At 32.3% G+C, this 121149-nt stretch overlaps 12 protein-coding genes across 28 annotated transcripts; 7 read left to right on the top strand and 5 right to left on the bottom strand.

The window, feature by feature from the left end:
• Positions 1-658: 658 nt before the first annotated feature.
• On the bottom strand, positions 659-3390 carry LOC123204949 (protein WEAK CHLOROPLAST MOVEMENT UNDER BLUE LIGHT 1-like). Its single transcript, XM_044621772.1, has 3 exons — positions 3055-3390; positions 2582-2690; positions 659-2449 (listed from the first exon to the last, which is right to left on the bottom strand). The coding sequence occupies exons 2-3, from the start codon at positions 2681-2683 to the stop codon at positions 848-850; spliced, it is 1704 nt and encodes a 567-aa protein (XP_044477707.1). The 5' UTR covers positions 2684-2690; positions 3055-3390; the 3' UTR covers positions 659-847.
• A 7164-nt stretch (positions 3391-10554) lies between these two features.
• LOC123204909 (eukaryotic translation initiation factor 5A-3) lies at positions 10555-12573 on the top strand. Its single transcript, XM_044621714.1, has 5 exons — positions 10555-10827; positions 11302-11424; positions 11506-11562; positions 11670-11744; positions 12225-12573. The coding sequence occupies exons 1-5, from the start codon at positions 10705-10707 to the stop codon at positions 12327-12329; spliced, it is 483 nt and encodes a 160-aa protein (XP_044477649.1). The 5' UTR covers positions 10555-10704; the 3' UTR covers positions 12330-12573.
• Positions 12574-19280: 6707 nt separating this feature from the next.
• Positions 19281-23116, top strand: LOC123203977. The gene is made up of 3 exons (XM_044620480.1): positions 19281-19576; positions 20012-20134; positions 22766-23116. Exons 1-3 carry the CDS (start codon positions 19336-19338, stop codon positions 22921-22923), a joined length of 522 nt encoding a protein of 173 aa, XP_044476415.1. The 5' UTR covers positions 19281-19335; the 3' UTR covers positions 22924-23116.
• A 6809-nt stretch (positions 23117-29925) lies between these two features.
• LOC123203914 (protein IMPAIRED IN BABA-INDUCED STERILITY 1-like) lies at positions 29926-37041 on the top strand. Its single transcript, XM_044620398.1, has 9 exons — positions 29926-30918; positions 31438-31722; positions 31921-32238; positions 32954-33181; positions 33442-33539; positions 34201-34288; positions 34375-34908; positions 35953-36085; positions 36368-37041. The coding sequence occupies exons 1-9, from the start codon at positions 30550-30552 to the stop codon at positions 36385-36387; spliced, it is 2073 nt and encodes a 690-aa protein (XP_044476333.1). The 5' UTR covers positions 29926-30549; the 3' UTR covers positions 36388-37041.
• Positions 37042-46379: 9338 nt separating this feature from the next.
• Positions 46380-71959, top strand: LOC123204689 (formin-like protein 20). Of its 3 annotated transcripts, XM_044621476.1 has the most exons (18): positions 46383-46877; positions 47238-47938; positions 48019-48240; positions 48317-50042; positions 50079-50478; positions 50621-50747; positions 52125-52196; positions 59660-59758; positions 59896-59937; positions 60941-61021; positions 61123-61173; positions 61257-61338; positions 64186-64280; positions 65575-65646; positions 65728-65844; positions 70157-70225; positions 70318-70384; positions 71138-71959. In XM_044621476.1, exons 1-18 carry the CDS (start codon positions 46805-46807, stop codon positions 71287-71289), a joined length of 4248 nt encoding a protein of 1415 aa, XP_044477411.1. In that variant the 5' UTR covers positions 46383-46804; the 3' UTR covers positions 71290-71959. The 3 variants fall into 3 exon arrangements, with proteins under 3 accessions (XP_044477412.1, XP_044477411.1, XP_044477410.1); XM_044621477.1 differs by having other exon boundaries at positions 46380-46877; positions 48317-50478; positions 70323-70384; positions 71138-71216; XM_044621475.1 differs by having other exon boundaries at positions 48317-50478.
• Positions 71960-73923: 1964 nt separating this feature from the next.
• On the bottom strand, positions 73924-74949 carry LOC123204295. Its single transcript, XM_044620904.1, has one exon. It carries the CDS (start codon positions 74947-74949, stop codon positions 73924-73926), a length of 1026 nt encoding a protein of 341 aa, XP_044476839.1.
• A 10689-nt stretch (positions 74950-85638) lies between these two features.
• Positions 85639-90392, top strand: LOC123204527 (two-component response regulator-like APRR1). 4 transcript variants are annotated; one of them, XM_044621237.1, is made up of 8 exons: positions 85642-85885; positions 86060-86226; positions 86340-86513; positions 87324-87485; positions 87585-87718; positions 88369-88536; positions 88637-88763; positions 88909-90392. In XM_044621237.1, exons 3-8 carry the CDS (start codon positions 86342-86344, stop codon positions 89859-89861), a joined length of 1716 nt encoding a protein of 571 aa, XP_044477172.1. In that variant the 5' UTR covers positions 85642-85885; positions 86060-86226; positions 86340-86341; the 3' UTR covers positions 89862-90392. The 4 variants fall into 4 exon arrangements, with proteins under 4 accessions (XP_044477174.1, XP_044477172.1, XP_044477171.1 ...); XM_044621236.1 differs by having other exon boundaries at positions 86034-86226; XM_044621239.1 differs by having other exon boundaries at positions 85639-86245.
• Positions 90393-95758: 5366 nt separating this feature from the next.
• On the top strand, positions 95759-97587 carry LOC123204894 (probable xyloglucan 6-xylosyltransferase 5). Its single transcript, XM_044621701.1, has one exon. It carries the CDS (start codon positions 95992-95994, stop codon positions 97363-97365), a length of 1374 nt encoding a protein of 457 aa, XP_044477636.1. The 5' UTR covers positions 95759-95991; the 3' UTR covers positions 97366-97587.
• A 1201-nt stretch (positions 97588-98788) lies between these two features.
• Positions 98789-101315, bottom strand: LOC123204230. Of its 5 annotated transcripts, none has more exons than XR_006499477.1 (4): positions 100583-101315; positions 100472-100501; positions 99477-99649; positions 98789-99076 (listed from the first exon to the last, which is right to left on the bottom strand). XR_006499477.1 is itself a non-coding variant. In XM_044620828.1 (2 exons), exons 1-2 carry the CDS (start codon positions 101072-101074, stop codon positions 98987-98989), a joined length of 582 nt encoding a protein of 193 aa, XP_044476763.1. In that variant the 5' UTR covers positions 101075-101307; the 3' UTR covers positions 98789-98986. The 5 variants fall into 5 exon arrangements, 1 of the variants encoding a protein (XP_044476763.1); XR_006499478.1 differs by having other exon boundaries at positions 99496-99649; XR_006499479.1 differs by lacking the exon at positions 100472-100501 and having other exon boundaries at positions 99477-99565; positions 100583-101314.
• A 1546-nt stretch (positions 101316-102861) lies between these two features.
• Positions 102862-107067, top strand: LOC123204227 (pentatricopeptide repeat-containing protein At2g36240). 6 transcript variants are annotated; one of them, XM_044620824.1, is made up of 5 exons: positions 102862-102986; positions 103067-103191; positions 103760-105518; positions 106165-106282; positions 106597-107067. In XM_044620824.1, the coding sequence occupies exon 3, from the start codon at positions 103852-103854 to the stop codon at positions 105295-105297; it is 1446 nt and encodes a 481-aa protein (XP_044476759.1). In that variant the 5' UTR covers positions 102862-102986; positions 103067-103191; positions 103760-103851; the 3' UTR covers positions 105298-105518; positions 106165-106282; positions 106597-107067. The 6 variants fall into 6 exon arrangements, with proteins under 6 accessions (XP_044476759.1, XP_044476758.1, XP_044476757.1 ...); XM_044620823.1 differs by having other exon boundaries at positions 106453-107067; XM_044620822.1 differs by having other exon boundaries at positions 106415-107067.
• On the bottom strand, positions 106382-106972 carry LOC123204228 (probable receptor-like protein kinase At5g61350). Its single transcript, XM_044620827.1, has one exon. The coding sequence runs from the start codon at positions 106970-106972 to the stop codon at positions 106382-106384; it is 591 nt and encodes a 196-aa protein (XP_044476762.1).
• A 1491-nt stretch (positions 107068-108558) lies between the features above and the next one.
• On the bottom strand, positions 108559-120612 carry LOC123204226 (LON peptidase N-terminal domain and RING finger protein 1). Of its 3 annotated transcripts, XM_044620819.1 has the most exons (19): positions 120291-120611; positions 119403-119504; positions 118011-118093; positions 117766-117850; positions 117591-117677; positions 116118-116179; positions 115767-115960; positions 115621-115681; positions 114922-115099; positions 114720-114758; positions 114554-114615; positions 114375-114411; positions 114216-114265; positions 114041-114104; positions 110887-110962; positions 110214-110293; positions 110063-110131; positions 109531-109595; positions 108559-109019 (listed from the first exon to the last, which is right to left on the bottom strand). In XM_044620819.1, the coding sequence occupies exons 1-18, from the start codon at positions 120357-120359 to the stop codon at positions 109536-109538; spliced, it is 1458 nt and encodes a 485-aa protein (XP_044476754.1). In that variant the 5' UTR covers positions 120360-120611; the 3' UTR covers positions 108559-109019; positions 109531-109535. The 3 variants fall into 3 exon arrangements, with proteins under 3 accessions (XP_044476754.1, XP_044476755.1, XP_044476752.1); XM_044620820.1 differs by lacking the exon at positions 108559-109019 and having other exon boundaries at positions 109176-109595; positions 115770-115960; positions 120291-120612; XM_044620817.1 differs by lacking the exon at positions 108559-109019 and having other exon boundaries at positions 109176-109595.
• Positions 120613-121149: the final 537 nt, after the last annotated feature.

Below are 121149 nucleotides of genomic sequence, written 5' to 3'. Positions count from 1 at the left end.
TTCAAACACAGGCACCTTAAAGAGCTTTAGCTTGCTCTAGGCTTGTGGATTAAAGCCCATACTCCAATGCTAGTTAGGTGAGGCCCAGCCCAACTTCAGTGTGTATTCATAATCAACAACACTATTGCATAAACAATTATCACAAATTTGAATATAAATGATGACATATCACTATATGATTAAATAATTTTGAGTAAACGATTATATAATACTCAATTATATGATTAAGTGGCATGTCCGCATCATTTGTATTCAAATTTATACTCAATATTTGTGCACATAGTTCTACTTATTATTGATTTTTTTCTGTACTAATTTTTGAGTAATACTATGTGTATACATTTTTAAGTACATATTTAGGTATATAAATAATGTGTCATCATATGATTGAGTGTTACTTTATTTTTAATTTAAAATCATCTAATTATATAATGACGCATCATCTGTTTATCAAGTGTGTAATCAAAAGTGTGTGTAGATAGCTTTATTGTTAACTGTAATTTTGAAGGGGGATAATATGATGCACTATGTGCACTCGGTTTTAGGTACCTGACTAGATATTTAGATAATGCATCATTATGCGATTAAGTATTATTTTATTCTTAATTCAAAATACCTAATTATATAATGACACATTATCATAATTTTCAATTGAATATACAAAAGTGGGTGTATATAATTTTATTGATTTCAAAAACTGCATAGATATACAAGAGAGGCTTGAGTCAGAAGCAAAATTCAGAGTGGAATGTATTAGAATTGTCATTGGGCTCATGAGTTATTAGTCAATACTCAACACATTCCTAGTAAATCTTTCAACTCAAACAATGAAACAGAATTTATGAAGCTAGTACTTCATGTTGAGAACTTTGCCTAGGGGCTCATATATTTCTGGTAACTTCTCATATGTTGGAAACTTTTGTGCTTGAGGTGTGGAGTCCTCTTTCAGTGCAGCTTTTCTCTTTTGCCTTTGCTCTCTCCACTTCCTCAGCTGATCCTCAACTGCCATTTTAGCTTTTTCAGCTGCCTCAGCCCTTGTTGTAGCCTGTGACAGTCTATTTCTGAGCTCCCCGATTTTCATTGTTGCCTCTTCCAGCTCTTCCTTCACCATATCCAGTTCATCCTTGCTTTCAGAATCATTAGAGTTGTCCATTTCTGACATGGGAATTTGATCTGCCATCTTTGAGTTTTTGATCAGCAACTCATATTCTTCATATGAAATTGTCACTGTGGCATCTTTCTCATTTATACTCTCTCCAGATTCTGTTTTTGACTCTTCAGCTTGTGGGATTTGAACATCCTGGAAAGAATTTTCTGCCCCTTTTAGCTTCTGATTCTGCTTTTTCGCCTTTTCGGCTTCGACTGCCAGTTCTTGCACTGCAAGATATAGTCCTGATTTAATGCTTTCAGCTCTTGCTTCAGCAGCCTCTGCTGCTGCAATTTTTGACCTCCCTTTATGAAGCTCAGACTTGAGCAATGCTATTTCCACTTGTGCATCATTCTCTCTTTCCTTAACCTCATTCAAATCGGTTTTCGCCCTCTGCAACTCATCGGTAAGCGTTTCAACAGTAGATTTGTAGCAACCTATTTCTTCATTTGAATTCTTTAGTTCCAATTTCAACAGCCTCAGTTCCATTTCCAATGCTTCAATGTGAAGTGCTTGATCATAGTTCTCCCTTTCCTTTACTTCCATATCTGCTTTTAATTGCTTCAAAACTTCGGTGGCATCAGAAGTTGCTTGATCTGATGAACTAAGAAGATCAGCTGATTGCTGTAGCTCCAATTGTAGCACATCAACGTATATGGACTTGGCCAATAGCTCTCTCTCCATTTCTTGAGTAACCTCCATTTGTTTTCTCAACTCTTCTAGCTTTAATTGTGCTTGAGCTGCATTTACGTTAGCTAATTCTATCTCATCCTCCTTTTCAGATAAAATTTTACATTTCTCTTCATCGGCTAACTGTGACATAAGAAGAGCTTCGTTGAGCTCCGCGACACACCTCAAAAGCTCTTCTGCCTTCTCCTTTTCCATACTTGCAGCACTTTCCATCAGTTCAGCTTGTGTCATTGCCTTGAACTGCAAGTCTCTAGCAGAAGCAAGTTCTGTTTCCATTCTAAGCAGCTCTTCCTGTGCTGCCTTTAACTCATTCAAGACATGTAAAATTTGCTCGCGAAGCTTTGCAGTTTCTGAAAGCTGATCCGCCATCGCCTTCACCTTCAATTCAAGTTCATCGATGTAATACTTCGCTTCCGTAAATTGTTCTATGTACTTCTCCCTCTCATCCTCAGATTGCTTCAGCAGGGTAGAAAGTTCCTCAGATATTTTCTGGTTGTGTTCTAATTTCAGAAGGACTTGCTTGTATGCAAAGTCCTTTGCTTCCAATTGAAGCTTGCAATTTGCTAAATCCTTCATTAGCCCTTCAACATTCTTTTCCTTCTCGATCTCCGGCTGATGAAACAAAATAGTAACAATTAAAACAAGCAAAAAACCATTATCAGAAACTGCAAAATTGAACATCTGGGTTTGAGATCAAGCAGGCAAATATTATAACATATGGTTTGAATACCCAAAAGATCTTACATCACTCATGGCAGGCTTTTGTTTTCCCTGATCACCAGATTCGCCAAAGAACGACAGCGCAACTTGAACTGGTTCAATTGATTTGGTATCAATCTCACCCATGATTTTTCTGCAGAGAAAACTATCAGAAAGTGTACTGAAATTGTCACAACTTTATGACAAAGTATATAATAAAGTCCCCAGTTGGTAGCAAATAAAGGTAAATCAGTCCTGGGAAATACTCTAGAAAAGCAAATGAATATAAGACTTTGCACATAAGAAAAATTGATGCTTGATCAAATATAGCTTCTGGGTTACAGTTTCCTGAATGATTTTATTCTAATATGATTATCCCTTGCTTGGTTTCTTGGAAAGAAGGAAAACTGCATATAATTCTCATATTTTCATGATTTGCTCTGATCAACTAAACAGAATAAATGTTTCTGAAGATATGCAAGAGGAAAAGCAGGAAAAAAAGAAAGAAAGAAAGGTACCTGGAGGAGTCCTAGAAATTCTGAGAGAAAAGGAAGAGAAAATATGAAAGAATGAAGAATCATGGCATAAAACTTAGTTGTGTTATCTTGTTTGAATTTTGGTGAAAACAAGGCTGTGATCTTGTCAGAATTTGAGGTTGGATCGGCAAGTTACTTGGAATTTATCGATGAACATACTGAAGAGAGGCTCAGAAGTTGATTTCTGATCAACCGGATTGTTTCCATGAAAGCACTTTTTTTGTTTTCATTGTTTTGTATTTTGGTGGCCTTTTGGGAGCTCCTTTGGCATCTCCATAGATATGAAAAATAAGGATTAAATATTGACTCAGTTTTCAGAAGTCTTCAAACTTACTCCAAATCCAAAGAAGTTAAACCTTTTTTTTTTCAATCAAGTTGCAAATAATTTATAAGTTTAAAATGCTTTTTATTGTTTTAGAGGTAATTAGGGAACCTTTCAATGATAAAAGAGTAATATTATGTGCATAAATAATTAGTATAAATTCATATACAAATAATGACATGTCACAATATGATTGGATGTTATTTCATCTTTAATTCAAAATCAGTCAATTACATAATAACTTATTATTGTTTATGTATATAAATTTTTTTTGGTAATGAAAAACCCACCTCAAGTCAAACTGTCAACCAAACCAACCATATTAAATAGATAAAACTTCGAGTCTAATGACTGTTTTTTATAACTATTATATCAAATAAATTAAAATTTTAATTTTAATATATACTAAAAAAGAAATTTGTGCACATAATTTTATTACTTACAAAACAAGACATTTTGAGGAGCTTAAACCCTTCCACGGGCAAGGGAACAACTGTTACACACTAATTTTTCGAGTTACCTTAAAATATAATTCAACATTTTAATTATGATTCAATCACAAATAGGTGTTATTTTTTTCCTCATTTAAAATAAATAAATCAATTATATAACGATATATCATTATTTATTCATATAATTTTTTTTTTTTTATAATGAGAAACCACACTCAAATTAAACTATCTTTCTAAAATCAAATCAATCATATTAAATAAATAAAACTCCAGAATTAATGACCAGTTTCATAACTTAAAAAAATTTGTGCACAAATGTTTATTAATTATAACATAGGAAATTTTGAGGAGCTTAAACCCTTCCATGGGCAAGAGAACAACTGTAATACACTAATTTTTGGTGTTACCTTAAAAAATAATTTGACATTTTAATTATGATTCAACCATAAATAACAAAAATCTTATCCACCCTAATCATTAAATTTTAATTGCAATTTCACTTCAAATTCAATCTCACATTATTATAGTCTTCATTTGCCTTATTTAATAAACCAAAACTAAATTTAGGTGCCTAGCAAATTCCCAGTGATTTCTTTTCTTGACTTTTTTGTTCTTGAAAACGATATATACAAAAAAAAAAAAAGAATTCTGAAAATGCCTTCAATAAAATAAATAACGATAGACTAGAGATTAGCGTAAATGGTGAAAGCGAAAAACTTTTTCGTAAAAGTTCAAAGTTTGAATAGTATAAGTGAAAGAGACACTCGACAAGCCAAAAATTGGGGATATTACATATGTAAAGTTGTTAAATGTGCATAATAAACTAGAGCTATTTCACTTTTGGGGCAAAGCATGTGAGTGGTGGACTCAAAATCAAGTGGTCACGCTGCCAATTATGTGTTATATCCACATGTTTTTTTTTTTTTAAACCCCGTAAAAGGTTTCTCAACTACGCTTTCATCTCATAATATTATGAGTAACCTAAGAGAAAGAAACTTAGAATTTGGAGTTCTGTCTATTGTCAAATGCGAATGTTCTTATGAGATGAAAATTCATTTATATTTATAATTCATGTTCATCAAGGTAAGAAGATAAATAAGTTAGGAAAAATAAATAAAATAAACTCGAAAATTGGTTGAATGAGGATATTGATCAAATTTAGCCGATCAAACATGTTGGCGCGTAAATTTGCCCCAATAAAAAATACATCAAATCAATGATTTCTAGTAAAAAATATAGAAAGATAAAATGTATAAAGAATAAACCAACAATTTTTACTTGGTTTTGCCAAAAAGCTTTAAGGGTCTATGTCCATGATATTGTTATTTGGTTAATTAAAATGTATTATCAAACAATATGCTATTAAAATGATTGTAGTTAGCCTATACTTGGCATTGACTTATAAGGTCATGGGTCATGTTTGTCAAACCCCACCAAATGGTGGGCTCTAGTAGGTCTTGTGAGTCCATCTCAATGTGAAGGCTCATGACATGACCTATAACATTATTATGGTCTTCATTTACCTTATTTAATAAACCAAAACTTAATTTAGGTGCCTAGCAAATTCCTAGTAATTTCTTTTCTTGACTTTTTGGTTTTTGAAAACAATGTATACAAAAAAAAAATCTAAAAATGCCTTCAATAAAATAAATAACAACAGAGCGGTGATTAGCGTAAATAGTAAAAACAAAAAACCTTTTTTATGAAAGATCAGAGTTTAAATAATATAAGTGAAAGAGACACCCCACAAGCCAAAAAACAGTTTTTTTATGGGTACAATTCTAAAAATTAAAATGTAAAATCACATAACAATAAAATCATTTTTCATAATTTTTTATCATTTTTTATCTGAAAATAGTAGTTGACTAACATACCAAACATATTTTAAATATGAAAATTATTAAAACATAACTTAAAATTAAAAAAAAAAATTATTTTCAGATCATAAGTCACTGGACAACTATTTTTAAATAGTTAAAATTAATTATATAGTAAATTCTCAAATAATTAAGCATAAAAAAATCATGGTGATAAATAAGTATGTTAGTTGATATGGTGTGTCAAGCAAGTAGTGACAAACCCAAAGATATAATATCAAAATATCAAAATTAAATAAAAAATAATGAAATCTAAAAATAATCAGTGTGAAATTTTATGAATTATTTTGATATTTTAAATATATTAGACTAATAAATTTTCAAAACTAACGAGATATTAAAATATTTATTCTTCATACAAAAAAATAATTCTAACTTTTAAAACTCAATTTGAAGGGGTCAGGTAACCCTCCTTGATCCCATTAGTTTTACCCCTAGTGTCAAGGTTGTATTCGACAAGAATTCAATTAATATCTATTATAGGAATTTTGATCAATAAGGGGTTTAAGCAAGATAAGCCAATATTTATTCTGCATCAATTGGTCAATCATGACTAACACCCAACTCATTATTTGAGTTGATAAATGTACATAATAAATTAGAGGAGTAATACTATGTATATCTATTTTAGGTATACAAATAAATAAACATGTGATGTGTGTCATCATGCGATTAGGTAATTTACCCTTAATTTATAATTACCAATCATTTGATGATACACATCAAATATATACTCATTTACGCAGTTAAAACAAAGACGTATAATTTTATTGGAATTGGAGATACTACATATGTAAAATTACTAAATATGCATAAATATTATAAGTATCCTAAGAGAAAGAAACTTAGAATTTGGAGTTCTATCTATTGTCAAATGTGAATGTTTTTATGAGATGAAAATTCACTTATATTTATAATTCGTGTTCATCAAGGTAAGAAGATAAATAATCTAGGAAAAATAATAAAATAAACTTAAAAGCTGGTTGAATGAGAGTATATTGATCAAATTTAGCCCATCGGACATGTTGGTGTGTAAATTTGCACCAACAAAAAATACATCAAATCAGTGATTTCTAGTAAAAAAATAGCATGTGTCAAAAATAAATAAACAATTTTTACATGGTTTTTCCAGAAAACTTTAAGGGTTTATATCTGTGATATTGTTATTCAGTTAATCAACATATATTATCAAATAATATGCTATTAAAATGATTGTAGCTAGCTTGTATTTGTTATTCTATCAAATCTTATATGCTTAAAACGAACAACGGGTCAAGTCAAACCTAATTTGGCATGAGTTGTAATGCATAGGTCATATCATATCAAACTCTACCAAATGGTGGGCCTTAGTAGATCTTGTGAGTTCGTCTCAATATTAAAGCTTAAGACATAATTCATAACATTATAAGTCATATCTATGCGGATATTTAGTTTAAAGTAATGTTTAATTACTCAAATAATCTATTTTTGTTATTATTTTTAATTAAAATAACAAGTAATATATATATATATATAAAGAGAGAGAGAGAATAATATTACAATTAAAAAATAATTTAATTAATTTATATCATAATTTAAAAATATAAAAAAAATCTTAATATATTATTAATACAAAGATATTTTAAAAATTATATAAAACAAATATTTTAACATAAATATATTAGTTTAACTAAACATAATGGGAATTACTTTTGATAATCTCTTAAAACTTTTTTAAGTAAAATAATATTTTAATATTTTTTTATTACGGTTAAAATATGAAAAATTTATATTTTAAATATATTTAATTATTTAAATTATACATAAATTTTAAAATATTATTATATAAAAAAAATAATTTAATTTTAAAATATTGTTAATTGAATGATTCACTCCTTTGTGACTTGAAATATCTTAAAATCCTCCAATTTATATAATTCATTGGGAATTTACATCCGTTCAATGCAAAATAAATTTTTTTATCCAAATCTAACGGTCACCATCTCACACCATCAACGGCTCAAAAACTCACAGCCCACCAAATATTTATCGATTCAATAGAGATCTGTCATGATGAAACCCTAAGCTCTCGTTCTCGTACTTCAAATCTGACAATAATCCTCAAACTTAAAAAGGTGGGATATTAATTAAAATAGGCAAGAAATTTTCCGCTTATACTTTTTTAGGCAAACACATAGTAATTTTATTTTTATAAGCAAATTTTTTTATAACTCCAAAAATACCATTCCAGTCCTATAGCTGTAGCCGTTGGAAGAAAGGTGTGGTGCGCGCGGTGCGTGCGGAGTGCGTGCAGTGCGCACGGTGCGTACAGAGTGCGGGAGTGCGTGCACCATTTTATATATATATATATATATATATATATATATTAAATAATATAATATAATATTTAAAAAATATAATAAATAAATATATATTAAATATTATAATATTTAATATAATATACATAAATAATAATAATAATTTTTAAATATATATTATATATAATATTATAATATTTAATATATATTTATTTATTATATTTTTTAAAAATTATTATTATTATTATTTATATATATTATATTAAATATTATAATATATATATATATATTAAATATTATAATATTTAATATAATATATAAAAATAATAATAATAATTTTTAAATATATATAATAATATAATATATATTTAAAAATTATTATTATTATTATTTATCTATATTATATTAAATATATATATATTTATTTATTATATTTTTTAAATATTATATTATATTATTTAATATATATATATAAGAAAGTGTGCATGCAGTTGTTTATATATATTATATGAGGGTGCGTGCACTCTGTACGCACTGCACATTGGGTACACACCGCGCGCAACGCACGCACCGTGCGCACTGCACGCATTACGTACGCACCGCGCGCACCGCACGCACTGCACGCACTACGTACGCACCGCGCGCACCGCACGCACTGCGTACGCACCGCGCGCACCGCACGCACTGCGTACGCACCGCGTGCACCACACCTTCCTTCCAGCGCCTACAGCTACAGGGCTGGGAGGATATTTTTGGAGTTACAAAAATATTTGCTTATAAAAGTAAAACTACTGTGCGTTTGCCTAAAAAGGTATAAGCGGAAAATTTTTTGCTTATTTTAATTAATATCCCTAAAAAAGGTCAACAATAAAATTATTTATATAAACAATATATATAATTTTGTATATAAATAATAATATATTATTAAATATTCTTTTATCTTAAATTTTTTAAAAATTATAGTAAATACCTATTTTTCCTATTCTTAAATAAAAATATTTATTTTTTTATTCCTAAGTAAAAATATCCTAATTTTTTTTAAAATACCAAAATTACTTTTCACAACATCTATATAAACTTTCTCACTCTCACTCTCATTGTATATACTTCTCATATTACTAAACACTCACTTTCACTCTTATTTTTACTTAATATCAATTATTACGGATTCGTTTAAAAGGAAAAAGTTTGTATTTTTTAATTCGAATAAAAAAAAATTAATTCGTGAAAAAAAAGTATTTATATGAATCTTAACTCAAAACTTAATTTTATTTCTTAAATCTAGTTTGTATGTCATGTAAATGGGGTATTTGAATTTTTGATAATAATTTAATAGTTAAATGAAATGTTAGATAATTATAAATGGTTAAACGAAAAAATACGAGTTGACATATTATAAACTGATAAATATTAAAAAAATAGAAATGAAATTTGAAATCTACATGTAAAAATACCCTAGAATGTAAAAAATTAAAAATCACTGAAAAATATGAAAAGAACGAGTCGAAATATACTAGAATAATAAGAATCGAAAAATTGTTCGAAATCAAAAAATATCAACAATCAAAAAAATACTCGAAAATCTGAAAAAATGTATTTGAATTTCTGAACTACACGTTCAAATAGCTTAAGAACGAGAAAACAGAAAAATTGATCTAAAATTTTGTAATTATATAGTAAAATGTGTCTAAAAAAATATAAAACTAAAGAGACAGATGTTCTTGAAAACTATATATAAAAAAAGTCTAACTTAGTCACAAACAAGCTCAAAATTATAAAAATCGAAAATCCTAAATTTGATAAAACAAAAAACTTGCATAATATACACTGAAACAGTTTTATTTGGGCCTCCAAATTGGGCACAATGGGCAAAGTGTGTTGTTGTTATAGAGCTCAAAATGAGCTTTGCGTTGATATATTACAAGCCTCGTAACTCCTCCTGGATCAAAAATTATTGCAGTTCCATAAGTCCAATATTTTTCTTTTGCCCCCTTATCAAAGCTCTAATCTTCTACAAACCCTGTAGTTTAAAAAAAGTTAATTTCCACCTAACCTACAGTTTTCACAGACTGTCCCACAATTCAGTGTAAAATTTCCCATGGACCCCTGTAAATCACCCCCTCTTCCCCCTCCTCCTAAAATTTTGAAAACGTTGATTTCAACAGTAAATCTGTGAAAATCTAGAGTTTTATATAAACACATTTTGATCATTTCTTAAATTGAGAATATTTTTACTAATCCTTAGAGTTTTGGATATTTTCACTTAATACATCTTAATTTTAGGTATTTATTATAAATTTTTTAATTTTTAATTATTTAATTATATAATAATATATTATTATTTATATATAAAATGATAGATATAGAATCAGTCGAAGTTAAAACACTCGTAGTGGGGAACTAGCGTCCACTCAACGCAACATAAGCTTTTTATCCAAATCAAACGGTCACCATCCCACACCATCAACGGCTCAAAAACTCAGAGGCCCGCCAAATATCCATCAATTCAGTAGAGATCAGTCACGATGAAACCCTACAAAGGAAAAACGACAACACAAACACAGCATAGAACGCCTATATTATATACATTTAAAACACCACCTATATAGCGTTTTTCTTCATCTCCTCCGCCTCTCTTTATCACTCTCTCTCTGAATCGGCCGATTTAACAAGTTCCTGAAACGATGTCGGACGAGGAGCACCACTTCGAGTCTAAGGCCGATGCCGGAGCCTCCAAAACCTACCCTCAGCAAGCCGGTACAATCCGTAAGAACGGTTACATTGTTATTAAGAATCGTCCTTGTAAGGTAATTTATTTGATTTCTCCGGATTTTTAAGTGTTTTTGAGAAATTTCATGCTTTAATGTGAAGAATAGTAGATTAAGGTATGAATTGTTTGTATGTTCCTGATATATTTTTTTTCGTTTCGCGTTATTAAAAACGCTGATTACTTAGGGATTTGAATTGTGATGATTTTTTCTTTCTTTTGTAAATTCGATGATACTATTGTTTTGATTTCTTAGGGTTTCGAATTGAGGTATGACCGATTTATTTTTGCTTTCTTTTGTGAATTTGGTGATGCTGTTGTGTATGAGTTTTATTTATTAGGTTAGGAGTGTTGATTGATTTGTTTTCGGGTGAATTTAGTTGAGAGCAGCCGAGGGCCTAATTGAGGGATTTTCATGGCTATTGTTTTCGAACTGGATCCTTATATTTTGAGTTTGGAATTGGTTGTTTTTGTATGTAAATTTTGCTAGATGATGTTTTGTGAATTGTGGCAGGTTGTGGAAGTTTCCACCTCCAAGACTGGTAAGCATGGTCATGCTAAGTGTCACTTCGTTGGAATTGATATCTTCACTGGAAAGAAGCTGGAAGATATTGTCCCCTCTTCCCACAATTGTGATGTATGAAATAACTTCTGAATGGCTTTTACTTTTAGGATTTTCTTTACATGTGCCTGTGTTCATGTTTTTCTGTTTTAACAGGTTCCCCATGTCAATCGTACTGACTATCAGCTGATTGATATTTCCGAGGATGGATTTGTAAGTCTTCTTGCCCCTTTCTCCTTTAGTCTTTTTTATTTTTTTCACAATTGTGCTGCTACATCTCTAACTATAGGTTTGTAACTAAATTAAATTAAACGCTTCAGGTGAGTTTGCTTACTGAAAATGGTAACACTAAGGATGATCTTAGGCTTCCGACCGAAGAGAATCTGCTGAGCCAGGTCAGATTATTCATCTCCATTTCCCTATTAAGGAATTTGATATTCAATTCTATTTTGGTGCCAAGCATAAATACTGTTTAATATGAGGCTGCCGACTTTCAGCTCAGAGTTAGCTACTTGTGTTTTTGTGACTATTGTTGTCAAAGCATGAGAAAATTCATTTTACAAAAGGACTTATCTAGTCATTCTAAAGATGCATTTTATGTGTTTATTTTATATTTTGTACTATAAGCAAAATCTATTGAATCACTTCCATGGTTTTTTTGTTCCAAAAATCTTTTTCTTTTGTTTCGGTAGAATTTTATTTGAACGAATAAATGTGGGGGGTTTTGAGGCATATGAAATAGTTTTTGACAGTGTTAATCTACATGAACTTGTTTATACAATTGGGATTTTGAATGTGTAACACTCCTTCAGTGTTATAAATGTTTGGAAAGTTAGCCATATCATTTGTAAATGGTGAATTATTGTTGAGTGCAGATCAAGGAAGGGTTCGCCGAAGGGAAGGATTTGGTTGTGAGTGTGATGTCTGCCATGGGTGAGGAGCAGATCAATGCTCTTAAGGACATTGGTCCTAAGAATTAGTTGTACTATCTCTGTCTTCTATGTTTTCTGGGAAGAAAGAAAGGAAGAAATTTTAATCATCTAGATTTTGCATTTTATAATTTAACTATTGTGTTTTGTGGTTGGAAAACCATTAGCCTGCTTGGAATATGTAGTAGTGCATTTGTGATGGGTGGGTAATTGGTTGCACCTTCGTAAAAAACCATGGTGTTTTAATTTGTGTAATGAGTTGAAATGTCAGTGAGAAATGGTGTTTTTGCATTCATTTTTTATTTAATGTTGGGTGTGGACCAGAATAAAACTACATTAATTGAATGAAAAAGGGCTTAATATTGCATGTATATTGCCCTTTTAATGGTGTTTTGTTTTTTGTTTTTCATTGTTGTTTTTTTTTTTTTGGGTCATAGCAAATAGATGGTATCGCTAGTACTGAGTTAGTTGTTTAGTACGAGGCTTTGGGAATTTGATTTAAAAGGTATTTGTACCTTGTCACATGATGGGTAATGAAATTAGTATATGATGATGAAATTAATCTCATTGTGTGTGGTTCACATGTGTAATAGAGTTGCTTACTCGTTAGTGTATATTGCTTTCTCTTCTGTTTAAAACTGGTATGAATTGTTATATGCTTACTATTTACTTTTAAAATAAATCAACTGTCCATTGTTTATAGTTTTATTGAATTGTATACTGCTTACTGCATATGCTTGATGCTTACTGCTCACTGTTTAATTTTGGCCAAAAAGATTTATTCTTACCCATGGTATGATGCATTGTCAAACTCTCAGCCGCTAAGTTTTGAAAATTCGAAGTCTTACCAATCATCCAATTCTGTTAATAACTTCTATTAATTCAAGATTTAAATGATTGTTTTACCCTTTTCCAGTGAAATGGTCAAAATACCCTTTTCGAGTGAAATGGCCAAAATACCCTCTCGTTTAAATTATTAATTTAGTATATTAATTATGTAATTAAATATAAATTACCAATTTACCCTTTATTATATAATAACCAAATCAATGCTCCTCAAATTGAAACCTAAATTAATGTGATTTCTTTATCATCAATTGTTTAGTTAATAGGTGTTTAATCTTTACAGCTTATGTTGCTTATATTTAATGTTTACTTGCTAATGTTTACTGCTTATGTTTATAGTTTAGGTGCTTCATCAAGTTAATGTTTACTTTTTATGCTGCTTATGTTTATAGTTTACAGTTTGAATTGCCTAGTGTTCAGATTTTAATGTATCCTGCTGAAGCTTACAACTTATGTATATAGTTTTTTTTGCATTGTCTATCAATTTATTTCAGTTAATAGATGCTTACTGTTTAATTTACATGTTTTCATCAATTGTTAATTGTTTTTGCTTACTGTTTATTGGTATCATTTGGTGTTGAATTTGTTTTCTCACTGTTTAATTTACATGTCTCCATTAATTGTTTATTGTTTATGTTTACTGTTTATTGATATCATTTGTTGTTGAGTTTGCTTGCTTACTGTTTAGTTTACATGTCTTTATCAATTGTTTAATTTATATGTCATTATCAATTGTTTATTGATACCATTTAGTGTCTACTTGTGAGGGTAAATATAAAATTGATAGTGATAAAGACAAATTGTATGTAAAATATTGTAAAAGTGGGGAACAAAATATTGAAATGTATGTTGAATTCATTCCACTTGACACAGAATTTATTTCAGTTTTGTTACCCCTAAACATTCAACCCCCCATACCCAACCAATAGATACCATTGTTCAACTGTCACACCCAATTGATTTGAGTGAAGATTCTAATGAAGATGAACCACATATATCTCAAATTGAGTGCATCTCAGGATAATGAAATTTTTCTTGCTTATAAAGGTGATCTCATAAATGAAAATAGAGCTATGTAAAGGTTGAATGTATAAATGATGAAACTGACATGTTATCTAATTATGAATATGACAGTGCCTATGAGCATTTTCAAGGAATTGAGTGTGGAGGATGTTGTTGTAAGTAGATTGTCTGGATATATGAAAAATAAGTTATTTAGATATATTGATGATGATAAGATTTATTTAAAGGTCGGTTAAATGTTTTAAAGTGCTAACCATTTTAGGAAAGTGTTGAACAATTGCACCATTCAAAGAGGTTTTGCATTAAAGAAAATATATAATGGGAAGAAAAAGAATTAAAGTTGTATGTAGACTAATAGGTTGTCTCTTCCATTTGTACACTATAACGATGGTAGATAAACAATATATATGAGCAAACACACACTTGTCTTAGGGTATAGAATAACTCTAATGTTTGTTTTGCATGGGTTGCTTAAAAGCTATATAAGTGTATCAAGTCACAAAAGAGGTCCAACATTAAGTCTTTAGCAAACTGGTTATGTAATTTTTTGAAGATTCATCCTAGAACATTGTCAGGAAAATAGTCACTGGAATGACAGTGAAGGAGCATGCAGACTTCTTTAATTAGTTGTCAAGATGCAGTATGCTCAATTCATATTGTCGATCGAGCCAACTATTGAATGTTTCATACGTATTATTGGTAAAATCATTTGATTTGGCATCTGTATCAAAACTAAATCTAGAGCATTGATCTGATTTGGTTTCATTCTCGATCAGTTATTTACGGGCTTTTTCATCAACTTGTCTCACTTGAGATAATGTGTCATGGAAAATCAACCTTGTTTGATCCTCTACAAATTGCCCAGAACATGATCCTAAGTTGTATTCTCAAATTTTTTTTTTTTTCCTAAAATTTGCATATGTATGCCTAACACAAAACTGACTCCTTACAATAGGTCACTGACTTTATAAAACACTAATTATTCTTTTTCACCTATCACTTATGAAAGTGATAAGCTCCACATCTCCCAGAAAATCTTTTTATACAACTTGAGGAAATACCTCCAAGTAACATCGTTTTCAACCTCACAAACACATTGTCAATGGAAAAATCTCACTATTGGCACCTATTGCTACATTTGAGAGTTACACTCTCCTAAAATGAATTTTTAAGTGGGAGTCATCAACCTTAATAAAATGTCTATAACCCTTCAAAAACCTCTTCTTTTGTGTAGCAAAAGTTAAAAAAAAAAAAACACCCGATAAAAATAGGGCTAGAGGGAACTTCTTCCCTTAGTACTTTGAGGACAATCATGAATCCTAAATCATTAACCAATATCATGTAAGTATACTTTTATGACCAATTAAAGGAGTTTACATAATTCTCACAATCATTTTAATGGCTATTTTCATAACTCTATACAGTTTTGTGTGATGAATCTTCAAAAATGTTCCTTATCGAACTACTCTGCCAAAGACTTAATGCTAGAGTATTTTTATGACTTGATAAAACTATCTAGTTTTTAAGTAATTCGTGCATAACTAACATTACGGTTATTCTACACCCTAATGCAAGTGTGTGTATGCTTATATATACGAATTTGGTAGAATTGTTCATCTACCATCATTGTAGCATATAGTCGGAAGGAACAACTAGTTGATCTATATACAATTTTAATTCCTCTCCTTTCATTGTATATTTTCTTCAAAGCAAAACCTCTTTGGATAGTGTAATCTTCCAACACCTTCATAAAATGGTCAACACTTTAAAGCACTTGGTCCACCTTTAGATAAATCTTACCATCACTAGCATATCTAACTGACTTACCTTTCATAAATCTTAGATAGCTTACTTGCAGCAACATTCTCTACACTCAATGCCCCAGAATTCTCAACTGCACTGTCAAAATCATGATTAGATAGTACATTAGTTTCATTGTTTATGCCGCAATCTCCTCCCCATCCTTATTTTCATTTTTGAGATCATCTTCATTAGTATGAAAAATTTCATCTTCCTAAGATGCATCACTTCAATGAAATTCATCATCATGGCACTCAATTTGGGGTATATGTGGTTCAACTTCATCAAAACCTTCACTCAAGTCAATTGGGTTTGATAGTTGGATAGTGGGTTTTGATGGTTGAATGTTTGGGGTTGCAGAGTTGGAATAAATTTTGTGTCATGGAATAAATTCAATATTCATTTCAACATTTTGTTCCCTGGCTTTACAATATTATACATATAACATGTCTTCATCACCTTCAATTTTATATTTATACTCACTAGAAGGCATTTTAGTCTCAACCTTAATATTTTAACTAAAATACAAACTATACATATACATTCTCATGTGTAATACATTATTTTATTTACTTTATGAAGCATCTAAACTATAAACATAAGCAATTAAACTATAAATATAACATCATAAATATTAAAAAATATATTTATTTATATATTTAAGATGAGTATATATAGTTCTATTGTTTTATTTTTATAGAAAAGTCATATTTATAATTTTAGTTGGATGACATTCTATTTAGATAATATAAAATTATCATACGTGTAAATTTTATATATATATGAATTATAATCTAAAGCAATGCTATGTGTACCCAATTTTGATACACAATTTATATACACAGTGATGTGTCATCATATAATTAGGTAATTTTAAAATATGTCATCATATGATCAAAAAATATTCAATCACATGATGACACATCATCTGTGTACATAAATTGTGTACCAAAAATGGGTAAACATAGTTTTATTGTTATAATCTAATATGATTCTTTTTTTATGTATTTTCTTTTATGATCTTAAAATCATCGTATTTATATAAAAATATGTTGATTAGTCCTATGTATCTCCTCTGAAATTAACATTTATGACGAATGATAATTCTATTAGTTTTAATTATTTTTTAATATAAAAACTTTGGTTTTTTCCTTAATTTTTTTATTTATTCATTCAACTTCAATTTGGTTTTGTTTTTCTCTCGAATGTTTGTTAGTTATAAACAGTTAATTATAACTAAAAAGAAAACGAGACTATGGTTGATTTGCTTTAGTAAAAGGCCAAAAGACTTGCTCTCTTTCAAGACTTGGTTTATTTTTAAATTATCATCCGCTAAGTTTTAAAGATTTAAATATTTATTTATCATTTAATTTATGTTAAAATTTATCGTTAGTTACATGAGTTAAATCGTCATTTAACCAATAATATCAAAAAACTAAAATTTTACCTCATTTTTTCTTTTTAATTTAAAAGCTAATAATTTTCTTTTATTCAAAAGTTTAAAAAAGTTACTTTTTTTCTCTTTAGGGTTTCATCATTTTCCCTTCCTTGTTCGGTGACATTTCTTTGACCAATCTCTCATACCTTCTTCTCTATTAGGGCTCTTTCTCGCCTCTCGAACAAAGATGAATCAAAGATTGGGTTGAGATGAGACAAAACAAGGAAGGGCAACGAATCTCAACCATGAATCGAAGATCCGTCATAGGACAAATTGAAGCATCTCTTGAGTGTCGACTAAGAGTCTCCTGAGCATCGTCTAGAAAAATAAAGATGAATCATCTTTATCTACCTAAATCGTCAATTTGTTTTCGTCTCTTGATCAGGTGAAAACAATTCGCCTTTGTTCACTTCTTCGACCTTTTTCCAAGTGAGAGTCGCAGATGGGTGGAAAGGTCGAGTTTGATCGTTAGAAAAAGAGAAAAATTACAAATTCTAGAAGGAAAATATAATTTTTTAACACTTAAGTTGAGAAGAAATTATAAATTTTTAAAGCCAAAATAGGGAAGTTAGATAAATTTTTTTAATATTATTAATTAAATGACAATAATATCTTTAGATTTAATGAATTTTATTAACTTCAACAGTTGACTAATAAGTATTTAAATTTTTAAAACTTAATAAATAGATATTTAAGTTTTTAACTTAGCGAGTAAAAATTTGAAAATAAATTAAACCTTAGGTGAGAATAACTCTTTTGACCCTTAATAAAATAAAAAGGACAAATTGAAATTTATAAAATTCTAAAATATGTAAAAAAAAATAAAATCGTAAACATCCTTTACATAAAATTATTTTTTATGTGAAAAAATTGAAATATTTTTAAAACCAAAGGCTGTTATAGTGCAATATGATTTTATTCTTCATTATTGAAAACCGAAATTAATATTTGATTTATTTGTTTGGTTTAAAAGATCCTGTTTATTGAATATAATATAGAAATTAAAAATATATATTTAATATGAGTAACCAGCGTTTTCCATCTTTAATTAAATAACATTATTTTAACTAAAATCAAACTTTAATTTTAAAAAATTATCCGCGTCAAGATAAAATAATAATTTTGTCAACGATCAATTTTAAAACAAAAAAGGTTTTTATTAGACCGTGACTTTTAAAACATAACAATTTTATCCTTAAAGAGGTTTAAAAATTAATTGATCAATTTTTGAAAATTTTCAAATTTTTTATATTTTAAAATTATTATACGGTCTCAGTAATTATAATATGATATTTATATATAAAAATTGTTATATTTTGCTCAATTATTTTGGGTGTAAAATTATTTTTGAAACTATTGAGTGCAAACTAATATTTAAAATAATTTTAAAAGACAATTGATTTTTTTTTAATTTCTAATACCAGATAAAAATTCAAAAAGACCCTTAATAATGTGAAATATTATAATTTATCTTTAATATACAATTATACAAAAAATATATCTCTATTTATAGAAGATAAGATCAAATGAATGAAGGCGAAAGGAAGAGAAATAGGAAGTTTTGTATATAATTTGAATATTTAAAAAAATATTTTTAATTTTTATTAATTTAAAATTATATAATAATTTTAAAAAATAAAAACAGAATAGATAAAATATTAATTTTTTTTAATATTATTATTTTATTAACCAAATTTAAATTTTAAAGAAAAAAATATTATTTATTTTTTTTTTAGATAAAAAATATTATTTATACCAACCATTAGGCTAAAACTTGGGTGGGCAAATGTTATATTTTATTAGGATATTAATTAAAATACTCACATTTCATATGTCAAAAGCAAAATTGCCCAAGATTTTATTTTTAATAAAATTATATTTAGATTTTCAACTTTCATTTACCATTGTTGTGTTGTGGCTAATTATTTTATTTTTATTTTTTAAAAAATAATGACTTCTTCGCAGTCACCGTCGCCTCAACGTTCTCGAAGCAATAACAACAACGATGAGAGGCCAAGGTTCTTTGACTCCAAAGCCAAGAACAAGTGTTGGGCAGACGCCGAAACGGTGCCGGGTCGACACCCTGACAGGTGGCGCAAAGATGCTGCTGGTAACATAGTCTGCAAGCGCTTCGTTAACTGCTATGGTTGCCTCTGCTTTGAATACGATCACATCGTTCCCTTTTCTAAAGGTTACTCACTAAGTTTTCTGTTTTTGGGTTCTTTATTGAGTGGCTTGATCTTCATCTTTTAGTTTCAAAGTTAGCTTCTTGAGGTTCATTTTTTAGTTATTTTGTGGGTTTTCAATATATTAAGTCTCTAGAGTATTTTGGATTGGATTTTGAGCTGAAATTGTGGGAATAAGGAGCAAACTTGATGTTAAAAATGTCATATTTTTTATTGATTGGCACTTAAAAGCAAGTGATAGCTAAACTGGGTTAATTGAATATTGTGGGTTACTTGATGTGAGACTTTCAATGTCGTAAAATTTGAACGCGTGAAATAAGATTATAATTGTTGTTTTGTTTCATTTTAGTCTTTTTCTCACTAATGGTAGTGCAGGGATATGACTGATTTGTACTGGAATTTGGTTTTGAGCTTGATTGTGATTTGGGGTTGCATTTTAGGTGGTGAATCAACGGCGGATAATTGTCAAATTCTTCAAACTAGAGTAAACAGGTTTAAATCAGACAAAGAAATGGTAGATAAAACTCAGCTGCAAGGTTATTCTTGCGACGTCAAATTTACTGGTATCTTTGCCTTGTTCATTTTTCTTCGATTTCTTCAATGTATTGTGTTTTGTGTGACATGTTGGCATGGTGTATGATGTTTCACTTTCATTTGCTGTTCATAATGGGCTAGTAAAGTTATATTTGAATCAGAAAAAAGCAAAACAAAACGTATAATTCAGGTTCAAACACTTATCATTGTGCTGTGATAACACTGTGTTAACACTTGATTGGCTTATCTCCATGAGTTTCTGAGAGAGAGTAATAATTATGATAAACATCTTAAATCATGCACTCTTTGACCTTTTAGGTGGGCATTTTTGGAGTGGGGTTATAAGACTGGAATAGCTTGGTAATATCTTTGCATTATTGACAAGGTTATTATGTCTGAAGAAGGTGTTGATCTTGATCTTATTCCAAAATTATTACCCACCTGAAATCATCTTATTGTCTATTACTCATCTTCAGTTTACTATAGGATGTGAAGGGCTTGTATTAGTTTATTAGTGATTCCACATGGAAAAATTTGGTGAATATAAGTGTGTTGGTGGTATGGCTTCTAAAAGTTGCATGTATTTTCCTAAGCATTGCAGTCAATACATTTGGAGACAATAATCCTCTCTTGATATGAGCTCACCTTAGTTTTTAAAGATTTCAAGTCACGTGTGAATTTTTGTTTATTTATGGTTAAAATCTATTTGTCCAGTATATTTCTATTTTGTAACAACCAATCACATTTCTTTAAAAGATAATATCTGATCTTAGATTAGAAGAGGATCCTGTTCCTATATGTGGAAATTTCTGAAATGCTTCCCAAGATTGCAATGGCATTATCTATTTTTTCTATGGATAATTCCTTATACAACACTAAAGCAAAGATCCTCTCAATCCTGTTATTATATGTTCAGTATCATTGCAGTCAATTTCAGGGCCAACGTCTGGGTCTCTGTATTTCAAGTGTCTTTCTTGAATTTAATGTTTGTCTATTACTGTATAATTGACTTTTGTGGCTCATAGAGGATTTATACTTGTAATTATTTTAGTAGGACATTCCTCAACTAGGTTGTTCAAAAGGGTAGGCTATAATTTGTTCTATGAATTTGTTTGGCGCATAGTTTTATTCCTTGGTTGGGCTTCTTGTTTGCACTATCTTTTCTTCTTTATTTATATATTTTAACATGTTGGCACCTATATTGTGCACATGTTTTGAAATAATTGAAAAAATCTGTGACTTGCTCTTATGTGTTAGGATTCTCTGCAATATTCAGGTTTAATATAAGTATATAACAATGTTGTGTACTACCTTGTAGATTTCAGTAGTTATACATCAGGCCTTCATGGTTATGAAAACGAACCCAAAATGACACTAAAACTTGGTTGCATCAGAATTGGTGGTGCAGAGAACTCACTCTTCTGTTTCCAAAACTGCTGACTTTGGTGATTGTGTGGACAGTTTTAGGACATTCTCTTCCCTAGTTTTGTTTTACTTTAGATTGTTAGGTTGATATGTCATCTGTTCTATAGTAAGAGGACTTAAGGGCAGAACTTACTATTTGCCTTACTAGTAAAAGGATTATTGAATTGGCTCACTCCCCAGATACTAGGAAATTAATGACGGTAAGATTCAATATGGTTTAGGGTACCACCCATGGACTAGATAAGAGATTAAACTTGAAGCAAGGAGCATCTTCTACCACATTCTTGAATATCACATTCTGTACCCATGTTAAAAACCCAATCGTGGCTGAATTGACTTTCTACGACTTTGGATAGAAATTCAGTTCCTTGAATGCTGTGTCTGAGAAAATCTTTCTGTGCTAAGATATTTGTGATATATTTTTGGTTTTATGCTTGAATAAAACAGTGAATTCAGTTACAGTATGGAAAAAGACCTTATTTACCATGAACACATACTTACTCAGTAATCAAACAAGGGTGCAGTAGAGTAGCAGCAGTAATAATTTAGCTTGAGTAGCTTTTTTTCTAGGATTAGTATGTACAGCTTTATCAGTTTGATATCTAGCTTGTTTGAGTGGTCATTAAATTGGTTAAGATATTTTGAATGAAGGCTTACAACAATCCATAAAGGATTGGATTCAAGTCAAACTGGATTCGATCTAAGCTTGTTCGAATTGGATTCGAACGAGTCCTAATCGAGCAAACTCGAGCTTGAACTCGACCTTAAGGAGTGTTTGGCTCATCAAACTCCCATGAGTCTGAACAAATTCAATTCAAATCGACTAAAATGACATTGTTTTGACCAATACGCATCAAAACGACGTCATTTTTGACTTGGATGTAGTACCAAGCTGAGTTCAAAGCTCAGCTCGACACTATAATTGAACTTCAGCTTGCCGATTATTTGCATGGACCATATCCCCTCAATTTTTGACTAATTTCCACAATGATCACCATCCATCAATCTTTGGTCCCATGGATCCTCATGAAGACCCTTTACATACAGCTCAAACCAATTAATTTGTTCATTACATTGCTGGGAAAATGGTCCCAGGATCTCCTCTTGCCTTTCCTTGCAGCACAAGATGCAACTGTCATCAAAGACTTGTCTATGTTCTTTCACATAAGTCATACTGTTGTTTTGTACCAAGTTTTCATGACTTTGTTTTATAGCACATGTTTTTCCAATTGCAGGCAAGGAATTGGACATTATTGAGATGGCCGTTTATGGGGATGTAATCCGGCCAGGAAATCATTGCCGTTGCAAAACTGTAGCAGAAATGCTTGGTAAAAACAAGCCAAAAGATCACTTGGCTGCATGCAAATTGCCACAAGGTGGTGAATCGCCATAGCAAATGGGAACAATATATTCTGTTGCGGCATTCTTTGCAATTTTGAATTCAGAGTCTCTTGGTATTATGTTAGCTACAATGAATCTCCACTAAACCATTTGAACAATTGTTGTAAGATTTGGTTCAACTCTTGGCTACAGTAAAACTTGTGCAATTCAAGGGGACTTTCAAATTAAATCTTAATTCTAAAACACATTTGTGTCCTGGTTAGAGCTCATGTTTCTGGGAAAATAATCTACACCAAAAGCATATATATTGCTCGGCATTTAATCTGCAAGCCACACTACAATATGACTAGGTTTTTAAAAAAATAATAATAATAAAGAAATCTTATTTGAATGGGACTTTTTCATGGTTAAACTGTTATATCAATCGGGTGAAATCTTGAAACCAATGACTGATTTTATAATCATAAAATCATGTATGTCGGAAGTTTGATTTTGATATTGTAACAACCCTCTTTAGAAATACTATCCATCGGAGGAGAAATGTTATGAATTAATATCCGGAGCGTTTATTATTTATTTATTTTTTCAAAAACTACTTGGAACTCAACTTATTACTGAAAGTATTTAGAAATTATTTTAAGAAAACTAAAAATCTGGAAGTGAACAAAAGATGTATATATCTCATATGAAAACATTTGAAAACATGGAGTAATCGTATACAACTGTATAATCATCTCAAAAAGATCAAAAGTCAACAAGAACAACTAAAGATAACCTGTTCCAACCGGATCTATCTTTGCTGACCTGACCTTGCCTCGTCGCTACCTCGATCACTTGTACCTGCAATCATAAAAGAAAAGGAAGTGAGAGATAAGAAATCTCAGTAAGGGGAAAGAATTAAGTAAACTATCATTTTTCCTGTTCTAACTCACTCTCGGGACTCAACCTCATATCATAACCTTCATAAGAAATCGATGGGATAATCTAGTTCATTCTTTACTATTTGGGTCATACTTTATCCCATCTGGTGTCTATTTGATACTTTCTGGAAGTTGACTATAGAGATTTAACACTTTTCTAAGCTCGAGCTCTCTTCCTTTCTCTCACTACACCATTTTTGAATCTGAATTGAGCTCTACTGTGAGCATGCTCTACTGCGAGCGGACCCTACTAGGGGTCTATGTCCTACTACAGACATGTCCTACTACGGACGTGCCTTACTGCGGACGGTGTAGTGTAAAGTGCCCCCTCATAGTTCATAGCATACATGCGTGTCTTATATCTTACTAATCTTGCTTCTATCTAAATCTATTCATAACTCACCAAACCATACTCTTGGGACGACTCTTGAATGTTGAGCCCCAAATTTATTTTCTTGTTTTTCTTTCTTTTCTTCTTCTTTTCTTTTTCTCTCATTTCTTTCCTTTCCTTTCTTTCTTTCTTCCTTTCTTTCTTTCTTCCTTTCCTTTTTCTCCTTCTTTTCTTTCTTTCCAAAAACTGGAAAAGACTGTTTACGAGACTGTTTATGTGGTAGGACAACCTTCTTTTTCATACAATTTAACAATTTCAACGGTCTCTACTTCATACAAGCTATCTATCGTTGAAAAGAGGATTCAAAGAGCTTTCCAATAAGCTATAATAACACTCATAATTCATTAGATAAGACAGTCAAAATGTGAGATGAAATCAATGGTAAAAAACTGTCTTCACTATTTATTTGGTAAAACAGTCCTTTTGGTTGATACAATATTTAACAGTCCAAATAATCTTTAATTCATACAAGCTATATATCATTGGAAAGAAGATTCAAAGAGCTTTCCAACAAGCTATAATAACACTCATGATTCATCAGATAAGACAACCAAAACGTGAGACGAAATCAGTGGCAAAACTATAAATATTATCCAACTTTTTGCCATGAACAAAATCACACACATAGATACCCCAAATAGCAAAACAACATTTCTTAACTTCAAAATCATCATTTATAACATAGATCTAAGGAACCAAAAACATAAAATATGAAACATATCAAGGATAATACCTCTTACCTTGTTTTGAGCCAATCTTTGCAAATTGACTTCTTTTTCCTTGTCTTGCTTCCTTTGTCACCAAAATCACATTAAATCAACACTAAAATACACTAACATATTTATGTAACATATATCAAATATATATATAATCATAGGTAAAGGGAAAAGAATGAGATCTTTTGGTTACTAAGGCTTCCAAAGTGTTTCTTTGTTTCCTTTTCTTATTTTGTCTTCCAAAACTCTTTCAATTCCTTCCTTTATCTTCACAAAACAAAGGAAAATAGCATGAGAAATGGTGGCTGCTGGAATGGACGGGAAGATAACAGAAAAACCTTGAAGTTTCTTTATTTTGTCTTTTTCCTCTTTATATACATCTTTAACTCTTTCTCTTTATATCTTTTTTTTTTTTTGTATATATATATATATATATTTAAAATTAGAAATATCTCAAAACATGATCAAAAAACATAAATACTCTGAAACATACCTAAGGGTATTACAGATATATTATCGGTGAATTTAAAATCCATACTCATTCAATTGGGGGGACCATTTTTTCATGTTATGAACAAATGTTAATCGCTGTCGTGGAACTTGCTTGCTTAGCTGGTTAAATTGGAGTCTTGTCTTGCTAGCACAAAAGTAGTCTTTACGCTGCCTGTTCTCTATTCTGCCAGTGACTTTTATATTTGCCCTAAATTTTCCTTCTTGAAGCCATCCATAAATTCCAGAAGAAGTAGTTCAATGCTGGAACAGACACAAAAGTAGGAGGATTTTTTATTTTTTGCTTTATTACGAGAAATCTCATTGGAGTTAAATTATCTTTTAAAAATAAAACTAATCACATTTATTAAATCAAACTCTCGGTTCAGTGATCACTCTCACAATCACTGAATCAGATAAACAAAAATTTGATTTTAATGTGTTATCAAAAAAGTTGACAATTGTGAGAAAATGTCAAGATTGTTGGATGGGTTATACTTCCTTTGAAGGCTGAATTTAGAAGTCACTTTCTGGAAGAGCCTCAAAGGTCCATTCCCCACCATCAAATACTAGATCAAATTGACCGCAGCTTCTTGGGATGCCACCGACCAAGTTTTTGGTTGGGCAGTTGTCCTTGTCACCTCAAGAATAATCCATGGTGTTGAGCTTACAAAATAAAATTATATTTACAAATAAATTGCATAAACATACCAGTATAAATTGGGATAACAATTTATAATTAAATAGCATAATTATTTATTTTTTTCTTATTTTAAAATTACTTAATTAAATATTTTCATATGAGTTTATATAAATACATTTGTACAATTTATAAATGTTTTTTGAATAAGAGTAGAGTGTGATAGATATCTTCTTTTTTAATAAGAAAATCCTACTTTAGTCAGATCGTCTTTTTAAAATTAATCAGATAAAATAAGTAAAATTTCAGATTTAATGATCGACCTCATGATTACTACATCTAGGGCTAGATTCGAGAGCTCGGCTCGATTTATATATAATTGAGCTTGAGCTCATGAAAGCTAAGCTTGAACTCGGTTTGAATTCAGTTCGACTCATTTTTCGTTATTAAAATGACATCATTTTAATACATATTAATCAAAACGATGTCGTTTTGTATAAAAAATTTTAATTGAAAAATTTAACAAACGAGCTTCCATCGAGTTCGCATAGGGTTAACCCGTTTCGCGCTTGTTCAAACTGAGCTCACATAAAGTTAGCTTGTTTCGGGCTCATTCGAGCTAAGTTCGAGTTCGAATGGGTTCGATTCGAGTCTAACCCTAACTACATCAATTAAATTAAAATATTATCAGAAAATATTTAAATTTTTGAACATATGCTCTTGTGTTTGGATTTTTTTTTTTTTTCTATTATGCAACCCTTTGGGGCTATGTGGTAGATATCTTCCTTAATATAGACCTTGAAATATTATATTGTTCTATTTATACTTTCTTGAAATCTCATTTTTATGATATTAATAATAAACCCTAATTGCAGGGCAAGCTGGCACACATGATTTTCTTTTGAGAAAATTGGTTTTTCAAACCATTTAAGTAGAAGAAGACAAGGAAAGATTGGACAATCAAACATTTTTGTTTCCCATTTTACCTCATGGAGAGGGTACATGCTATTATGTTAATCATTTTCAATAAGCATAATTAGTGTTTGGTGAAAAATCTCTAAGTCTAGCCTATTGCAAATATATCAACTTTTATTAATTACCCTTAGGGTGTGTTTGATTTACGTAATTTTTTATATTAAAAATAAAAAATTATTTTGAAAATAAATTATTTAGAAAATTATTAAATATAAATTATTACTATATTTAATAAAATTTAGTAGGATAAATAATTATTTTATAATATTTTTCATATTAATTATTATATTAATTGAAAATGAAAGTATTTTTATCGTAAAAATTCTATAAATAAATATATAATTATAATAAAATCAATATTATTTGGATAATATGTTAATACTTGAGGTGAAAAATATTGCTTGTCACGTCACCTCTGGTAAAATCTTTTATTGTTGATAAATAAAATAAAAAATATTAAAAAATAGATTACCAAAATAATCTTTTATTGCTACGAATCAAAAGACCCGTTAAATCATATTTTAATTACCTTCTTATTGATACTACCAATCTTTTTTTATTGAGAGTTCATTAGGCATACATTCTTTTACCTAATTGCCATGTTTTCACCAACTAAATAAAGATTTGAAGCTAATAGAAAACAATGATCTGTCTTTGTGATGATGGATGAGTAAAGTTGTTGTGAAATGATTAAAAGACAACACCACTAGACCTACCTTTGCCTTGGCCATATTGGCATGGGTGAGTTTTTTTAAAGTATTAAATTTCATCTTTATATTGTTTTAGATTTCGATAAAGTTATGTGTATATATTTTTAAATATATAAATAAATACATATTTTATATATATTATTAAACGGTTGGATAATAATAAATAAGAATAAAATAATATTTAATTAAATGATAATATATTATATGTGTATTCATTTTAATTTTAGTTCCATGAACAAGTCATAAAGAACTAATACAACTAGTTTTAAGTATTTAATTAGATATTCAGACAATTTTAAATATCCAATTAGGTGTTCAGATGATACATTATCTTGTAATTTAATACACATGATGACACATTATCTGAGTATCAAATTAGATACTCAAAACTGAATATATGTAGTTTATTAAAAATAATAAAATTATACAAGTTATGAAAAAAAATTTATACACAAACGATGATATGTTATTATGTAGTTGGGTGATTTTAAATCAGAAATAAAATAATATCCAAATATATGATAATATATCATTATTTATGGATAAATTTATACTTATTATTTATACACGTAATATTGTTCTTTCAAAAAACCAAACCCATTAATTATCTTCTTAAAACTCAAAGTCCCTTTCTGTCTCTTACATTAAACAATATTGGTTGTGGTGGTACAGGCATGGATTCATTCAAACCTAATTCTTCTTTAATGAGGCAAAATAAAATTGCCTCAAGTTTGCCCTTTTTAGAATTTCAATATCTTAAATTATTGGAGTTCTTCTTTTAATGTGTAAACAAATAAAAACTTTTCACTTTTTATAAATAATTTTTATTTATTGAAGTTCAACAATATAGATACACAAAGCACAAGGAGAATGGAACACTATGAAGAACCCTACTATTGCAAATCTTTTTATTAGTGGCCAATTTACTAAATATTTCGTATTTGTTCAGAGATAATTTTAAACAATGAGTCGTGTTTTTGCAATATTATATATAGTTATTTTAAGTATATAAATATATACTTATTTATATATATCATTATATGATTGAGTATTATTTTATTTTTAATTTAAAATCATCTAATTATATTGTGACCCTGATCAAATGTATACCCATTTATATACTCAAAATAAATATACATAATTGAGTATTTGATTAGAATATTTAAAAAATATTTTGATAATCTATCTTTTATTAAATATATTATCGTTGGTGATTTGACAAGTAATGTTTACAAATTAGTAATTTTTATGATAATATTTTATTTTTATAATAAAAAATTACTCGAACCAAACGCAAATAATGTGATAGAATTCTTGAAACTATTTATTTCACTAAACCTCAAGGGTGTCAAGAAAACATCCAATTAAGACCGTTTAATTTGAATAATATTTTATTATCAAAATTAAAAGATTACTTTAAAGATAGATTACTTAAAAAATTATTACGTATAAATTATTATTAAGTTTGATAAAATTTGATAGATATAAATAATTATTGTGTTTATTTAAAGATAATAAAAGAATACTAGTATATTATTTTAATTGATATTTTAAGGTATAATTAATCTAAAATATTTTTTATACTATTTATTATATTAATTAAAAATAAAATTATTTTTATTTTAAAATTTTAATAAATAAAAAATAATTATAATAAAATTACAATTACAATATTTTAACAGTTAAGATAGAAGTACTAATAAAATTACCTTTTTATGACGATATTTGGTTTAATTAATGTTTTATTATAAAAAATAAATATTATCTTTAAGATGAATTATTTAAAAAATTATTAAGTATAAATAATTATTATATTGATAAATTTTAATAAAATTTAATACGTATAAATAATAGTCGTATTTAATTAAAAATAATAAAAAATACTAAGATATTATTTTCTTCAAATATTTTTAATTATAATTATTTTAAAATATATTTTATATTATTTATTATATTAATTAAAAATATTTTAATTATAAAAAAATTAAATTAAAAATATAATAAAATTAAAATTAATATTTTAATACTCAAAATTGGGTATCTTTTATTATTGAAAATTTAAATAAAATAATATAAATAATAAAAAATAAATTATTAAAATAATTTTTTTATAATACAAACTAAACCGTGGTTTGTATTAATTACGTAACTCCATTGAGAATTGAAGCTTAAAGTCTTCCGTCTCGGAATTCCGTATGCATCCTCTTCAGTCTTCCACTTATATTCCAAATTTAATGATACATCATAAAATACTCTTTGTTTTGGTCAAAATGAAATTTCAAATTCAAAGTAGAAACCAGGACCCAGTGCAGACTTTCTCAAATGAAGTTCCACAGATTGATTGTTTGACAACAGGAAGTTTTGAACAGAGACAGAACCAGAGAATAACGATAAATACTCTTCTACATACCCATCCTCCTTCCGTATGAACCACATTACTATACAAAATACAAAATCTGTCTCCCCGTTGATTCCGGTGGGCTTATGTTAGTGTGTCAGGCACGGCCAATCCCATTAAACCCTTCCTTCCATCCTCCGTAATTGCCGCTCCATAAACGCTTACTCACTAACGTTACTTTCTATCTTTACTGGCTTCTTTTCCTTTTCTTCTTTTTTCACATTTATATATAAAGCAAAATCTTTTGTTCCCATTAACGATTTTCTCTATTTTCAGCTTTGTTTTTTTTTTTTTTAACAACTACTCTCCACCTCTTAAGCTATTTCTACTTCTTCAAAAAAACTCCCACTTTCCTTTTGACCCGGCCGGGTATTTACTATTTTTTCCGGCCGAATGAACTATCGAGATCGGATGGTTCAGTGATTTTATTTTTTTTTCGATGGGTTGTGTGAGCTCGAAGCAGGCGGTGTTGGTGACGCCGGCGCTGGACCTCTCGGGCGGATTGCGTGGCGACGAATATGGAGATAATTCGCGTCGGATCCCGGTCGGCAGGGTTAGGGACGGTAGGGGTTGTGGTAGTACTAATAAGAAGAGCAAAAGGGTGTCTGGCGGAGGGAGCGAGCTGGGTGAGTCGGTCCGGGCGAGTTCGAACAGCGAGTCACTGAGTTTTAGGCTTGGGAATTTGCATAAGTATATCGAAGGTGAACAGATGGCGGCTGGATGGCCCGCCTGGCTCAGCGCCGTAGCCGGCGAAGCCATCCAGGGTTGGGTCCCACTTCGGGTGGATGCCTTTGAGAAACTAGAAAAGGTGGTTGTTTTAACATCTCGTATATTCAAAGTTCATACTTTTTTATGGTTTTGTTTTAACTGCACTGGAAATAAAAAAAAAGATTTTTTTTTATTTGTCATTTTGTAGGTTTTAGTAACTTGTTTTCTTCTGTATTTTTTTTTTTTTGTTTAGTTGATAAAATAATTAACTTTGTATTAAGGATTTTTCAGAAAACTTTGATCAGCAATTTAGTAGTCTTAATTTGCTCTCATCGAACCACTTTAGTATATTATTTAGCTGATATTTCAGTAAATTCATCAATAATTCAATGAATCAGAAATAAAACGTTGGATTTTTTACAGGTCTAGTTTCAGAAATGTCTAGTTGTTCAAAGGGACAATTTTCAGATCATTTGGTATCATTTACTTGAGTTTTCTGCTCTCTGAATGCTGCCAATGCATTTGACCCTGGCTTCATTTCTTATTAGAAGTAGTGCATACAGCGGTTTTTGTGAAATTCTGAGAAATGTTATGCATTCTGTTTAATTTGTTTTCACAGATTGGACAAGGTACATATAGTAGTGTGTTCCGAGCGAAAAACCTTGAAACTGGGAAGATTGTTGCCTTGAAGAAGGTGAGGTTTGACAATCTTGAGCCGGAGAGTGTTCGCTTTATGGCTAGAGAGATAACGATCCTACGCAGACTTGACCATCCAAACATTATCAAGTTGGAGGGATTAATCACTTCCAGATTATCATGTAGTATATACCTTGTATTTGAATACATGGAACATGATATTGCCGGGCTTTTATCCTGCCCTGACATCAAGTTCAGTGAGTCACAGGTTTGTTTGCTTTGCTTTTATGGAAAAGTTTCACTGAATATGATGCTTGGTTTGCTGTCCTAAATGGAGAGGATAGGTTTTTAGAATACCAAAGGGATACTGAATAGATTATGTGGTGCCTATTTGCCACCAGTGAGTTACTTTCTTGTTTTAGTCTGTTTTGGAGGTTAAGATTTTTTTAAAATTTTTTTTGGGTAGATCAAATGCTACATGAAGCAGTTATTATCTGGACTGGAGCATTGTCACTCAAGAGGTATTATGCATCGTGACATTAAGGGATCAAATCTCCTGGTAAATAATGAAGGAATCTTGAAGGTGGCCGATTTTGGATTGGCGAACTTCTGTAACTCTAATCACAAACAACCTTTAACCAGTCGTGTTGTGACTTTATGGTACCGTCCTCCTGAACTTTTACTGGGATCCAATGATTATGGAGCGTCTGTGGATCTTTGGAGTGTTGGCTGTGTATTTGCTGAACTTCTGACCGGGAAACCTATCCTTCAAGGGAGAACAGAGGTAATCACCTTATGACAGTACACGACTTTTCGTTTCCATTGTAATCATTTTATAGGTGACAAATGAAGTCTGTTAATTTAAAGTGACAAAATTTTCATGAAACAATATAATTTTGGCAGAAATGACTTCCATTACTCAATCAAATTAGTTACCTCCTAAACATGGAAATTCACAAACAGAGTATGTAGTACAGGAATATAAAAAAGGTTAAAGGGTGTGTTCACCTCTCGAAGGCAAAAGGACTTATCATAACAAGGAAAATTACTATAATTCTGAGAGCCCACCATTTAATGAGTTGCTTGCCACAATTTCATTGCAGTCAGAAAATGATATTGCAGTGACCTTTAACATGTTATCAGTGGAATGTATTATACTTGAGAGCGGAGTAAATCTTCATGTTAAAACATGGTATTCTAGTGACAATTATTCAATGACGCATTAACAGTTGCAATTAGGTAGCTTGTGATTTTCCAATAATGTTTTAGGGTGTTGGAAAGTATGTATTGATAAGGTAAATTGCTTGATACTTTATTTAAAAAATTATGATTTTATCTTGTTGATATAGCAAAAAGACGTGCTTGTGTCAAGGTGGTTACATAAGTTTTTGTACTTTTATTCATAAATTTTCACATTATTACGGGTAAATTTTACTTAAGTGTACTTAAATTCATTCAAGTTCTGATATTTCATGGGAATGATTTTGTTCCATCCACAGGTTGAACAACTACATAAAATTTTCAAGCTTTGTGGATCTCCACCAGACGATTACTGGAAAAATTCTAGACTTCCTCATGCAACTCTATTCAAGCCGCATCAACCTTATGAAAGTTGTCTTCGGGAGACCTTTAAAGATTTGCCGACACCCGCCATGAACCTGATTGATACCTTACTTTCCGTAGAGCCATACAAGCGTGCAACTGCCTCTGCTGCTCTTAAATCTGAGGTAGCTCTCCTGACCATACTGATTCATTTGGCCTGTATGAAAGTAAATCTATCCCATCTACCTAAATTTTTCATTGCCGTTATTACTGTGAGCAGTTTATATGTACAGTTTGCAATTGTTATTTATCAGCATGAGCATTTTTTCTCCCAACCCTCTAAATATGTCTCTTTATTTTTAATTTTAGCAAATTCATTAAAATTTCTAGTATTTTGCATCACTGGGATATTTCTAATACAAAATTCTCTACCCTTAAATTTCAGTATTTCACAACAAAGCCTTATGCATGTGATCCATCAAGTTTGCCTATTTATCCACCTAACAAAGAGATTGATGCAAAAAATCGTGAAGAGGCACAGAGGTGAGGATGCCCTTCTATTCTCTACTTTGATAAAATATTTTGGATTATGCCTGTACGACAGTAGAAGAAACATATTGATGAATTAGGAGCTATTTCATCCCTTTAATCATGATCTCCAGTTTGACAAATCAACTAGTGCACCAAAGCAAGACATAACTGACTGCCATATGCCCAACATATTCTAATGGGAAAGGAGATGCTGTTAGATTAATGTGCTATGCACCGTCTACATTGAGATAATTAGGGTGTTTGAAGACAAAGAAAAGACATGAATGTCTGATGAAGATTAAGTCCATTTTGCATAGGCAGCATCATAAAAATTGAATTTACAAGCTGACATAACTTCCACAATTGTCTAGAAGTTGAAGATAAGGCAATGTTTTGATGCAAATTTAGTAATTTTTGTAAAGAGAAATACAATTAAAGATACTAACCTAGTTAAACGCAAAACTAAGGACTGATTTTATTTTCTCTTTTTTGTAAATGTAAAATTTACCACCTTCATATTGGTGAATTTATGTATTCCTTCCTAGGTGCAGATTTACATATTTGGACGGAATAACCAAATTGTTGATCCTATTGAATTTTGTTTGTCATTTATTTCTCAAATAGTGAATTTTGCCCTTTCAAACTGTGCTGACATTTTGAACTTATATTTCAGGAAAAAGAACAGTAGGAGAGATCGCAGAACTGAAGCAAGAAAACCAACACGAAAATCCCATGGAATGTGTAAATTGGCACCAGTGGAGGTCTGTTTCTGTGTTTGCAGTTACTCATCTATTCTTTGCATCCCTAGGAATGTAATCCTTATTGATCAATTTATTGCAACTTACAGGATGTGGCATCCCAAACTCGTACTGCTCAAAAAATTAATGGCAATGGTGTGCATATTCTGAAAGATGTGATGTTAGGTGGGGAAGTCCGTAACCGTAAGCCATCTGTTGATGAGCGAGAAGAGGCTTCCCATGTAAAGAATGCATCTCATGGAGACATTCCCTTCTCTGGTCCTTTACAAGTTTCTACATCTAGTGGGTTTGCCTGGGCAAAAAGACAAAAAGATGATGCATCCATGAGATCTCATTGTGGGTCTATCTCAAGAACTCATAATATGAATGCATTGGAGCCTCCTGCTGCATTGCATACAAGAAACAAGTGTGATTCAAAAAATAGCGATACTGGAGATATTTTGTATGCGGATCGAAACAATTCTAGAGGCCATGAATATGAGATTACCAAGCTTGATATGCTTAGACAATGGAGCCAATTTGAGCGTCCAGATTCTGTTGATGCTTCTGATGGATACCACTCACTGGAACTATCATTGGCACTATACCGAAGAGAGGAAATGGCATCCAAGAAAAATAATTTGGTAAGTTTGTAAATATTGGATTTAGAAATGATGTCAAATTTTGCTTTTTACATCTAACACTGATTTCAATTTTTGTTTAAAATGAATTGACATTGTTTGCAAAATTGCAAGAATCTTAAGATTTGTAACATGTCATAATTCTTAAATTGTTTTTATTTAATAGAAATTCTGGAAGCTATTGAAATTTCATCAAAATATTGAGCCTTGATATGGTGAAAACTGATATATGTTTATGGATTAGTACTTAAGGATATGAGTAAACTAGCATGCATTAATATTTTTCTTCTATTTATTATTCATGTTTAGTACTATTGAAGTAACTCCTGAGTATTAAAGCCACTTACAGGTAAGTGTAGTTGTTTTGACCCTGTGTTTTGAAGAGAAAATGGTGTTTAGAAATCAGAATCACTACTGATAAAAAAGAGATACAAAACATTCAAATAACCATTTTATAATCTTAATGTGGTGCGCAAAGTTAGTTTATGACAAATAGGATGGTGGTAATAGTTGTATTGGATGTAGCAATCTATGGCTGGTGGAGTGGCTGAAGCATCGTAGTTGCAAGGATAGAATGGTGCTCGAGTTGATGATTGTTTTGTCCAAGAACAATGCCAATATGAAATACAAGAATATAGTTGACTTCACGGATTAGTAAAATTAGTGAAGTAATAGAACTTTCAGAGGGAAGGTTTGGGTTCGAGTCTCTGCCACGATTAGTAAAAACCTAAACTTGACCTGGTGCTCTGGTTCAGAAGTGAAAACTACTCGAGAAAATTTTCAAAAACTTTGGTGAAAGTAGAGAAATAAATAGTTACACTTAGCATCTGCAGTTTTTAAAATATGTCGACTAAACCAGGAAACCATGATGATGATGATCACTGTTTCCCCTAAACAGGACTCAAAGATGATAATTCTGCAAATTTTTTCTTAATCTATTTCTATAGTTACTGAGGCTGCCCATATTAGATTAATGAATGTCAAATTCATTTCAATATTTGTTGATTTTTTTTCCCATCTAGTGTATTAATATTGGTGTTGGTACAGGGTTGTCAAGATCAAGGGGACAAGGTTGATTTTTCTGGACCCTTGCTATCACAGTCGAACAGAATTGATGAACTCTTAGAAAGACATGAGCGCCACATCCGTCAGGCAGTTCGAAAGTCTTGGTTCCAAAGAGGTAACACGACAACTGTGCATAGTGGTCCTCAAGATTTACTACTATAAACATGCAATGATTTCATCACAAACAGAAAACTTAAGTGAATAACGAAGAAAGTATTGTTTGTGGGGGAACAATATATTGCTGTGTCACTAATTTCATTTATAACTTTCTATAGTTCTCCGGTTTGGTTGTTGTGATTTAAGTGGAATCGGTTCTTATTTTTGTACTTGCATACCCACAGCTCACATATTCATCATAACCAACATAATTAATAGTATGAAAACTTTTGAATTTCAGGTAAGAAAAATGGAAAGTGATTGCAGATTTTCTCGGCTCTAGGTGCGGCAGGAAACGGAATGCTAAGAATCTTAAACTAGTAAGTCTGACCAAGTCTACTAGGCGGCCATACCCTGCAGTTACACAAATGACATTTCAGTGAAAATGCACATCAATTTTGCAGCCATACACATACACACCATACCGGTAAAGGAGAAACTATAATTTCTTGAGGCTAATATCTTTGATACCACACAGCCATAGAGAAAAGGAAGGATGCAAAGATTGGCTGGGTACATGGATATTAGTTAAATTTTGGTCTAATGGTTTTTCCTCTGATAAATGTCTTATTTCCTTATTCTTTTTCCTCTTAGTAATGTTATGTATATGCATAATTTTGAATATGTAATTAGATATATAGATGATATGTTGTCATGTGATTTGATATTATTTTGTTTTTTAAACTCAAAATCATTCAATCACATAATAACACACATTATCTATGTATCCAATTGAGTATTCAAAACTGTGTTGCATCCGTCTATGAATTGTATAGATTGGAGATGGTTGATTATCGAACCTGAAAGTGATCATGCATACATATACATATATATATATATGTTTGAGATTCATAAGACATCTGATATTGGCTTTCTCTGGCCTCCTATCCTTGCAATGCTTCATCAGACGAGTTATATGTTGATTTGCAGCCATCCTTGACCACAATTTGTGAAATGCTATGTTTTGTTAAGAGTTACTCTGTCAAACCTGGGATTTGTTGCTCCCTATTGGTGTGAGTTTGGAGCCATCTTTTATATATATATATATTTGCAATAATAAAACTGTGTACACATTTTTAATACATAAATGATATGTTATTATATGATTAGGTGATTTTGAAGTAAAGATAAAACAACAAAACTATATGCACAATTTTGTACACAAACAATAATGTGTTTCTGTGTGATTGGGTATTCTTTTATCTTTAATTTTTAACTATTCAATTATATATATTTTTGTTTGTGTATATAGTTGTACATAAAATATTACTCAAGATAAAGTAATATCTAATAATATAATAATACGTTATTTGCATATATAAATTATGTATAAAAAAATATGTATACATATATATATATATATATAACACAATTATGCATTCCTCTTTAGCAAATCCTACATTGGAACAAGAATAAACTCAAGGTTTAACATTTGATAATTGGACTTTGTTCTTGAAAGGAATGATATGAGACCTTCTGTGACAGGTTGGTAGAACATGCTTGTTCTTGATGTTTTTTTTCTTACGAAACAACGATTTCATTTAGAGGTGATAATGGGTCAAACTAGGTATAAAGTTTGCATGATAATGAGTCTTACGAGCGGGTTGACCCATGAGAAGTATGAAACTTACAATTTGACCATATATATATAAAGTTTGTTTAAACTCTATAATAACGCGTCTGATCGAAACCAACCGTAACAGGTCAATCTATTAATTTTAATAAAAAATAATTTTATATTATAATTATAATTTAATTAATTAATTTTTTTAATAAGTATAAAAAAAGTAACAGATCAACCCACAAGTCTTATGTTTACACTTAAACCTAACTCAAAAGATCAATGAACTTGATCTAATCTATCTAACATCTCTACTCTAGTTCCATTCATGGAACAAGCATTCTATGGGGTATGCATAACGTTATCAATATCCAAGAAAAACATTGATAAATGTCTTCAACAATAAAATATATTTCAATTATTAAATAATTATTTATTTATTCATTTGAATTTATATAATTGTTTAAAGGACAAAAATCGTGTCACATGAAAAGTGTTTTGATCATGGGAATCAAATTTCACATCATATATCAAAAATCAATTGTTTTTTATATTGTATAGTGTAGTGTAAGATACACCTTTAAAAAATTAATATAACAAAATAATAAAAAAATTATAATTAACTCGTCATTTGAAAAAAAAAATCACAAACACTTTTGATAATTTAAAATTTTTTAATATATACTTCTACTACATCTTTATTTCTCTAAAGGCCAAAAGACGTATTCCCACCCAAGGTTTAATAAAATCTCAAACTCATACTTATTAGCTTTCAAAAATATAAATATCTACCTTTTGGTTAAAATTTATTATTACAATTAAGGGTAAAATGTCATTTAGTTTAAAATATTTAAAAAATTAAAAATTTATTAAATTTTCCTCCTAAAGTTTACAAATCTGATAATTTTTCCCCATCTAAAGTTTCTAAAGTTTGAGAAGTGACAATTTTCTCTCTAGTTGTTTTATCCTTCTTTCTAGTAACCACCATTCTCGCGGTCAAAAATCGAAAAACAACAAAGCGTTCCCCTAGTTAGGAAGATAGACCACCATTTGGTTCATTCCCTTGGTTTTCACCAGAAGATGACAAAAATGATGAAGCTTTGTCCTGCTCACTTCTGTCAATGTCTCACTTCATTGCACTTGGACTATGACAGTAGACACTCGAGCCTTAGACTATTATGGGGAGACTCTTCGTCGTGTGACGGGATGATGAGATCGATGGAAGACTGTCACACGACTTTCCTTCTTTGATTCGACCATCGAGATATGTGAATGACAATGGGTTATCGACAAGATTTGTGGATCTGTCGGCCTTCCTTCTTCTTGGGCTACTGACAAAGGATAGGTAGGAAGGTTTGCTCCGATCGTCAGAGAAGATACTGGAAAAAATGGAAACCCTAGGGGTGAAATGACCACTTTTCAAATTTTGAATGGAGAAAAATTGTTAGTTTTCAAATTGAGGGAAAGATGTGACAAAACTTTAGTTTTTTTACGATTTTACTCTTAATTTTAACTAAGAATTTTAATAGAATTTTCTTCCTGTGGAGGATTTTGTGTTTTTGAAAGTTAGAAAATATGAGTTTAGGTTTACACTTAATTTTGGGTGGGAACTAGGGTGTGTACAGTCCGGTTTGGTACAGTTTGAGAGATTTGTCAAACCAAACTGAAAAAAACAGTTTAAAAAATTTTCAAACTAAACCAAACCATTTTAGATTTCAAATTAAACCTAACCAAACTGAAAAAACATAGTTTGACCTGGTTTGGATTACGGTTTGAACAATAATTATCAGTATTCTATGATATGATATATTACAGATAGAAAACGTTACATATTATAAGATGTATCGAATTAATACGATACAGTAAACTTATCATATGATATAATACGTATCCTATGATACAATATATATTTCTTATATGAATTGATACAATTTTTTTAGAGAAAATGAATGCATTAGGGGTATATATGAAAAATTTTAAAATATTAAAAGTGTTCGTGATATTTTTTAAAATAATGAAGTCTCAATTTAATAGTTTATTAGTAATTTATTATTTTAATTTTAAAAAAGTGTATCATATAATATGATACATGATATAGTAAGTTTAGGCTTTGATATATTATCTGATACACAATTCGATTATTCTAGTTTGAATATTTTAAAATTATATATATATATATATATATATATATATATATATAATATATATATATATATATATATATATATATATATATATATATACACACACACACACACATATATATCATTTAATAAAATTAACTGAATTATAATTTTTTAAAACATAATATACATTTATAAAATAAATATAAAAAATAAGTTGTACATCTAATTGTTTATTAGAAAATTTTATCAAACATAGTTTTATATATATATATATTTTAAAACATGGTTTACGGTTTGGTTCAATTTAAAAATTACTCAAACCACAACCTGAACTAAAAAAATGGTTTGAAAAATTTCAACCCAAACTAAACAATTTAATAAATCAAACCATAATTTTTAAGTGATTTGATTCGATTTTACGGTTTGAACCAAATTATGCATACCGCTAGTGGAAACAAATCTTTTGGCCTTCTCTAAAAAACTATATTGATTTGTATCGTTAATATGTATTATATTGTATTGATTTAATACATTTTAAAATACATATCAATTTTCACATATATTATACCATATTTTAAAATACTAATAACTATGATTTTCACATCTCGAAATTCAATTACTTTCTGTTAAGTTTCCCATCCATTCTCTTTCAAATTTGATAACAATTGTTAAGTGTCTTCACCCTGTGATGGCAACCGCAATCTTTGGACTTGTTTTGCCGGCCTTGTCGTGGCCTGTGATATTATTAGTAAGGTTGCAGAAGAAGAAAGAAGACGCACATTATGTATAAAAAGGTTGGGTTTTCCCAAAATCAGTTTCAGTCGATTTCATCAATCAGGACGCCCAGAAAAATAAAAGGTTTTGAAGATTCTTGTGGATTTTATTTTGATGGTAGGTCAACATGAATGTAGACAGATTTTGGTCGAAGGACTCCACCCAACTGTTTGTGTTAAAAACTTTATTTCAATTTAATAAAAAAAAAGGTGTGATTTGATATGGGTAGCCCTAGCAAGAGAGTTCAATCGGTTTGTGCTCCGATCCCAACCCCTCATTTTTGGTATTGTTTGTGGAGATACGACTTATAAAATTTAAAGTTATATTAGGTTTGCGTGTTTTGTTACTTGTATCGAAGTCTTAGGTCAAGTTTGTAGAATAATCTAGTATGATATGTTAAAAATAATAAAATAATTTAAAAATTATAACAAATTGAAAATTATTAAATATATCTAATTTTACAAGCCTGCCCACAAAAGCACATAAACGGATTTGTACAAAGGCATTGCCCAAAGAACCTCAATGGTGTTGTGGGTCTTATTTGTTTGTAGGTCCGGCCCATAGACCCATCAATTGACAGACCTAAAAATAATCCAACCTTAGGCACGGTAAGTTGTTTTGGATCCGATTCGACCCTACTCACTATCTATCATGTCTAGATTTAAGATTATTAAATCAATTATCATGTATATTATACGTATCAATATGTAATATATATATATATATATATATATATATATATATATATATATATATATATATATATATATATAAAATAAAATAAATATAAAAAACAAATTCTACTCTTTGTAACTAAGATTGGACTCGAATCTAATCTATTTGAGCTTGAACTTAAATTCGATTTGAATGAGTCTGAAACAAACTAACTCTAACCGAGTTCGATCGAGCTCGAGCTACTCGTCAAATTTTTTAATTAAAAATTTTGATACAAAATGATGTCGTTTAGACTAATATGTATTAAAATGATATTATTTTAATAATAAAAAATAAACCGAATTAAATTTAAGTCAAGTTTAAGTTTAATTTTTATGAACTCAAACTTAAATTTGAACTTAATTATATGTAAATTAAACCGAGCTTAAACTCAATTTAAGTTTAATTCAGTTTGAATCTAATCCTATTTATAACTTTGACGACAAACTTAGAAAAATCACTGGCAAATGCTTACACTCTGAGGGAATTTGAAATTTTGAAACAATTTTTTGTGCCTCATTTAAGAAAGGAATGAAAAGTGATGATTGCAAACCCTTTTGGAAATTTGAAACAAAGGAAATTAATTAATTAATTAACTAATTATTTAATAATCTAACACAAATTAATTGTTGAAGGTAGTGGGTCCCGTTGAGAGAATCATCATTACTTGTTAACAACCAAATGATGCCATTCTCACAAATTACATTCATTATCATTATTTTTCAAAATTTTAGTTTTTAATCCCCAACACAAATCTCCACCGTCAATTTTCTGACGGGCGTGCGTGATGTGGACCCCATTCATCGTCATCGTGAGCCGTTCATCCCGCAAACCTTCGTTTGGCAACCTATTATTGACGTCAGGATTGTTGGCCACGTGGATGCACATGGGAGATGATCTAACCGTCAGATTTTGTTAATCCTAATTAATTAACAACTTGTTTTAAGTATTAATAATAAAATAATCACTGTTTAATTATCTGGTCAAAACCGACACGTTCGGGATTGTAGTTATTCAATCTTATACCGCATTTAATATTAAAATTTTAATTTTTTATATAATATAATTTTTAAAAAATTTTATAATTACTATATTATTATTTTAAAAAATAATATTAATATATTTAAAGTTTTAAAATTTTTTATTTATATTTTTATTACATTAATTTTTTAAAAAATATATCAATTTAATTATTAATATGTATTATATTATAATTTTATATCAAATAATATATTTATTATATCATATTAATTTAATATATTTTTATAATATATATTATTTTTTATTTATAATATATTGTACCATTTACATATTGATCACTATGTCCATGAGTGGCCCAATTGGTAGCTTTAAATTTCAGGACACGTGTAATGCACGTGAATTGTTTGTTTTATTTTGATTAACGAAAAAGGCAAAAACCGTGTGTCATTATTGTGACTTGTGGCCAACCACTTTTACCGCCAAAGCATACTTTTTCACAACATTAAAACTTTTTAAACCATAAATTCATTTCTTAGAGTACAAAATATAAATTAGAAATATTTTTTATAAAAAAATCAATTTCTTAATTGTTAATAATTATTTATTATTTTTAACCTATCATATCAAGTCAACCCACGGGCTTTAGCTGATATTATAAAAACATTTTTACTAAATTAAAAGGAATGGTTTAAAAAAATTTCGAAACTAAATTAAATTAAAAAATACAGTCTTATTCGGTTTAAATTATTATTTGAATTTATTAAAATTACTTACTTTTAAATTTATATTATTTAATAAAATTATAATTTTTAAGAATATAATATAAATATAATATATATATATATAATATACATTAAAGAAAATGGTAAAATAAATATAAAAAATAATTTGTATAATTAATTATTTATTAAATTTTTTTATTAAATATAGTTATATATATATGTATTTAAAAAAAATAATTACGATTTGATTCAGTTTAAAAATCTTTCAAATCGTAATTTAAACTAAAAACTATTTTTAAAAAATTTATCAAGTAAAATTAAATTATTTTATAAATCAAACCAAACTAAATAATATATTTTAGACAATTTGATCTAATTTTATGATTTAAACTAAATCATTTACACTTTTAATTAATCCTTAATTAAAGAGGCAATCCTTGGTTAGAAATTGCTCTCTCTTCCCGATACGCTATTTTCACCTAATCACCGTCTATCTCTTTGACTAAAATCCAAGTATTTAATGGTTGGCGATTACTCAATGGGGGACCACCTAATCTCTAGAAAGATCTGATCCTTCCACGCCTTATCAATGAAATTACCGACGTTTGTGAGAAATATTCCAGTGTTACAAGATCACCATACACCCCTGCTCTCTACTGAAATTAACTAATAGTAACATCCACATAATTTTTATACATAATTTTATATAAAAATAATGATATATTATTATATAATTAGATAATTAAAAATTAAAAATAAAATAATATTTAATTATATAATAAAATATCATTATTTATACATAAAATTATATATATAATTTTATTAAAAATTAACTAATTACCAAATCCAAATGCCACAGGAAAAAAAAACCTAAGTTGTGGCCATTTTAAGATGCATCAATTTAAAATTTTGACGGTAAACTATCAAATTGTTGTAAACTTAATCTAGGCATCATAAAAAATAATATTATGTGTATATATTTTTTTGTATATAATTTAAATATACATATGATATATTATTGTATAATTAAATATTATTTTATTTTTAATTTAAAATAATACAATCACATGATATCGTATACGTAAATTGTCTTAAAAAAAATGTATATGCAATAGTTTTATTGTTTTAATATAGAATGTGGCAAATTAAGGAAAAAAAATTCAAGGAGTTTTTGGTTCGACTAATGTTTTATTACTAAAATTAGAATATTATTTAAAAAATTACTGAGTATAAATTATTACTATGTTTGATAAAATTTAGTAACAATGAATAGGTATAAACAATTATTGTGTTTAGTTAGAGGTAATAAAAGAATACTAATATATTATTTTAGTTAAATACTTTTAGATGTAATTATTTTAAAATATTTTTACATTATTTATTATATTAATTGAAAATAAACTTATTTTTGTCGTAAAAATTAATAAATAAATATATAATTATAATAAAATCAATATTATCTTTATAATTTTTTAATACCTAATATGAAAGTAATAATCAAATTATTTTTTATATTATTATTGATAAACAAAATTAATTAAATAAAATAATCTAAATAATAAAAATTAATTTACTAAAATAACCTTTAATAACCCTTTAACCACACGCCTCCTCAAAGTTATCTTACTTTTCCTAATATTACCACGTAAAATGACATGTGGTAAAAATTAGTCAAATGTGAAAGGCGGCCAAATAGAAGATTTTGTATCAGAGAGAAGTGAAAAAAGAATGATGGGGCTCCAATCCGGGGAGAATAGACAATTGGCGATGTTGATTGTGGGTCAATTTTAAAATAAATGTTACATTACTTACCACCTAACCCCTTTTGGATTCTTATGCCACCCACCTTACCCCTTTATTTTTTAGCTTAACTCTCTTGCTTTCTTGCTAGAGATGGACGATAGAGTTTGAGTACATTATTTCCTGCCGCTATTCTTGAAGAGGAAATCTATTATTGTCTTTGCCGTTGTCTACAATTTGAGAACGACAAAGAATTTTTATCTCTTTTTCTATAGAAAATTTCTCTCTCATTCTCTATTTTCTCCTTGCGGAAAAAAAAATCTATACTTCCTCTTCTTTATCACCGTAAAAAAAAATATTTATTAAGAATTAAAATTTTTTAAAAGTAATTTAATATATAAGAATTTAAAAAATATATTAAAAAAAATTAATCGAGTAAGAGATGGGCAAAATTTACACCCAAAAGAAGGATAGACTAAAATTTTGATTTTTAGCAGCAAATTGTCATCTTAAATTCTTGTTAGTAAATATTTATATTATTAATTCCAAATTTAAGTTTATTTTTTATAAAAATAAATAAAAGTGGTCATATATTTTAGTATAGACAACCCATGGTTGATGGTCCCGCCCCAACCTAGCCACCTTTGGTTTGTCTATTCACACTTTACTGGCAACATGTTTTCATTTATAAACATTTTTCAATAAGATTGATTATATAAACAACAAACTTTAATAGCCAACTCAAATTGGTCGGAGTCTCGATGATATGTTATCATATAATTAAGTATTATTTTATTTTTAATTTAAACCTAGATAATTACATAATAACTCATTATTTGTACACTCAATTATATATTTAATATTGTATAAATTAAAGTTAAATTTGAATCAAACTAAATTTTAGCTCTATTCAATTTGAATGAAAACATACTCGAGTTTGAGATCGGCTCGTTTAAAAAAGTCAAGCTTGAGTTTGAGTTTGTTACGAGCTTTGAGCTCAGTTTATTACTAAAACGATATTATTTTAATACATACTGATTAAAATGAAATCATTTTGTAATGAATTTTTTAAGTTCATAGACTTGACGAATCGAATATCTCTAAAACTCAATCTTTAAGCTTGAAAATATTAAACTTCCAGGTTTGAACTTGCTTAAACTGAGTTCATTTTAAGATTGTTCAAACCAAACTTGAGTATAAATAAATTCGATTCGAATTTAACTTTAATATAAATATAATTTAATTATTTATTTAAAATATGACCACTAAAAACAAATTAAAATATTTTTATGGAAATAATCATCTTTAAATAAGGAGATCGATTTTTCAATCTAACATATTATTTATGATGGCTCATTTCATCACATTTTCAACACTGAAAGGCAATCTAAATTTTAGCTTCAATAAATATAAATAAAATTGGAAATATTTATTTAAAAAATATATATGGAATTTATTTTTTTACTAAAAAGATTCCGGACATATCTCACGCGCCAACGATACGCTTTTCCCTCCATGTCTAAAGCTGGACAAACATCGAAACTTTCTCTCTGTGTCATGTCCCTTTCATTCAGCTTCCACGTGTCAATCCACGTCGGACGCCGTTTCATCATCCGTCAAGCCAACCAAAGCTTATTCAGATTTCAGAGAGACGACTAGTCTTTCTCTCTCTTTTCTTTCTATCTGTCTTTCTTTCTGTAACAGTCCACTACGTTTCTCTTTCTCTTTCTCTCTCTATCTCTTCAAATTTTTTTCTCCGGCGAAAATCATCCTTAACAACTACTGTCAGTTGTGCTACTCTGTCTTTATCATAGCTAAATTCTCTCTCTGAAGCAAGCTCCGTTGGAGATTCCGTTTCGCATTGGATTCATTTCGGACGATTTTTATAGTAAGATCCATTTTCGTCCATTTCTTTTAACTAACTTTTACACGTGTCGTTTTTCAATTGGCAAATTGTGAGGGATCTGCGTTTGAAACACCTGAAATCAATATGATTAATCCTCCGGAGGTATAACAAATCAACGGTTTGGATCCGATCGGAGGACCAACAGCGCCATCTGATGGCGCTGTTTAGGCGCTTCTTCTATCGGAAACCACCGGATCGGCTTCTCGAGATCTCCGAGCGTGTCTACGGTACCGTTTTTCTTCTTTGTTCTTCTCATTTTTATGTTCGAACTCTTAGCTTTTTAAATTTTACGGAGAATGCGTCATTCATTGGGTAATTCAGCAATTTAGGTTTTCGTAGCTATCGTTGAAGTACTCTAGCTCAAAATTTGATATGCATTGGGAAAATTTTGATAATTATTTCTGTTGATTAATGATTCGGGTTCGTGAGGTTTTAAAAGTTAAATTCGAGTTACTTTAACTAGTGTATTAGGCTTTAGCATTGTTTACGGATTTTACTTACGCTTGAATGGGATGATGTTTTTTCGTAGGTTGTAAGCTTGAACCATTGTCATTCTTTATGCTGTTTTAATTTTGTTTGATGTGCAGTGTTTGACTGTTGCTTCTCCACGGATGTATTGGAAGAAGATGAGTACAAGGTTTACTTGGGCGGGATTGTGGCACAACTACAAGACCACTTTCCTGATGCTTCTTTTATGGTGTTTAACTTTAGAGAAGGGGAGAGGCGGAGCCAAATTTCAGACATTTTGTCTCAGTATGACATGACAGTTATGGAATACCCTCGCCAATATGAGGGATGTCCTTTGTTGCCACTGGAGATGATCCATCACTTCCTTCGATCAAGTGAAAGCTGGTTGTCCTTGGAGGGGCAACAAAATGTGTTATTGATGCATTGTGAGAGAGGAGGATGGCCTGTGCTTGCATTCATGCTCGCTGGTCTTTTGCTCTACCGTAAACAGTACACTGGGGAGCTGAAGACTTTGGAGATGGTCTACAAGCAAGCCCCTAGGGAACTTCTCCATCTTTTGTCTCCTTTAAACCCACAGCCTTCCCATATGAGATACCTTCAGTACATTTCTAGAAGGAATATGAGTTCTGATTGGCCTCCATCTGATACACCTCTAATTTTGGACTGCTTGATACTTAGAGTCCTTCCAATTTTTCGGGGAAGAAGTTGCAGGCCAGTTATACGTGTTTACGGCCAGGATCCTAAAATACCAGCCAATAGAAGTTCCAAACTTCTGTTTTCAACTTCGAAGACAAAGAAACAAGTCCGCAACTATCTACAGGTAAAACTTGAAGTCACAACATATGAGACTAAAAAAAAAATAAACTATTTATTTAGGCTTTATTCTGAATATAACTGCAGGATGAATGTGCACTGGTGAAAATAGATATTCATTGCCGAGTTCAAGGAGATGTTGTTCTTGAGTGCATCCATTTGGAGGATGATCTGGTACATGAAGAGATGATGTTCAGAGCTATGTTTCACACTGCTTTTGTGCGAGCAAATATTTTGATGCTCAGCAGGGAGGAAGTTGATGTCTTTTGGGACGCCAAGGAACAATTCCCAAAGGACTTCAAAGCAGAGGTAGGCTTTTGTTTTTTTTATGTGACTGTCGTTTTCTCAAGCTTAGGAGTTGAATGCATACTCATATCTGTATCAGGTTCTTTTTTCGGATGCTGACGCTGTTGTGCCTCACACCGCAGTCGCGGCAAGTGAAGATGGTAATGAGACAGAAAGTGCTTCACATGAGGAATTCTTTGAAGTTGAAGAGATCTTCAGCAACGTTGTAGATGGTCAGGAGGCAAAGGGTGACTACGATACTCAAGAAGTTCGTGTCAATACAACAAATGATATAGACAAAAAAGAAGTTTGGAAAGAAGATGTTGAACCGCATTCATTTCAAGATTGCTCATCAGATGATGGGATTCACAAACTTGATGTGAAGGTGGATCCTAATTTTGATGCAGTGAAGGACATTGCTGTTGATGATGTGAAGTACACACATGTTGACAAAGCAGATTCTGATATTTATGCAGTGAAAGACATAATTGTGGATGATGGGGATCCCAAGTTAGATACCTTGGTAGTTTCAGATGATTTGCTTAAAGGCATAGAAAGCGTGAAACTGATCAAAGATGTGTGTGAAAAAATAGAAGATACAGGTGACAGAGAAGATGCTGCTTTGCAGAAGACTTTAGAATCCAAGGGTCCGCAGAGACAAAAGTCTGACAAACTGCTGCCCCCTGCCCCTAAGAAACAGCCTACACTGAACACAAAACCAACTGCAGATACAGTTCTAGTTAAACAAAAAGTTAAACAACAAGAACCCCCGGTTTCTAATTCAAGAATGGCAAAACCAAATACAGTATCTAGGTGGATCCCTCCGAACAAAGGTTCATATACCAATTCAATGCATGTATCATATCCACCCTCAAGATATAATAGTGCACCACCTGCTCTTGCTTTAACTTCTCCTAAAGAATCTGGTTCAGGTGCCAATTCAAAGGTTTCTTCTCTCCTCACTTCCTCTGGAGCTGTGGTTTCAAAAGATATAATAACTGAAAAAACAGGGCGTAAGGTGGAATCTTTAAAGCCAACTGGTGGCTCATCCCCTCTTTTATCACCATCTCCTGGCCAACAAACAGTAGTAACATCTGGTCCACTTTCTCCACCTCCACCTCCTCCACCCCCACCCCCACCCCCACCTCCACCTCCACCTCCACCTCCACCTCCACCTCCACCCTATTCAAACAATTCAGCGTTAGGTACTTTTCCACCCAAGTCTTCCACTCCACTTTCCCTTGCTTTACAGGGTACCACATCTCATTCCCCACCAACACCAACTAATGATGAGGTTTCCAAATTTTCCCCACCACCTCCACCTTTCAGCTCGTGGCAAAATACTAAGTCTATTTTGCACCCTGAACCTTCAGCAACCCCTCCCCCACTATTTCCTCCTTCATTTGGTTCACAAGATAATGCGAATGCAATGCCTCCCTCACCACCTCCACCACCTTGGAAATTATGGAATTCTATAGCAAATTTTTCATTGCCACCTCTACCACCACCACCCCCTCCTCCTCCTATGAGTGGGACAAGACTTGGAGTTGGAATTCCTTCTCCCCCTCCACCTCCACCTCCACCTATGCGAGATAGTCCATCCCTAACTCTATGCCTGTCCTCCTCCCCTCCCCTGCCCCCTCCCCCTCCCCCTCCCCCTCCCCCTCCTAGTTGTGGAGCTCCACCACCTCCACCACCACCACCACCACCATTATTGATTCCTAGAGCTCCACCTCCACCACCTCCTTCGATGCATGGAGCCCCACCTCCACCGCCTCCACCGCCGCCACCACCAATCTGTGGAGTACCACCTCCTCCAATGCGAGGAGCCCCACCTCCTCCACCACCTCCTCCAATGCGAGGAGCCCCACCTCCTCCACCACCTCCTCCAATGCGAGGAGCCCCACCTCCTCCACCACCTCCTTCAATGCGAGGAGCCCCACCTCCTCCACCACATCCTATAGGTTGTGGCTCACCTCTCCCACCTCCTCCACTACCTCCTGGAGGTTGTGCATCTGGTCCTCCTGCTCCACCTAGGCCTCCAGGTGGTGCACCCCCTCCACCTCCACCCTTGGGTGCCAAAGGTTCTGCTACAGCTCCTCCACCTCCAAGAGGTCGTGGATTATCACGTTCTTCAGGGATGGCTGCTATGAATATGGCACCACGAAGGTCTTCCTTGAAGCCTTTACATTGGAGTAAAGTAACAAGGGCATTACAAGGAAGCTTATGGGAAGAATTGCAAAGACATGGAGAACCTCAAATGTATTCAACCTCCCTTATGTATTTTTTCTTTCTATTCTTACATTTGTTTTTACGAAGGTCCTTGGATTAGCATGCATGTTTTATGTTATTGTTTTTTTTCCATCTGAGATCAGTGACGTAGTGTTGTTACTTTTGGTCTTAGTGCACCAGAATTTGATGTCTCTGAGTTAGAGAGCCTTTTCTCTGCAACAGTCCCAAAACCTGCTGACTCAGGTAAAGGTGGAGAGCGTCGCAAATCTGCTGGGTCCAAACCTGACAAAGTCCATTTGGTAATTTATTTGTTTAAATTTTCTTGAAATTTTTATTGTTTCTAAATTTTTTTTTTTCTGTCATTGATGCGTAACTTGATATATATTCAATGGTAGTTTGGTAATTTAAGAATTATATTCTAGTGTATAACTTGAAATTTGAGTAATTAACAAAATCTCCATTAGGTTTTCTCAGATAATTTGTAAGTAAACATAGGGATGAATGGATCCTTTCAGTTCAAAGAGAAAAAGGAGTTTGTGATTATTCTTTGGCATGAATTGTTTCAGAATACAGATAATTACTGTTCCTTTTTCAATTTTTGGAAAAGATCTGAAACCCTAGTACATTATGTTTGAAAATTTAATTAAAAGAAATGCTTTAGTGCTGTGCTTCAGATGGATGGTTGCAACCTTTTTTCTTCTTTTATAAAGTCAATTTAGTTGCTGTTTAGACTGGGTGGATTTAGGAGGAAAGCCAAATCAACAAATAAAAAATGTCCGAGTTTTCTTTTTTTTGGAATTGCATTCATGTATTCACAAAATTCAAATATTTATGTAACTTCTTGTTTTAACAATTGACTGGAACATCAGTAATTGTTATCTTACTGCTCCCAGCAACATAACCTCTTTATTATTGCTCTTCCGGTATCGTAAGGCATTGACTTCCATATATTTGAGATATTGGTGGTACTCATCCTACGATGGCTATGTATTCCAAGGTTAGATTTGAGCTGAGCCGAGCCGAGTGAGCTCGTCTCGGTTTGTATATAGTAGGGCTCAAGTTCGAGCTTGAGCTCGTGGAAGCTAGACTCGAACTCGGCTTGAATTCGGTTCAGTTTGTTTCGCGCTCGAGTTTTGAACTATTTCGTTATTAAAATGACGCCATTTTAATACATATTGGTTGAAACAACGTCGTTTTGTATCAAAATTTTTAATTGGTAAATTTGGAGCTCGAGCTTGAACGAACTTGTATAAGGCTGACTCGTTTCGGGTTCGTTTGAGTCGAGTTCGAATAGGTTCAGTTCGAATCTAGCCCTAATGTATTCTATGACTTGTCACCCACCTTCCATGAAATGGCCCAATTTATGTAACTTCTGGAAGATTTACTAGATTATTAATTGTTGTTGGATAACGGACCGAAGATGCTTAATTGGAGATGTGATTGTAGGCTTTCTATGCTCAGGAAGTTTTTGTTGAGTTTAAACCACTTGCGTTAGTAATTTACTCTAAGATAAACGAGAGTTGGATTATTATTTCATTCTCTTATCTGAAATTATCAATTATTGCTTTCTTTTGAAGGATTGAACAAAAAGAATACAAGAGGTTTATGTGTTTGCTTTCTTTCAGCTTTGTGGATGATATACCATTTAATAATTATTGTGTGGTCATATATTGTAGATTGACCTGAGAAGGGCCAATAACACGGAAATTATGCTCACAAAAGTTAAGATGCCGCTTTCTGATATGATGGTAAGTTAAGTGTGTTTAAGCTTTGTGCATTTACTATTTTTTCATGATTAGTGAATGTGGACATTATATTTTCTTTTTAATATAGAAATGGCTATTTTTTTAATAATTATTTCAAAGTATATGGTTTGGATTGGGATTTTAAAAGTTATTGTTGTATACCTTGGTTACTTTGGTATGTCCTTTCATAGACATCCATTATTTTTCTTCACAGCAGGGGAGTATCTAGTTGATTTATGGTGGCTGAGTGATGTAAAGGATGGATTAGAGAGTAGAACAACTATTAGTCTAGTAATGCATAGGGCCCTACCTATGATTATGGAATGGTATTACAATTAAGTTCCTTTGGTATGAAAGTTAACAATTTCTTGAAAACCTAGTGGGTTCAACATAAAGTTCTAGATAAAACTTCCAAATGAGTATACCCTTAACATAATGTTCTGTGGACAACATCATTTGGTTGAAAACTTGGTTTCCTGTCCCAAGATATTGTGGATGTTTGAGAAGTCCTTCGGAACAATAGAGAGTAAATAAGGGAAGTTTTTGAAAGTCAAGGAATACAATGATTCAATTTTTGAAGTTTGGGACATCCAAATATGAAAAGATGGACAAAATTTTTACGAGGAAGGAATTTGTGTTGCTTTATTGAGTATATATACATGCATTGTAGGACTATCATAGTAGTTTGTGAAAAGCTTGAAGGAATTGTTTATATTGAAGAAGGATGTCTGGATGAGACATCTTTGTAAGAAAATGTCGATGGAAAGAGCATCACATAGCACACGTCAAATAACCATTTCCATTCTTGCAAGTCCCAATGTATAATTTGATTTTAGATGTCAGATGTCCAGTTCCTTTTGTCCATTTGGTTTCTTTGCAGATTTGGCAATCTGGCTGGTCATTCTTAAGGACAATCTTATCAGCCCTAACTGCACGAATCTTGTTCATGATAACTTCGAAGTTTTGAAAATAGAGGCTATTACCTTTTCCAATTGCTGTTCTTTACATCCGAAATGATTGCACATGAAACAAGTTTTCAGCATGTTAGTTTTTCTTTCTTTGTTCCCTTTGTTTGGAAAAAGCCATACTATTGCTATTGAGGCCAGTTGCCCAACATGCCAAGATATGGGGCTTGGGGATGGAGTGTTGGTTAGGTGAATGTGTTGCACTTTTTTGTTGTGTGATTAAGATTTTCATAATGTTTTACTTTTTTTCAAACTGAGAAAAACTCAGTATTTGACAGTTGTGGAATGAATTAATTTGTCTTGAAGTTTGTAACCAATTTAGTCTACCTATAAATCTGCTGGTTTATGAAGAAACAATGTGCAAAGAGATTCTGACAATTTTTGTCTGGTGAAACCCATTTCATGTGTATTTTGGTTGTCAGGAATGCCCTTTGGTGTGACTTGGACACTTCTAAACCTGTATTTTGGTTGATATTTCCTGTTCAGTGGAAAAAATTTATGTTACTTCTTGGAAATATTTCCTATTTATGTCCTATTTGATGGGCAATTGAAATTCGGCAGGCCCATAATAAATTAGGAGCTGTCATGACTAGAAGTAGAGTATAGCTGGTTGTCCCTGGGTAGGACTTTGGAAATATCCATGGACATGAGAGTTTGTTTATATCGGTCTAGCTTTCAGTTAAATTTGTGATGCATTATCCTAACATTTCTGGAACCCTGAAACAGATATTTGTTACCCTGTTGCTTATACTCGGTATTCCAACTGTGCTGTTATTAGTTTGCTTTTGTGTTGTGTGTCTAGTCTCCTCTTAAACTGCCCAGAACCTTAACTCCACAACAGCAATAATTTCTCTCTTCCAATCTCCAGCAGCGCACTGCAATATTCTTGTTAACTTGGAGAAAGGTAAAGTAAAATTGTATTCTCCCTGTTTACATTTTACAATCTGGTTTAAATAGAAAACTAGATGCCTAACTTCTAGGTGTATAAAAGGCTAATTACACAATTTATGCTAATCTATTCTATTATGGAAAGAACTAAAATAGCAAGTAAATTTCTGTCATATCTTTTCCTAAAAACATGAGATCTGGTCAACTATCTTCTTCAACACTCCCCCTCAAGCTGGTTTGAAAATATCTCTCATTTCCAGCTTGGACACCAACTCATCAAATTGTCTTCTTGGAAGGCTCTTCGTAAGAATGTCTGCTACTTGTTGTACAGTAGGCAAATAAGTCATGCATATCTGTCCTTTGTCAATTTTTTCCTTGATAAAGTGCTTGTCAATCTCCACATGTTTGGTCCTGTCATGCAGGACTGGATTGTGAGCTATAGCGATGGCAGACTTGTTGTCGCAGTATAGCTTAATTGGAGAAGTTAACTTGATATTTAGGTCTTCTAATATCTGCCTCATCCAAAGACCTTCACAAATGCCTAGGGCTACTGCTCTATATTCTGCTTCAGCACTGCTCCTAGCCACCACATTCTGTTTTTTGCTTCTCCATGTAACTAAATTCCCACACACAAAGGTGCAATACCCAGATGTTGATCTCCTATCTGTTATGTCTCCTGCCCAATCTGCATCTGTGTAGATGTCAACCTGAAAATGTCCATTGTTAGCAAAGAATAGACCCTTACCAGGTGTCCCCTTTAGGTATCTCAAAATTCTCACTACTGCCTCATGGTGTTTCTGACCTGGTGAATGCATGAACTGACTTACCACTCCAACAGCAAAGGTAATGTCAGGTCGTGTATGAGCTAGGTATAGGAGTTTCCCTACCAACTTTTGATATTGCTCCTTATCAACTAGTTCCTCAAGTGTAGATGCTTCCACTTTCAGATTAGGTTCCATAGGAGTTTCAACAGCCCTACAACCAAGCATTCTTGTTTCACCCAAAAGATCCAGTACATATTTCCTTTGGCATACTGAAATCCCATGTTCTGATCTGGTAATTTCCATGCCAAGGAAGTACTTCGCCTCTCCTAAGTCTTTAACTTCAAATTCCTTTGCCAGCAACTTCTTGAGTCTGTCTATTTCACTGTCATCATCCCCTGTTAGGATAATATCGTCAACATACACAATCAAGACAACTCGTTTTCCCTCACTAGAGTGTTTAACAAATAGGGTATGATCTCCCTGACTTTGTCTATACCCTAGTTTTCTTACTACTTCTCCAAATCTCTCAAACCAAGCCCTTGGTGATTGTTTTAGTCCATATATGGACTTGATTAGTTTACATACTCTCCCCCTGCCAACTAAATGCTCAAAACCTGATGGTGGTTCCATAAAAACCTCTTCATCTAGATAACCATTTAGGAAGACATTTTTTACATCTAGTTGATGCAATGACCATCCAAAATTTGCAGCTAAAGAAAATAGGATTCGAATTGAGTTTACCTTAGCCACGGGTGCAAAAGTCTCTTGATAATCAAGACCATGTGTTTGTGTAAATCCTTTAGCTACCAAACGTGCTTTATATCTCTCTATGGACCCGTCAGCTTTACATTTGACAGTGAATACCCACTTGCATCCCACTGCCTTTTTTTCTCTGGGCAATACAACACTTTCCCATGTGTTATTCTTCACTAGTGCATTCATTTCCTCCATGACTGCCTCTTTCCACTTAGGACACTCTAACGCCTCTTGTATGTTTCTAGGAATAGAAAGATGAGAAATTTTTGAGGTAAATGCTTTATGTTCACTAGACAGTTTGTGGTATGACATGTATTTGGCTATAGGATGATTAGTACATGATCTAACACCTTTCCTAATAGCAATTGGAATGTCCAGATCTGTGTCAAAAACTCTGGTATTGTGCTCTGTATTTGACTCTGTAACTGTTGGACCAGAATTAGTTTGAGAGGAAAAATTTGGTTCAATAGTAATAGAGGGATTACCTGTGTTGTGTAGCTCCAGACCAGGTTCCATGGGGTTAGCTGATTGACTTTGGCCTTGAGTTGAAGGATGGTCTCTATTATTTTGATGTCTCCTTCTGGTGTAAACCTGTATCTCGGTTATAGGGTCCTCATTTAGTACCTGTGATGTTGTATCTCCCCCTGTAGTTGGCAAATTTTGACTCAGAGAAATGGTCTGATCTGCAGGGTTTATTTCTATGGGTTTATCCAAAACACTAGGGAGATGAGGAAGATAAGGCACAGGTGAGCTTGCACCAGTACTGGTCTGATCCTAGAAACTTTTTCCAGTACCTGTTCTAGTCCGTGCAGCTTCATCTTCAAACACCCTGTTATACTTCTCCCCCTGAAGATGATTTTCAAAAAATGGTTGTTGTTCAAGAAATACAACATCCATACTAACTTGTATTTTCTTAGTTTTAGGATTAAACACTTTGTACCCTTTTTGGTTAGTTGCATAGCCTATGAAAACACATTTTTCAGCCTTAGGAGCAAGTTTTGATCTACCCACATCTGTAATATGCATGAACACTGTACAACCAAAAACTTTGAGAGGTAAATTTGAGTGCAATCTATTGTCTGGAAAGAATTCCTTTAAACAACTCAAGGGAGTTCTATGATTTAGGACTCTAGAGGGAACTCTATTAATCAAATATGCAGCTGTTAGAACTGCATCTCCCCATAAATAATGTGGAACATTCATAGCTAGCATGAGGGCCCTACTAACCTCAAGAAGGTGTCTGTTTTTTCTTTCTGCAATCCCATTCTGTTGAGGTGTATGACCACATGAAGATTGATGTTGAATGCCTTTTTCAAGTAAAAATTGTCCTAAAATTTGATTGAAGTATTCTTTACCATTATCGGTTCTTAGAATACTAATTTTGGTTTGAAATTGTGTTTCAACCATATTATAAAATATTTTGAACAATTGTTGAACTTCTGATTTTTGTTTCATTAGATACACCCAACATAGTCTAGTGTGGTCATCAATAAAAGTCACAAACCACCTTTTGCCAGATAAAGAAGTGATGTTACAAGGCCCCCAAACATCACTATGAATCAAATAGAAAGGTTTTGAAGCCCTATATGGTTTTGAGTTGTATAACTGTCGGGTACTCTTAGAGAATGAACATATATCACAATGCAAGTACTGATTTTTTAATTTCTGGAACAAAACAGGAAATAAATGCTTTAAATAAGGAAAACTAGGGTGACCTAACCTATAATGCCAAGTCATTATTTGCTCTCTAATTGAGAGAGAGTTTACATCACAAGATAACCCTGCTGCTTGATCTTTTCCTCCAAAATAATAGAGCCCACCATCTTCTTTAGCACTGCCAATCTCCTTCCCCAAGTTCCTGTCCTGAAAAACACATTTTTGAGGTGAGAAAATGACTAAACAATTGGAGTTTCTTGATAGCTTGCTGACTGACAGTAAATTACAAGACAGATTAGGAACATGCAAGACAGATTCTAAGGTGATAGCGTTAGAGATTTTAACAGATCCTTTCCCTGCTATAGGAGTGAAGCTACCATCAGCAAGTCTGACCTTTTTGTTACCAGGACATGGAATGTATGTGTGGAATAGAGAAGACATGCTTGTCATGTAATCGGAAGCACCTGAATCAATGATCCAAGGTGTGTGATCGGTGAGACTCAAAAAACTGGTAGATAAATTACCTGTGTGGACAAGAGAGCAGTTAGGAGTTGATGAATGGTTTACTAGTTTCAGGAGCTGATCTATCTGTTCCTTTGTGAGAGACACTTGTTCTGCTGAATTTGCATTAGGGAAACTCCTCTCCCTCGCCTTCCAATTTTCTGGTTTGCCGTTTAATTTCCAGCATGTCTCTCTTGTATGGCGAGGACGGTGACAGTAGTCACACCAGACTTTCTTCTTATCTTCTGGTTTGCGAGCAGCAGCTTTAAGAGCCGTATTTTCTTGTGAAACCAGGGCTGAAGTTTCAATAGAAGCAGGTACTGGCTCCTTTTTCCCTAACATAACAGACCGTCTACTCTCCTCCCTTCTAACTTCTGCAAACACCTCATTTAGAGAAGATAAGGGACGTCTGCCTATAATGCGACTCCTAACTTCATCAAACTCTACATTCAAACCTGCCAAAAAGGAATATACTCTAGAATTATCCACTTCCTTCTGATAATAAGCTGCATCAGAAGGATCCTTCCAAGTATAGTCTTTAAAAATATCCAGCTCCTGCCATAACCTCTTCATTGCTGAGAAATACTTTGTCACAATCTCATTTCCTTGCTTTAATTCTCCAAGTTTCAGCTGCAACTCATAGATCTGAGATTAATTTCCCAGATCTGAGTACATTTCTGTCAAGTTATCCCACAACTCTTTGGCTGTTGAATATCCTAAGTAGGTTGCGCTTATATCTTCCTCCATAGAGTTGGTAAGCCACGCCATAACCATTGAGTTTTCTGCCTCCTAAGTCGCATATTCTGCATCCTTCTTGTCTGGTTCCTTCTTTTCACCGGTCAAATATCCAATCTTTCCCCTTCCGCGAATATACAAGCGGACAGATAGTGACCAGTGATGAAAATTGTCTCCATTAAGTTTTAAATTGGAGATTCGGACAGTATGTTGATCGGTTTGATTTGACTGGTTTTCTGGGTTGGTTGTCATTGTGGGGTCTCAAAAAATAAAAGAAAAAACAGCCTAGATCTCAGAGTTGAGAACCTAGCTCTGATACCATGTTAACTTGGAGAAAGGTAAAGTAAAATTGTATTCTCCCTGTTTACATTTTACAATCTAGTTTAAATAGAAAACTAGATGCCTAACTTCTAGGTGTATAAAAGGCTAATTACACAATTTATGCTAATCTATTCTATTATGGAAAGAACTAAAATAGCAAGTAAATTTCTGTCATATCTTTTCCTAAAAACATGAGATCTGGTCAACTATCTTCTTCAACAATTCCTTCTCAAGTCACAACCAACTACACGCACAATGTTCAAGTAATAAAAAAGAGAATAAAGAACACAATCACACAGGATATTATGAATCAACAAAACAATATTTCATTGCTCCAAATCCACATACATTTACATATCAGTTTTCTGGGTTCATTACAATGAAACAGTAAACAAACAGCCAAGCTTTTGAGAGGCCGGCATTCGCCCCCTAAACCCAATTGCTCCAAACCCTTTCTTGTCTTCTGAATTCTTGATTTTCTGCTCTTTCCCCTCTAGTTTTTGTTCCAATTGCAAAACCCTCTCCAGTGCTCTCCTCTTGTCACATTCCAGCCTTGTCTTTTGGTGTTTCAGTTTTCTCCTCTTCTTTGCTCTTGCTGCCATCTGTCATTTTCATAATTTTGTGACTTGTCTTCTCATGACTATTTTGCCCTTGCTGTTTCCATTTGTGGGAGATATAAACGTTGCACCTAACATTTTACTGGTAAATAGTTTTGGTGGTCTAACTCTATTTGAGGTGGAGAATGGGTTATAGATTCTGTTTTCGACATCCTTTCAACTTTTCATGTTTGTACAAATTCTATGGAATGGTTATTTGTTTTGAGGAAGTTTGTCTAATTATGTATTATAGCTAATCTCCTGTACATGTGTGGATTTTTCAGGCTGCTGTATTAGCAATGGATGAGTCATTGTTAGATGTTGATCAAGTGGAAAATCTTATAAAATTTTGTCCGACAAAAGAGGAGATGGAATTACTTAAGGTGACATTTTAGCATATACAAATTATCTCTTTTTACATTTTGTTAGCATTTATATTGAATTGTTAACTGTATGTTGGTACCTTCCACCACCCATTTCATCTTTTTTGTTCTGATTTGTCTGCTTTATATTCTTCTAGAACTACACTGGTGACAAGGAGAACTTGGGGAAGTGTGAACAGGTGTGCAAACTTTTCTGTGTGGCTAGATTATTATGGTTTCCGTTAATGGAATGCAACTTATATAACTTCTCAGCCTTTTTCTTTTTAGTTGGGTTATTTTAATTCCTTTGTAGATTAAATAATGAATGTGTACTGTGCATTTATATAAACTATTTAGCTATTCTGAACTTAATTTGGCCTCATCTTGTGCTTGGAATTGTAAATCATAAATGCATATAACATAATTATGTTTATCCGATTTATTTTCTTTTTTCTTAACTTAAATAAGTAGGCTGCATTTCTGTGTTGTAGTTATCTTCAATTAATCTAATTTTTGGTGTTTATACTGTGTTTTCCTGTTATGAGATATGTATTGTGAATCATGTGCAAAAGCTCCTAATTGATGTAATGTTGACATAAATTTTATTTAAAACTAAATGAAAATGAAATTTGCACAATAATGGAACGTTTATATATAACTTGAGATGGGATGATCTTTAGAACTCCTCCACAGCTAATATTGAACATTGATAATGCTGTCATGGGAAAATATTGGAATTTGGATTGTGATGTGGCTGTATCAGTATGGGCTGAGATTTTTGAATTTATTTTTTGGAATTTGGATTGGGCATTGATTTTGATGTGGCTGTATCAGTACGGACTGAGATTTTTGAATTTATTATTTGGAATTGGGATTGGGCATTGATTTTGATGTGGCTGCATCAGAGTTCTTGCTGAATATATGTATGTTGATAGGATCAACACTGAGTGGGAAACATCCTTGTTGGTTGTTGGACTTTGGTAGGATCAAAGGCAACTGATATCTTTTTATATAGTCTCCAAGAATACTTCCAATTTCATTTTGTTTTTGTTGCATACTAAGGTCTGTCTGTTTAATGAACTGTTATCACCTACTGTATATTTTATGGTTCCTGAATGCATATTAGTCATATATTTCTTGAATCTATGGTTTCAACAAATTTTATAAACTTACGTGTTGTGTTAATATGTTTTTTATGTTCAGTACTTTCTGGAACTTATGAAGGTGCCACGAGTTGAGTCAAAACTAAGAGTATTTGCTTTCAAGATTCAGTTTGGCTCTCAGGTTTGGCAGTATCTGCTTCGTTTGTCTGTTTTTGATAAGTTGAAAACTCTCTTCTATTAAGTTTTTGCCTCTGTTGTATTATTTTTTGAATTTCTTTTCAGATTTCGGAATTTAAAAAGAATTTGAATACTATAAACTCTGCATGTGAGGAGGTATGTTCTAAAGTATTGAAGCTTCAATATTTTCAAAATCTCTATTCCCTTTTACCTAAGGTATATTTTCATTGGTTAATTAGGTACGATATTCAGTCAAATTGAAGGAAATTATGAAGAAGATTCTTTATTTGGGGAATACGTTGAACCAAGGAACTGCAAGGGGTAAGTACATTTTGTATTTATTTGGAAGTTCTTAAGTATCCTTTTTTTTCTTTTGATTTACCGAATAACAGTTACCTCTACTAGCTTAGTCTTATTGGAATTGCCTAATTATAGTGTGTAAACTTTAATATGATCCCTGATGTGGCTTTAGATACAACCTCATCTTGCTCTTTCCTATACGTACCCCGTATATTTGTTCAGATGCTTATTTCAGGAGATGTAATGATTCCAAAATACAGCTTCCTAAAAAAATCCATTGCCTTACAATTGTTTCTAAGTATTATTGTTGATTTAAAACAAAAGGAATGAAAACTGTTGTGTAGTAAAACTTCTTGGTCAAACTTACAGAAATGACATTGAAAAGGTCATTATCTATATAAGCAACATGTAGCGACTAGCTATGTCATCTATCCACAGATCAAACCAAGGCATGGATAAGCGCTCCTTCACCAAAAACAATGAGAAGGACAAATCTTAGCAGTTTTGAGATGCACATAATCACCTTCCATCCACAAGCATGACATCATTATCCTCCATTTTATCTCATTAGGATAACATGATCGGCAAATTCCTTATAAACAACTAAATTTAAAATGAGATTTGAGATAAATAACTCGTTTAATTTCTATTCATTGACATAACCATTTGTGTATACGTAGGGAGATCCTTAATAATCACTAGGATTCCTTAATAAGAAAAAGAAATGTTTCAAATCTAAAATTTAAAAATCACTAGGATTTCCTAACAATAAAGGTAAATATAAAACTACTAGAAACACAACCATAATGTTGACGAAAATAAGAAACAATTAAGAATTCTAAATTCTTAATAATTAGGGTTCCTAAATCTTGATCTTAAATCCTAACAAATATAAATTTTTTCTAGACTTTCCAACACTCTTTCTCAAGCTAGAGCTTGGATACATTGATTTGATCCAGCCAAACTTTATATTTTGCTGCTCAAGTCTCTGATACGAACCTTAGGAGAACCACACCTCAAAGTTAGCTATTGAGATGAGAGAACCCAATACCATATAAACCCCACAATAGTTGCCCATACTTTCCAATGTGGGATTCAAATCCCATATCTTGCACTTGGGATCTTAACATGCCACCATGCTCCGCAGCCCCGACGCCTACGTAGGCTTGTTGTGCGTTAGCTTTCTACTAGCCCTGGGCGAGCACTACAATGTCAGCGTCACTACCTACGCTGCACGATTGCAACTGAGAGACATGGTGATGACTCTGATACCAAATGATACGAACCTTATGAGAACCACACCTCAAAAGTTAACTATTGAGATGAGAGAGTTCAAGGCCGTATAAACCCGACACTAATTGCCTATACTTTCCAATATGGGATCCAAGTCCCATAACTTGCACTTGGGATCTTAATAGTCTCACGACAAAAACCCTTAAAGCAACTGCAAATTCTAAAGCACTTGAATTCCCATTGTTTGATGACAACAACTTGTGAGAATTATTTTTCCTATTTTTCTAGAAAACTAGTTTTTCAGTTTTTTATGGTAGCAAGAAAACTAATACATTGATTTTGATTCTTCTCTAATAAATAGATTCGGTTGGTGATCTTTGATTTAGTGAGAGAACTTCATCTCTCCACATTTAGGTGACGACATGAGTTTTGTTGATATGGTGAGAAACTCATCTTTCCATATGTAGGTGACATGAGTTTTGCCGATCTAGAGAGAAACTAATCTTTCCACATGTAGGTGATGACGTGAGTTATTCAAACTAGTGATGTTGTTGGCTCAATGGCCGAAAAATTATACTGATAGGATCGCTTGACTCTGATACCATGAAATGGGATTAGGGATAATAACTTGTTCAAATTCTATCATTGGCATAACCATCAATGTATATATTAGGATTCCCTATCAAGAAAAAGAAATATTTCAAATATAAAATCTAATAATCACTAAGATTTCCTAACAATAAAGGTATAAGAAACACAATCACAATGTTGCTTCAAATAAGAAACAGTTAAGGATTATAAATTCCTAATAAATAGAGATCCTAAATTCCTAACAAAAAGGGATTCTTCTAGACTTTCCAACTAGATTCAATGTATTAGGATCTAGGGTATATCTCTTATGTATTTTTCTCCATTAACCAACCTCTTCGTCTTATAAATAAGGGATTGAACGAAGGTAAGGACTTTTTTGAAGACCTCTGGCGATAAATCTCTTGAAAGCTTATTTGTAGCATTTACAACTATTGAACTCTAACCAGAAGACTTAATAACATGACAATGTATGTTGGCTCTCGAGTAAGGGGCCAAACCACTTTAAAAATATCATCTCGTTCGTTTCATTTATCGTTTGTTACATACTATTACACAGTTAATCCGGTTCATTTTCATCCTCTTGTGTGAAATTACACCTCTGCTCTTGCATACTTTTCATTCGTATAAATTTCTGTATCATCATAAAATATTTCAAATATGTGTAATTTATTGTTTACATAAGCAATATTGTTTAAAGGGTTTCACGTATACTGAATCATTTAGTTGTAATGTGTAAGGTAGTTTATCAGCTGCCTCATTATAGAAGTTTTACTTCACTTAATGCACCGAAGATTGCTTAGGTTTTTTACTCATTGACAAATTCCTAGTTGTCTACCAAGGGTTTAGTTTATTTAATGAAAATATATGGGAGTCCTCTAGTCTACATAGTTCTAGATAATTCATCTCTCATTTTGTTCTTTTCTACATGAGTTTCATGTTTGTAAATGCTTCAGATATATGGATCAGATTTGATTTAACAAGACTTTCTTTCATGATTAAATTTAGGCAGATATGAGGTTTAATATGTTTCCAATTTGTAAACAGGGTCTGCTGTTGGATTTAAGCTGGACAGTCTTTTAAAACTCACAGATACTCGTGCTTCTAATAATAAGATGACACTGATGCATTATTTATGTAAGGTATGATTACTAAATTTCTTTTTCTTCTTTCATGAATGGAATTGCCCAAAATGAATTTTGTTGTTAGATGATTCAAACCTTAAAATGTTCTTACAAGTGATTCTTATTTCTTAATATTATACTATGGTGCTACATCTAGGTTAAGTATCACACTCTTTGTAAAAGGCCATCCCTTTGGCTTTATAGCTTAGCTGATATGCAATTTAGTAGTTTTTTGCATAAAAACAAGATGATTGTTGTTGCAAAACATATGACATAATGAGATATTTAAGTTGAAAATGGAGTCCATGAACTCAGGTGATTCTTTTAGTAGTTACTATGATAATTAAGTCTTCAGTGTAGAATAGATTTAGATAGGTCTAGTTAAATCAGTTGCAATAATGTTTAAAAACTTTATTTCAGAAAGTTGGATTTATCTTTTATCAGTATGAGTTCTATTGAATGCTCAACACTGAGGTATGAGCATCCTCTGTCACAACAACCTCCCTTGCTTTTATTCTTATGTTTTTTTATTTAATGTTACCCGTAGTGGCTTCTCTGTAAATAGAAAAAATCTTATGAATTTATCCTTACTTTCATTCTTTTTGCACTAACAAATCCATCTTTTCCAGCCTTCAGAGAGTTCACCCAAATATTTTACTGATATTTTGACAATAATCATCTGCTTACATTCCCCTTCGTTGTTGCACCTTTGGCTCAAACGGCTTAATGCTTTCAACCTCGGTTGGGTGTTGCCTTCCTCCTCTTCCATTCTTATTGAAAGGATTATGGCTTTTAGGTGGAATAAGAAAGCTATGGTCTTGTGGGTTTGCCCTGTTTTGGCAGTTTTTGGGTCATTTGCATTGATGGAAACAAAAGTATTTTTGAAGGGTATGGAGAGGACTGCTGTTATTTTGGTTTGGGGCTGCTTTTTTGGTTCTTTTTGTATCTAGGCTCTTTGGTAGGTTACAAGTGTTCTCTTTTATCTATATGTTGGCAACTAGTTCACTTAATGTATGCTTTTTGATCTCTTTTGTTCATAGTATAATATTTTTTGCCATTAGAAATCCCCCCCAAAAAAAAAAAAAAAGGAAGTCATCGACATGGATATCTTGGGTTATGATTGTTTATATCCTTTCTATATATGCTCTCTCTCTTAATCATTTGTTACCCTTGATTATATCTGATAGCTTCTCCGATATGTGTTTTACTGATGCGTATATATAACTTTGTTGCTGGATCTTTTTCTGCTTCTGAATTTGAAGGAAATTTCCTAAATTTATGGATTTAGAAATTTTGATTTGATCTCACCCAGGTCCTTGCTGCTAAATCTCCAGCTCTTCTGGATTTTCACCTTGATCTTGTTAGCCTTGAACCTGCAACGAAGGTTTGCATCCTCCTTTAAGTGTATCTGCAGTTTGTGTAGTTATAGCATCTTTGCTAAATTTGGGATCTTGTATTACTGCAGATACAATTGAAATCTTTAGCTGAAGAAATGCAAGCTATAATCAAGGGATTAGAGAAGGTCAAGCAGGAGATGGGAGCGTCTGAAAATGATGGCCTTGTGTCTGAAGTTTTCCGTAAGGTATATAGTCATTTTGCCTGGTTTTTAATTTTTTATAACAAATAGATTGGTTTAATGATGCTCCATGTATTTCACAACAATAAAAACTGTAATTTTAGAGAAGAAATACTCCTTGATGATATTATTCATAGTGAATTATAACATTTATATAATTGGTGTACAACTTATATTAATTTGGTATACAATTCTAAAAAGATACTAAATTCCAAAACTGAAAGATTTACATATCTCTATTTTTGTAAGTACACATCTATCTTTAACTCATTGTCCTAAATTGGCTATATTATCCCATCTTGAGATTATTCTAATCCATGATTTCCTACACTTTCCCTCAAACTGGTGCAAGTATGTTGATCATTCCCCACTTGTTTATTAATTCTTCAAAACTTGGTTTTGGAGGACTCTTTGTGAAGATATCTACCACTTGTTGCTTTGTCAGAAGATATGTTGTACATATACTCCCGTTGTCGATCTTTTCCTTTATAAAGTGTCTGTCGATCTTGACATGCTTTGTTCTTTCATGATGCATTGGATTATGTGCAATGCTCATTGTAGCTTTGTTATCACAATAAAGTCTCATTGGATTTTCAATTGGGATCTTTAGTTCTCCTAATAACCGAGTTAACCAAATTCTTTCACACATTCCATGAAAAATTGCTTGAAATTTTGCCTCAGTACTACTCCAAGCTACAATAGTTGTTTTTTATTTTTCCACATCATTAAATTTCCTTGAACATAAGAACAGTATCTAGAGGTGGAATGCCTAATGGTTATAGACCTTGCCCAATTAGCATCTCTAAATACCTCAATGAATTTCTTTTCATTCTTTTGAAGAATAAGCCTTTTCCAGGGTTCCTTTCAAGTACCTTAGAATCCTATAGACAACCTCTAGATGTTTTTCTCTTGGAGAGTGCATAAATTGGTTTATCAAACTAACGACAAAGGCAATGTCAGGTCTAGTATGAGACAAATAAATCATCTTACCCACTAGGTGTTGATATCTTTCTCTATCAACACTAATGGCATCCTCTTCGAGTCCCAATTCTCGCTTGGGTTCTATAGGATTATTGGTTGGTCTATACCCAGATATTCCAATTTCTTGTAACAGGTCTAGATTGTATTTCCTTTGAGAAGTTGAGATCTTTGCTTGACTTCTTGCTACCTCCATGCCTAAGTAATATCTAAGAGTTCCTAGATCCTTTAGTTCAAACACTTTACAGAGAGAAGCTTTTAGGGTCTTAATCTCTTTGCGGTCATTTCCTGTCGCAATATTGTTATCAACATAAACAAGCAGAACTGCAATCTTGCCACTTTCTTTGTGTTTTATAAATAAGGTATGATCAATTTGAGCTTGAACATAGCCAGAGTGTTTTACAACTTTAGTGAATTCGTCAAACCAAACTTGAGGAAATTGCTTGAGACCATAGAGTGATTTTGTTGAGTCAACATACTTTATTCTTGTCTCCAGTGAATCTTAGTGGTTAGTTCAGATAGACTCCTCATGGAGATCCCTATTGAGAAATGCATTTTTCACATCTAGTTGTTGAAGAGACCATTCTAAGTATGTTGCAACAGAGAGTATTACTCTGCAGTATTAAGTTTGACAATTGGAGCAAAGGTCTCTTGGTAATCTAAACCATAGGTCTGTGAACCCCTTTTGCGACTAGTTATGCTTTGTATTTGTCTATGCTTCCATTTGCATTATGTTTAACTGTAAACACCCATTTGCATTCAACAGTTTTTTCCTATTCGATTAATTTACAGCCTCCTATGGACCATTTTTTCTCAGAGCATTCATTTATTCTAAAATGGCTTTCTTCCAATATGAGTTTGTGAAAGTTTCGTGTATGTTCCTTGGGATCTCGGACTTAAAAATATTAGTGACAAAAGCTCGAAAGGTAGGAGATAGTCTTTCAAATGACAAATTTAGATATAAATTGTTGGGTACATGATCTTACTCCTTTTCTCAAAGCAATCAAAAGATCCTCTTGATTTGGCTCAGGTTTAGATGGAATTGTACCTTTGGGTTGTGCCATAGGCTCCTCAAAGTTGGAGCATATTCTCAGTTTAAACTCTTGACAACCTAAGGTATTGGATTCCTCAATTTTTGGTGAAGTTTGTCTTTGAGAATAAACAATCAACTCATGCTTTTTAGATGGAGGTTTCACTCCCCTTGTTTCCAAAGTTTGCAGAATCACAATTACTACCTTAGGATCAAGATTAAGAATGGTATGGGTAAGCTCAGGAATTTGTGGTAGAGGTATTGTATGAAGAGGAATGTTCTTTGGATCATTTTTTGGTTCTAAGCCAGACTCTCAATATTCATCTTCACTTAAATTCTCCCTGTAAAGAGGAGTATAGGAAAAATAAGGTCTATATTCAAAGAATGAAAAATCCTTTGAAACAAAAACCTTTTTTAGACTAGCAGAATAACATTTATACCCTTTCTAAGTTAGGGAATAACCAATGAATACAAATTTGTGAGCCCTTAGATCTAGTTTAGATTCACTTAGGGTGTTAGAATGAACAAATACAGTGCAACCAAAGATTTTACAGGGTAATGAAGATGGACACGATAGGAGATAAGCCATTTTTTAGGATCGAAAGTGTTGTTTGGAAATTTAAGACTCAATAAGGTATTCGATTGATAAGATAGGATGTAGTTAAAACAACTTCCCCAAAAATATTTAGGAACTTTCATTGTGAACAATAATGATTGGGCAACATCTACCAAATGACAATTTTTCCTTTCCGATACTCCATTTTGATGTGGGGTGTCGGGACAAAAACTTTGATGAATAATCCCATGGGTTGCCAAATAATTACCAATGACAAAATTGAAATATTCTCTACCATTATCGATTTAACTGTTTGAATTGTGGTTTGTAATTCATTTTGTAGAGTGAAAGGTTTGTAGAGCTTCAAACTTCTCTTTTAGGAAGTATACCTAATAAACTCTTGTATGATCATCTGGTAAATATAATAAACCAACAGGAACCAGAGATATTTTTAACATGTTATGCACTCCAGATATCATTATGAATGAGAACAAAAGGTCGTGATCCTTTGTGTGGCTTGATTAGAGATGACAGAGGAGTGCATTTTACTAACTGACAAATTTTGCGAAATGGATAATTCAAGATCTTAATCAAAGATAAATAGATAATAAAATTAAGATATTGTCATCTACGATGTCACATCATGATTAAATCTTTATTGGAAATATTGAAAGCAGTACTAGGGTTCATTAGCATACTTTCTGTGACTATTTGTTTATTCTCGAAATCATTTTCCATGAAATAATAGAGGTCATCCTTTACTCTAGCATTGCTAATCGTCGTCGCACTGTTTGTTCCTGAATTTCACAGCAAGTAGCAATGAACTTAGCAAGACAATTATTTTTTGAAGTTATTTTACAAATAGACAGTAAGTTCAAATTTGGGATATAAAGCACTGAATGAAGTGTAAGTGAATTGGATAATCGGACAAAGCCCGTGCCAGCCACAGAGGAGAAGTATAAGGGTGATACAATGATGGGTTACCTGTCTTAGATCCTAGATTGATTATATTTATTTTCAAAAACAGGAGAATAAAAAACAGTACCTGTGTGGGAAACTATAGTTGTTGAGGAATTAGAACCCCAAAAGCTTTATTCAAAAGGAAATTCCTCCTGTTGAGTTTGTAATTTGTTATCTACAGTGAAGAATTGTCGCCATATTGTTGAGTAATCATTGCAGATGATTGGAGAGAAGGAATGGGATGGGATGTTGAAGAGATGGCTTCTGCTGTTGACTTCTTGAGGCCTTCCATGGTTGAAGTTCAAAGTCACAGTAATGGCTTTGATACCATGTAATTTGAGAGAAGAAATACTTCTTGATGATATTATTCGCGGTGAATTACAACATTTATATAATTGGTGTACAACCTATATTAATTTGGAATACAATTCTTAAAAAAAAAAAAAAAATACTAAATTCATAAACTGAAGGATTTACATATCTCTATTTTTGTAACTACACATCTATCTTTAACTCATTTTTCTGAAGTTGTAATATCATCCCATTTTGAAATTATTCTAATCCATGATTTCCTACAAAATCATTGAGGGACATCATGTACTAGGGCTAGATCCATATTGCATCAAACTTTGAGAATGCAATGACTTTATGCTCCCAGGAAAATCCTTCATTATTTATGCCGTTGTGGCATATATGATCCTTGTATTTTATATACAAGGAGAGTCTTAGTATGACTTGTTTTATTTTGTTTTTATATTATGCCCTAACTTTTTGTCTTTTTGATATAATTTCAGACACTTAAAGGATTTATTTCTTCTGCTGAGTCCGAGGTGGCATCCGTAACAAATCTTTATTCTGTTGTGGTAATTATTATTTCTAACCATCAATTTTGTACTCATTATTTCAAAAACATGTGCTTGACCATGTCTTCAATGATTGTCATCTGGTTGGACAGGGTAGAAATGCAGATGCCCTTGCACTATATTTCGGTGAGGATCCTGCCCGCTGTCCTTTTGAGCAAGGTAGATTACAGATTTTATATGCTTCCCAGTTATTTAATATAATTTAATTACATATATCCGCACAGTGACTGAAGTGGTTTATGGTGCCATTAGGTAATGTATGTTAGTTGACCTCTCTGTGGTTCACTAGTTTTTTCTTTGTTTGGTGCCCTCATCTGTATTCTGGAGCCGTAATGTGTTTTATCTAATTGAGCAAATTTTGTGAGAAAGGATTTTTGTGGAAGGTGAAAGGGGGAAAAAGTGCTGGGGTTGTAGAAGGAAAGATTGATACAAAGACTATGATTCGTGGAAAGGAATAGGGAAAAGTATCATTGAGCAACTTACCCAAAAATGAAAGTATCATCGAGCCCAAAGTAGAGCATATCTGTCTTGAGAGAGAAGACTCCAGTTCCTTGCAAAAGAGATAGAGAGAGAGAGAGAGAGATGATATTGTGGTCATTGAACCCCAAATTAGAGCATATGTGTTTTCAGATTAGAAGAGTTGAGTTCCTAGCAAGAGAGAGAGAGAACGGAAGACTCGAGTAGATCCTGGATGAATGTGAAAAAGGTTGATGATGAAGAAAGATGGAAAAGATAATGAGAAGTGAAATTGAAACTAAAGTTTGATGTTTCACTAATTATCTTCATTTCGGTTTCTGTTTGTTATATATTGAAAGTGAGAGAATTTTATTATAACACGCTCCTTAATCATTTACTTGAATCATTTGGAATGTTGAAACTGATGTATATCATGTGCAATGCTTGTCACTGCAGTTACTGCAACTCTTTCTAATTTTGTGAAGTTGTTCCGGAAAGCACACGAAGAGAATGTGAAACAGGCGGAGTTGGAGAAGAAGAAAGCTCAGAAGGAGGCTGAAATGGAGAAGGCTAAGGGAGTTAATCTGACAAAGAATAGTGTGAAGTAGCTGATGAGCAATTACTTTTGACCTCCTCCATAGCAAATTTATCTCTGGCTTACAGCAGAAATCCATCGCCATATTTTATTTGAGTGACAACAGAATGACACTGCTCTCAGGACTGGTTGAACCAGGTCTGCTGTACTGGTGCAATGCAAGGCCTTCCAAGGTGATGTAAATGACGTAAAAAGGCTACATTGAGAGAATTCTGTTCATGGTCGGCATATCACCTTAGAAGTGTTACATGTTGAGTGAGATCTATCAAAAAAAGGGATTGATCTCTCCAGCATCATTTTCAGGCGAAATTCTTGTAGTTCTTGCCATTCTTTTATCAGCTCCACCATTGTTGGTTAATATTTTTGCAGCATCAGCACGAATGGCATTGGAATTGCAAATCATCAAGTCCCATCCGGTGTACCATGGAACCATGTAGAAAGATCTAACCCTTAATTTAGTTAGGAGTCAATTCTTTTCATTGTAACATAGAAAGTTGATTCTTGTTTTAGTAGTCTCGGATTTTGACAGAAGCAAAGCACGAGCTGTATAGGTTGACAAGGTCAGAAATAGAGAAATTAGACGAGGGGCTTTCTCCAGTGTAATTGTAATTGTATTATATAACAACAGAATAGGCTCCAATTTGGAAACCCATGTCTCCTTCATATAAATTCTTTAGCCAAAATTATTAGCAAATGTTATTTTCATTTTTTTTAAAGGCCAAAGGACTATTTCCCACCCAAGGTATGTTACAAGGTCAAGTGTTCCCCTTTTATCTATGATAACACTAAATATTCATCTATCAGTAGTTAAAATTAACGGTAATAAGGGTAAAATCATCATTTTCTCTATAATATTAAAAATAAACTAAAATATAATCTCTTTTTGCCTCCATAAACTTAAAAAACTAAAAGTTTCCCCCGGCTTAAGTTTTAAAAAATAGTAGTTTCACCCTAGGGTTTTGTTTTGAAATCTCCGACGTCATCTCCAGCTCCATTGTCGGCGATCTCTCCCTCTGACGGTCTCTTCCTTCCCATTTGGACGTCTGATCGACGTCGGACGTCTGATCTTCGTCTTCCCAGAGGTCTTCTTCTGGGAAGACGACAACTTCGTCTTCGTCTGGGAGGAATCGTCCTCCTCAATGAAGTTCTTCGTCTTTCATCACTATTCTAACATCGATCGGGAGTCCAATGGGAGGAAAGAGACCGTCGGAGGGAGATGATGCTTCGGGACAGAGAGACCACTAACAATAGAGCCGAAGATAATGTCGGAGATTTCAAAACGAAACCTTAGGGTGAAACTGCTATTTTTTAAAATTTAGACTGAGAGAAATTTTTAGTTTTTTAAGGTTAGGGGGCAAAATGAGATAAAATTTTAAGAGGTTAGGGTTCTGTTAATTTTAATTGCTGAAGGGTGAGTATTTGATATTATCATAGATAAAAGGAGGACACTTGACATTGTAGCATACTTGGGTGGGAAATAGTCCTTTGACCTTTTGTAAAGTCTGTCTTTCCGTAGAAGTAAGGGAAGAGTAAACAAAGTTTTGGTTAATGGACCCAGAAAATTTTAAGAGCTTTTCAAGATGGAATTGTTCTTGTCAGACTTCAATTTGGTCAAATGGTTGAAACGGCTTGCTTGTATCTACTTGATCTAGAAGGTAGGGAAAGAGAGGATTTGCGTGGTGGCTTGGATAAACAGTGTCATCGTACAAAGTAATATTATATATATAATTCAATCTTATTTATTTATACAATTACGAAAAAATAAATAATTATATTATTTAATTTTATCTAATTATAAGTTAACACTATAGTTTATATAAATAAATTAGCAAGATTTGATAACTTTGCTGCAAAATTGGTTTTTTAAAGAATAAATTACTTCTTTTTATAGTTGTTTACAGGATCGAAATTTCACATATTTTCGTCACCTATTTCTCGGAAAATTGTGATAAAAATGTATACTCAATTTTGAGTATTTACTTTGGTATTTAAATGATGTATCATCATATGATTAAGTGTTTTATTTTTTAATTTAATATCACTTAATCATATTATAATACTTCAAATAATCATATGAGAATATACTATTTAGATATCAGTTATATCATGATATATCAATCGATCATATAATAATATATCATCTAAATACTAATTAATTAATACTCAAAATTGGGTATATATGCGTTTTATTGTCTTATTGATATATTAAACAAACTTTGTATCATTGATACTGTGACCAGATGCCAATTTACAAGGTGAAAAAAGAAAACAAAGGGGAAAAACTAAATAGAAAGATTGAATACAAATCTATGTACCATAGAAATTTGCTACAACAATTTTTTTACATTTCTTCATCTGCTCCTTTACTCATTACCCCACATGTAATATCCTTTTTTTTTTAATAACTAGGACCACTCATATTGGTTGAACGGATGAATGCGGGTATAATGACTATATCCACAAATGTTATATCAAATAAATTAAGATTTCACAAAAATAGTAAAGATTCGAATCCAAACTTTTCCTGTGAGTTCTTATTTCTTCTTGAAGTTGCCCTGTTCTTCAACTCAAGCAACTAAAAAAAAAAAAAAACAAATATTGGAGATGAATTTATCTCTTCCATTTTCTTCTCTGTGAAAAAGAAACATTAAAATCCTTCATGGAAGTTTTCACAATTCTTTTCACTCACATAATCACCTGTTTCCTCTTCTGGGATTTCAATCTGATATGAGTATCTGCCTTCTTGTTCCATCAAACAACTTGTATTGCAGCTTTTATAGAATATGCAGCTCACAATGGTATCAAGAACAACTGAAATTGAGTACAAGTAAGCGATCAAAACTCCCTCCGAGCTCATTGCAAGGCTATGATTTCTGCCATGGTGATGAACTCTGAGGATTCTATATTGGAACAAGGCTTCAGTGCCCGCTAAGAGCAGGTTTACAGGTAAAGCAAGTGAAAGTGCTGTTGAAGTTCTTCCTCTGATAAGAACAAACGCCTTGAGAATCGCCAGATGCCCACTTGTTCTTTCCATGCCAGAAATCACCATGGCTAAGTTGCAGATTATGAGGGCATTTGCAAGAACAATGGAATATAAAACTGCCCCTGATGCTGACAAGAAGAGGAGCCAATTAGGAGAAGAAGAGAGCCCGATTTCTTCGAGGAAGTTAAAGGCGAAAAACAAGATAGAAAAGACTGTGGCGTTGGCAGAGAGGATTAACAATGAGTTGCAGATGTGGGTTAAAAGAAGAGGATTAAAAAGTGAAAAAATGGAAGAAAAAGAAGGTGGGGAAGATGATACTTTATGGTGGTGTGGTTTCAAAGCTTGAATTATCGAAGCCTTGGCCGCGAGTAAAAAGGTGAGGGTGAAAGGAAGGGAAAATAACGAAGAAGAAATAGTTTGAGAGAGCTTGAGAGTGAGAATGGTGAAAAACTCAGAAGGAGGGAAGCCTGCAGCTTGAAACAAAGCATTGAGGCGGTTGTTAATGGATGCCAATAAGGAAGATGAAGAAGAAGAAGGAAGAAAGACTTGAGAAAGTAGAATTGAAACAGAAAAAGGAAAGGCAAGAAAGGCAACAGTAGTTGAGAAGAACTGATAATTCTGCAAGAAAGTAGAGATTGAAGATCTGAGAATCTTGATTGATTTCCCCATTGGAATAAAACTTCCTGCCATTGCTGAGATTGAGATTGAGATGGGGTTGAAATATGAATATGAAATGGGTGTTTCACCTAAGCATATTGAGGCATGTTTCTCTTTCAATTTGTGCTATAAAAGGGTTTGGTTTGGTTTGAAAGAAAATGGGGTTTGGTTGGTTTATTTGGATGAAAAGATTGGCCAACAACTCAAAGCTAACAAATTTGCGGAAGTTGAGCTGTTAGAACTTTGTTTTTACCAATGCTTCCCTTTGGACTCATTACACTTCTGTCCTGGTGTCTCAAATTCCATGTTGCCATAAAAAAAATCTCAATGAGAAGAATCAAAGCATTTTTAAGTAACATTTTATGTATAAATAAATTGTATAAACTTATATATATAATTTGTATTGTAAATAACTTGGTGATTTTGAAGTAAGTGAGAAAGTAAATAATCATATCACTTAATCACAAATTATCATATCAGTTGTATCTCAAAAGATAGATTGAGTGTTAAAAGATAAATTTTATATATAAGAGAACATAAATTCAAGTTTACTTTAATGACATATCAAAATTAAATTTTAATTTACTTGGTTTAGTAATTGTGAGTTGATCATTGGATAAGGGTTTGTACAATTCGATATAATTGGTTTTGACTCAATGTGACGATCCAACTCAGCTGGGTTCCTCGTTACCAAAAAAAATTGTTTTTATACATAGTTTTATTCAATATTTTAATGGGTTGGCTTGGTGATGCAAAAGAGGGCTATTTTTATTAGTTTGCTTTGAATATACTCTTTGCAATTTGTTAATGAATGATGATTGATGGACTTTGGAATTGTTTTTATTCATATTTAATCTTGTATCATAAGAAATGTGTATCTCTCACAAGGGATATGGAAATGCATATCCCTTCAACTTCAAGTTCAATTTTCATTTATCTTTTTTAGATTCTATGCCCATTTCCTACAAAATAATTACTTGGATGAAAATTTTAACCTATGTCATTTAATATCAAATTTGATTTTTTTAAATATTTTTAAAATAATAAAATTATGTATACATATTTTTTTGTACATAATTTAAATACACAGATGATGACATCATCATATGATTAAATAATTTTAAATTAAATATAAAATAACATCAAAATCATATAATGACATTATTTGTATATCTAAATTATGTATTAAAAATATGTATATATAACATTGTTTTGTACAAAATTTCCCTATAGAAAAGTTTTCCATGTGAGAATTTGATGTTACTCTTTTAAATTTTTATTATTTTCTTGATAACAAGTAAAACTTACTCTTTTTGGGATTGAATCGACCAGTTTAATAGTGAAACTTCGAATCCAAATCAAACATATAATTACTATACTAAATAAATCAATAATTTGCTTTTAATATATCATCATTGAGTCTCAAACTTACACTTGTATTTGAATACTTTTAACTTTTATCGCTCAAACTATCATCGAGAACTTTTCTTTTAAAATTGACACTAGAGAAATGGTTAGCTCTTTGAATTTGGTTTATCATTATGTAGTTCTAAATTCAAATATTAATTTGTAGGGCCTTAGCTTCCTATATTGGTTATGTATCCCATTCCATGGGAAGTGATGGTATCTTAGCTTTCAAGGTAATTATAAATAAAAACAATAAAATGAAATAATGTCTTATAAATTAAAAAAAAAATATTTCCTCTTCCCTACATCAAACAATTATTATTAAAATAGGACCCATCTAAGCCCTTGATACATCCATCAAATCAAATCATAGCCATCCAAGCCACGTCAGAAATTGAGCTGGGCCCATGCGGAATCATGCTACGGTTGGTGCAATCCTTTTGACCCAATTGGTTGGTTAGGATTGGGCTCTCCACATGACGTGGCATTTATTTTTTTATATATTTTCCCTTTAATTGTTTAATTTTGAAAGAATATAAAGGATAATATTATAATTTTTTTTTTTAAATTTTGGCTACCATTTGGTGAAGTGTCAACATATTTGGTGACACTTTAACTAAAATTTTATTATGAAAATTAATTTCTAACCAAAGAATAAAATTTTATTAGATGAAAAATTAATTAAATGGAAAATTGACATCTTCCAAACATAATTTTGTGAATTTAATAACATACCTTGCTCTTACATCCGATGGTATTGGGACCACGTCGATTGATGTTAAAATGATTGAAAAATCAAATATATAAATTAAAATTTTACCAAAAGACTATTTCCCATTCAAGGCTTCTTGAAATTTTTAAATTTTCGTAATGTAAGTTTTAAAAACCAAATTCTTAATTATTGTCGATTTTTATTAGTGAATTCTGTTAATTAAAAAGATAAGAAGGTCATTTTGTATAATTTTCTCTATAGTACTTTTTATTTTCCACTCTTTTCCCTATTGTTTTTATTTTTATTTTCTCCTTTTTTTTTTGTTTTCCTTTTTTAAAAGGTTGAGAAAAAATTATAATTTTTAAAATTATTAAAGGTGTTAATGAAAAATTTGAATGGGTTTTAGACATTAATTAAAAGTTAAGGTTTTATGAAAATTTTAAAATTTAATATGTTACTCAATGATTTAAAAAATGATAGTCACACCTCTAAAGAAATTACCAAAACATAATATTTTAAAATTAGTTTGAGTTTTGATATTTTTGAGAGTTATAAGTAATAAATTTTTAAATGTGAAAAAATATATTGAAAATTTGGCATTTATATTTAGTGTTAATAGTGCTTCTTCACTAAAAATGGAGATAGATCATCGAATGGGGGAGAGAGCACTGGATTGGGTTGAAGAAGCGATCAGAGACAGATTCTGGTGGCTGAAAATAAAGGAAGGAAAAAGAAAACCGTAGGGGGGAAAATGTCACTTTTTAAAACTTAGAATGAAGAAATTGTTAATTTTTAAAATTAAGATAAAAAATGAGATAAAATTTTATTTTTAATATTAAAAGTTAAATAATAATTATACTTTTAAATTTAACAAATTTTGTTAACTTTAATAATTGATAGATAGGTATTTAAATTTTTAAAACTTAGCAATAGGAGTTGGATTAGACTAAACTTTGGGTGGGAATAAGTTATTTGGCCTAACAATTGACAAGTGATAATTGACTTTTGAAAACTTTTAAGGGTGGGTATTCCATCAAACCTTGGGTGGGTCATAGTGATTTAGCCTTATTATTAATGTTTAAATTTGCCCACCAAATTTACATAGCAAATCCAAGTCTAAAAGGTTCATATGTTAAAAAAAAAAAATTGTTATGAACGTGGTATCATTGCTCAATTCTATTTGGTGAAGATGGTCGACTAGCACCAAATATCATCAAGGTTTTGTTGTGTGTGGATACCTAAAACATTATATTTATTTTTATAATAAAAAAAGTAATGTTATGTACAACAGTTTTGAGTATTTAATTGAATATTTAAATGATATGTCATTACGTGATTGAATGTTATTTTATATTTAATTCAAAATCTCTTAATTATATGATGATATATTATTTAAATACCCGATTGGATATTGACTACCCATAATTTTATTGATAAAAAAATATAACACAATCCAATTTTCGAGAATATGTGATATTTGATCGAAGATTAGGAAAATTAGTGAAGTATTAGAAATTTTAGGAAGAAAGTTTGAATTTGAGTCTCTGTCATACTTATAAAACATTGACTTACTTGATCTAATGATCATGAGTTCGATTACCCTGTATCAGGTTTATCCATCCAATTAATACGGATAGAATATCAAGTTATAAAAGAAAAAAGTAAAATATTTTTTTAATTTTTGGGTAAAAATAAATTTAAGTTGCTTAAGCCCACTTAATCTATTATAAAGTTGGTCTACTAAACATATACATAATTGACTGATTAGTTAGAACTTAATAAATCAAATGGACTGGCTCAATCATATCATATGTTATGGTCAAAACATGTTGCTTCTGGGTTTTAATACTTTCTCAGAAAAAAATAATGTTTTTTTTGTTTTCTTCTATATTTAATAAAAAAATAAATGAAATTAAAAAAAAGTGGAAAGTATTATAAAACATTATTGAGGATAACATCATGAATTATTTTAGTTGACAATTTTTTTATGATATCTTACTAATGTTTTAATATTATATGCAATATAAGGCCAACTGACTTATTCCCACCCAAGGAATAGTGTTATCCAATTGATACCTATTAAGTTTTAAAAACTCAAGGTCTTATTCATAAATCAATTTCTGTTAAAATTTTTAGAGTTAAAGGTTGATAATAATTTAAAAAAATATATATAATTCATTTTTTTTACCCTTAAGTTTTAAAAACTAACAATTTTACCCCTTGTTAAAGTTTTCTAATTTTAAAAAATCACATTCCCCTCCCCCCCAAACCTTAGGATTTTCTTTCTCTTATCTTCGGTAACATCTTCGACCATCAGTGACCTCCACAAAACTTGCTAACTCATCTCTAGCCACCACCTTTGTCTGAATTAGATGAATCCAAACAAATGTGGTGGTTGAAGATGGGTTAGAGAGTTTCGTGGAGATTATCAATCCAGATAAAAGAGGTTATCACTTTTCAAAACTTATGATGGGGGGAATTGTTAATTTTTAAAATTAAGGTGGAAAATGAGATAAAATTTTATTTTTTAATATCAAAGGTTAAATGACAATTATACCTTTAGATTTAACAGATTTTGTTAATTTTAACTATTGATAGGTGGACATTTGAGTTTTTAAAACTTAACCAATAAGAGTTTAGAAATAGACTAAACCTTGGGTGGGAATAAGTCGTTTGGCCTAACAATTGACAAGTGATAATTAACTTTTTAAAACTTTAAGGGTGTGTTTTCCATCAAACCTTGGGTGGGTCATAGTCATTTAGCCTTATTATTAATGTTTAAATTTGCCTTCCAAATTTACATTACAAATCCAAGCCTAAAAGGTTCACATGTTAAAAAAAACAAAAATGTTATGAATATGGTATCATTACTCAATTCTATTTGGTGAAAATGGTAGACCAACACCAAATATCATTAAGGTTTTGTTGAGTGTGGATACCTAAAACATTATATTTATTTTTATAATAAAGAAAGAGTAATGTTATGTATATACAACTTTGAGCATTTAATTGGATATCTAAATGATGTGTCATTATGTGATTGAGTGTTATTTTATCTTTAATTCAAAATTACCTAATTACATGATGACATATTATTTAAATACTCAATTAGATATTGACTACCCATAATTTTATTGATAAAAAAAACAATAGCACAATCTAGTTTTCTACAATAGATTATATTTGACTCTCAGAGATTAGTAAAATTGATATATGATTAGAACTTTTAAAGAAAAGCTCTGGGTTTAAGTCTCTATCATATTTGTGAAACTTTAACTTATTTGATATAGTGTTTATGGGTTTCATCATCTTGTACTAGATTTATCTGTCTAATCAATATGGATACAATCCCCAATTACAAAAAAAAAATATATATATTTTTTTAATTTTTGGGTGAAAATTAATTTAAGTTGCTGAAACCCACCCAATCTTTATAAAGTTGGTCTACTAAACATATACATAATGGACTGATTAGTTAGAACCTAACATGTTGCTTCTGGGTTCTAATATTTTCTAAGAAAAGATTTTTTTTTTTGGTTTGTTTTATTCTATTTTTAATAAAAAAATATGAAATCAAAAAATGTGGAAGTATTATAAAACATTAGAAGAAAGCATCATGAATTATTTTAGTTGAAAATTTTTTTATGATACCTTTTGAATGTTTTAACATTATATGCAAGATAAACAATGTGATGGATGTCCTATAAATTGGCTTTTAATTTCAATTGGGCCAAAAGACTTATTTCCACTCAAGTTTAGTGTATTTTTAAATTCTTATATGCAATATTCAAAAATCTAAATACTCACGTTTCTGTTAAAATTGTTTATTAGGATAAAGGTAAAATTATCATTTAACAACAACATTTTAAAAAATTAAAATTTTATCTTATCTCTTCCTTAGTTTAAAAGACTAATAATTTCTTTCCACTCAAAGTTTAAAAAGTTAACTTTCCCTCATTAAAGTATTTTTACTCCTTCTCTGGTGACCTTCTCCATTCTGGTTAACAGTTGGCCTTCACCAACTTCATCTCCCTTTAGATGTTGATGCCCAACAACCATTTTAGTCGAATGAAGATGACAAATCGTCTTCATCCGATGAAGAGATGGATCATCACGTTTTGTCTAGTGAGATCTATCGCGTTCGTTTAGGCCATCATTGACTTCATCTAGGTCAAGATCATCGTCCTTCGTCCAGGTTGAGACCTGTCAATAGCTTCATGGTCGTGTCTTCATCTAAGAGGCGAGAGGGAGTGTTAACAGATGGGAGGGTTAACAGATGGGAGGTTAGCTAGAGAACGATCGTCAAAAAATAAAGAGAAAGGAATGAAACCTTAGGGGGAAAAGGTAACTTTTTAAACTTTTAAGTGAGAAAAATTTGTTAGTTTTTTAAAGTAAAAGTGAAAAATAAATAAAATTTTAGTTTTTTAATATCGTTAGTTAGATAACGTTTTTACCCTTACAGTTAACAACAAATTTTAACAAAAGTTAAAAGGCGAATAGATATTTAGGTTTTTGAAATATTACGGATGATAGTTTGGAAATATACCCAACATTTGGTGGGAAAAAAGTCTTTTGGCCTTTCTATTATCATCATGAAAACACAGAATAAATTCCATATTTAATTATTGAGGCCATATAAAAGAAGAGTTTAATAAAATAGAGTTTATGACCAAATAACTTTTATGAAAAATTATTGATTTTTTTTTTTTGGACAATATTTATAAGAAAAAATATTGATTAGAAAATGATTATTAACAAAGATGCCCTTAACTAGGATTGGATGTCAATCCAAGTTGTTCTAGCTCCATTCGAATCGGTGGATTAATTTAAATATTTGAATTTGAGTTGATTTAGATTGAATCTAAGTAAAATTGTTTTTTTATCAAATTTGTTGATTTTGAGTCGATCTCAAGTTAACTTTTTGAATTTGACTAAATTTCAAATTATATTTTGTTTCAGCTTGATTCAAATCGAATCCAACGTTACTCTTAACTTTTGACTCCTCCTCAGCCGCAATTTTTGATCCATTTTTACCAATTCAAGACATGATGAGTCCGAAAATGTGAGCAATTATACTAGACATACATTTGTTCTCTTCTTTGTCTTGTGGAAGGCCCAACACCTATAGCTTAGTCCTGAATTTTGATGAGAATAAAGGTTCACTCATTTCTCCTCTTCTGTTTTGGGCTCTGATCCAGAAGTTCATTACCTTGCTGAATTACTAACTTTTTCAACCTTCTAACTTCTTATAATTTGGGTTTCACAAAAATAGTGGGTTTGTAAATGTGTTTTATAAATGTATACATCTCTACCGTATTTTACCATTTTAAACATATTTAATCATATATTTAGATTAAAAATATATAAAAATACAAATTTTATATATTTTCTATATTGAATGCATATTAAACAATTGTATTAAACCGTTGTCGTTTTTTTAATTAGTTTTGACAAAGATCTTTAAGGAATATAATGATCTTGAGGACAAATTAGTTTGACAAAGGTAAGGATTGAACATGAGACCAAAATTTTGTTCCTCGATGTTTTCCATGTAATGTGGCTTCCATTTCTTGATCAAGACTTCTCATTCTTGGATAAGAGCTATACAAAGTAGGCTACTAAGTGAAGGTATCTTCGAACACTCAAAAATGTTCATGACATTTTTGTAGGAAGGAGCAAAGATTGATCTTGAGTCAAAGCCCTATACAATTCAACATTTAGTTCATCGGAAGGATTATGAGTTTCATAAGGGAACTCACTATCCTGTTTATTCTCCCAAGGAGGATGCTAGGCTAAACTTGAGCACATGAAACCATTTTTCTCTTGTTGTTCCTCTTATATTTTTTAACTAGATATATTTAAGCAAACATTAGACATGCACAATAGTGAGTAGGGACTTGATTTGAAACATGATAACCTGAGTGCAGACATACTTGGACTTAAATAGCGAGCATGAGAGGTTTTGGTATCCTCAAAACATGAGCAAATTTCATAGCTACCCGATTGCTGGGTTTAGAGCATTGAGTTGGTTGTCACTACAAAACTTTTATAGATTAATAATGGCAAAAGCACTTGTTCCCACCCAAGTTTTAGTCCATCTTCTGTTAAATTTTTTAATTAGTTATATAGGTAAAATGATCATTTTACCGTTAATATTAAAATAAATAAAATTATATCTTATTTCTTCCCTCTTATAGTTTAAAAAAACGAACATTTCCCTCTACCTAAAAGATTGAAAACTTACATTTTTCCTCTAAAGTTATGCAACGTCCAAACATTTAGGTGTCTGTTTTTAATCTTTTGGATAAAAAAAATTGTTAGTTTTTAAATTAAGGAGAGAAAATAAGATGTAATTTTATTTGTTTTAATATTAATGATAAAATAACAATTTTACTCTTATAGCAAACTAAAAAATTTAGCGGAAGATGGATGATGGATAAATATTGAAGTTTTTGAAACCCAGGAGTGGATAATTGGAAAGGGACTAAAACTTGGGTGGTACTAAATCCTTTGGCCATTAATAATTGATAAATGACTGTGGTTCTTATAGGTTTTTGATATTATGTTATGCCCAAAGTCGCTTAGGTAATGATAAAGACTTCCTAGGATCTTGCCTGGCACAACCTGCCTTTATGCATTTTAGACATGGAAATATGCCTACACTTTTGGATGTCATGTAGGAGCAATTAGTGGAAGCAACTATTAAGGCTTCGTCGCTACTACAAGCATGTGGAGCAAGTCCCTTCTTAGCTTTTCTGTTTGCCCTTTTTTGGGTCCATCCCTCTTAACATGAGTTACTTTCTGCTTTGGTATAGGCTTGTGTCCTCATGGCGTGAGTTAGTATCCCCACACTGTAGGTTGACATGGTCATGATCCAAGTTGTGGTTTGCATATCATTATAGGCAACATCAGAACATAAAATCATAGATTAAAGAAGTAGGATTACACTTCTTATATGTCACATACGTTCAATTTGAATTTAATTTCGTCTTCCATTTCATTAGATCTCAATTTCGTAAGAAGTAATATAATATCTTTAGATAAATCTTATATCAATAAAATATGACAAAAATATTAAGTCTATTTATATTTTATTCATCTATCTCATATCGGTTAAAGATGAGAATGTTTCACTGAGTAAATAGACTATAAGTTTTTTAAACTGTTGAGACGTATTTTGGGTTATAAACCCAAAAATATGATGAACTATCTGTCTAAAGTAGATCATACCTTAATAATAAACTAAACTATTAAATTAAAGATATTATAAATAATTACTTTTAAATGATAGGCATGAGATAAGAGCAAAATAGGCAAAAAGCTCCAACCCATATACAGGATTGATTCACGTATACAAGATGTACCTAATCGCTATTCGTATAGCTTGTCAATCCAGAGTAGTGAATGAGATCCGATCAATCCTAATTGACCATCGTCATATACATTCAAGAAGTATGTGTGTTTGTGTATATAAATAAAGAATAATCTTAATTAAAATGTGTTTAAAGGGCATGCCATATTTGAATATTGGCATTTTAATTCAAATGGTTTAGAGTTCATACATTGCTCGTCAAACGCAATATTATATTTACATATTTTTCAATATATAATAGATATATAGACGATATATTATTAATTTTAAACAATCAATTATATAATAATATATCATCTGTTTACCTCATTGTATACTCAAAAGTATATATACATAGTTTTATTACTTGTTAAATCTTATATAATTTAATAATAATATATATATATATATATACATATTTTTTATTATGCAAATGGGTATACAGATAATATGTTATCATATAATTAGATAATTTTGAATTAAAAATAAAATATGGTCTAATCACATGATGATACATTACTTATATATTTAATTATATACTCAAAAGTGTATACGATAACATCTGATTTAAAAAGATAAAGAAAAAAAGTTCTATTTAACAATTATTTTCCATGTATGATTTGAAAATAGTAATACTATATATATAATTTTATACATAAATAATGATATATCATTATATGATTTGATAGCTGAAAATTAATGATAAAATAATATTCAATCGTATGATGACATATCATTATTTATTCACAACAGTAATACACATAATTTTATTGATTTGAAAATAAGGCCTCACTTTTGCATACTAGTAAAACTATGTACATAAATAATAATATATCATTATATGATTAAATATTATTTTATCTTTAATTTTTAACTATTTAATCAGATAATAACCTCACTTTTGCATACATATATAACTTTATCACTTACCACATTCCACCAGGCACTTCCACGTGTCCTATTAAATTTATTTCATATCCAAATCCAATTAACATAATTTCCCTCTATTTTTATTTTTTCAGAAAAAAATTAGATATTTATTCAGAAAGAGTTTAAACACAAAGATCTGAGCCAATGACGTGGCCTCCTTTCCATCTCTACCAAACTATCCAAACATGCCCTCCGCCTTTTGTTACACGCACTTTTTCCCTAGCTCCTCTTTCCCTACTCGCCACGTCAGCATTTCTACTAACGTACGCTTTTGCCACCACTGCGCACCCCTTCTTCGATCAACCAATCTCAGCCATCCATTGTCCATTTTGCTAAAACAAACCGAAATCCCACTTTCTGACTATATCTGATTTGCTTCAAAAGCTCAAAATTATCTTCCTCTCTCTTCTTGTCCCTACAGTTCAAGCTTTCGCCGGAACGGTCTGGCAAATCTGACCGTTGATTGACTTAATCAAACCCCACTTGGTGTGTCCGTTCGGTCACAGCCGTCTAGCTGTTCCTGTTATCTGGGAATTACTTGAACGGTTGGGTTGGCTTTACTTGCTAAGGTGAAACAACTTGGGCTTGGTCCAGTGAACCAACTGTTCACAACTAATATAGAAATATGCGATTGGTTTAATTGTTATTACGATGATGTTTTTTTTTTTTTGTTGTTGATGTTCACGTATTTGTTTGAAATTTGAAATTAAAAAATAGTTTTTTTCCTGGGGTGTGTACGGAAGGCGTTTGATCTAAGTACTCAATGGAATGTTTGATGCAAGCCCTGAAATTTGAAAGCTTGAAGATGGTTTCGGTATGTGGTGAGGTTGCTGAGATTTTTTCAATGGAAGTCCTTTCGTAGCGTGGTTTTTGCGTGCGTCTGAGCTGATTTTGATCCTTTATTTTCTGGGTAAATTGAAGTTTTTAAGGTTTTTATTTTTTCTGGTTTGTCGTGGTGAAATAAAGATTGAATTTTTATGTGGTTATTTATTTATTTTTTTGTTTTTAATGTTTGTATTGAAGATATGGAGAGCAAGGAGCTGAATTTAAATAAGGAGTCTGTTGCTGGTGTTGGAAATAGTAAGGGGGGTGGAGATGGGTTTATTGATAGAAGCAAAGTGAGGATTTTGCTATGTGATAATGATGCCAATAGTTCGGAGGAGGTTTTATTGCTTCTTTTGAAGTGTTCTTATCAGGGTAAATCTGATTTTGTTCTAGATTTTTGTTGATATGCTATATATATATGTAGATTCTGTTGTTGATTCGATTTTGAGTTTGTTCTGTATCACATGTGCGTGCTAATTTGTTTGAATTATTGCTTTCGATGACATTGATGTTTGCATAATAGCTGTTTGATTGTGTTTATTGTATGATTTATTGTTCAATTTTTAGTTAGCAGGTTGAATATATATTAAACATTTAAGAAATCATATGTTTTAATTTGTTCTGCATGTTTGCTTGCTTTAACAAATTGAGAAAAGAATGAACTTGCCACTCTTTTTGGTTTCTTTGGTTCTTAAGAGTGTAGAATTCAGCTCATCTAAGCCAAATCATTGTATTAGTCTATGTCCTTTAAGTTTCTTTACCTACTTGTCTCACCTCTTGAACTAATTCTTAGGCTTAGCTAATTGTTACTGTTCTATTGATACTGGGTTGAATTGGTTGAAACAACTTACATTTGTATAGGTGATTGTCTTTTTCAATCGAAGCAATTATAGTTGTAGAATTGACAATGCTTTTTAAGTGAATTAGTTTGCAATTAGTTTTCTACATATTCATTATTCCTGTCATTAAGCCGCTCAATGTTTCATGTAACTGATCAAGATAATTTTGACTTTACTATTCATGTTGCCAGCGGATGCTATTTTTTTCATTTTGAAATGACTTATCAATTTTTCATGTTCGATCTATCTAGAGAGTGCTTCCTGGTTCTAATACTCATTGATGTATTTATTTACCTAGACCTACGTTTTTCATGGTAGTCTGATATTATGATTTTCTTCACAGTGACTGCAGTGAGGTCAGCTAGACAGGTGATTGATGCACTGAATGCTGAGGGATCTGATATTGATATCATACTTGCTGAAGTTGATCTCCCCATGACTAAAGGCATGAAGATGTTGAAGTACATCATGCGGGATAAAGAGCTACGGCGCATACCTGTTATCAGTGAGCTTTTCTCTTACCATTTTCACCCTTCAATTTCCCTAATCATGAATCAAGTTCAGCCCTTGATATCCCTTTTTTTTTTTTGTTTGGCTTGATAAGTGATGTCGGCACAGGATGAAGTCTCTATTGTTGTCAAGTGCTTGAGGTTAGGTGCAGCTGACTATCTTGTAAAGCCTCTACGAACTAATGAGTTATTGAACTTGTGGACACATATGTGGAGAAGGCGGCGGATGGTTGGTTTTGCATGCGATTTGCTATTTTGTTGCTTCTGTCCTTTTTTTCTTATGATATTTTCATTCTAATGAGTGCAAATCAGCAGATGTTAAGGATATTACACTAACATATTTATGAATGTAAGAAATTTAGATTCATCAAGCCTGTGTTTCCCAAGAGATTAATACTGAAAAAAAAAATATTTTCAGCCTATAAAAATTACATATTCAGAGTTCTCACTCTATGGTGTATTGCCTCAGAAAATGGAAACATGCAAAAAAAAAGAAATCTTGTTCAGCTAATAAGAAGAAGAATGATATATTCATTTTCCTATTGATTCTAAGTAGCCACCTCCGTAAGTTTGTGTTGCTTGTCCATTTGTACACAAGTACTCTTCAAAGCTTAGCTTTTGTACAACCAAGCAACATAGTAAGATTCTGGTTAATTCTGGTATTTTTTGAATTTTTGTGCTTCCTTCATTTCAGAGTGTGAAAATTTCTTTTGCACTGGTCTTGGTGGAAAATGTCTCCTTTTTTTTGTAGCCCTGTGGTTTACTGTTCTCTAAGTCTCATTACATTCAATAATGTGATTTACCTTGTTTCTTACATTAAAAAAAAAAAAAAAGAATCCAGTATTCTGAGAATCATTCATATCTTTTCATGTTTGGCAGCTTGGCTTAGCTGAAAAGAACATCTTGAACTGTGAGTTTGATCTGGTGGCATCAGACCCAAGTGATGCTAATACAAACAGTACCACTGTGTTCTCAGATGATACAGATGACAGGTCTCGGAGAAGCACCAATCCAGAGACAGGAATGTCCACTCATCAGGAGACTGAAGTGAGTGTTTAAGTTTTGTAACGTGACAGTGTATTAACTTAATGATGCACAGATAGAATTGAACATTTCGTGTGTCCATATATTCACTTTTCTATTTCAGTCTATTTCTGCAGCTGCCACCATCACCAACTGCAGCAACCCTGCTGCTGCTGCTGCTTTTGTGCCTCCTCAATCTGATGCAGTGGGATTTCAGCCTGATGTGCCAGGAATTAGTGACCGCCATATGGGTGAGCACTCCTTAACTTTAAATTGTTGCCTTAATTGAATCATGTTTGGACATGCCCTTGACCTTAAATTACTCTACAAGGTTCTTATGGAATTTTGACATTCTAAATTTTGGGTACTGTTAACTTTAAGTTGACCATTTTTTAGGTCAATTTTCTTGTGGTCCTAAGAAAAGTGAATTAAAGATTGGTGAGTCTTCCGCCTTCTTCACCTATGTTAAATCAAGCATGCCAAAAAATAATTCCCCTGGGAGTATGAGCGTTGACAATAATTCTGCACAAAATGTGAGGGCAGAAGAGAACTGTCAACCATGTAGTCAACAGGTGATTATCAGTACACAAATACATGAAAATGGAGAGGCTTGGGAAAACTGTTCCCAAGGAGATGAGTTTCCTAGCAGTAGTAGTGTCCCAGATTCTCTTTCCTTGGAGAGGTCCTCTACCCCACCAGTGTCTATGGATTTTCCACACAAAAAGCATTCCATGGATGAAAAGTTTGCTCAGGCACATGCACCTCCGAGAAATGATCCTCAGCATGAACTATCTGGTTTATCTCCACAAACCACGTACCCTTTTTATGTGCCAGGGGCAATGAATCAAGTAATGATGCCATCATCAGCACATCTGTTTCAAAAGAATCTTCATGACCTTCAAAATCATGCTACTCCAGCAATGCTTTCTCACTACAATCACCTACCACAGTGTCTTCCACATGTAAATGGCATGGCATCATTCCCATATTATCCAGTTGGTATGTGCATACAACCTGGTCAGATGTCTACTAATTCATGGCCAACGTTTGGGAGTTCATCTTCCTCTGAAGTGAAGTTGAATAAAGTAGATAGAAGAGAAGCTGCATTGATGAAGTTTAGACAGAAAAGAAAGGAGCGGTGTTTTGATAAGAAAATTAGATATGTTAATAGAAAACAGCTTGCTGAACGGAGGCCTCGTGTGCGGGGACAATTTGTTAGGAAGATAAATGGTGTAAACAGGGATCTTAATGGGCAACCTACTTTGGGTGATTATGATGATGATGAAGATGATGAGGAAGAGCAGGCATTGAGAGACTCTTTTCCTGAAGATGATACTTCAGGATATTAATTTAAAGTTGTCAGTTATTGTTGAAGGGCTTATTCCTTCTGATGTGGCAATCTGCAGTTACAAAGCCTTTGTTCTGGAAATTTATGTGCCTTCAGCCGTTGCCTGTGTTGACAAACAAGAACTAATGCTAAAGACGGCTCACTTGTGGAATATGAAGATAAATCCATTGTTTGAAGAGCAGGGATCAGGCCTAGTACAGACATTCGGTGCTTCCAAATGCATACAGGTGGTCGAGGTGATGTTAGATGTTGACATGGTACTTCCCTCGTTTGGACGTCCCTTTTTCGACAGTGTGTTGTGATTATCATTGGGTAGTTACAAATGGAGTTTACAAGTGTTCCTCCATTGGATATGCTGTGGAAGTGTGCAATCCATGCTTTTGATCATCTTTATCATCGCCCTGCCAATAAAGACCTTGCAATTGCTGTTGAAGAAATGTTTGCCTTAATGGGAATTCGCTCTAAACAAGCATGTAATCTTGTGCTGGAGTTTTGCAATGAAATGGAAAGCAGTGAAGTCATTTTTCTCTTCTCTTCTGTTATTGTTGTAGAATTGCTTTTTATTTTTATTTTTATAATTTAATATTTTTTAGGGTCTTTGATACTTTATGGTTTTATTTTATAAAATTTTTCATCATAATTACAAAGGGTTTTAAATATTTTTTTGAACGGAAAAATGGCAAGTTTAATTCTAGAAACATTTTAAACGAGAGAAGATAGAGAAAGGGATGGGCAACGAATACCCTCAGCAAATTAAGATAAGAAAACAAGTTCCTTTGTCCCAAAAACCCAAAAAAAAAAAAAAAAAAGGTTGAGGATAGGGTTTCGTTATTTTTTAATATAATAAATAAACTTTATTTCAATTAGGCTGTTTTAGGTAGAATTGGTGATTAATTTTACAAGAATCTCAATCTTTTCAATGTTGCCCTATGAGCTATGGTAAATGTCATGGGAAGATGGGACAGGAATTAAGAAGACTTGTCTTTAAGGGTTTGTTTGATTTGTATAATATTTTTTTATAAAAATTGAAAAATTATATCGAAAATAGATTATTTAGAAGATTATTAGGTATAAATTATTACTATATTTAATAAAATTTAATAAAAATTGATAGGTAAATAATTATTATGTTTTGTTGGAAGTAATAAAGATATTAATATATTATTTTATTTAAATGTCTTTGAGTATAATTACTCTAAAATATTTTTATGTTACTTGTTATTTTAATTGAAAATGAGGTCATTTTTATTTTAAAAAATTAATAAATAAAGATATAATTATAATAAATTAAAAATTACTTCGGTAATTTTTAAATATCTAAGATAAAGATGAAAGTGGTAATAAGATTACCGGTTATATTATCTGTCACATCACCATTAATAATAGAAGAGTATTAGAGTTATTTATTATTAATAAACCAAATAAAAAAATGTTAATAATGAAAAATAAATTATAGGAGTAATTTTTTATTACTCCTAGTATAAATAAAGTGCGTTTTTTAGGTTTAATTATCCATCAGAAGTGAGAAATTAACGATATATAATTAGAATGGTACAATGTAATTGATATAATCAATAAAAAAGTTACATCTCAAAAACTTGCTATTAAGATTGCACAAATGAGGACGTGATGGTGGATTTGATATTAAATTGTATGAATTTTGAAAGAAACCACACTTTGAAAATTAATTATTGAAATCAAAGAGTCTAAAGTTATATAAACCTTACATAAGAAACCTATAGAAACCCAAAGAAACCCAAGTTCTATACTTTGCACTTGCCATGACTACATATAAATTAGCATTGCTAGATGCAATGAAAACAGTAACTGGCACTCCCAAAGGATAGTTTGAGTGACAAAAAATGAAGTTTTATATATAAAAAAAACATGTATGCAAGTCTTCTTTGGTGACATATCAAAATCAAACTTTTGACTTACTTGATTCAATGGTTGTAGAATCGATTACTGAACCCACAATTTATTCTATTCAGTGTGGTTGATTCTAGCAGCAAGCAACATGGCCTTCACGTTTGGTGGCAAACTCCTCGCCTCAAGGTCCTCAAAGTTATTTCTTCTAAGAAATTGAATAATCTAATAATTTTATTTCAACGGATAGTGAGGAATATTTATGCTGTAATTGTTTTTAATATGGAATAATACCATAAGACATGAGAGGTGGAATCTTTAGCAGACACGGTTCCATAACTTATAGACCAAAAGACTTATTCCCACCTAAGGTTTGGTCAACTGTCAAACTCACATCTGTGAAATTTTAAAAACCAAAATACATATTCTTTTGTTAAAATTCTCTATTAGAATTAAGAATAAAACCGTTATTTAATTAAAAAAATATAAAAATTAAAATTATATCTCATTTTTCCTTTAGTTTAAAAAACTAACAATTTTTTCTTACCTAAAAGTTTGAAAATTTTAATTTTCCTGTTAGGTTTTTTTCTTATTTCTCCAGTGACTGGAATTTGTTTTCGTCGTCGATCGACATTCTCACCATCTTCTTCTCCTGCCATCGATCTTCCTATAGTAACATTTTCGTCAAACAAAGATTGTCTTCATCCAATTGAAGATCTACATTAGTCAATTCTGGAGATGTCAATCTTCGATCATATGAAGACAATTTTGAAGAGATGAAGACGACGAATCTTTTTCGTTTGACGAAAATGTTTTAGAAGGGAGGCTGATGGCGGAAGAAGAAGATTGTGAGAAGGTCGACCAATGACAAAAACACATTTTGGTCATCTAAGAAAGAAAAAAAAAACCCTAGTGGAAAAAGTGAAAAATTTAAACTTTTTGACAAGAAAAAATAGTTAGTTTTTTAAATTAAAGGGGAGGAATAAAATAAAATTTTAATTTTTTTAAAATTTTTTGTTGAATAATGATTTTTACTCTTAACTATAATAAAAAATTTTAATAAAAGGATTGAGTATTTAAATTTTTTAAATTTTACAAATAAAAATTTAGAAATACATCAAATCCCATATGGGAACAAGTCTTTTGGCCTATCTTATAAAACTGAATATTTGAATAAAATGGGCGAAGAGTAGGAGCTGGCATATTGCACATGGCCACTCAATACGCATAGCCCTACCTACAATTAATTTCTTAATAATCCTCCAAATTAGGTTTACTTATAGAAATCTTAGGGCAAGTGACAAAATCAACTTGTTAAAGCATATTATAATAAAAGACACTTGTCGGTTGTACCCTTTTGTCTTTACCACTACTTATTTTACATGAATAACCTAAACCATGGATAATGAAATAAGGGCCAATTGTTTCTACCCAAGGATTGATGTAATCTCAATCTCCTACCTAACATTCAAACTTTCACTTATGAGTTAAATTTTATTAAAACTCTGAGTTATATATAAAGGTAAAATTATTGTTTTAATAATAACATTAAAATATATATAATTTATTATTTTTCACTCTTAGATTTATAAAACTAACAATTTCATCTCTATATAAAGTTTTTCAGTTCTAAAAAATTACATTCGCCACTATCTTGGTTGCCAGTGATCGTCAAATGCACCCTAAATTGTTGTCGTCAAAGTCATTTCACCTCTCCAGCCACAAATTATCAAATTTTGTTTGAAAATCCATACGACTTTTGTTTAGAAATCTAGAGGATTTTCGACTATACAACAATGTCCAAACAAATCGTCTAGACGATAGACGACTGCCCGTCTAGATGTCGTCATCCAAAAGAAAGTTGTCCAGGTTTCCAAACAAAATTCAACGATCTATTGTTAGAGAGGTGATAAGATTTCAACGACAACAGTTTAGTGTGGATTTGACGGTCGTTGGCGATGGAGATAATGGTCGGAGGGGAAGAAAACAAAACCCTAGGTTTGAGGGGGAAATACAATTTTTCAAAATTGAAAAACTTTAAGCAAAGATAATATTGTTAGTTTTTAAAATTTCAAAGTGGAAATAAATAAATTTTATATATATATATTTTAATATTATTATTGAAATGACGGTTTTATCTTTATATGTAATTGAGAGTTTTAATAAAATTTGACTTATGGGTAAAAGTTTAAGTTTTTGAAAGTTGACAGGTGAGAGAGGGGGTTACATCAAACCTTGGGTGGGAGCAAGTCTTTTGGCCTAAAATAAGTTAATCTTGTAACTTGGGTTGTCACCCACTTGATCAAACCTATATATGATTAAGACATTGCTAGGGCCTTGGATGTTTCTTTTTCACTATGAAATTTTACATATTAATAACATAAAAGTTTTAGTATATAAATGTTGGGGTGATGTAAAATAGCCAACAATCCATGACTTACATCCATATAAACATTAGATTAGGTTTGGACAATAGTACCCCCAGATGTAAAGTGAAAATTTACTTATTATTATTTTTTTGTTGTTATTGTTCAAAGTGATTTTCACCATACAAAATAGGGAAAAAAAAGTTCGTTGTCATTGTTTTATGTTTTCAAGAGTGTTTGAGTTTAAGATTTTGCAACAAAGTTCCCATTTTAGGTTTATCTTTGAATTTGATATATTTGATTGTTGTATTGGTGAGCAATATATTAATCTAAATGGTAATAAGCATCGGGGGGAATCTTTGCAAGAGCTCGATATCAACGGGTAACATCATCATACTTTTTCTATATTATCTATCTTATTAAATTAGCTGTTAAATTTCAAACCATAACACCCTATGGATAACGATTAAATACATCCAAATTATTCCCTAAAATCAAAAGGCAATCCAAAACCACCTTCCGATTATCTACTCTCATAAGCCCATGGTGAAGAAAATGAAGAAACACTAGCTTGAAAACATCTTTGTCACTGTCCCACTAGGCATGTTTCTTGATAACCAAATGTAAATCTCCGTAACAAATTGAAATGCATTCGACAAAATATCTTGACTTCAAACAGTTTACCTCCTAAGATCAACACACACGATTGTATGTCGTTCTAGTGACTAAACCTAAATATGATACCAATATAAACTTCAAAAAGCTAAAACATATGTTTACTCTATTTGATAAAAACCAAAACTTAAATGAAAGATCTCTACGATTAATCTGTCGAAAAAGCACCAACAGGCGGAGTACAACACTGAACCTATGCTCCTTCATTTGACTGAACTATCTAAAACATGTCCTCCTTAAAAAGTTACCTTTGACTCACTCTTAATTTTTCCCAAATTTTTTCAATTGTGTTATTTTGCCTCACATGGTTAATTTCCCCTTTTAAAATTAACTGGATAAACTGGCCCTTTACCTTTCTCTTCTCCAAAAGCTGCTCCTTGAAATGAAAAAAACCTTTATATTAGTTAAAGTGAAATAAATTGCTAAACAAATAAACAGTAAGAATTTTAACAAACAAATATTTTATAAAATAAAGAATAATTACAAAAATAATTTTAAAAAATAATTACCCTTTTGGTAGGGGTGCCCCGACAAATATCCGTTAGTCCCCAATAGGTGCTATGTCTGCCATTTTACCCCTCAGATTTTGATGAACAATAATTGCGTGTTATAAACAGTATTTGAGCGCAATCACACCCATTAGGTTTTTCATAATGACAGAAAAATCTTCTGATTTTTTAACGAATTCATCATTTACTTAAAAATGATAATATAATAAAAGTATATATAAAAAATATTAAATTTTCAACGATATTTATAATATTTTTTAAAATAATAACGTATCAATTAGATTATTTTATTATTTTAATTTTTAAAATTTATATCATACGATACAATATAATATTTGATATATAATCTAAAACACAATTCAACTAGCATGTACCTATATAATTGGTGGAATTATGAATAATATTGTTTACTAATGTGCTTACATTTAATCATTAATTAATTACCCTAAATATTATTTATTATTAATGATTTAATAATCAGTCGGTGTTTGGACACACGTTTTCTCCACTTCCTCTCTTCCCTCTTTCTGTTCTTCATCCAGCTCACTCTGATAGGGTTCTTACATCATTGCCAGCACTGTCTCAGCTCTCTTCTTTCTTCTAAATTTCTCATGTACTAAATTTCAACGTTTTCCAGCGAGACCCCAGTATAATAATCAACATAAATTGGATCTCTCTTTCCCATTTCAGGGGAGGAATAACTTTTATATTCCAGATGGGTCAAGAACAACATTTGGCACCTCAGAAGAGAGCCTCCGGCTGCGGCGGAGGTGGTGGCGGTGTTCTCCCTACAACCGCCCTCAACGGAAGGGCCTCCAGCCGAGGAGCAATACCTCGTGGCAGGCAGATCCAGAGGACTTTCAACAACATCAAGATCACTATACTTTGTGGCTTCGTCACGATCCTCGTCCTTCGTGGTACTATTGGAGTTGGGAATTTGGGAAATTCTGATACTGACGCTGTTAATCAAAACCTAATCGAAGAGACAAATCGAATTCTAGCGGAGATCCGTTCGGATAATGACCTGGAAGACCTGACTGAGTCTGATTTTAACCCGAATGTTACCTACACTTTGGGTCCGAAGATTTCCACTTGGGATGAAGATCGTAAAGCGTGGCTTGCTCAAAATGGTGAGTTTCCTAGTTATGTTAATGGAAAGCCTAGGATTTTATTAGTCACTGGATCGCCTCCGAAGCCTTGTGATAATGCTATTGGTGATCATTACTTGTTGAAGAGTATAAAGAATAAGATAGATTATTGTAGGATTCATGGGATTGAGATTGTTTATAATATGGCTCATTTGGATAAAGAGTTAGCTGGGTATTGGGCGAAATTGCCTTTGATAAGGAAATTGATGTTGTCTCATCCTGAAGTTGAGTGGATTTGGTGGATGGATAGTGATGCAATGTTTACTGATATGGTGTTTGAGATTCCTGTTGCCAAGTATGATAAGTATAATTTGGTTGTTCACGGGTATCCCGATTTGATGTTTGATCAGAAGTCTTGGATTGCATTGAATACGGGGAGTTTCTTGTTTAGGAATTGTCAGTGGTCGTTGGATTTGCTTGATGCCTGGGCACCAATGGGACCAAAAGGTGTGGTAAGAGAGGAGGCTGGGAAGATTTTGACGGCTAATTTGAAAGGGCGGCCTGCTTTTGAGGCAGACGATCAGTCTGCTTTGATTTACTTGTTGTTGTCACAGAAGGATAAGTGGATTGATAAGGTTTTCCTGGAGAATCAGTATTATTTGCACGGATATTGGGCTGGTTTGGTTGATAGGTATGAGGAGATGGTGGAGAAATACCATCCTGGGTTAGGTGATGAAAGGTGGCCGTTTGTGACTCATTTTGTTGGCTGCAAGCCTTGTGGAAGCTATGGGGATTACCCAGTTGAGAGGTGCTTGAAGAGCATGGAGAGGGCTTTTAATTTTGCAGATAATCAAGTTCTTAAGCTATATGGATTTGGTCATAGGGGATTGTTAAGTCCCAAGATTAAGAGAATAAGGAATGAAACGGCTACTCCTTTGGAGTATGTGGATCAGTTTGATATTCGGCGTCCTTCTCATAAGAAGAGTGGATTACAGAGCTAGGACAGTGAAACTGTAACATCATATTCAGTATGTCATAGTGTGTAGGTGATGTAATTCCTTAGTTACATATCAGAGTTCAAATTACAGTTTTTACATTGAAGTAAGTTTTGCTTGTAATGTTATCATGGTGCATTTTTTCGAGAACAAACTCAGTACAATTCTTTATAGATGATATTGTCTTCCTGATGCTTTCAAGTAATTTATGAAAGAAATTTACACCAATCTTGCAGTTTTGTTTCCTTTTGTCCTTTCTTATGCACTTCTATTTCCTATTTTACACATGTTGAGAATTTTTGGATCTGTGGTAATTTGTAATAAGATAAAATTGCAGTTATGAACCTAAGAGAGTGAAATTTTATTTTGCTAATTTGGGTTTGTGTTACTCTAGTGTACTTTGATCAATGTGGCATTAGATTGACCTAGGCTAAACTTTGAGCCACCAGTCTGCCCTGTCTTGAAATTTTGTTATATTCAATTGTTACCAGGGATGTGAATATTGTTTGCTTCAAACAAGTAGTGCTGCAATTGTTAATAAACCTTTTGAAAATCCAAATTTTGGTTGTTCTGTTTGTTGAACATTGTGTTTTCAGTTGGTAGATTTATCAGATCCTGATATGTGCTTAAATGCTTAGTCCATTGGATCTTAAATGGTGCTGTTTAAATATTCAGATGTATTCACCATGGGAGATTGCTCTATGACTAAAGGAAGAAATTCTTTTAAGATTAACATTTTGGCTTGGAAGTTAAGGTAGATCTCCATAGGCTCCTATGAGAAAGGTTTCATGTTTTAGATTAGGATTTTCATCCTATTATGAAAGGTTTGGTTGGATGTTTTGAGTGAATCTCTACTAGTTATAGCTCATAGGGATGCCCTAGTATTTCACATGGCATATAGGAGCTTGATGATGGATAAACGCACCTCGACAATTGCATATCTTATGAGTTCATCTCAAATTCGGTTACAATATCAAACCAAACCAAATTTTGAACTCAGTTTGATATTGTAACCAAACAAAATATGACTAAAACGACACTATTATAATACATATTAATTAAAACGATATTGTTTTAATTGATTTAAATAGAATTTTTGCAAACTACAAGTTTGACGAATTAAATACCTTTTAAATTTGAACTAAAAAATATTTAACTCTCGACCTCAAACTTAAACTCAAGTTCAAATGAACTCATTTTTTAATTCAAACTAACTCTGTTTGAATCTAGTTATAACTTTTTTTTGCCACATCTTTAACAATGTATCAATAGGGCTTGGATCTAGATTTTCCCTATTATTTTTCCCTACTATGTCAAACGCAGTTGCCTTACCTCACTGTACAGTCTCCACGAATCAACAAGGTTGGTGCCAACCAAATGACCAAATATTATACGTTGTGGGATTTCGTTGCAGAAGAGGCATTGTCAATTGTGAAAGCTAATATACTTCCATTAACTTGTTATATCTGAAAACTTTCTAACATTAAGTCAAATACAGATTTTCGCCACCATGCCATGAATTTACTTACAGACTAATATGTGCAAGTACAGCAGACAAAGCAACAGAGCTGCCTCTAATGGAGAAGATCTCTCAAAAAATTGCTATCTAACCTCCCTCCTAATCTGATCAAGTCCACTCCTTCGAAGCCAGAACTTTGTGACGGCCCACTAGCACCTCATTCATTTGTGCAATCTGACGCAGTAGTTGAAGGATTTTCTGTCAAAAACCAAGTGAAAATCAGTTAAAAAGCAGACCATCAAAACTTTAAAAATTGAACCAATGGACTCTTTATGTGATATAAACCTTGTGAGATCTATCTCTTAAAAAGTTAGTTATTAAGATTAAAGGGTCTAAAGTCATATAAATTCTACACTATAAATCTTGTGAAATCCATACTTTAAAAATTAGTTATTGAAATTAAAGAGTATAAAGTTATATAAATCTTATATTAAAAGTTCATATTTTATAAAATGGAATGTAAGTCCCATGAATTCTAACATATAACCAAATTCCCCAGCCCCAATACCTAAGCAGACTAACTCCCTAAGCTAGCTCAAGATGAATACTATAATGCTGACATCATCATCCATATCGGACAATTGCAACGAAACCTTACTCTAGGAAACCTAACATACTGTCATGCTCTGCAACCTTGGCGTCCATGCAGGTTGCTTGTATGTTAGCTCCTTTCTAGTCCGTCAATTCCTGCCGTACAATTGTGACAGAGAGACATTGTACTTAAGAGAACTAACTATTGAGATGGGAGAGTCTAGGATTGAGTAATTATGGCTAAAGATATAGGGTAATTAATTAAAATAAGCAAAATTTTAAGCGTTTATACATTTTTAGGTCATCCTAGAAAAGTTTTATCAAAATAAGCAAACTGTATTTTTTTTACCCTTTTTACCCTTATGTTGAAAAACCAAGTAAAAATATTTTTTCCGAGAATGTGCGTCGGTTTATGGTGTTTACGATGGTAGCTAGGGATTTTACACTGAAACCCTAAATATGTCGAATTATGTATATGAATGTTTTTGAATGTTTCGAACGTTCAAAATGATGTAGTTTCAATGTTAATGGATGTCTGGAAGTGTAGCCGTTGAGAGACAAAAACGTGTAAATTTACAGTGTCACGCAAACTGCGCAAATTTACAGTGCTGCGCAAACTGCGTAAACACTGTTCACATCGCGCAAATGTAGATATCATAGTCTGTGAACAGTATTTTTTGCGCGATTTTGCAAGCAGTTTGCGCGATGTGAACAGTATTTGCGCAGTTTTGCGTGACACTCTTCACTTTTTGCGCTTTTGTCTCTCAACGGCTACACTTCTAGACATCCATTAACATCGAAACTACATCATTTTAAGCGTTCGAAACATTCAAAAACATTCATACACATTCGACATATTTAGGGTTTCACTGTAAAATCCCTAGCTACCATTGTAACCGCTATAAACCGACGCATATTCTCAGAAAAAATATTTTTACTTGGTTTTTCAACATAAGGATAAAAAGGGTAAAAAAAATACGGTTTGTTTATTTTGGTAAAACTTTTCTAGGGTGGCCTAAAAACGTATAAACGCTTAAAATTTTGCTTATTTTAATTAATTACCCAAAGATATAACTCAATCACTTGTATTTTCTGTAGTGGCATTTTTACAAACACCTTAATCAGTCATTACATAAAACTCTTAATAATAATGATAAACCAGTTAACCCTAACCTCATCTTTCTCTTTGATAATCAGCTTCAAATTGTCTACCCTTTCTCTCTGATTCCTCCGCCGCCGGCAAAACCACCACCATATCACCACGATGGCTAACCCTGCAAATCGACCGGATGTCCAAAACGCCCCTTTACGCGCTCCGTCTTTACTCTCAAACAATGAAACCATACTATAAATCTTGGTGCGTAAAACCTTAAACCCATAATGCAACCACCCGTTCACAGCCTTCTCGGAACTCACATCACACGGTGACAGCGACAAAGCCGGCAGCTTTGATGATGAGTGTTCATGTTGTTTGCTGTTGTGTGATAGTATTTGGAGATTTTCGTGGTTAACAGGAGGGAAAACGCAGGATTCTGTGTCGTCTTTAGGGTTTGAGAGAGAGTGAAAGTGTCTTATGGTAACGAGTGGGCATTCTTTGCATTCAGCTTTCTGGGGGATTTGTAGTTGTTCCAACAGGCCTTTTAAGATCTCATCGTCTTGTAACATTTCCGAAATTCCGTCGTTTCGGAGAAGTTGTCAGCTTGTGGCGGCTATGGTGGAGGTCTTATAATTAGTAAAACACCTGAAGAACTCTGCAAGTCGACTGAATCACTGAAACAATAACAATTCAATCTATCTCGGACTTGTTTTCGAGATGAGTCCGTTTAAAGCGCCGATTTATTGGATCAATCGGGTGTCAGAGTCGCCGAGTTTATCTAATTTTCCTCCGTGGTTTTTTCAAAGAATTTATTCCCCCCTCAGATATCGGAAAAAACATTAACCCCCCTACAAAAATGTGCTGTTTAATTTTTGGTCATTTGACTTCATCAAACTAACAAAATGACTAATTTACCCCTATCTCCTTGTTTGGTTAAGAAATAATAATAAGGTATTTTGGTGAGTAAAAATTTTTTATCAAAAAATGATATATTTTTTGCCGATAATAAGTTGTTCGTCATATACAATAAATATTAATTAAATCTACTATGTCTACTCATAGTTTATCACATATAGTCACAATTTATCACAAATTTTGAAGTTTGATATTTTCGACAAAAGATCTATTTCTTAATTATATTTGTATTAGGGTTATATTTAAATTGAATTAAGTTCGAGTTCAAACTTATTTCAATAGAGTTAAACTAAAGTTTGTCGAGCTCATTTCAAAGGTATTTGAACTCTATTTGTTTTAAAGGAGTTAAACTAAAATTCAGTTTGAGTTTAAGCTTGAATCGAATTTTAAATTCAATTTAATTCAAAAAATAATGTCATTTTAATATGTATTGATCAAAACGATATCATTTTAATTAATTCGTATCAAATTTAAATTCATGAACTTTAGGAATCAAATATCTCTAAAAAATAATAATAATAATAATAAATTTCTCATTTAAATAAAAGATAACTTATTTTAATTAATTTTCTGATAATAAATTGCAAATTATATTTAAAAACAATATTTTATGATACATCTCTCCTCTAAAATTCATATGAGGATTTAATAATAAATAATATAAAGGCCAAAGAATTCTTTCCCACCCAAGTTTAAGTGCTATTTTAAGACACACCCGTAATGTTTGAAAAATCCAAAATTCTACATATCCGTTAAAAATCTCACTTATGGTTAAGGTAAAACCATTTTTTAACAAATAAACTAAAGTTTTATTGTGTTTGTCCCTCCTCAGCTTGAAAATGTCACAATTCCCCCCACTTGAAATTTAAAAAATCAAAATTTCCTCTATAGGGTTTGCAAATCATGGTCATAGTCATCGGAGATGGTCGTCTCCGGTAGCATTGGCTCTCTCTCCCGACTCAACTCTCTTTGTCGATCACTTCCCAACCATTGGCGTAGGCCATTTCCTCTGAAGGAAGAATAAAGACACGATTTCATCTTCGTCTGAGGAAATGGCTACGTCAATGACTGAGAAGTGATCGACAAAGAGAGTTGAGCCTAGAAGGAGAGTCAACGCTATCGGAGACGATTATCTCTAGTGACTCCAACCATGATTTGCAAACTCTATGGGGAAAATTTGATTTTTCAAACTTCAGGTGGAGGTTGAATTATGAGTTTTCAAGCTGAAGGGGAAAATGTAACAAAACTTTAGATTTTTAAAATTTTTTATTAAATAGCTATTTTACTCTTAGTTATAACTGTAATTTTTAATAGATAGGTGGGATTTTGGGTTTTTCAAACCTCATTGGTGTGATGGGATAACACTTAAACTTGGGGGTGAAATAGTGTTTTGGCCAACTATAAAATATCTGTAAAATTTTAAAAAATAAAAAATTCATGACTATAGCCTCCTCTCTATCCAGCACAATAAATAACCTAGAAAACTCCCAGAATTCAATTCATAAAAGAGGGAAAACGCAAAACAAAAGCCTAACCTTAAGAGCTCGCAACTTCAGTTGATAATTAGTACGATTACTCTACTTGCAATTGGTATTCTAGTTGAAGAGCTTATGATTATTTATTTATTTTTTTTACTTTTTGAGTAGGTTGTTGGAGGCATAATTTAATACGATATGGTGATAAAACCCAAATGTTTTGCGTCGATATTTCGGGGGTTATCCTTGCCTTCCAATATTCCTTGATGAGGGTGAGTCTGACAGAAGATGCCCAGGTGTGTTGGTTTGTGTGAATGTCAAATAATTCACTTTGCTTGTTCTTGTTTATATGTAGTTACATTAGAAGGTGAGCCTTTTCCACTATGTTTAGCTTGTTGATTTATGAAATTTATTGTTGCATTTTTTAGTTTTTATTTATGGTTGTTAAAATTTGAAAGCTGAAGAAAGATTGATAGACTTTTGCAAGATGTTCTCAAGTATTGATTCATCAAAACAGGCTGAAACAAAATGTTTGTTTGGTTTATTTGGAGAAATTGTTAGGTTTTTGAGGACCCTTTTACTAGTTTTTTAAAATGTAGTCCTTGATCACCAGTGAATGGAAAGCACAATATATATATTTTTTTCTCCTGTAACATCAGATTTAATTAGCACTGTTCGAACTAGGGTTTTAACCATGGCTCAACAGTCTTCAGATGTAGCTATTGGTACCTTTCAGTTAATTCCACAGAGCTTGTTCTTCTTCTGTTGTGCCTATTCTAATTGTTTTTCCTATGTCCTATTTTGCATGATACACCCATATATGATATTTGGAAATGTGTTTTCTTAACAACTCACTAATTGCAGGGATGGTTTTTGGTGACTAACGCAATCCTGTCACACAGAGTGAAACCTATCCTCGCCAAGACTGCAAGACAGGTCCATAAAGTTCTTTAAAAATGGTTTTGAGGAAGAACATGCCACCAATTCTGAGGCCAACACTATTGCTGTCTGACCCACTGGCAAATCCTCCATTAACTCCGCTTCCTTCTGTCACTCTAACCCCCACTTCTCACCACACCAACTTCCTGAGCTTCATGAAAACCCATTTTTTAACCCCTCATAACAACCACATAACTCCTGCTTCACTTCTTCACTTTCTCAAATCCAAGCTGCACCACCACCCTCTCTTCACCCATTATGACTTTCATATCTTCAATTGGGCCTCCTCTTTTGATTCCTTTCGCCATGATCATGGCACCTTCTTTTTCATGGTCTGCTCCCTTGCCTCTTCTTATCGCTTCACTGAACTTAAATCCCTTCTAGCTTTTATCTCTTCTAATCCCTGCCCTTGTTCTGATGATGGTATTTTCTCTTGTCCTCAAATTGAATCTATATTTCTTGTTGCTATTAATGCATTTTGTAAAGCTAAGAGATTGGATGATGGGGTTATGGCTTTTGAAACTATGAGGAAGTTGATTGATGGGAGACCTAGTGTGAGTACTTATAATGCTTTGATAAATGGTTTTGTAAAATGTGGCCAGTATGATACAGCTCTGGACTTTTATTACAGGATGTTGAAAAATAAGGTTCAGCCTGATGTGGCTACATTTAATATTTTGATTAGCAGTTACTGTAAGAATAAGAAATTTGATTTGGCTTTGTTGTTGTTTAAGGATATGAAAGAAAAAGGATGTAGTCCCAATGTTGTTAGTTTCAATACTTTAATTAAGGGGTTTTTCAGGGAAAGGAAATTTGAGGATGGTATTAAGATGGCGTATGAGATGATTGAACTAGGGTGTGAGTTTTCAAGTGTGACCTGTGAGATTTTAGTTGATGGATTGTGTAGGGAAGGGAGAATTTCAAGGGCATGTGAATTGGTGATTGATTTTTTGAGGAGAGGGGTTTTGCCTAAGGAGTTTGATTATTTTGGTCTTGTGGAGAAGCTTTGTGAGGAAGGAAATGCAACTGGAGCCTTAGAAATTGTGGATAAGTTGTGGAATAATGGAAATTTGCCTAGTGTAATTGCTTGTACTACCTTAGTTGAAGGTTTGAGAAGGTTGAGAAAAACAGGACAGGCATTTGGAATAATGGAAAGGATGCTTAAAGAGGGTATTATTCCAGATAGTGTGACTTTTAATTGTCTTCTTAAAGATCTTTGTAATGTGGGAAAAACAGTGGATGCTAATAGATTAAGATTATTGGCCTCACAAAAGGGTTTGGAGCCAGATGAGATGACATATCATGTTCTAATATATGGGTATGCAAGAGAGAATAGAAGGAAGGAGGGGGAAAAGCTAGTGGATGAGATGTTGGATGAAGGATTTATACCTGATCTTGCTACATATAATAGGTATATGGATGGGCTTTCCAATTCCAGGAACTCTGTGAGGCCAGACTGCTAGTGCTATCATTGGGCTGGAGATCAGCATATTCAGTTCGAACTGCTATTCTAGAGAGCAAATTTTGGTCTTCTATCTGTTCATCATAACTTGTATTCTTCCACCAGCCACATAGGAAGGATTGGTTTCATCATCAAGGAGCGATAGCTTCATTCTGCTTAAGACTTGGCCTTTCATGCTTGTCACAAAGATTTTCAAGCACAGATACATTACACCATTCTCTGGTATGTAAGCTTCCTCTTACTCTTTATGTTGCTTATACCATCTTCGGGTTCATTATCTGCATGTTTTTCTTCTGAAAAGGCTGCTTCAAGTCTAAGCATCCCATATGCTGTTCATTTCCATCCTTGCACTGGTATACACACAATGTTTTCAATACTACTTTATGCCTTTTTGAATATTTCTTTTAGTCATTAACACGGCTTTTGGAATCTTTACTATGACCTTAGCCTAATTTAGTTATGATATAAATATGATCTTTTATTTAAGTCGAAATAAATTTTTGTGTTAGATTTTCTGGACTTGAAGGTAGGGCCATACTTAAGATATCTCTATTGGGTAAATAGTGGCAGTGCAAACTTGGATGTTAATTTGGATAGCAGGATATGAATAGTGTTACTCAGATTTAGTAATTAGTTCGTAACCATGAATCATTGTCCGACAATATCATCTTGTGGAAAGCGCCAGAATAAAGAATGTAAAAGGTGTTACAAGATAAAACATGTCTTAATTTTTTGAAACAAAAGCCTCGCATGTACTTGTATAGCTCTCTAATATAATGGAAACGGCATATATATTTATTTTTCATAGTATTTTGAAGAATATCTTATTTTATTTTTTTACCTAATCACAAAATATTGTATGTGATAGGATCATAGAGCCCCTTGCTTCAAAATGTGCAAAGTTCAGGTTCAAGCCATTTTCTGACAAAATTATAGCAAGCCGGATATTATATGTCTGGAACGAAGGACATAATTTGGATGCAAAGGTGTGGATCAAAAAGCTTATAGCTTGTCTGTGTTTAGCGATGGAAGAGTTTTCTGAAATTATATTATTTTATTTGATTATCTGTGTGTAACTCAATAATCTAGTTTATGAGATGGATCACTTTGTGTTGCAGCCTCTTGAAGCTGCAACGCATATTCATGCCAAATTCAGCTAAACATTTCTCAGCAGCTTCTACCTTTTTTTTCAAAGATTCTGAGGAAATGTTCTCAGCAATGTTGGAATCAATTATTTTTTCAAGTGTGCCTTTTCTGTAGCAATTCATTGCCCACCCGGCTAAACTAATCTGCTCTCTAGGTAGCTTTGGACTGATGACAGGCCTTGCAAATAGTACTACACCAAAAGTGTAAAAATCTGATTTATCAGTGAGTTGTTGTTTCCTGAAGTATTCATGATCGAGGTATCTGAAGCTGCCCTTGACGGCGGTGCTCACATGGGCTTGCTCCATCGGCGCCGCTTTGATCTTCCCATCAAGAAGAATATTTGTGGTCTTCTCATTGCAGTGGATGATTCCAAAGAAGATAATGGAATCCCCGGGCTGCAGTAATGCAAATTTCAGGTCTCTCTTTCTAGGACTATGCCGGTAGAGTGGAGCCACCGGCATCAAACAAACCATGCAGGCTCCCTCCTTCATTGCCCATTTTAATGACCTCTGGTCCAGTAGGATTCGCATTTGGCAGGCCTGAATGAGATCACCTGCAGGGCCAACTTGGACTATGATGGGACCTTTTCTAATGGAATAATATTATGTATATTTATTTTTGAGTATACACTTAGTTATACAGATGATGAAATTTATCCAATTAAATTGTGACATTTACTAAAAATATATACACATAGTTAGATTGTTTATAACGGTGGATGCATTCACCACAAAATCTTTATAGTATGCCGGCGGGTTGGTTGGTTAAGCGTTAAAGATAAAGATATGGTACACCCATCAGCCCGTTTATATAAACGTTAATGACTTAAGTCATTAAAGCTAGTGCTAATGAAGTAGCGAAAATGCATTCTAATCAAATAAGAAAAAGTGGGATCAACACTCACCTTCCAAGTGAGATTGAAATTGGGTTGCATCACTTGAGCATGCTTCATGGTTTCACCGGTTGCATAAACCAACTTTAGGGAGGTGAAAGGAGTTGCACCGCTGTGTGAACAGTTGATGACTCGAGGTTCAATAGAGGCAGTTTCAGCGCCTTCAGTGAACATATTGTAAGGATCATCAGGTAGCCATGTTCTTGACAGTGTATTGTTTCCCGGAGTTGTGTGAGCTTGGTTACCCAAATAAGAGTAATATTATCCCAAAGTTCTTCAGCCAGAGTAGCACATTTGGTTGGAATGAATGTCTTCTTCCATGCAATTCATAAGTCACGTCAGAACCATGCGCTTCTCAGCGTCCCCAGTTGCCTATGATAAATCTATAATGGCTAGCTCTAGAAAATCTCTTGCTAGGTAACCAATATTTTCTTGTTCTTAGATATACCTAACAACTGATTGAGACCTAGTAAAAAATAAGGTCAAAGGACTTATTTCCACCCAAAGTTTAGTGTTTTTCAAAATTCTCGTCCATTAACTTTAAAATCTCAAATACTCATTCATCTGTTAATTTTTGTGGTTACCATCGAAGGTCTAATTGTCATTTAACAAAAGAATTTTAAAAAACTAAAAATTATCACATTACCCCTTTAAGTTTAAAAAATAACAATTTTTTCGACCCCACCTTAGGTTTAAAAAGTGACAAATTTCCCCCCTAGGATTTCGATCACCCCCTCTCCAGTGAACAACGATTTCCCGGTCATTGGCATTCTCCCTTCAGGCTCGTCTTCGTCTGCCTACAAAGACAAAGACACACATTAATTTCTTCACTTCGTCAACTTCATGTTGTGCATTGATGTTTCTTCATTGTTGGTGGCAGAGGGAGAAGGGATGAAGGCGGTCTCAACAGGAGAAGGGATGAAGGCGGTCTCAACAGGAGAAGGGATAAGATTGAAACTTTAGGAGGGGGGATGAGGAATGTAACTTTTTAAAGTTTAATTATGAGGAGAAATTGTTAGTTTTTTAAACTTAAGAAAGAAATAAGTAATATTTTATTATTTTAATATATTATTGAATAAATAACGATTTTATTTCTGAAACTTAACTGATTCTGTTAATTTTAACAATTTATAAGTAGGTGTTTGAAATTTTTTAAGTTAATGAACGAAAATTTTGACAAACACTAAACTTTGGGGGGAAACAAATCTTTCGGCCTTCAAAATGTTACGAGGAATGGTGGTGATTTGGACTGAGTGAAATTCAATAGTGGAGGAAATACAAGAGAAGTGGGCTACAATTGTAAGGACGAGTAAACTTCGAAAAAACTTCAGACAATTAGTGACGGTAAAGGAGAAAGTGTTTTTACACGACTTCAGAGGACTGTAGATCAACTTTTGACTGCTTTTCTCTACAAACTGATAGCTTTCGACGGCTTCTATGTCGATCTCGGTGATGTTTGTGTCTTTCCAATAACACCGGTGTCTTCTTCGCCAGCAGGTAGCTTTCAATAACTTATGTGTTGATTTTGCTAACATATCTTTCTAGTGACATCTGTGTTTTCTTCGACAACATCTAATCTATTCAACTCTTCGAATGGTTTCATGCTTTCCAAAAGCATCTCCAATAGCTTCCAACGTCTGAACAAGACTCTTGACCTCACGATTGTTGCTTTGATACCATATAAGCTAATAGACATAGATAATAGGTCAGAAATTCTTCTTCATCACACAACTGTTATTTACTTTATACACAAAATATCCTAGCCAAGAACTAAAAAACATATCTCTGAAATGAGATTGCAAAAATCTGAAAACCCAGTTCAGATTTTCCTCCTTTTCGCGTAACAATGAAATTCCTGTTCTTGTTATAGATGAATTTGTGTACAAAGTGTTTTCGTTACAACAAAAGGAGAGATCCACAGAGTTTACTAGGTGGACCAAAGAATAGAGGATAATAACCTAACATAACTTGAAAATCCAACTTTTTAACATATTACAAAGTCTCCAACTATATTACAAGTCTTTGCATTCCATATTACAAGTTTTACGTATCATATAAGCAAGTTTCTAATGTTTTGTTTTATCATGGCCACTTTTTCTGTAGTGGGAAAAATGCCTCTTAAAAATCCAAAGAATATGAATAGCCTGTAACGAATTTAATGGTATTTCTTATAAACAAAATGGGGGAAAGAATTACTCTTCTTATTGCACGTTGCAGCCTTGTTCTTCAGCTCTCAGGAATATCAGCCCGCGTCTCAGCCGCTGCACATTATTCCAATAACACTGATTGAAACATTGGTATAACCAACAATGAGGCATATCTATGTCAGACTTGCCGAGGTGGCTTTTTGACACTAAATACAGATAAATATTTGAATCCCAAATGCAAAAACTCTCCTAAACCAGCCAGTAAAAACAATTTCAACAAGTGCAGTAAGTTATTTCACATAATTAGTATTAGTAAATCCTAGACCTAATCAACTTCGTATGTTCAAGAACTAATGGCATGGTTACAGGGGAAACTATTTCTGTTTTTTTTTCTTTTTCTACTCGGTTCGGTAAACAAAGTATTAGGCCATTTCAACATATTTCAGCCTATATAAAATGAAATACCTAATTCAACCGTTTCACAAACAGCAGAATTCAATTGGTTGATGTTAAAACCCATATGGAAGACTTGGAACAACACAGTCAAGAACTGCTAGATGGCTTTTAGTTTGGTTCATTACCTCCCTTGTATCTCTAATACGCAGAAGTTCCAGTCTTTCTGCAGGTCTTCGCTCTGACAAGGTAGCAAGCTGCATACAAGAGATATCAGTCATGAAAAAGTCTTAATGACACCCGTCATAAGATTAATACATATTATAAGAGTTCAGGCACCCAGAAACTAAAGCGTTCGGGATCTTGTGGACTGGGCATCATCACTTCTACATTGAAGAGTTTCTCGAGCCTTCTTCGATCTGTAAACATATTCACCATTTTATCTCAGCATAAAACTCACAAAGAAACCACATGAAGAGGAAGAATAGATAGATTCACTCATGTCAATGCAATCAAACACTCAAATTATATCACAAATGGTCATTTCCAAGTCACAGGTGGTGTAATACATCAATTAAGTGAGTCAAAACTGAAAATAACATTTAATGCAAACAAGGTGAGGCAATCAGTGAAACTGGTTAACAGGCGGCAGGAAGGCCTGAGCTCAGTCAGAAAAAGATAAATACATGATTTACGGCTATTTTATTTAAACTTGCTTTTCCATTAATTATTTTTCCTAAATTGCAACATTTAAAAAATATGTTGATAACATTTTCTGAAAAATTCAATTTTACAAATCAAACCTAAAATAAAGATCAAATATAAAATAATTAGAATATTCTTAGTCATCCCCATATTACAGAAAAGGATGTTAACTTTATCCATTTATGCATATCAAATATACTTTCCAGTGGATTGAATCCTCCCTAAAATTAGTCAGGCTGATATAAATTGTAGAAACAACAACAAATAGAATTACACATCCTGACAGTAGCCTGCCTTGGAATTTTACCTTGTCGTGCTGCTTCTTTTTCCCTCCTTAACCATGATTGAGCATATCCGGCTGCATTACTGGTCATTTCCTGTAACTGTAAGCATCAAAGTTCATGAAGGGATCAGCAAAATGAAGTTATGACAAAAAACCTATGTTAATATTTACATCCATGCAAACTGATGTATCTATTGCTCAGAGCAATCAGAACTTAATGGCCTCATTGAATAACGACTAGCTCCTTAAATATAATGTATCAAAAAATCAATATATATTTATCTGTGGTTAATCTAGTTTATTAATACATATCTCTAAAACATTAATGGACCAACTGATAGCAACTTTCTCTAGAAAAGGAAAAAAGAAAAGGGCTTATAAGCATCAGCTACATAATTTTCAGCTAAAATAGCTGAGTCAAGCCCATCTTTCTAATCTCTGGCCCTCATGTGACTGAGGACTTGGTTTCTCGTAGCTACGGTTGAATCAGGTGAAGTCTCAGTCCTATGAAGAAAAAGAACCAGTCAAAGTAAAAAATGAACGAGAAGGAGAAGAAGAAAGAAGACGAAAAGGGTGAATAAAAGAGAGAAACTGTGTTTGGCTAGGGTTACTTGTTTTTAACTTCTTGTGAATATAGTCAGTGTTAGGGTTATTGTTATTGGATTAGGGCTAGTCAAGGTATCGGACCAATATGAGTTCAGTTTTGGTAAGAGAGCGTGTGCATGGCCGGTGTTGTGGGTCTCACTTTCTCTTTTTTGTCTCTCAAAATCCATAGGTCCCGACACCCCAAATTCATCCTCTCTCTCTCTCTCTCTAATTATCTACTTATACACCCTTCTCTTTCTCTTTTTCACATAAGTGGATATGAATCGAGTCAAACCTAAACACCCTCAATTTGAGTTCAATTCAAATAAAAAGTGGTGCGACTTAAATTTAGCTAAAGTTTGTCAAGCTAAAAGTAAGAGTAACTCGAGTTTAGCTTGATCTCTAAGTTTAAAGTTCGAAGCTCAGTTCGGATTAGTGCCTCACGTTCAGAGCTCATTGACAAACATGATGTTTTTATTCAATAATAAGAAAAAATATATCATTTTAATAATTGCTTGACATGACTCAAATTGAGTCGTAAGCCCAGCTCAAACCAAATTGAGTTATCAATTAGCTCACAAAATGGACCAAACTAAACTCCCTGTAGCTTGAGTTAGATTCGGTCTCAAAAACAAGCCAACCTTCTTGGCTTAAGCTCAGCTTGAGTTCAATTTAAATGAATTTGAGTCGAATTGAATAGAGTCAAGCCGAATTTCAAGACCGAGACAACTTAGTGCAGTTCCAGCCCTCCTTCATCTCCCTGTCACTCTTTATCTTCTTCTTCCTATAAGCATTGCAAATAGCTTTTTTAACCTCGGTTTTGTTCATGTAGGTAAAGTTTCTTCTTCTTCCAATGTATTCATCAATCATCATTAAATGCATAAATCATAAAACGAGGTTTGTAGACTTCAAAAGTCCTTTCATGGTTTGAAGCAGTCACATCATGCTTAGTTTCACATGTTCTAAAAGTTCCCCAAGCAATAGTCTTATGTACAATAATAGGTCGATCATACTCTCTTTATCAAATCGAACTCTCATCAACTGAGAAAAGTAGGTCGATCATACTCTCTTTATCAAATCAAACTCACATCAACTGACAAAAGAACGATTTTGATTGTGTATATGGATAACATTATCCTGACTGGTGATGATTCTCATGAATTAAGGAGACCCATAAAAATTTTGAGTAAAGAGTTTGAGATAAAGGTATTGGGACACTTACGTTGTTAGTATGAGTGCAAGAAGCAAGGATGGTATAATTGTCTCCCAAAAAAAGTATACTATTGATCTTCTACAGTAACTTGGTTAAAGACTCGCCTTCTCCCTTATGGATCCGAATTCAAAACTCGGTAAGGGAGATGAGGGAGCATAAGTTAATAGGGGGAGTTATTAGCAACTTGTGGGATGTCTTATTTATCTAACTGACACAAGACCTAACGTTGTGTTTGCTATAAGTGTGGTTAGTCAATTTACACATTCTCCTTGGCAAGCTCACCTAAATGTTCCTAATCACATTTTGAGATACTAAATGGCTACACCTAGTAAGGGATTGGGGACTCACAAAAGAGATGAGATATTTACAACTGCAGATTAGGCTGGTTTTGTTGGAGATACCCAACCTACCTCAGGCTATTGTACAAAAGTTTGAGAAAATCTAGTAACATGGAGAAGTGAAAAGCAAAAAGTTGTTTGTAGCAGTGCTGAAACCGAGGTTAGAGCTTTTGCTTAATGGATATGTGAGTTGGTTTGGCTCAAGGAGTTAGAAGAAATCAAAGTCGAAAGAGAACTTCCTATGAAAGTGTATTGTGACAACAAACCTACCATTAGCATAGCCCATAATCCTATGCACCAAAATGAAACGAAGCATGTTGAAGTTGACAAACATTTCATTAAAGAAAAGATCGAGTCAGATGAAATCTGCATAGCAGATATCTTCACCAAGGGTCTTCATAGATCAGATTTCGAAATCTTTGTAGACAAGCTAGGAATGATGAATATTCACCAGCTTGGGAAGGAATGTAGAAAACCTATTCGTCTTTTTGTTATTGTTTTCTCTTTAGGGATTTGATTTTTTCCATGTTTTATGTCTTCTTATCTCTTTCCTTGTTTAGTGGAAGAAATCATAAAAATAAAATAAATCCCTGATCTCTTTCCTTTCCTTTTTTACTGAAAGAAATCAGGAAACTATATAAATTCTTGATCTCTTTCCTTGATTAGAGGAAGAATTCAGGAAATTGAATAATTATCCAACTGTTGCGTAATCTATAAATCAGAAGCACAATTTATAATAAAATCAGAATAGTGTATTCAACCTTTAATCCCTGTTTCCAATTACGAAATGCAAAGAACAAGAATAAGCTCTCCCTAACTCATTCAATAGTAACTATGCAAATGCAATTCCTACACATGAAGATTGATGCAAATATTTAACCCTCCTGAAAATTTTGAGCATCAGTACCATGTATCACTAGATATAATGTTCACTCTACAGTCTACATAATCATACCTAAAATCTTTGAATATCCTTCAGAGTTTAATTAAAGGTTAGAAAAAATGCAATAATGAAATATTTCCTGAATAACAGCAAACTTACCTCTGCTCTGTCTTCTGCTCCTAGATTTATATCCTGTACCCATTCAACCTCTGCTACACGATACCTACACATAAAATTAGAAGGCATAAAACCTAATTAACAAACCAAATAGCTTGGATAATATGTATGCCAAAGGTTTCGCAAATACCATAAATTCACTGATCCTAACACTCACCCATCTTGATCCCAAGATCGAAGAATTTGAAATCTCCGACGACATTCAATCTGCATGAAATGTGTACCAATGCCCATAAGTATAGAGAAGAAAAATCAAGAGAACGCTTCTTCTATTAAGGGAGAAAAAGGGATATGGCATTCAAAAATCATATTTCACCTCAAGAAGAAAGCGTCCATCCGTAAGTGGTTCACACCTGAATGAAAGATGAAAGAGACAATGTATTAGAAAAGAAAAAAAAAATAATTTGGCAGGAAAACACATAATTAAGTATCAAGTAAAATATATTTCATTTGAATAAATGTATTACAAAAGAGAAAAAGGAACCCAACACCTACTCAGTAATCTCCACTTCACAAGCAAAATCAGCTACTGAACCTGTGGTGGAATCAACAATGACCTACAGAATTAATAGACAAATCATGTCAATAGTGGAGGATATCAGGCATAGCCACACCCCTCATTGTAGAAAAGGGCAAAAAAAGTGCTAGTGAAAAAATTTACCATTCCCATTCGATGATTACCTTCCATTACTCGCCTCACCTATTGGTCAAATACAAAAAAGTTAAAAAAAATTACTAGCAACAAAAAAAAAGAGAGAGAGATTAATATATAAAAAAAAAAAAAAAAAATCCCAACTTTTTGAATTTGTCGAAATAATGCATGACAATAAGATGTTAAATTAGCATCAGACTAAACAACCCACCATAAGTCTGTACCGAGGTTCAAATATGTGGAGAGGAAACTTCTGACATGGGATGACAACATCCATTACAAACAGAGGTATCAAATCAACACCAAAGTTACTTAAACTGTCATGCTCTGCCTTCCTTTCAGCATATTCCTCTGGGAAATTCTTTTCTATAATGTTGTTTAGTGTCACACTGGTACAAGCCAAAGTAAATGTGTTATATTAGTAGAAAAAATAAATAAATCAAAGTGTAAAGGAAAGGACCTTTAAAAGTTAGTGCAAGAAATTGCAGGAAAAGAGTAACTAGGGAAAGAAGAATATAGCTTTCATGCTAACTGATTAGCACAGCATGCCAAGCATTACATGAATGGTAAACATGACTAAAAATATGTGGGCTCACCTAAAAGATAATGTAAAAGAAATTGTCCCACATAGTATACTAAAGTTGAATTGTTTTATCATTGTTCTTCTTTCCACATTACATATTAATAGAAGCAGTGTCAGAACAACTTAAATGCCACCATTATGCAGTACTCATTGCATATGCACCTAGATCTTCTAGGTAAAATCCACTAGCAAATCCTCCAGGACCAAGTACATTTATTTATATAAACAGAATAGGTTGGGGAGCTCAGTTCATCCACAAATTACACTCCAGGGACCACAGACTTCTGACACAAGATTCAGTACAATGTTTTTATGTGAATAACGCACCTGATTGCACATGTCCTGGGACTAATAAAGAGAACTGTGCGGCACAATGGACATTTGTTACCTACCATTTAAATTGTGAGGTCAGAAAAGAATTAAGTGATATAAATGCATTAACAAACACAGAATCATCAATTTCAGAATAATACCACGATCCATTGACTGAAATAGACATGATCGGCAAAAGGAATGCCCACAAGGAGTCGTGATGGGTTCATACAATAACTTCAGACACAGTGTGCAATCAAAATCATCTGTACGATCAGGTCTCCCATGATTTCTCCTTCCTATCAAACCAACTAAAGGCCTCTCCAAATTCTGTAGAGAAACCTGGAGAGACTTGCTAGAAAAAATGTGGAAGAAATTCATCAATGGAAATGTCTAGAGCAAATAATCATTAAAAATATTGGGGATAAAAAAAATTCCCATCACTTTTAAGAAATTTTAGAAACAGAAAATAAATAACCGAACAAGTGGGTGAATTAACTACTATATTTTACCTAAAGGGATCAACCTGAAGACCTGAAAGAATTACATCTCGAGCCATCTCATATTTTTCCAGCTGCAAATTCAAGAAGTTGTCATATCTAAAACAGTTGATATACAAAAGCATATATTTGGCAAAACACCTATAAATTAATAGCCTTGGGACCAAATAAACCTATTAATCAAGTAAAATATTAATTAATCGATAAATTATAAATATAAATTAATAAATTATTAATTAATCAAAATATCTATTAATTTTTTATTTTCTTATTTAATCAAGCTAACAATTTAATGTACTTATTTAAATAACTAAGATCCATTGTACTTAACCTAGTAAAATCATGAGAGTACTTATCAACATAGATCTAATGTACATACTTCTAATTAATTTGCTTACAATCATTTGATCAAATTAAAATCTATAGTAACTAAGATTCATTCTATTTACTTAATGCTCAACAAAATCATGAATGTATTTAATTAGCAACATAGATTCAAAGTACTTATTTAATATTAACAAATTATTAATTTATATTATTAGTTGGACATATATATATGAAGCTTTAGGGTGTTTTATTATCATGTATTATCTTATAAATTTATCAACTCTATTAATTTAGCCCACTGGCCCAAGTCAGGACCAACAAAAAATATTATTTTATTGTGATTATTAATTTATAGCATGTTAATTTATCTGGGTTTTACCATTTATATGCTCACACAAGATGTGCACAAACATAGCTACATATTGGAATAGTCCACCCTATATAGTCAAGCAGATTGTGGTTTATTAATATTCAAGCTTGGGTTGCTTAGAAAGAGAAGTCCCAACCTGACCAGATATCTGGCTACTCCAGGTTTGAAGCAACCCAAGTCAGAACCAACCTGAATCCATCCTATTTTTTAAATACCTTTATTATATGGAATTAGTTATCTTATATGTATAAATTTTAAGTATGCTAAACCCAGCATATGAATCAGATGTTTGATGTTTTAGTAAGTAGGTTAAAAATCTATCCCTACACCATATCATGCCCTAAATGTGAAATAGCTAATCTCACATCTTTGTGACTCATTGCCTCTCATCCTCTCTTCCCTTACTGGCTACAATATACTCCTTGCACAACATCATCACCACTTTCTTATATCTTTTACACTCATTTCATCGCTAAATTGATTATTTTAATATTTTGTTTTCCTGAAGCCTTTTTTGGACAGATTTTCCCTACCAATATCATCCTCACAAAGCTAAACCTAACTCATAACCTGGACTTGGTTGAAGTGGCATGTATTCTAGCTCAACTGGCTAGGCTTGGGCTTAGATTCTTACACACAAACCTATACGTAGAAGTGCAAACTGTGGGCACAAATGAAATTACACTACAAAAGTGAGCAAGCCACAGAGAGAAAGAGAGAGGTTCCCAAAAATCTTCAGCAGAGCTCCAGTTATATATATAAGAAAACAAATAGCAACTTATTCTTACCAAAATGAGGGCATTGGCCTTTAGTATGTACGATTTTACTAAATTACTCTGAAGGTTCAGTAGCTTCTCAGCATCCTTTAAAGCAAGCTGAAATAATTGCAGAACAAATTTGTCCTTTACAAGGAAATAAGTAATGAAACCTTCTTTTGCAATAAAATGAAGCAAGAAGACCTACCTCAGCATGTGTCGTTGGATCCAGCCCATTCAATGGTCTACGCTCAGAAGCTGATGAAGTTCTTTGCTTCAAGAATTGACTAATCCTGGATATTAGATGACATTCATTGATATAATTTCAACAGAATAATACAAATTTAGATCCAAACCAATCTAAAGGATGGTTAAGTAATCATTAAATCTAACAAGAAATGGCATCATAGAAATCAAGAAAGAACAGCAATAATCAATGGGAAGAGAAGAAACCTGATGTAAGTAGAACTTCTGTTTCCCAGAATAATAGGATCATTGGGTTTGATATTGTTGGCTCTAGAGTAATTATCAATTGCCTGAACAAGAAACTCAATAAATTAGCGATTACCATAATTGCCTATTTGAAGAATTTTACAGTCAAACTAAACTTAAAAGATTAAGAAGCCAGGTAACATGCAACCTTTCTTTTAGTTTTAGGAGGAAACCAAGTCAAAATTGAAAAAAACAATTTCACAGGAAAAAACTTGATATGAAAACTCTAAAAATTGAAAACTACTATATCCTTCCTATTGAGCATAGTCAAAGATTAAAATATCACCTACAGGAAGAAATCAAAAGTGCCTCAATCACAACTCTAAGCAAATAGAATATCAGGCGCAACAAGAGTTAATGATGATAGCCGTAAGACCACAAGCCCTGCATTAAAGCCATGCCACCAAGTTGGCACAATGAACATCTACTTTGGAAAGACAGAACTACCAAGACTATTGACATTGAATTTTAATGAATGGGTAGAACAAACTACGAGCATGTATTGTGAAAAATATAGCTCATAATTTGAAAATTTTCAGCTGTAACTTAATTTAATGAGAAATCAGTAATTTGCATGAAAAAGGAAAAATCCAATTAGATACCATGACAAATTGTTATTAAAAAAAAAAGATTTGTATATAGCTTGATACCTTAATAATTATAGTAAAAAAATCTAGTCTAGTCTTAAACTCATCTAGCCAGTCATGCCAAAGTCACCATCGCTAAATTCTGATGTTTGTCCTAATAACCAAATAGCTCATAATTCTACATAAAGATTGCTACTGAGTATTTCCTACAGAAAACTGAATGAAGCCTGAATATGCTTATGGTTAAAAAAGTTGAACATTGAGAGAAACAAATCTAGAGAGAAGAAAAAACTTTTCCAGATCTTGATGACTGTACCTAAAAATCTATAATTCTGTTGATCTTAAAAGTATGTGTGATGTGGCATTACCTCTTAACGAGTTTAAATAATAATAATTGTTGTCTGCTTCTCTTACTACCCCTCAAGATTCTCATATCAACATCTGCCTGACCACCCAAAACACCTTAAGTTACTAAGACCTTGGATATCTAAGAAATTATAAAGCTCAAAAGGAACCAATCAAAACTCTAAAATTTGTAAATAGCAAACCAGATAGGTTGAATTGCATCAGCAAGTTCTAAGCTCTTACTAGGAAAGAACTACACTTAATCTGGCATTCCAAGGTACTAGACTCCATGAACAGCTTCTCATATCTATTTGAGTTTTCCAAATGAAATTAACACAATAACAGAAGCATTTATATGATAATGTGAAGAAGGCCAGCAAAAATAAAAAACTGTAGACTGCATTAGAAGCCGAAACCTCACATGCTCAAAATGACTCTCTCGGAATGCATGGTTTCCATTTCTCATCAAATCAAAAACGTGATTGTATCTGTCCCGCGGAAACGATCCATCTCCTTCATTTGCCTGCATTTCAATTTACATTTAATCCAAGATCTCCAAAAAACCATAAGTTGACAATACTAAGCACTATTCATCATAACAACTTACAGGCACTTAGCACTCCTTGCAGCTCTTGAGAAAGCAGTAAACAACCAAAATAAATTCATTGTTTCATATCATTCATTTGAAGTCACAAAAACAAGTTCCCTCAGCTACCTTAAAGCAATTATTTAAAAAATGGAAATGTGTTGTTAATTTTCTTTAGCTACAGAAGTAGCCAGTGACAGCTTCCAAACCCCATCCCCTTATTTTCAAACCTATTGTAATAGAAAGGCAAACAGTACCAATAAAAAACGTTTAAAAAGAAAAAGGAAATTTACAAAAGAAAAAACACAAAAATCAAAGTTCAGTCAATTTTTTTATCATCTCCTCGGATTTCTCCGCAAACAAAAAAAAGAAACAGAAAACAAATGAAAGCAACCAAACTCAAATACTTGTCTTTTCACACGTTCTCTAAACTAACGAACAATCAAGTGAACTACCGTAAGCATCAAATGCGAAGCTTAAAAGACATGTAAGGACTGTTTGGCTTCCAAGGAAACGCAAGAAAAGAAAATAAAAACTCAGTATGCTCCTACCACGCAATACATTTCCAAAAAAATAAAATCAATACAGTGCAAAATCCAAGACTGAAGACTTCACATTATTCACTAAAACAACATAACATAACTAAACGAATCACTTTCCCGCACTTTCTCATCATCAAAACACTTGAAAAATCGAGAAAATAAAAATCAGGCGAAAACTCACCCAAATGTAGTCATCAACATCGCTGATTCCCTCGAGAGTGAAGCCAAACGACGACGTTTCCCCCGACATTGCAAAGAAACGAAAAAAAGAACAGATGAAAATAAATATATCCGCGAAATTCAGCAGCGAAACAGAGCAAATTTGATGGCAATCATATGAGCATCGTGTTCTTCTCTCTGTCCTTCGTTACTTATACGGACCAAATTCCACTACGTGTTCTCCCTATCGCTCTGTTAAGACTTTCAATAACTTTTCTCCTTTTTATTTCCTAAAAATATATTAAAACGAAAATTCGTAGATTTTAGGAGCTGAGAGCTAGCTATCTGGCAGAGCGAGATTCGGTCGATTCTCTTTAAAAGTTTCTACAATCAGAAGGGTAGTACTTCTCTGTTTCCTTGCTTATTATTGTAAATGTACGACCCGTTGAAAATGAGGGAACTATGTTGACTAGTCAATTTAATGACGTGTCATATTTTCATTGGTGTGATAACACAGTGGGCAGTGGAGTTTTGGTATGGTACAGTTACTTTTGCGTGTTAGATTTTTGGTGACGATAGGTTTCGGAACACGCGTCTTATGCGCGTGGAAAGCACTTTCCTTAATCACCATACTAAATATATTATACAATAAAATTTGATGTACAAATAATAATACATAACTATATAATTAAATATTATTTTATCTTTAATTTTTAATTATATAATTATATAATAAAATATCATTATTTATACATAAAAATTATATATATAATACTACTTATATACTAAATATGTTGATTGTGTACATGCAATAATTTGGTTTAACTTAAACAAAATTTTAAACTAAATCTAAAAAGGCGGTTTTAAAAAATTTTTAATTA

This window comes from Mangifera indica, chromosome 20, assembly GCF_011075055.1.
Source record: "Mangifera indica cultivar Alphonso chromosome 20, CATAS_Mindica_2.1, whole genome shotgun sequence".
Lineage (NCBI taxonomy): Eukaryota > Viridiplantae > Streptophyta > Magnoliopsida > Sapindales > Anacardiaceae > Mangifera > Mangifera indica.
This window is presented reverse-complemented; position numbering and strand designations above follow the sequence as displayed.

Bases quoted from the DNA above. Each gene is read 5' to 3' on its own strand.
- LOC123204527 (XM_044621239.1), top strand. From the start codon at position 86,342: ATGGAGAGCAAGGAGCTGAATTTAAATAAGGAGTCTGTTGCTGGTGTT. The intron at 87,719-88,368 runs GTTGGTTTTGCA...CATGTTTGGCAG, and splicing joins TGTGGAGAAGGCGGCGGATG to CTTGGCTTAGCTGAAAAGAA. The intron at 88,764-88,908 runs GTGAGCACTCCT...ACCATTTTTTAG, and splicing joins AATTAGTGACCGCCATATGG to GTCAATTTTCTTGTGGTCCT.
- LOC123204228 (XM_044620827.1), bottom strand. From the start codon at position 106,972: ATGCGAATCCTACTGGACCAGAGGTCATTAAAATGGGCAATGAAGGAG.
- LOC123204689 (XM_044621475.1), top strand. From the start codon at position 46,805: ATGGCGCTGTTTAGGCGCTTCTTCTATCGGAAACCACCGGATCGGCTT. The intron at 61,022-61,122 runs GTTTGGCAGTAT...ATTTCTTTTCAG, and splicing joins AGATTCAGTTTGGCTCTCAG to ATTTCGGAATTTAAAAAGAA. The intron at 70,385-71,137 runs GTAGATTACAGA...TTGTCACTGCAG, and splicing joins CCGCTGTCCTTTTGAGCAAG to TTACTGCAACTCTTTCTAAT.
- LOC123204226 (XM_044620819.1), bottom strand. From the start codon at position 120,359: ATGTCGGGGGAAACGTCGTCGTTTGGCTTCACTCTCGAGGGAATCAGC. The intron at 117,678-117,765 runs GTAGGTCTTCTT...CAATTATTTCAG, and splicing joins ATCCAACGACACATGCTGAG to CTTGCTTTAAAGGATGCTGA. The intron at 110,963-114,040 runs GTAAGTTTGCTG...TGATGCTTACAG, and splicing joins GAGCAGAAGACAGAGCAGAG to TTACAGGAAATGACCAGTAA.
- LOC123204949 (XM_044621772.1), bottom strand. From the start codon at position 2,683: ATGGGTGAGATTGATACCAAATCAATTGAACCAGTTCAAGTTGCGCTG. The intron at 2,450-2,581 runs GTAAGATCTTTT...TTGTTTCATCAG, and splicing joins AAAAGCCTGCCATGAGTGAT to CCGGAGATCGAGAAGGAAAA.
- LOC123204295 (XM_044620904.1), bottom strand. From the start codon at position 74,949: ATGGCAGGAAGTTTTATTCCAATGGGGAAATCAATCAAGATTCTCAGA.
- LOC123203914 (XM_044620398.1), top strand. From the start codon at position 30,550: ATGGGTTGTGTGAGCTCGAAGCAGGCGGTGTTGGTGACGCCGGCGCTG. The intron at 33,540-34,200 runs GTGAGGATGCCC...CTTATATTTCAG, and splicing joins AATCGTGAAGAGGCACAGAG to GAAAAAGAACAGTAGGAGAG. The intron at 34,289-34,374 runs GTCTGTTTCTGT...TGCAACTTACAG, and splicing joins GTAAATTGGCACCAGTGGAG to GATGTGGCATCCCAAACTCG.
- LOC123204894 (XM_044621701.1), top strand. From the start codon at position 95,992: ATGGGTCAAGAACAACATTTGGCACCTCAGAAGAGAGCCTCCGGCTGC.
- LOC123204909 (XM_044621714.1), top strand. From the start codon at position 10,705: ATGTCGGACGAGGAGCACCACTTCGAGTCTAAGGCCGATGCCGGAGCC. The intron at 11,425-11,505 runs GTATGAAATAAC...CTGTTTTAACAG, and splicing joins CCTCTTCCCACAATTGTGAT to GTTCCCCATGTCAATCGTAC. The intron at 11,745-12,224 runs GTCAGATTATTC...TGTTGAGTGCAG, and splicing joins AAGAGAATCTGCTGAGCCAG to ATCAAGGAAGGGTTCGCCGA.
- LOC123204230 (XM_044620828.1), bottom strand. From the start codon at position 101,074: ATGTTACAAGACGATGAGATCTTAAAAGGCCTGTTGGAACAACTACAA. The intron at 99,077-100,582 runs GTTAGGGTTAAC...GGTTTTTGACAG, and splicing joins TTATCAAAGAGAAAGATGAG to AAAATCCTTCAACTACTGCG.
- LOC123204227 (XM_044620825.1), top strand. From the start codon at position 103,852: ATGGTTTTGAGGAAGAACATGCCACCAATTCTGAGGCCAACACTATTG.
- LOC123203977 (XM_044620480.1), top strand. From the start codon at position 19,336: ATGACTTCTTCGCAGTCACCGTCGCCTCAACGTTCTCGAAGCAATAAC. The intron at 19,577-20,011 runs GTTACTCACTAA...GTTGCATTTTAG, and splicing joins CATCGTTCCCTTTTCTAAAG to GTGGTGAATCAACGGCGGAT. The intron at 20,135-22,765 runs GTATCTTTGCCT...TTCCAATTGCAG, and splicing joins TTGCGACGTCAAATTTACTG to GCAAGGAATTGGACATTATT.